Below are 128544 nucleotides of genomic sequence, written 5' to 3'. Positions count from 1 at the left end.
TAACTCATTTACAAACGAGTTTTATTTTCGCTTGAGTTTTGCACGCCTCGTAAATTGGCCACTTTAAGCTCACAACACACAAGCCCCCTCACCACGACAAGGTGACAATCCCTCAAGGGGGCTTGCCTTGGAAAACTGGGTGTCTGACCCTTTACGTAGATTTTAATAGAGTCTATTGGTTGTCATCCTCTCAAAAGAAGTAATGAAGAGACACCTAAAAAGCTTGAAGAGGACAGCTGAAAACCATAGCTAAAGGTTGAGCTTTTGGGGGGGTTTTCTTTTGCTCCTTTGGTTGTTTTTTAAAATATAACTAGAACTGTAGATTTCACTTTTTTCTTTATAAATGTAACTTGGGTATACATAGGAAAGGGATGGGAGGGAATGCAAAAGTTACAATGCACCAAAACTTCTCATAACATGCAGTTGGAAATGGTAGTTGTATACTCATTCTGTGCGGATCCACAAGAAGAAATAGTGTGGTTTGATAGAACGCCTGTCATATTGATGAAGCTCCTAGGGGACAATTGCCTACCCAACAGAGGAACGAGCTGTGGCATAGAATTATTATATAGATCAGGGGTTTCCAAACTTTTTCAGCCATGGAGCCCTTTATGAAGCAAAAGTTTCTCGTGGAGCCCCAAAGGGGAACAGAGGGTGTGGTCAAGGGAGGGGTTAGGGGTGTGGTCAAGGGAGGGGTTAGGGGTGTGGCTTATCACAACATATTTTTACATATATAAAAAAGACGGGGCAGTTTATAAAAAAAAAACGGAGGGATGCTTGAGCACTGGATGGGCTATTGATATACATTATATTAAAAATTAACATGCTGTGGAATTAAATCCCGCGTGTCAATAGCCGCACAGGTTTTGTGCAGATGTTTTTCACAGCGTGTCAATGAGATTTTCAAGTCTCATCCATTTTGCCTGCTACAGCCACTGTGAATTCCACAGCAAATCCGTCCCGTGTAGTAATAGTGACCCCTATATTGGTGGCCCCAGTAGTAATAGCATCTCCTATACTGGCCCCAATAGTAATAGTGTCCTCCACAGTGGCCTCAGTAGTAATAGCGACCACTTTTGTGGCCCCAGTAGTAATAGTGTACCCCACAGTGGCCTTAGTAGTAAAAGCATCCCCTAAATTGGCCCCAGTAGTAACAGTAACCCCCATAGTGGCCTCAGTAATAATAGTGTCTCCTATATTCGCCCCAGTAGTAATAGCGATCCCTTATTGTGGCCCTAGTAGTAAGTGTCCCTTACAGTGGCCCCAGTAATAATAGCATCCCCTATATTGGCCCCAGTAGTAATAGCATCCCCTATATTGGCCCCAGTAGTAATAGCATCCCCTATATTGGCCCCAGTAGTAATAGCGACCCCTATATTGGTCCCAGTAGTAATAGCGACCCCTAAATTGGCCCCAGTAGTAGTAGTAACCCCCACAGTGGCCTCAGTAGTAATTTTGGCCCCAGTAGTAACAGTGACCCCTGTTGCGGCCCCAGTAGTAATAGGTGACCCCTATAGTGGCCCCAGTAGTAATAGTGTCCCCCCACAGTGACCTCAGTAGTAACCGTGTTCCCTATTTTGGACCCAGTTGAAATAGCAACCCCTATTGCGGCTCCAGTAGTAATATTAGCCCCAGTAATATAACCCCCCCCCCCCCCCCCCTGCACGTGTGCCATAGGTTCGCCACCATTGACCTAGACCCTTGGTCGGAGCCCATGGCTATCACTCGCACAGCCCCAAGGGCTCTGCGGAGCACAGTTTGGTAAACTCTGATGTAGATAGATCTAGATACATAGGCCAGTGCAAAAAAAGCATTACCATATACATAAGGTGTTGTGTGCAGCCAGGTCCGTAGTTTCTGAAAAATCATTCCTTTTTAATTTCTTAAATCTGTTTTCTACACAATAGGACTTATATAGGACTTTTATGACCGTGCCGTCATATGGAACATATTTATATCATGGTTCAGTCATTCTGCTGAGTCACAGATAGATGGCAGTATTGCTCCAGGCTGGAAGAAAAATCAGTTCTCTCCATAGGAATGTGCACTACATGGACCAACAAAGTGTAAAGCACACAGCTCTCCAGCAAGTTATTTTCACTGTAGCATTTAGATTTCTATCACTGTTTCCAATCTACACAAATCAGCCCAGACCAGTATTGCTCTTTCATCATTATACACAGTTCTTGTGATAGTTCTGCAGAGGCAATTGGTTACAATTGGTGACCCTTTAGGACCCTTTTTTCTGGTAATGTTTGTTCATGCACAGTGCTTAACTATGTATTTATTGTCCAATTTAGGAAACCTATATTCATAGACCCAATATGGTATTCTGACTTAACTGAGGGGGTACCTTGTCTAGAATCCCCGTCTCTTTGCCGGAGGGAAGAACAGCTACAAACATTGTTTCTAGCTCTGGAGGGCCTGTCCTGTTAAAAATGTGAATGGAATGGCCCCGCACATGTGCAACCACTACTCCATTCAATCTCCCCTCTGCTGGGCATAGTAAGCCCACAGTGAGCAGGGCATACACGGGACCCCCTGAACCACAGGCAAGGTAATTTGACATTTGTAGTAGGTGTACTAATGGAAAGTCTCCTTTACAAAAAAAAATATTAGTTTCCAAGCGAACAATGTTCTTTGCAATCTTGAAAATGCTAAACTTTCTAACAGAGCCATGAATTCTTAGATATGGTCATATGTGACAGATTGGTTGCAGAAATTTCTGCAATCCTGTATGTCCTATTACTGAATGTAACAGGTCTGCCCAGCTCAGCTTCCCCTCCAACTTTGTGAGCTGAAACATCCTCTATGCAAACTAGCTTCTGATGGGCTCATCCCATCCATAGGCATACCACTAGGGGTCGCTTGCGCTGAGGGAGCCCAGAGGCAAGCAATTACCAGGGGCTCCGAGCCTCAACCGTGAATTTATGGGAGTGCAAGCAAAACCCTCTCTGTTGGCACGCGTGCCGACAGCTGCTCACCACGATAGTGATTACTGACTGGGGTTCCATGGTTCCCTGGCCAGTAATCACTCAGCAGCGCTGATCCCGGGCACACACACTGTCAGTGTGTGCACCCAGAATTCTCGTCCCGTGATCTCTCCTTCTTAGTTCCGCAGCATAAGTGAGGAAGCGTTCCAGGCATACACACTCTGCACCTGGGATCAGCACCGAGAAGAGGAGGAGCGGCACTGACTAGAAGGAGGAGGTACGTATATGGGTTGGGGGGGCTATTACTACTGGGGCTACTGAGGGATTTAATATTACTACTGGGGCTACTGAGGGGTTAATATTGCTACTAAGGAGGTTAATATTACTACTGGAGCTACTGTGGGGTTGATATTACTACTGGGGCTACTGAGGAGGTTAATATTACTACTGCGGCTACTGTTGGGTTAATATTGCGGGGGTTATTTTTATTACTGGAGATACTGTGGGGTCATTATTGCTACTGAGGGCCACTGTGAGGGGGTCACTATTGTTACTAGGGCCACTGTGGGAGTCACTTACTACTGAGGCCACTGGGGCGGTCTCTATTATTACTGGGGCCAATATGGGTGACACTACTACTAATGATGCCTCTGTGGGGGGTCACTATTACTACTGGGGACAATAAAGGGGTTACTATTACTACTGTCGGGCATGGAGGCTGTAGTATCCTGTTGTACCATCTCTAGCTTGGATACAAGATATGATACAGGTGGGCATGGAGGCTTTAGTACGCTGTTGTACCGCCTCTAGCTTGGATACAAGATGTGATATGAGCAAGCATTCAGGCTTTAGTACCCTGTTGTACCACCTCTAGCTTGGATACAAGATATGACACAGATGGGCATGGAGGCTGTAGTACCCTGTTGTACCGCCTCTAGCTTGGATACAAGATGTAATACGGACGGGCATGGAGGCTCTAGTACCCTGTAGTACTACCTCTAGCTTGGATACAAGATGTGATACGGGTGGACATGGTGACTCTAGTCCCCTGTTGTACTACCACTAGCTTGGATACAAGATGTGAAATGGGTGGGCATCGAGGCTCTAGTACTCTTTCGCATCTCTCATTGTTTTTAATGGGGCCAGTGGCAGCAACGCACCATGTGCTAGGTGCACGCGATGCAATGCAAGGTTTCCCAATTGTCCGCCATGGTGGAGGATCGCTACTTCCCCAGAGTGATGCAAGACATTTTTGATACAAAAATGCCTCGCATCCATGGCAAAATCTCAGGCTGGCGAGTGCGATAACGGGCTGTGAGTCACATCCCCATATCGAACTCATCCGTGTGAAATTAGCCTAAGGGGCTACAAACAAATTCTTACGTAGACCAGGTATGAGTCATGTTTGGAAAGCTTATGCCAAGGGGTAGATCATGTATATAAATTCATTTTGCAGCTGTAGGCAGCACGGTTTAGGTATGGGTACCGATACAGGGTGGTGCGGGCCAGCTGAACCTTTGCACCCAGGCCCCTGAGCCTTTAGTTATGCCCCATCTATATTACATGGTCAGCCATTTACTTTAATGGTCCCTATAAACTATGTTTCACTTGGGACCAGCCTCGCTGGGGAAATGTATTGCTGAGCTGGAGAAATATTGAGTAATATACTGTGATGTTATGTAGTATTTTCTGATTTAAAACCACATGTAGTTACAACTGAGGGGGAAGTAATTGGGGATCTGGTAACTAGAGGGGACGTCTATCAGCTTCTTGTACTTACAGTACGTTCACCACCTAGAAGGTTTCTATATTTCTGGAATGCTGATGCCATGCTGTCTAGAAAGGTGTGCGGATAGGCTTTTTAAAAAATGTTTATGAAAGCACTATGGAACTATTTTGTGCAAACCTAGGAACACTGACCCGGCGTCTGCCGTATTCTGTACTCTATACCCTGAGGGATTATAGCACACAGACTGTACAATAAACTAGGATTGTCGCACTGCATCCAGAACCCTTGGGGTGCGGCCACACAAGACAGATTTGCTGCAGAAAATCCACAGCAGCCAAAACCACGGCGACAGATGTGGATTCCACTGCAGAAATGCTGCAACGGGTAAAATCCACGATGACGGTTCACAGTATAAAGTGATATGCTGCAGATTTGAAAAACATTCCCTGGGTCAGTTTTCTACTGCAGATATTTTTTAGCAGCGTGCAGATGAGATTTCTTGAAATCTCATCCACCTGGATTGTACTGCAAGATACTGCTTATTATCTGCATGCAATGCCACAGCGGAAAATATGCAGCATATACACTGCATGTGAATATACCCTTTGGAGTTAAACGCCCAGAAGCTAATATCTAAGGACCGGAGTCATTTCACAGCATAGGGATAAAAATACACTATCCCTTTGCAGCACCCGAGGAGCGGGTCTCAGCCTAGGAGACGGCAGGGATTAGAGTATGGCCTTGTCACGGTGGCACTACCGTCTCCCACCTGGAGAACGAGTCCCAGGGGCCGAGGGCAGGCTATTAAAGGGGTTTGATTTCTTACTTGTGTCAATGGATGTCACGGGTGACGCCACTGTTCCTTCCTCAGCAGTGAATCTACAGTTGTAATAAAGTCCACACAAGGGGAGTAGTGAAAACATGAAATTGCCAGGAATGGTTGACAACGGGAAGTTTACTGGCGATTACTTGCATCAATTACAATACTTTGATTGCAGAAAATAAACGTAGGATACACCAGTGCAGGTAGAAAACTCTGATGAGGACAGGGAGGCAGACACAGGATGACACCGGGCCCACAGTCTAAGTCAGGGGTGTCAAACTCATTTTCAGCGAGGGCCACATCGGGCTTATGGTGACCTGTTAAGAAAATTGTAGATCAATGTATCAGTTAATTATTCTATATTGCATTGTAGACTAGGAATATATAGCAGTGAAAGGGTTAAACGAAACTCTTCTATAGGCCTGCATGTCTTCTGAGGAAGAAAGATTAGAAGATCAGCCAGTCTACTAAATCACCCATGTATGTTTATAGATAATGTATACAGGAAGACGGGGTAGACTGTATGGCACCTTCCCAGGCCTTCCTTTCTCCTGAATTTATGACGGTCTTATTGTATGTAATAGATACACTTGAGGAGGTGTAACTTATGTTAATCATTTTTGGTTTAACCTATCATGTATTATTATTAATCTTGGAGGTATATACTTTTGCTGTGATGTCATTTACAGTATAAGAACCAAATACGCCTTGGAATAAATTAGAAATCACTTGATACCACATAGGGTTTTGATTTGAATTTCTCCTGGGCCCAGACTTCTGCACGGGATCTGGGATCGTCTTCTCTTTGATAAACACATAAATTCTCCTTACATTTTTGGTCCTTCGAGCCGGAATCACTCACTGCAGAGGGAGAGGACAGCCTGGCTGTGAAAAGGTGGGTCTGAAGTACTCTCCGATCACTAAAAGACCTCCGTCTTGATTAGACCTAATTAGAGGCCAGTCGGGCATCCTGTCTGAAACAGTGACGTTTTTCCGAACTAGCCGGAGAATTTGGAAGCCTCCCAGATAACGTGTAGTAAGTATAACAATGGTTAAACTTCTCTTCTCTCTTCTTCTTCTTCTTCTGTATACTTTAGTGTTAGTAGAATTTACAATGTGTATTGTAAATGAGAGGCAATCATAGACGAAGGGACAATAGCAGTAGTCTATGTGAAATGTGTAAGGTAAATGAGAAGTATAGACGAATGGGTTGCCAAAGGGGCAATAGCAGTAGTCTATGTGAGACCATAGCCATTGTGAGAAGGCTACAGGAAAGAATTAACTCCGTGCGACACGTAAAAAGTGGTTAGATGACGTCATGGGACACAGGGGTGTCCAGGAACTTTACTCCTTATCTTTCTATTACTTTCTCTTTGATATTGTGTTATAGAGTAACTAAGAATATGAAGAGGGCGGCCGCCTACTAACATAATGTACTATTTGTATTGCTGTCTTATATTGCATGAAGCGAATGTGTGAGTGATTGAGATGAGTGGAATAAATAAATAAATTAAAAGTCCTAGTTGTAAAGAATTATGTGATAAAATACAGACAAAATCAGCTAAAAGATCAGCAGAAATACGGATTATCCGCTGCTGAAGTCTGGTTAGAAGAAGCCCCAAACTGTCATGCCCATATAAAAATAGACCCCCGACAGTTTGATGAACAATTCAAAGGGTTAATGAGGAGTTCCAATTGAATGAAAAATAGAGAGAGCAGATAGAAGAATTCTATGGCCAGATTGGAGTTCTGTAGAAGGCAATTGGAATGGGAGGGGAGGAGATGGTAGACCCCTTCCACATGATAATCAGGATTTAACAGAGAGAACAAACAATTTAATTCAAAGATGTAGGAACAGGTGGGCTAGAAGGACAAATTGGGTGGAAATAAATAGATGTACTCAGAGAGATGATGAGGATGTAGATCAGTATTATCACAGACTGAAGGAAGTATTTGACATCTATAGTGGACTAGAGGCACCAGAGGGAAATCAGGAAGAGAGAGATGATCCGAATGCTGCATATAATCAGCAGTTAAAGAATGCGTTTGTAAGTGGAGTGAAGAAAGAAATAGGAGGTTATATACTGAGGTACATGGTTACCCTTAGAACAGGATCATTGCAGGATGTTTTGGAGTATGCAAAACATGCGGAGAAAAGTGTTACAAAGAAAAGGGTGAGAAAGTGAGGTTTTTTATACAGGGAGAGGAATGTGATATGATGGTTCAAGAAAGTCAGAGAGGTCATTGGACAGCGAGAGGATGTGAAAGTAGAGACAGAGGGAGAAGCAGAGGTGGGATGCAGCTCGGGGATTTAAATGTGTGTTTGAATAATGGAAGTCTAGTGATTTTGCCTGAGAGTGCCCTGAGAAACAATGTTCTCAGCGACCTTGGGGAAAAATGACTAGGAGGGGTCGATGTACAACACTTGGAGGATCTCATGGCAATCTCCACTGCCTGAGATAGATCTCCAGGTGAATGGGCGGATGATTACTTTCCTGGTTGGCTAAGGAGCCACCAGGACATTAATACATCCCAATATGTAGCCAATGTTAAATGTAGTAATAGTCATATCCTGGTAAGAGGGGTTAATGGCCGGACCCACAGGGAATCCCTCTCTGAGCCAGTTATAACAGACCTAGAGACAAATAAGCCTGTGAAATGTCAAATTATGTAGTCTTGAATATGTCCAGTAAATGTGTTGTGATGAGATATTATGATAGAATTAGGTATACCTTCACCAGAGTACCTCAGGGCTGCTGTGAACCTCCAACAATGTTCTCCCAGGCTATGTCAGCACACTTAGCCCAGTTCCAGCCTCTTAGAGGTAGTCAGCGACTACTGTATGTTGGTAGCCAGCAGCAGACAGTGGAGAGAATTGTGGGGGGGGGGGGGGGACAGACGCACTCTTGAGGTTTCTTTATGAGCAAGGCCATAAAGTAAACATGTAGAAACTCCAATACGGTCAGCAAACGGTTAAATATTTGGGGTATAACCTGTCAGATGAAGGTAGGCAAGCAATTCTGGAGGTCCCAAAACTATGAGCAAATGATGTCCTCTTTGGGAATGACAATGTTACGTGTGCTGCTGGGATTTGTTGTTCTATTGTGTTTCCAGCAGCACAGCACTCACAGGGTTAATGATTGAGCTGGCTGGGTGTGGTACTGTCTGCTAGCCAATCCCCTGGTCAGTCACTGCATGGCCCCTCAGGCGAGCAGTCATGAATGCTTGTCCGGTGAGGTTTGCAGTGTGACTTGGTTCATGTCCGTTTGTACGTTTATATTCTGTCAGTTTTTTGTTAGCTTGCTGTGTGTCTTGTCCTGTTGCAGCGTGTGGTGTGAACGGTGTCCGGTTCTGCTGGACTCCTGGTTAGTGTAGGGACTAGCAGTATAACCAGGAGCCGTGAAGTGGCCTGCTAGCTTTCAACATCTTGTACAACATGTCAACCAATACCTGGTATTTATATTCAGCTTCCAATCTGTTACTAGTGGTTGCATGTTGTATGCAGTGTATTCTGGGTCTGTCATGTGGCATGTGAATGCATCCTGTTCTGGTGTGTGGCTCCTAGGATCAGCTAGGGCCCAGATCCGAAGACCGCTGGGCTGCCCTTATTAGGGCAATGTCCCCGCTTAGGTAGGGCCACTATCATCCTCCCTTGTAGCACAGGGTCAGTTGCCTGAAACCGGTGTGAGTCCCGTGTGACCCTGGTGATACCCGTGTGCGTCCCCTTTGGTCATGATCATGTGGGTTCCGTGCTTTGCCTGCCCACACGATCGTAACAGACAAACTTCTACAGCTCCTGGATCTCAAATTCTGCATCTCTGACAGCGCTTCTTACCAGAATCATCTATGATGACCCTCTGGCTGCAGCCGGCAGGATCCAGTGAGATGGGCCTCTGAGGAAGCCTTTGTCAGGTTAAAACAGACTCTGGTGGGCACACCAGTCTGGGGGGCTGCTGAACTACAGCAAGCCCTTTGTGCTAACTGTTGACTCAGGAGAAGGATATATCACCTCTGTGTTAACTCAGGAACACGGTGGGAAGCAGACTAGATCCAGTGGCCGAGCGCTCCCAGCCTGTATACAAGTGGTAGTCAGACCTTCTGCCACTATAGTGCTGTCCCCCCACACACTGAGTACCGCACGCAGTTAGTTATACTCATATCTTAGTCCTTCTAAACATCCCCCTGCAGGACACTACTGCTCACAGCCACACCTGACAACCTTGGGATGTGCTACGCCTCATCCATCTACCTTACTGCCCATTTCTTCAGACGGTCCTCCATACAACTGTCTAGGAGAGATGGCACATAAGGTGTTATCCAGACCAGATCTGCAGGATGTATCTCTTGTGGATGCTGAATACACTCTTTGTAGATGGACTGTACATCTCCGTTAAAAAAAAAAAAAAAAAAAAGCTATCTTACCTAAATTGTTCTTCAGATGTGCAGCAGTTTTGAGCCATGGGCTGTGTCATGTCTCAACAGGGGGGATGGTGGCGCTCATATGGACAGTGTTCACAGCCTAGGGGTTTACAAACTACTCTAAAAAAATTTTTTTGTCTTGTATTATTTGTGCTAAACAATGCAGAAGGGAGTATAAGACCAGGAGGGGGCGCCGTCCGACACATGGGGGATGCTGGGAGAGCTCTGAGTGTAACTTCTATAGAAGGAGTGACGAGCGCCATACTGGTAGATCTGCTCCCTGACTTATTGACTGCAATCCCTGCTAGCCATCATAAACCAGCCCTGCAGTCATACTGTTTCTGCAGTCACACGGCTAAATGTCTGACCATTGTCTATGTGTATAGCATCCCTCACTCTTCACTTCGCCATACCGTGCACATCTCCACCCCGCCATACCGTGCCCATCTCCACCCCGCCATACTGTGCACATCTCCAGCCCTTTACCTCCTGTACCCCCCATTACCTGTAGTATGTAAGCTGGTTGGAGCAGGACCCGCACCCCTATTGTTCGCATCGCCTGATTACTATGTAACCGCGGTTCTGTAATGTTTGTATTTTGTCTTTCTGTATTCCCTCTGTCTATGTAAGCGCTGCGGGATATGTTGGCGCTATACACAAAGATTATTATAGATGTGTGTCAGATGAGGGACTTGTTGGCATTGCACACAAAGGGGTAAGGTGTGGCTAGATGCTTGCCTGGCTTGATAGTACTCCTAGTCAGGCCACGTCCCTGGTGGCCATCTTAGTGCTAGTCATGGCCTGCGGCCATTTTAGTACCTGCTGTAATACCTTCGGCCGCCGCCCAGACGCCATCTTGGCTCCTTACATCCCATAGCTGTACCTTCTACCTGGCATCCCAATGCTTGCACTTGTAGTACACAACACCAGTGATTAGTGCCTTCTCTGAATTGCATAGGAATAGTCAGCAGCCTCCATCACTGTCCTCTGTATGTTGATGATATGTTGTCTATCTTATTAAGTGTGTGCTATAAGATGGGGTCAGCTCACAAATGGTTAAATCGTCTGTTACATGGGAATGCTTCTTTTACCCTCGCCCCCACCTTTCAGCTTTAGAGTTCAGTGAGGGAGGGAGGGGGTATGTGACTGACTCTAGCCATGCTCTGCTTGCTTGATATGAATAGACCTGTAATGAAGATGATCATGGATGAAGTTTAGTATAAACCTGTGTGAATAGGGAACGTCCATTCTTGCTGTTATTTGTGTACATGTCAGTTCTGTGATTGGTTTGCAGTGATTTTGATTCTTAAATGGTGTTTTCAATGTGATAATGTCATGCAAGATATAATAATAATGAAGTTGTTGATAATGTGAGAGCTGAGTGTCCCTATTAAGGGGAGGATATCACAAGGATGCTGCAGCTAGTTGTACGAGTCCAGCCACAGCTAAAGCTCTGTTTATCTTACTCCATCACCTCTCCCTGATAAGAGAAATTCCTGAGGGGGGTTGTTAAGGTTGGAGGATCAAGCGACTGCAGATGATTGGAGTAGTAGTAGTTGTGTGAATCTTAATGTTATGCAGTAAATATTGTGTATAGAGAATGTTAATAATTATATGAGATAGAAAGACTTGACCCCACAATAGATAAAAGTTAATGACAAGTCCTCACGCTGTGATGAACGTAAAATGTGTGATTAAGCTTCTTCACTGTACCTACCCCCCACAGATAAGTGATCCATGTTATACATTGAGTTTGCTGTTTCCACCTGTGAGCGGGGACCAAATACCTGCTGTTGCCTCTGATCCTGGGGTTATACTTGCTTCGCGCTACCTGGTAATGGGACTGAGGCAGACTACGGGAGACTGCCTGAGGGATGCTGTGCGGAGAGGAGAACCGTAAGGGCACGCTGTCTCTGGGATATGGCCTGAGCTACAGAGAGCACGCACAGACGTGAGATGGTTGTGTGGTGACCGGGCCTGGAACAGGTGCCAGGTACGGCCCCTAGCGGGATTGTGCTTGGTACAACTGATAATGCCTATATACCTCATGACCTCCGAGGGCAACAGCAAGGGCCGTGTCTGGAGAACTAGGAACACCTCTCCCAAAGGTTCCTCTGACCCATTGGGGTCCCAAGGGGGGTACCGGACGAGTATGGGACGAGAAATCGGATGGCTGCAGGGGGTTTGAGTCTCTTCTCGTATGGTGGGTAACAGTAAATAAAGATGTAGACTGGATTAATTATATATATTATAACCAACAGAGATTTGTTAATTATACAAGAGATGCAATCAGGGGCCTAGAGGAACAACTAGGACATACCTCACTTATTGCATGGCAACATAGAATGGCTCTTGTTATATGTTACTAGCAGAGTTTGTAAAATGATTGGAGGACATTGTTGTACTATCATTCCTAATAACACGGCACCAGATGATACTCGAGCACTGGAAGGGTTAAATGCATAATAAAATGAACTAGCTGATAACTCTGGAATAGACGATCCATTCACAGACTGGTTGGAAAACTTGTTTGGACACTGGTCACAAGTCATATACTCCACATTAATCTCTATGTCAGTATTTGCCTCCATTCTAGTACTCTGCGGTTGCTGCTGTATCCGAGGACTGTTACAAAACCTTATTATTATTAACACTTCCATCACCAAAACTATGTTTCAAAATATACAAGATGACGAAGAACAAGATGGCTTACTGGGTCAGGTGACCACCTCTGTCTGACAAGTGATGGGTAAAAGTTCTACGAAGGAAGCGCCATTTTACTTTGATGATTTTGAAGTGTGACATTTTGATTCCAGTGCGTTCTGATTGTACCGGAGGATCGCTCTAAATCACTGATGGACATTTCGATAAGTAAGATTTTATATCAGAATGGACAATCATTTATATATGAAGAAAGAAGTATCAATCTCATAATAAATCAAGGCCAAGCTTCTCTTGGGGGCGGGCCTAATTGTGGGTACAATTGGTGGAAGAACTTTATAAAGATATATTTGCATCAATGAAATATTTTTATATGAAATAATTATATACTTAGTCTTGAAGTGTGAACCCAGGCGTCCTGGTAATAAAGCTTCGGGCCGTAGCCAGGGGGTCTGTGGTAGAGTCATTTTATATGTGTATTACTGTTATACTGTGTTGATGTATTGATCTAAAGTGGGGAATGTTAAGAAAATTGTAGATCAATGTATCAGTTAATTATTCTATATTGCATTGTAGACTAGGAATATATAGCAGTGAAAGGGTTAAACGAAACTCTTCTATAGGCCTGCATGTCTTCTGAGGAAGAAAGATTAGAAGATCAGCCAGTCTACTAAATCACCCATGTATGTTTATAGATAATGTATACAGGAAGACGGGGTAGACTGTATGGCACCTTCCCAGGCCTTCCTTTCTCCTGAATTTATGACGGTCTTATTGTATGTAATAGATACACTTAAGGAGGTGTAACTTATGTTAATCATTTTTGGTTTAACCTATCATGTATTATTATTAATCTTGGAGGTATATACTTTTGCTGTGATGTCATTTACAGTATAAGAACCAAATACGCCTTGGAATAAATTAGAAATCACTTGATACCACATAGGGTTTTGATTTGAATTTCTCCTGGGCCCAGACTTCTGCACGGGATCTGGGATCGTCTTCTCTTTGATAAACACATAAATTCTCCTTACATGACCTTCAAAGGGCCGATTGTAAGACAGTATAGTGAGGGCTTGTTCACACCAGCGTATTTGCGTACATAATATGCAGTGAATAGAAGCCATTGGTTTCAGTGATTTCATTCACATGATGTATATTGTCACACAGCATAACCTATTTTGTTGCGTACTACGCACCACGATAGGCCATTGAAGTGAATGGGCCGCGCAGGAAACCGATGTATTCACTGCATATTAGCGCACCATCTCAGTGGGCCCGTCTGCGTTCTTTTCTGCATGCCCAAATACGTAGGTATAAGCGATTTTCGATTGCGCAAATACGTAGCGCATTTGTGCGACCGAAATGCAATTACGTCCGTGTGAACGAACCCTAATAGTGACCCCTATAGTGGTCGCAGTGATAAGTGACCCCTATAGTGGTCGCAGTAGTCATAGTGACCCCTATAGTGGTCACAGTAGTCATAGTGACCCCTATAGTGGTCACAGTAGTCATAGTGACCCCTATAGTGGTCGCAGTAGTCATAGTGACCCCTATAGTGGTCCCAGTAGTCATAGTGACCCCTATAGTGGTCGCAGTAGTCATAGTGACCCCTATAGTGGTCGCAGTAGTCATAGTGACCCCTATAGTGGTCGCAGTAGTCATAGTGACCCCTATAGTGGCCCCAGTAGTAATAGTGACCCCTACAGTGGTCACAGTAGTCATAGTGACTCTCATAGTGGCCCCAGTAAAAATATTGACCCCCACAGTGGCCCCAGTAGTAACAGGGTACCCCACAGTGGCCCCAGTAGTAACAGGGTACCCCACAGTGGCCCCAGTAGTAATAGCGACCCCCACAGTAATATTAACCTCCTCCCAGCAGCAATATAACCCCCCCACCCAGCAGCAATATTAACCCCTTCCCCCCGCACCAATATTAACTCCCTCCCAGCAACAGTATTAACTCCCACCCACCCAGCAGCAATATTAACCCCCACCAGCAATATTACCACCCCACCCCCGCAGCAATATTAACCCTCTCCCAGCAGCAATATTAACCCCCCCCCCGTCCCCTTCCCAACCCGGCAGCAATATTAACCCCCTGCCAGCAACAATATTATTCCCCCACACCCAGCAACAATATTAACCCTCCCAGCAATATTAACCCCTCCCCACCGCAGAAATATTAACCCCCACCCCCGCCAGCAATATTACCACCCCACCCCCCACAGCAATATTAACCCCCCCCCCCCCAACACACCAACAATATTAACCCTCTCACCCCTGGCAGCAATCAGCAATATTAACCTCCTCCCAGCAACAACAATATTAACCCCCCACCCCCAGCAGCAATATTGACTTCCCCCTTCCCCAGCCATATGCTTACCTCCTCCTTGCTGTCAGCGCCGCTCCTCCTCGGATCGTGCTGAGCCCGGGTGGCATATTATCTTTTTCCACAAGACTTCTGCACTATTGAGCAATTCCAGCAACCTGATTGGTTGCTTGGTGAATCAGCGAACCCAAACAACCAATCACCGTGAATCAGCCAACCCAGACAACCAATCACCGTGAATCAGCCAACCCAGACAACCAATCACGTTGCTGGAATTGCTCAATAGTGCAAAAGTCTTGTGGAAAAAGATCATATGCGCCCGGGTGCACAGTGTGCAGCACGGCACGCTTCCTCCCCGAGTCCTCTCCTGCGGAACTGAAGAGCAGGGGACTGGGGAGAAGGATTCTGATGTCAGAGTGTGCGCTAGGATTCAGCGCTGTCAGTGTGATTACAAGTGGGGAGCTGGGGCACCCCAGCTGGTAATCACTACAGTGGTGAGCGGCCGTCGGCATGCCGCGGGCCACATAACATGAGACAGCGGGCCGGATTCGGCCCGCGGGCCTTGTGTTTGACACATGTGGTCTAAGTTATCTGTGTAATACTGCTCCTGGATAAGATGCTCCGTAGGAGCCCACTAACTCTCCACCGGTCACTTACACGACTTGTAGTATAGAAAACTCTGCATGGCTGACTTCTCATTCAGGCATACGTTAGAATAGGGGTCCTAGGGAAGGACTTCTAGGCAACCTCTCCTTTTCCTCCATCTTCACCACATGCAGGTTGAAGGTACCTGCATTTGGGCCACACTACCACCGCACACTCCGTACAGCTCCATAAAGTCAAACAACTGAACGCTACTAAAAGAAACGCTCCACCAGCTGAAAAACTCAAAAAGCTGGAAAAAAGCAAAAAACAAAAAGACCCCAATCATGCATCTTGCATACACATTTATATGACAAGGTCACATGACTTACAAAAGTTATATTTCCAGATATAACCTAGACAGTAACCTATTAAAGGGGTTGTCTCGCGGCAGCAAGTGGGGTTATACACTTCTGTATGGCCATATTAATGCACTTTGTAATATACATCGTGCATTAAATATGAGCCATACAGAAGTTATTCACTTACCTGTTCCGTTGCTGGCGTCCTCGTCTCCATGGCTCCGTCTAATTCTGATGTCTTCTGGCGTTTTTAGACGCGCTTGCGCAGTCCGGTCTTCTGCCTGGTGAATGGGGCCGCTCGTGCCGGAGAGCTGGTCCCGCGTTGTCATCGTAGCTCCGCCCCGTCACGTGTGCCGATTCCAGCCAATCAGGAGGCTGGAATCGGCAATGGACCGCACAGAGCCCACGGTGCACCATGGGAGAAGACCCGCGGTGCATCGTGGGTGAAGATCCCGGCGGCCATCTTGGAGAAGGAAGAAAGAAGTCGTCACAGAGCGGGGATTCGGGTAAGTAATATATATATATATTTTTTAACCCATCCCTTGGGTTTGTCTCGCTCCGAACGGGGGGCCTATTGAAATAAAAACAAAAAACCGTTTTGGCGCGAGACAACCCCTTTAAGTGCTGCAGCTAGGCAATACACTTCATATTCATGCAATACAAAACAGGGTGACAAGACTACATTGAACATCCAGCAGTTTCTACAAACTTCCATGCGTGAACTTCTGTACACTACAGCTCCCCCCTACTTCAAAAAAAGCCTATTCCAGCGACTCTTCAACACAGAGTGTATGGTTCCGGAGTGGGAATTGTCTTAGTGTACTACTCATTAACACTTTAGAGGCTCACTGCTCAATCATGGAGTGCACAAGGCGAAACCTATAAACACGTATTGTATTTGCAATACGCAGTGAATAGAACCCAATTGATTTTAAGAGGTTCGTTGACATACGTGTATTTTTCCTGCACATTTCGGTCGCCCCAAAAATACGCAGCATGCTTTATTTTCCTGCACCGAAAGTCCCCATAGAAGTCAATAGGAGATGTGTGAATACACGTGCAATACACTGTAATATTACGCATGAAAAGAACACATCTTGTACTCATTAAGGCCGGCTGCACACGGAATATTCCGCGGCGAAGCCCGTCACGGCGCCCCTCAGAGACTCCATACTTACCAGCGGATCCGGCGTCCTGGGTCCCGCATGATGCTTCGGCGTGATGCGGGACCCAGGCGCCGCAGCCGTACGTGACGCGCTGGCCACGTCAGAAGACACGCCCACAGCGTCACATGACGGGGCCGACTGTTTCATATGACGCGCCGGCCGGAGAGGCGATTTCACGCTATCTTCCGCTGTGCTAAAGCGGAAGATAGCGTGAGTGGACGGTGAAGCTGTGGAACGCGCGGCAAATAGAGCATGCCGCGGGTGAGGACGGGAGATTTCACGGTGCGGAATTCTGCGGTGGAATTACGCATCGTGTGCATTGTGCTATTAGGTTCAATAGAACCTAATAGCAGCGGGCAACACAGCGGATTTTCGACGCGTATTACGCGGCAGAAATCCATCCGTGGGAAGAAGGCCTAAACTAGTTAGCCATTTAAAGGGCGGGGTGCATCGGTGCGTATTTTTTTGCGCCTGCGTGTGCAAAAAAGCAGCGTCTGCGTTCCAAAAACCCATACTCCCCTGTGAATCCGCTAAGGTGCCCTTTAAATCATGGATGCTACCCACGTGCTGCTGCCACCATAGTAGAGCACATGTCACCTTGCTGGATGTCACTTTTCACCCGGTTTCAGCCTCTTGCATCAGGACGATCTAACTGTGTGCAGAAGAGGCGCCCAGGAGCGGCGGCAGCAGGTAGCGCCGCGGTCACCTTTACGCTCCCCAGTTTAATGGGATAGTAAGAGGAGCGCAGAACACGCCCCCCTCCTATGATTGGCCAGCTTCGGGATTCCCCGTCCGTAAAAGGATGACATGCCCATATATGGTAGCGGCACCTCCCCCGGCCGCTGGTCACCTCTATGTAGTCCGTACACTATTGAGCGCAGCGGGAGCTGGCAGCATGGTGAGCGGATCCCAGAGCCACCCAGCCGGGCTCTGCCTGCCTCCTGCCCGGAGGACAGCCACGGAGAGCCTGGAGCAAGGTGAGAACAGCTGGAGCGCAGGAGCTGACACTCATCCTCATCTCCGATACATGAGATCCGCCGTGTGTGATCTGTCACTGCATAGGGGACGGTGTGCCGGGCTGTCCTTGGCTGTGGTCACTCAGCATGCACAGACTGCCAAGGTCACCTTTCTGTGCAGCATCCCCAGATGATAAGGTGACCCTCCAGCTTACCTCCCATTACCGGATCACCAGTGTTACCACCACCGAACCAGTAGAACCCACTTTCAGGTCAAACTTTTCCAAAGATGCGTATTTCTCACAAGCGTACAGTACTCAGTAGCGGCGTATTTGCTGCGTATGTTAAATCCCCGTAATCTGTATTGGTGTATATAAAGCGCCAAAATAGGACCTGCTGCATTTATTTTTACACTGTGTTAGCGGTCCAATAGTAATTAATGGACTCGTGGCGCCGCGTATTCTGAAAAATACCCGCATAATATGGAGTGAGAATATGCCCATGTGTGTGAGCCCTAAAAGTGCGTTCAACTCGAACCAAACTTTTAGCAAAGTTCTACCAGTCCAGGTTTGTACGGGTCGCTCAACACTAGTCGTGAATGTGGTGAAGAACACTGAGCCGGGCTCATACGACGGAATTGGATTGCGTATCCTGCAATCGCCCTCCCCACAGACGATACTCGGTCAAGCGCGGGCTTTAAAAGGCATGCAGTTTATTTCTTTTTTGGTCACAAGTGCGGATACAAATTGCGTATTCCGCAAGCAGAAGACAAATCACAAGGTGCTCTGTTTTGCTGTGGAATCCGCGTGGATGGCCTCCATTGTGTATAGGCTACGGGTACCGCGGCATCGCTAAGAAATATAAGCAAAGAAGAAATAAAAACCGTACTGCGCAGGACTGCCTGCGAGCTTCTGTGGTACAGGTAATAGAGGTACGCCGGGTCCACAGCCTAAAAGCTATAAAAGCCAGTGGAGCTCTCAGAGTTTTCTACTGGGCTCTTCTGGTTCCTACATAATGTTACTAGTTTTACGGGTTTTGGTGAACTTCCCGTTTGGTTGGGTCTAATTCGGAGCGAAACAAACGTTTTGCAAAAGTTTGGTGAACTAACCAAACTGAACTCTTCAAAACTTCACTCTTCACGAACCATCACGTTATATAATGAGGACTGACTAAACTAAGTGATAAAAAAGAGAACAGATGTAGAAGTTTTGGTAAAGGGGTACAAGCTGTGCATGTTTACTTATAGAAGTTTGGTCTAACATAGTAACATAGTATGTTAGGCTGAATGAAGACAAGGTCCATCTAGTTCAGCCTGTTTCAACCCCCCATGTTGATCCAGGGGAAGGCAAAAAATCCCAAGAGGCAGAAGCCAATTAGCCCATTTGTGGGAAAATTCCTTACCGACCCCATAATGGCAGCCAGAATAATCCCTGGATCAACCTTTGATAGTTCCTACCTGAATGTAAGACCCGGAACTACAAACCTGCTGGTCACCTAATGTCTATATCCTGTAATATCCTTCCGCCCAAGAAAGGCGTCTAGTCCCCTGTTAAACTCCTCAATGGATTTTGCCATCACATCACATCTAGTAGAGTATTAATACTAATGGAGTATTTCTAGTTATATTACATACAGGACATATAAAAAGTAGCATCCCCTGTATTACAGCTACTTTATCACAATATAATGTGCATCGTCTGCTAATGTGACCTTTCAATGATTTATTACCACTTATCAATACATTGCTAGTACCCGTGTTTCCCCAAAAATAAGACAGTGTCTTATATTAATTTTTGTTCAAAAAGGTTTAACTTTTTTACATGTATAGCTGCCTGGACACTATTTAAATTGACTTTTTTAATTAACTGTTAGCAGGGCTTAATTTTGGAGTAGGGCTTATATTTCAAGCACCCTCAAAAAGCCTAAAAACTCATTTTGCATCCTCAAAAATTCTGGAAAATCATGCTATGTCTTATTTTCAGGGAAACAGGGGATTGCCAACATATTCAGCAGCACAGTACACATGGTGCCCGCTCACCAGTTTCTGTCCCTGGTGGTGGGATGGTAGGATGTATGGTCCAACTTCTCTTTTATTAAAGGTCTTTTCCTGGGAAATACTATTGATGACCTATGATTGGGACAGGTTATCAATAGTAGATCATCCGGGATCCGTCACTCGGGACCCCAACCGATCAGCTGTGCAGGCGCATGTTGTCAGCGCTGCAATAACGCAGAGGCCGGAATGAAAGCCTCTGCGCCGACCTCTCATGTAGTGGCAGACTCTTGTAAGTGCAGGCGCGGCTCTCATGGATTTCAAGCGCCGGCCATTACACGGAAGTCAGCACGGAGGCTTCTGTGCCAACCTCTGCGTATTTGGAGCTGAAGTCTCCATGCCGACCTCTCATGTATTGGCCGGCACTTATAACTGCATGTACGGTTCTCTTTGAAATTATTGAGAGCCACGCCTGCAGTTACAAGCGTCAGCCACTACACAGAGGTCGGTTCGAAGGCTTCCGCTCTGACCTCTGTGTTACAGTGATGCTGACAACATGCACCCGCACAGCTGATCGGTCAGGGTCCTGAGCAGCGGACCCAAGCCGATCAACTATTGATGACCTATCCTGATGATGGGTCATCAATAGTATTTCGCTGGAAAACCCCTTTAAGTATATTACAAAAATAGCATAGGATACGCGTTTCGGGGAGAACCCCTTCTTCAGTCAAGCTGGGTGGGATATCACTTTTTGGACTAAGGGAAATGGGACCAAAAAGTGCTGGTGGTACCAGTGATGGAGCTGGAGACACATCTCTATTACCATCATCACATTTTTTAGTCCCATATCCCTTATTCCCAGAAGTGATGTCCCACCCAGCTGACTGAAGAAGGGGGTTCTCCCTGAAACGCGTATGCTATGCTGGTTTTTCAATATACTTAGTAGAAGAGAAGTCGGATAATACATCCTACTATCTTTTCTGGAGATTTGCGCCTATCCACCAGTCTTTTCTTTCTTCACACATTTGTTTACTTGAAAGAAACTGAGCTGCTTTCAAGCCATGTGACTGATGAATATGACATCACATGCCTGAGAAGAGGCCGCAACACTCCCATGAGCACTGTGGTCTCTTCAGACATCTGATCAGTGGTGGCGCCCCCTTTAATCAACTATTGATGACCTAACCCTAGGATAGGTCATCCGCTGTTTTGACCCGGAAAACCCCTATAATCTGCACGTACTGACCTGGGCCCATGTATCTACTGTATATTACATGTCATCCAATATCTCTGTGCTAAATGACTTTGCAGCATCCCAGCGGACACCTAGACATTAGGCCCACACTGAGGAGCTGGGAGGGTAGAGTTGGCACTTGTAACAGTGGCTCTTACCAGAATCCTCCCCGGAGGGATGCACGCAACTTCGGGCCAAGTATCTCTAGGCCTCTTCCAGGCAATGCTGGGACAACGATTACCTGTATACATGTGGTAGACTGTAGACTTGTCACGCGTGACGCCACCGTACCTTACACACCGGTATCATCCTCGGCAGAGAAATGAAGTCCACACACACACACAATTAAGTTTTAGCCCCTCAGTCACTGGGAACGGACAGTGACCGGAAAACTTTACTTGAAATTTGTCAGGTTACATGTTATACACACCAGTGCAGGAAAGAATGTGAGGTCAGGGAAGAGACACAGGACGACACCGGTCCTACAGTCCACGTTATCTGTATGGTGGTACTGGTGTATCTTGTCTCCACCGGACGAACGGGTGGAGACGTGGGTTGGCCGGGTTAATTTATGGGGGAGGGACAGGTGACGAGCATAGCAGCGGATTGGCTGAGCCACACACACCTACTCTCACCCTAACCCCCCCCCCCTGCTACCATGTACACTGCTGTGGCCAGTGGTAGTGTCCCCGGCAGCCTCCCATCTGCACTCCAGGGCCCACCGGTGGCTTCTCCCCTGGCACTTCTGGCGCTGTGAATATCCCTGCCAGTCAAGCATCTCCTGTTCCGTACCCAATGTCACTCTGCTAGTCGGCCGCTCCTGTCCCCCGCTCTCACTGCCACCACCACAGGCACCTACAGTGCTCTCAGCTTGCGGTCCTTTTCCCAGCTACAGCCAGCGCCAACATCGCTCTCATTCTCCACGGGGCAGGTGGGTTCCACGGCATGCAGCTCAGTCAGTCCCGCTGCTGCCCCTAAAGCATGCTGTGGCTCTCACAGCTCCTGAAGCTCCAGCCAGGCCCTACCCAATCAGGGGCCTTGGGGGCATTCACATGGCAGGTACAGTTCATCAGTATGTGGGCTAGGATCCACCCATACGTCCGGTGGAGACAAGATATACCAGTACCCTGTAAGGTACCGCTCCTGGAAGGGAAACATTCCAGAGGAGGATGGGGCTAGGATCACTCCACAGACACTCACTCAGCACTTGAAGACACTCTACACGGCAGACTGTTCACTTCAGTCTCTCCTTAGAGGTGGCATCTGCAATAGCAGGCCTCAGGATACCTCTCCTCTTCCTCCATCCTTTCACCACATGAGGGTTGAAGGTACCCCCATGTGGCCGGCACTCCACTCCACACTCAACCGTTGAAGATCAGGAACTCCTCTACCATACCCCAATCACTCACATTTGTAGGGTACAGACATCACGTGACTAGACAGATTTTAATACTTTCCCAGACATGTCCCAGCCACAATCAGACATTAACCTCTCATATGCTGCAGCTGTGCAATACACTTAACAAGAGACTAGATATTTTGCTTAGTGCATCCACACAAAAGACAGGACATGTATGACAATTATGGAGGGCCCAGAAATATAAACTTCGGGCCACTACAACTTCATTAATAAGAAACTGGGACTAAAGATATCACTTCAGATAAGACACAGCTGACACAGATGATATCGAAATCATAAAGCCGTTCTCTAGATATATGCTTCTTTACCTGTGATTGGAGTTTATAGATGCCGTATTCAGATTCGAAGGCCAAAGTTCATTTAACTTGCAGAAAATTAAATACCATGGACCCAACCCACAACCCTTTTTACCCGGAAATATCATTGAGGCAAGGGAATCAACCCGATTCTTCTTTGTTAGTTAATAAAACAGCCAATACTTATGTGTTTTGTGGATGCACCCCTTCCTCAAAAACTGGCTGGATTAGGTGCTGTGCACACACCATGCTTCCCCGAAAATAAGACCTACACTGAAACTAAGCCCTAGCTACACAGCATTAAAAAAAAAGCAATATATTACCTAGAATGCGCTGTCGCTCCTGCAACCTGGGGGTTACTTGCCTTAGAGGATCGCCATCTCTTCCATTCGGGACGGTTGGCACCACGTGCACAAAGGCTCAGGAGAGTCGGATATCTAAAAACTTCTGTCTTCCACCAGCTTTATTTCACATCACATCCAACACTTGTGGAACATATGATTGCAGGGTTCACAACCCACAGGGTCTCCATCACTATCCCCCATCTGGGGCATCTAGAGGGCATTCTCCTCTATCAGGCCTTGTGACACACCCAGACTGGACTTCAGACTTCTAGTTCCTGATTTTTTTTTCTCTCCCTTTTCCTACCACTCTGTGTTGCACATAGTCATATTGTGATACAGAGTAATATATGTGCATCATCTTCCATGTTCCAAGGTACAAAACTCCATTAGTTAAATGTACTTAATAACTAAGTTCTGCCTTTTTTTTTTCTAATGAATGGAACTACTTCCCAGCAACAAATCTGCCCCGTGTAACTCTACCCTCTGTCACGCCATTCTTGTATAGTTTTGTCACTTTTATTAAAACCAAAATAAAAAAATGGTACAAATAAATACCCTTAAGCTGAACATATACTTTAGATGGCCATGGGCTAAGCGCTTGTTTGTCTGACAGGTATTTCTCTCAACCCCTCCATACACATAAATGCTCAGTTTCAACAAGAGTACATATGTTCTGTATGGGCGGAGTGAAATAAGCCCCTGCCAGAAGCCTCTGGGGATGTCTTATCTTCCTGGAGAACAAAAGGATTGGGCAACTTGAAATCCAACAGCTTGAGCCTTCTCTCCTCCGACATCTGCTGCTAAGGAAAGCTGGGATACCCCCTTACACATTAGGTGGTCAGCTGAACAACACTAATGTCTGCGGCTTTAAAGTATTTTCTTCACTGTACATTTTTTATGGCATAAGGCTAGGATCTGCTATTATTATTATAAAAAAAAAAAAATATATATATATATATATATATATATATATATATATTTTTTTTTTTTTTTTTTCCTCTGGAAGGAATTTGATTTGCCGTCTATATCATTGGTGGCAGTGGGGGTGATGATGTGTGTATTAAACAAAAAGATGCATATACTTGCTTTCCACTGCTCCCCGGCCGCTGCTGAGTGCTGCTTCGGTGCTCTGTTTACATTAGCAATGGCATGGCTTGTTTACCCACAAGACTGCTGAGGCCAATGGGAGTCCAACAGGGACATCATCAGTGATGCTCTACACTAGAAGCCTATGTGACAGGTTTACGGGACGTCACCAGGGTTGCTGTTAGGTGCTGCAGCACAGGACTGCCGAAACGGGGAGCCCAAAACTATCTAAAAGAAATAACTCTGGAAACCCTATTAATAATCACCTCCTACTATAAATTATAATTACAGATACTACCAAAGTGTCAGAAGGAAAAGTTAAGAACTGCGTAACCACAATAAGAGACACGCAGAATTCTCAGGATCTGTTTAATGTGACTATTCAACTGCCTGGAGGAGACAACATTGAAATACAGGTGAGTCATGTTTGTGAGTATTCACATAGAATATGTCTGTGTACCATTGTACATTTTTTTTTCTTTATCTTCTGACATGCAATAGTAACAGAAAAGAAGCACTATATATATATATATATATATATATATATATATATTTTATTTTTTTTATACTATGGCCAGCTGTACACAGCAGAGCCCCTGTGTACCTGCTTTTTCTGTACTGCGGATGCTAGCCATTGGTCATGCACAGTACAGATTGTTTTTTTTCCTGTGCCAACGCTCGGCAATAACGCGGTTACCCACAGCCTATCCGCGTTGTTAATTGCAGATGGGCTACGGCTCGGACGGCTTCCACTGACTTCAATGGAGGCAGTCTGCAGCAAAACTGAGCATGCTGTGATTTTGGGTAATTTTTAAAAACGCTATTTTATGATAATGTCATTACCCATCACTGTATGGCTGTAGGGAATGCAAATAATAAAATATTAGTGTATTGCCCAAGGTCTGTGCTTGTATGTCAGACCTTGGTACTGAATTATGAGACACAAGGTTGTCCCTACACATTAGTCATAAAAATAATATCTTTTACATTGACTTTACTAGAGGAACTAAGGTTGTTGTTTTTTTCTAGTTTCCTGGAACCTGGAGGCCTTGCCTATGATAATAATTCAATATGTCTTACTATCTATATAAGCAGTCCCAGTTCAGAGATTAGATAGACGAAGTCATCCTATGCTGTGTTATACACTGTTTGCCATTGCATGATATAACCACTCTTCTTTTTGGGGGCTGCGCCTTATTAACATGTCACCTTTCATTATGCTAATTGTGTATGGTTATCAATGGGCACTTGGGTTGCATGGTTCTCTGGTCATGAAATCACTGCGGCAGAGGGAACTCGGTATTTGGAAAATATTCCCTTCACAGATGAGAACCCTTAAAACCTAACCTTTAATAACGGAGGGCTATATATCAACAGACAAGACAACCAAACAATCAATGTCCCTAGGGGCAGTAGCCAGGAGTGAATTAATAATAACCCACCACAATGGCCCACTAAAGGGAGGACAGGAGGTAAGTATAAGCGCTGCAGAACATGTTGGCGCTATATAAACCTATCAGGAATGCTCAGAGAATCCAATACTTAGTGTCTTCATAAGTCGGAGACATAAAATGAATAGGTAATCCTTTACAATAGCCCCACAACATGATGGACAGCACGTGAGTACTGTATACGAGACCGGAATACAGATGTCTCCCGGTCCAGTAAACTAAGGTACAATGCCTGTACTTCGAATGACCGGTGCATCCAGTATAATAGTGGGGGTCAGAGTAAGAACCCACTCCTTCACACGCCCTATTTCTGCCTGTACCTAGTTGAGCCACTAAGATGAAAGACTATTTTTGTGCCCTAAACTTCAAGACTTCAAATGCAGCTCAAAGAAACGACTCTTTCGTGGAATTTTGATGAGTATCCTAGAAGGTTAGACGCGTTTCAATCCGACATCTAACTTCATCAGGAACCATGTAGGTCTCTAGATTAATTCTAATAGTGATCTCCAACCACATCAAATAATAGAATCCCTAGATGTGTAGGGATCTACTCTAGGACAACTGTAGGCACAATCACCTTGGATCACTAAAGCCCATAGCCCAATCCTCCCAAGCCCAGAACCAATTAAATTAAAATGTAGCCGCAAAGTCAGTCCTGATGGTGGAGTGACTGCTGTATGTCCCCTTTCATTATGCTAATTGTGTATGGCTATCGGGCACTTGGGTTGCATGGTTCTCTGGTCATGAGTGTTGTGTTGTATGGGCTGTGATCAAAGCTGATTAACATGCTTTATACGGGGATGCTTTGTGCATCTTTGGAAGTTGTGATATATTTTCTGTATACTCTACAACTGTCAGTTGTGGCTTTGTAAGCTATATGAGTAGCTACTGGTAGTCACAAAAAACAGGCCAAATCATTCTTGAGTGTAGTTAGGTCTGGCTAGCCAATGAGCTGATGACCCTATGATCGTGTAGGTGTTGACCCTTCACCCTGTCAACTCTCAGCCCATGTCAGCTGAGGCATTGCTTGATCCTTGAGGATAACCCATTACCAGAAGTGTCCCTTTAGTGCAGTGGTTTTGGATCGCCACCGAGAAAGATTGTACTTTGTAAAGCCCTTCGAAACACAGTTGTTTTGACCAAAGATTGTAGAAGTGCCAGCCCAAGGTGCCCAACCAAGTTCAGTTAATATAAGTTGCTTTGTAATTTTAAACACTGTAACTGCCAAGTGTGTGTGCCCATCTGAGACTGCCAAGCTGTGTGTGACTTCTTTGAGACTGTTCTGTTGCTATTAGTAACCACCAAGCTATGTGCCTCAACGCTTCAGCAACATTTCAGGACCAGGATACAAATTAGTATAACCGGCATCACTTGCTCAAATAAGCTGGTATAAAACTCCAAAGAAAGTTGCTGTACAGACAGAAGGGAGAAGTTAACTAATTGGTGTCCAGCGCCAAATAACACTGAGCATGTGCCAGTGAGTGAGTCACATGGGCAGGGCCGATGCCATGATGCCTACTCGGACATGTTAGATCTCACTGCCTCCAATATATTATAATTAGGAAAACTCCTCTAATCCTCCTTGGCATGTAGTTCTATGTTGCTTTTTATGTGCACAGGTGTCACCCAAAGAACTGCTTCAAGAGATTATCCAGGTATTGATGGAACATGAAGACTCTTGCCATAGAACATGCTTTTCACTTCAGTTTGATGGGATTGTTCTGGACAACTTTTCAGAGCTGAAGTCTGTTGAGGGGCTGAGAGAAGGTTCTGTTCTAAAAGTTGTGGAGGGTAAGTATGTGCTCGTTATACATGCGTAATTAATGTACATTGTTATTAGTGCTAATGCTCTCTTGCTTCGGGAATTGATTGGACAGTACTTAAGGGACTATAACACCTGAAATTCCATTTTATTTTAGAAGCATATACCATCAGAGAGGCGAGAATTCACATACGTCATTTCAGGGACTTATTGAAAAGTCTGGACCTCACAGATGCCTACAATGGAGTAGATTGCAGCTCACTGTCCTTCCTCAGCAGCATTTCAGAAGGAGACATTGGAGGTATTGTTGATTTGGGTTTAAGATTTGCTAATACATAGGTTAAACGGTAGAGTTTTTATATTTTGCCCTGGACTCCTCTATTTTCATAAAATTTTTTTTCTCCCATTCTAGATTCCTCCAGTTATGAAAACAATGGAAAGAAGAAGAAGCAGCGATCATCTGCAGAACAAGGGCTGGATGCAATAGACTGTTCTCCGCCAGATTATATTCTTCCAGGAAGTATGGAGCGTCCGTTGCAACCACTTCAACCCGTCTGTATCGACTACAAGGTAACTTTCCTCCTACTGATCAAGTACTTTTGCCTCCATCCATTCACTGACTGATGTCACAGTGTGGGGCATGCTGCCAGGGGCGAGAGCCTTTTAACACCACAGTGGGAAGGGAATTGACCTGGCTACATACTCCCATCTCTGCACCTCTGCATTTATCTGTTATCTTACTTTTGGTCATAATTAATTTTGTTAGTTGGAAAACTCCTTTCACTTATAACCCAAGAATACATAATGTATCAATAAGATATGGTACAAGCTTCTGATTCGTGAGGACTCCCATGATTGCAAGAACAGAGGAGTCTGGTCACCCATTTCTGGCACATAGTTCATTGTTCCCAGCAAGAGAAACCAAGTAATCTTGTAGATATGATACCTTTTAATGGCTAACAAAAATACATGATGTTATAGCTAGCTTTCAAACCTCTCAGGAGTCTTCCTCAGCAATTATACTAAGAGGTTCAAAAGCTGGCTATAACTTCATTTATTTTTGTTAGCCATTGAAATGTATCATATATAAAAGATTACTTGATTTCTCTTGCTGGGAACAATCATTTTGATCTACTGGCTAACACCGTACCAAACTTTTTTCATGGCACATAGGTGACCTGCTTTGGCAGTTACTAGGAATTAATATGGAAGCTACAGAACATTGACTGAAATGCCATAAAGGTCTTTTATGTGACATCTTCTTTCATTCGCATTTCTGACTTTCCCGTTTTGTCAATATCTTTGCTGCAGCCTACAGAATGTCTGAAATCATTGATTATGAGCGGCTGGAATCCCCCTCCAGGCAATCGGAAAATGCATGGAGATCTCTTGTACTTAACTGTAGTGACGATGGAAGACCACCACATTAATATCACTTCCTCCAACAGGGGTTTCTACATCAACCAGTAAGTGCCACGAGGAACGTCTTCAGTGGTCAGTAATACTTGTAAGTGTTTGATGCTAGGAGGTGCTCTGGAACCACTTCTGGGGCAGCACAAGTCATTTTAGGATGCCTGTATTAATCATGTGCAAAAATGTTTCAGATTTTAGAGGGTAACTCTAAAACCTTCTTCTGTTTCATTCCAACACTGGTGATTGATTGCTAGTAATGTGGAAGGGGGACCTGGAGGGAGGGCAGGGGGTCTGGCTACTATTTGTATCTGGAGTCTTTTATACAAATGTCCATTGTTTTGCATTTTATTTCTAGATCAACAGCAGAGGTATTTAATCCAAAACCAGCGACACCAAGCCATCTGAGCCATAGTATTGTTGAGCTGCTGAACCAGGTCAGCCCAGTTTTCAAGAAGAATTTTTCCAATCTACAAAAGAAGAGGTGAAGTGCAACAACCGAGCCCTCCTAATGATATAAATGTATAGAATAGAGCAGTATACCAGCACATACACCAAAAAATGATACATAACAGAGGCTGATAAAATCACGCAAGATTTGTGTGCTGCGAGACGCACAAATATGAACCTCATTCTTTGAGCGATGTTTTCCTGCATGGCACCGCGATGCGATGCTATGCAGGAAGAAAAAATTGCGGCATGTTCTATCTGGCTGAGTGATCTCGCATTGCAGCCTCATTGCTTTCAATGGGCCCGACAGCAGCAGTCCCTATTGAAAGCAATGGGAGAACGCCACTATCCTCTGCCGCAGCTGTGGCAGCCACACCAGAGGATCCCTGCAACTCAGAAGTGACATGAGGCTGTTTTCACATGAAACCGCTTGGTATCCACATGGATTTCTTATGGATGGCGAGCATGATATGGGGTCGGGATTCACGGACCCATATCTCGCCTGCGTGAAGTTAGCCAGAGTGTGGTAAATTGAGAACATGAGCTTAAAAAAAGGTTCACTTTTTAAACCATTGTACAGTTTATACATTGATATCCCTTACAGAACTGTATAACTTGTAGCGATCCTGGTTTACAGCTATCATTATAGCTCAGAACTTATTCTCAATTCTTCTGGTTGTCATTGGAAACCATCTACAGCAGAAGTAAGTGGGGTAGGACGTCCCCATGCCAACACTTGCAGATTACGTCTGTGCCAGACATACACAAAAAAATGGCAACGTTTCGGGGCCTATGATAGAGGTTTTGTCAAGCATATATGAAGGACACAAGTCAACAGATAAATGGCAAAATAGTGGATGTGCACCATGTGACATTAACATATACAGCCAAACAAGGATTCAAAACCACAGCAGATCTGCCATACAAGGTTTTGTTACTAAATGCTTTGCATCTATTGGGTTATAGGCCTAATTGTAGAACTTGCGGTTTTCAAACGTTGCTGCTTTTGTGTATATCTGGTTCAGAATAAACCTGCACTTGTTGGCATGCTGACGTCCTAGACTACTTTCTTTGGAATCGCACCTTATTCACATGTATGAAGGACCGTCATCCAGGACTGTTCGTTGCATTGCTCCTGTTTGAGGCAGTTGTGCTGCTCTTATAACTATCTCCCTGCTATATCCAGCAGAAGAGAGCTGTATACTAGGCATTTTATTGCTTTTAGGTTGAAGTTCTCCTTAACTTTGAATATATTGTAGTGTGTTTAGTATGCTTTACTAGCTTTGTTTTACAATCCCAAGTCCATAAAAGTTGTGAACACTGTGTAAAATGTAGAGAAAAAGATAATGCAATGATTTGGAAATCTCTTAGAGCCATATTTTATTCATGATAGAACACATATCAGAACTTAAATGTGAGACTTTGTATATTTTCAGTTAAAAAAATTAACTCTAGAGATGAGCAAGCATACTCGCTAAGGGCAATTACTAGAGCGAGCATTGCCCTTAGCGAGTACCTCCCCGCTCGAGACAAAAGGTTCGAGTGGCGGCGTGGGGGAGCGGTGAGTAGCGGCAGTCAGCAGGGGGGAGAGAGAGATCTCCCCGCTCTCCCCCGCAGCTCCCTGCCCGCCGCCGGCACCCGAACCTTTTGTCTCGAGCGAGCAGGTACTCGCTAAGGGCAATGCTCGCTCGAGCAATTGCCCTTAGCGAGTATGCTCGCTCATCACTAATTAACTCCTTTAGAAATTGATGGCAGCAACACCTCAAAAAAAGTTGGGTCAGGGGTAACAAAAGGATGAAAAAGTGGTACTAATGAAAAACAGCTGGAGGGTCAATTTTCTAAAAATCCAAAAGACTGTGTATTAAAAGAGCAGAGTCTCTCAGAAGCAAAGATGGTCAGAGGATTACTAATCTGTGAAAAACTCTAAAAATTGTGTAACAATTTCAGGAAAATGTTCCTCAGTGTAAAATTGAAAGACTTTTGAATATCCCTCCATCTACAGTAAATAATATCATCATCATCATCATCCATCATTCATCATCATATCATCTGGAGAAATTCATGCGCACAAGCCTTTAAGGCCGACAATCTGTATTGGATGCTTGTGGTCTATGGGCCCTCAGGCGGCACTCCATTATAATTCTGTAATGCAGATCACTGCATGGACTCAGGAATACTTCCAGAAATCATTGTCTGTGAACACACTCACCACGCAATCCACAAATACGAGTTAAAGCTGTATCATGCAAAGAAGAATCCTTATATCAACACAATCCAGAAATGCCAGCGTCTTCTCTGGGCCAAAGCTCATTTAAAATGGACTGAGGCAAAAAGTTAAAAACTGTTCTGTAGTCAGATGAATCAAAATGTAAGATTCTTTTTGCAAACTACAAAAGCGGTGTCCTGGTGACTCAAGAGGAAAGAGTAGTTATCAGCGCACAGTTCAAAAGCCTGCATCTCTGATGGTATGGGCTGGCATTAGTGCCTATGGCATGGGCAGCTTACACATCTAGAAAGGCACTATCAATGCTGAGCAGTATATAGAGGTTTTAGAACTAGAAATGTTCCCATCAAGGCAACGTCTTTCAAGGAAGGCCTTGCATATTTCAGCCATATACTGCATCCACTAGAACAGCATGGCTTCACATAGGAAGAGTCCGGGTGCTGAACTGACCTTCCTGCGGGCCAGACCTTTTCACCTTTCAAAACATTTGGCACATTATGAAACGAAAAATCCAGCAAAGACGACCCAGGACTGCTGAGCAGCTGGAATTCAACAGATGGGATAACTTTAATATCCCAAACTCCAGCAATTGTTCTCTTCCCAGACCTTTACAGACTGTTGTAAAAAAGAAGAGACACTACACAGTATCCCAACTTTTTTGGAATTGGGGTTGTAATTTATTTGTATCACCTTCAGCGCACCGATATAATATGTATTTTCCCACCATCTAGGGTTCATCGTCACCCCCTGGAGAGAATCGCAACGCCGTATCAAATTTACAGCTGGATAGCCCCAAGCAGTAATCATATCATAGACTGTGTGCGGGCAGAAGATGCCTACAATTCACGCCTGGGATATGAAGAGCACATTCCTGGCCAGGTACAACTATAAATTTGTGACCAGTCTGGCATGTCAACAGCTACTATATACATTTGTAGCTCTATTGACTGTACTAGTTCTGTTCTTGGTGTAAAAAGGACGTCTTTATAAGATTGATAGGAAACTATTAGAGATGAGCGAACGTGTTCTTAACGAACACTTACGCACCCAGACACCGGCTTTAGCGAGGACTTCAGTGTCCGCGCGTAAAGATTCGGCCGGCGCCGGGGGGCGGGGAGAGGCGCGGCGGCGCGGGCGGCAGCAGCGGGGAACAGGGGGGAGCCCTCTCTCTCTCCCTCTCCCCCCCACTCCCCGCCGCACCCCCCCGCGCTGCCACGGCGACCCCCGAACTTTTTTCGCCCGAGCACGGAATTGCTCGCAAAGTTCGGTGCTCGGGCGAAAAGGGGCGGAGCCGAACACGTTCGCTCATCTCTAGAAACTATCATTACTGGTGTTGGTCCGGATGTAAGATTTATGGACCTTTTGTGGCCTGGACTTGCAAGATACTGACCTTGTAAATTGTCAATGGTGTCAGTCTTTGGATAGATTGCAAAATTCTAAAATGCTGCTGCCACCCCACTCTACTGTAGTCTAGTACCCATTTAGAAGGCCTCTTACACTGTGTTCCTATCACCTTGCAGGAGATAAAGTAGATTGAAGGATATGCATATCAGGGCAGCAAGGGCCCATATCTGCTGCTGGCATTAGAGAGGTGGCACTTGACAGCTCCCAACTATATCACTATTGTTAATTGTACTGTATTAGAGAGTTAACCTACTTTTAAAACTGTATTCAAATAGGATGAACTCTGAGTAGAGATGAGCGAGTATACTCACTAAGGCACATTACTCGAGCGAGTAGTGCCTTAGCCGAGTATCTCCCCGCTCGTCTCTAAAGATTCGGGGGCCGGCGCGGGTGACAGGTGAGTTGCGGGGGGAAGAGAGGGAGAGAGAGATCTCCCCTCTGTTCCTCCCCGCTCTCCGCCGCCGGCCCCCGAATCTTTAGAGACGAGCGGGGAGATACTTGGCTAAGGCACTACTCGCTCGAGTAATGTGCCTTAGCGAGTATACTCGCTCATCTCTAACTCTGAGGTATAACTTATTATTGGCATCTAATACTAGTTTGAGAAATACAAGTTATGTAATATGAGAAAAAATAACTGATCATAGTCGTAATAATAATAATCTTTATCTGAAAGACAAGGGACTGGAATGAAGAGCTGCAGACCACTAGAGAACTCCCTCGGCAGCTCTCGACAGATGAGCTTCTGCAACGAAGAGCAAACTTTAAGGTACTAAGAATGACTAGTGATGGGATATATTGCTTTACTGTTCTTACTGCTGCCTCCAGTATAATGGCATCCATGCATGACAGGCTCATGGTGTCATTTTCATACATACAGTAAGCCCATTCCGTTGCAGGTCTTCTTGGAGCTTTCCTGCCTGTTCAGGTTGTCAAAATGTTCAGCTTCGCTTTTGATGTCAATGGTAGAAAGAAGAAGAAAAGGGACAACCATCAAATAGTCTCAGAACTGTGTACATTACCCTTCCTGATTCGGAAGGTCATACAAAGTGCTATCCCCTACATGATAATGAGCAGCAATTGGTATAGAATAAATATGATGTCTGTGGAACCTTAACCCTTAAAGTGACCCTCCTGGCCTGGAGAAGCAAAGATGGTTGAACCACCTCTCTAACTACCTGCTGTATACTGTGCATTGCATGCATCCGTAGTCTTAGATACTACATGCCGCTCTGACTGGTCAGCACCGCTAATGGGTAGTGTCTTAGACTAATGATACAAACTAATACACAGTTGCATCAGGCAGTTAGGGACGCTAGTGCGGCCATCTTTGTCTGTCCAGGGCTGGAAGATTGCTTTAACCCTTTCCAATCCAATTTGTATCCTGGTTTTCCTAGGGAGCTTACTCTTTTTCCGCCGTTATACAATGGCGCTATGTGCTGGCTAAAGCCAGTACTGCATGAGGTGACACGTTGGATAGGCTCCAACAGCAGAGAGGCTGGCAATATACAGTAAGAGAACCCCGACGGACGTCTTTCAACATCGGAGCTGTACAGCTTTAAATCCTAATGTCTTTAGACGTCAGACAGTGGATTGGAAAGGGTTAAAGGACCCAGCTATTTTAAGCCTTGCGGTCACAGCGATTGTATTCTTTCTAATGCTTTTTTTATTTTCAGCTTTTGCAGGATGAGGTGTCTGTGTCAATGACATGATTTTGTTCATATGTAATACACTGGAAAACTTTGATTAATCTTTTTTCGGGAATGGAGAAGAACAGCAATCGCGTCATTGCTTTTTGGCATTTGTTTTTACATCCTTCATAGTATGGCATGAGTGATATATGTAAATACCTAATTTTATACCGTTGGTTTTTGCTATGCTACTTTTGCACAATCAAAACAATAGTGTAAGAAAAAAAAAACCTTTGCTTTGGTGTTGCTACATTCTGTAAGACATATTTTGTGGGATGATTTGTAGTTTTCATTGGTATGATTTTGGGGTACGCTTGTATTCCTTTTTTTTTTTAAGAGAGGGAATGATCAAAAAATACAATTCTGCCCTGTTGCTTCAGTTTTCTTTTTTTTAAGCAGGGTTAACCATGTAAGATTAATTTCATGTTATGGGTTGTTGGCAATATCACATCTTACATCCAAGCTAAAGGCGGTACAACAGGGTACTAAGGCCTCCATGCCCAGCCATATCGCATATTGCATCCAAGCTAGAGGTGGCCCAACAGGGTACTAGAACTCCCATGCCTGCCTGTATCAAATCTTGTATCCAAGCCGAAGGCAGTACAACAGGGTACTAGAAGCTCTGTGCCTGCCCATATCACATCTTGCATGCAAGCTAGAGGCTGCCCAACAGGGTACTAGAGCCTCCATGCCTGCCAGCCATATCACATCTTACATCCAAGCTAGAGGCGGTACAACAGGGTACTAGAGCCTCCCTTCAAGTGTTCAGTTTTCCAGAATAGATTTAACATTTTGCTCTGAAATTGCAATCCCTTACCTATATCAACATTACAATTAGAGATGAGCGAGCATACTCGCTAAGGACAATTGCTCGATCGAGCATTGTCCTTAGCGAGTACCTGCCCGCTCGGGAGAAAAGGTTCGGCTGCTGGCGCGGGTGAGAGATCTCCCCTCCGTTCCTCCCCCGCAGCTCCCTGCCCTCTGCCGGCAGCCGAATCTTTGCTCCCGAGCGGGCAGGAACTCGCTAAGGGCAATGCTCGATCGATCAGTGGCAATCTCCTCCATGGGCTTTGTTTGGTATCACAAATCATATCTATTCACTTGGCAATGCGCTTCAATTCCAGACAAGTCCATGGACCACAGTGGCACTGTTTCTTTAAACAGGTACATTTTACAAAGTTAATTGACTTGTGTATTATTCCTCATAGATAAACTCTGACTTTGTTGGGGCAGCCACCCGCGGAGCCATGGCAGTGATTGATGGAAACGTTATGGCGATTAACCCTGGAGAGGAAACAAAAATGCAAATGTTTATTTGGAACAACATCTTTTTTAGCTTTGGCTTTGATGTAAGAGAGCACTACAAGGACTTGGGTGGAGATCATGCTGCCCACGTGGCTGCCACCCATGACTTGAAAGGAGTACAGGCCTACTGTGATCTGGACATTGAAGAACTTTATGTGTTAGGCACTGTGGTTCTGGATTATAGAGGCTACAGAGTAACTGCTCAGTCAATCATTCCCGGAATATTGGACCGTAAGGAAGACCAAAGTGTTGTTTATGGTTCTATTGACTTTGGTAAAACTGTATCATCAAATGTAAAATATTTAGCTTTACTCCAGAAAGCCTGTAAACCACTTAGGATATTGAAGCACACTGTGCTAAATGAAAAGGATGAAGAGGTGCTTCTGTGTTCTTCTGTGGAGTGCAAAGGAATTGTGGGTAATGATGGGCGCCACTACATTTTGGATCTCCTTAGAACTTTCCCTCCTGATGTAAACTTCTTACCACTGAAGGAAGAGGACATACTAAAAGACTGTCAAGAGCTTGGATTCCCTAAATCTTATCGCCACCGATTGTGCTGTTTGAGGCCAGAGCTCATAGAAAGCTTTGTTCAATACAAGTAAGTTAATCGGTCAGCCCAGATATAGGAACAAATAAGAGCGACATGTTATGAGCAGAGGTGTAACTTGAAGCTCCTGGGCCCCAATGCGAAAATCTGTAACAGGGCCCCCAACTAGAATGCTTTATTCATAGTACTAGGCTCCCCTATATGCAGAAGAGAGGCCTTATGGGCCCGCTAAGGCTCCTGGGCCCCGATGCACCTGCATTCTCTTCATCCCCTATAGTTATGCCCCTGGTTATGAGCTATTGATGACCCATCTTTAGCATCGGCCATCAACAGCAGATCGGCAGGGAGCTACTGCTTGGAAACCCCACAGATCAGCTGTTGGCCGGGCGGTGTGCTCCTGCACTGAGCTAACTTCTACTGGAAGTAGACTGCTCCATTCCCACCAAAGTGACTGGCTTGGTAATGCAGGATAAGTTCCTATTCCTTACAGTAGGAACATGGCCTGCAATACCAAGCCAGGCCACTGCAGTGGGAATGGAGCTCTGTGCTTTCGTTCAGCAAATGGCGGATCGGTAGGGGGTCCTGATCTGCTGTTGATGGCCTATTCTAACTCTGCCAGATTTATTTAGTAAGGTCACTGGCATTCATATACTATAACATTATTTAAAATGACATTTTTGTAATTTCTAGCTATGGAATAATTGAAGTGGTTGTCCAGGACTTTACAATTGATAACCTGTTCTCTGGATAGGTCCTCAATAGTTGATCGGCTGGGGTCTGACACTCAGGATCCCTGCCAATCAGTTGTTCTCTGGGTCCCCTGTCATTGCATACAGAGCCAAAGGTAGACAGCTCTGCCAGTAGTGCAGCAGTCGGGGGTTGAATTCAATGGGAGCTGTGCCTGCATTACCAAACTAAGCTGCTGCAGTATGAACCAACCTGTCTACTTCCCACTCTGTCCACAATGACAGCTAGCCCGATGTCAGCTGATTGGTAGGGATTCGAATTGCAGACCCCACCGATCAATAACTGATCACCAACTCCGAGGATGGGTTATCAATAGTAAAGTCTTAGATAACCCCTTTAAAGAGACTGTCACCATCTTTTTGCAGCCCTCACTGAGAGCACCATGGGGTAGTGACAGTCACAATGATATTTCTGCTGTATGTAGGAGTTTTGGAGAAAATTGGATTTTATTATTAGCAGCAGCACATACACTGAACTAGTTCTGCATATTCATGAGCTGCAGCTAGCCACACCCACCCCATCCTCCAGCAAATAATCAGCAGCTCTCTGGGTGGAGGGTGGGTGTGGCTAGCCTGCAGCTCATGAATATTCAAGACTACTTTTAAGTAGTCTTCCATGCATGTGCTGTTACTGATAAAAGGCAAGTTTCTCCAAAACTCCTGCACAGATCCACACAGCAGACATATTACCGGAATCTGTATGACTGGCACTACCTTGTGCTGCCCTCAGAGAGGGGCGCAAAGAATCGGTGACCGTGTCTTTAATTACAAACTTTCCTGATACATCTGTAAATATTTTCATAGGTGTGCCCAGGTTATGAAGGTTGTAGGGAGCAAGTCACAAAGTGGAGAGTTACTTCAAGCTGACAACAGCGGAGATGAGTCCCAGAAAGGTAAAGAATTTAGTAATACTAAGGTGGATTTTGCCTTTTTTTGCCTTTTACTTTTAAAGTAACTTTGTAGATTCTTAGATTTGCTAATTTTGTCCAAAATGTGTTTTTTCGTATTGACGTCTTGAACTGCTTTGAAAATTCTGCTAATTGCATTTGGCCTTGCTCTTACCACTGAGATCTGTTCTCCTAGTTCCCACCATGCACTGCTCTGGGATAACAGCAGTATTCTGAATACAGTTCTGGATGGTACTAGAGAACATTCCAAGAAATAAGTAAAGCGCGGTATTTGAGAAGTTGCTTAACATTAGTTGTTCGAACGTGGAGTTCTCCGGCATGTCCTATACCACAGTACTGGCTCTAGCCAGCAGATGGCGCCATTGTATAATGTCAGAAAAAGAGACCCCCTAGGAAACCCTGAATCCAAAATTGGATTGCAAAGGGTTAAAGCGGCTCTCTCACCTGAATATACTGCAGCATGTAAAGTAGCACTTATAGGTGCAGGTTCATTCTCCTATTGTTCAGAATAGGACAAAAAATATTGTACCATTTAACTAATAGGAATGATGGAAGAATACAGTGGACAGAAAGTAATCACCTCCTCCTGCACAATGATGGACAGCCTGCATCATGGATAGTAAGATTCTAAGGCTGGCCATGATATGGAAGGCATTCGTAGCAGACGGCAGAGGATGATGGTACTATTGTAATAAGTGTATTACTGTTGTATGATGAATCATTGGCCAACTCTTCTCTTCAGATGATCTACAGGATGCAGCTCTAGTAAGAGAAGCCTGCGGAGAGATTGGCTCTGCCACAGACTCTGTTTTTGATCTACAATTCAATGCAGACGTATATTCACCAGGTGAGCGCTTTATCACCAGAGTCTATAGTGAATGCTGAGTGGGGAGTGATGTCCAATTCCTAGTTGAATTAACCTTACTTTCCTTGTACTCAGGGGTTCGGTTTCCAGCATCCCAAACCCAGGCCATTCAAATACAAAAAAGATTGCTGAGCGAAGCTGCGGCCTTCATCCTCAATGTGCAGATACCCGGCTTTGTAAGTGGAAAGTTATAATGTGAAACTCTATCTGTGCATGAGCCAATATAGCAATCGTCCGGGCAATGTAACGTACACAGTTGAAGGGCACGTCCTACTGAATGACCAAAAAAAAAGAGCGATTCTGCAACTTTTTCTTCTTCTCTAAGACAACATTCACCATATGGGATAAATAATGTGTTGCTTTGATAGATTGAACTTCTACGGATGCAGAGACACCAAATATGTTTTTATGTTTGTTTTTCTTTTTGTATTATAAATGGGAAACAAGTTTTTTGCTTACTTTTACTACTCTTTTTTATTTTTTCCTATAATCAAACTTTTAAATTTAATATATATATATATATATATATATATATATATACAGTCTTTTTTTAGTTCCCATAGGGAACTTAGAATTGCTGCTTGATTGCTCTAACACTGTGATGCAGTACCTTAGTATTGCATTATACCGCGTTGTGACAGGCAGTCTATCAAGACATATCTGTGGCATGTAGTTCTTCAGGCTGCCATAGCAACCGAACACTGATCAAGGCATTTAAAGGGTTAACAGCCATGATCAGCGTTCATAAGGAGCCTGCAACAGCCATCTATAGTGGGATCAGCTCCCGATCCATACAGACCCCTTAGCCTGGGTTCCCACACAGCGGAATCCTGGCGGAAATCTCGCGGTTTTCCGCCGGGAGAAGCACTGCTTCAAAACCCGCGGCACTTAGCAGCGGAGGAAGAGAAAGTATGAGCATGCTGCGGCTGGCTAATCCGCGCCGAAGTGCCGGCTTCTGCCGGCTTTGCCGCAGCGGATTTGCCGTCCCGTGTGGACGACATTTCTGAGAAATCTCGTCCACATGGCTGGCTAATCCCAGGATTAGCCACCGCAGGCGGATTTGCCGCGCGAAATTCCGGACGGAATTTCCACTGCAAATCCGCCCCGTGTGAACCCAGCCTTACACTCAGGATGTAAATGTACGCCCTGGGCATGAAGGGTTTTAAAACCGGCTAACCCCTTATAATATCAGTAGTTGTCAACCAGCTGATTACCATTCAGACTGCATATTGTGCATTTTCTTCTTACTATCTTTTTACTGTACCGGACAGATAAAGGCCTGTCTGAATCATGTAATTGTTCCCCTGGACGGTAAGACACTAAAAGAGGCTCTTCACTCATATGGAATCAATATGAGATATTTGGGAACACTTGCTGAGATGATCGACAAGATGCAAGCCGGTCCTTCTTTGGATCATCTTTATGTAAGTAAGATATTTTCAGTATAAATGAATAGCTTGGGGTCATTGTGTGCCATAAAGAAGTTACCTACAATAGGGCACATTGGGGGAATTTCTTAAAAATATATATTTTATTCTGTAATAACATAGATCTTTTATCTATGTCCCCTATTATGTCTTATAAAACCTCTAGGGTCATTTAAAAACAAAATCTTTTTCCACTGTAGCTAGGGCATCCATAGAAGCCTCAGTTACAGGGTAAAATATCCCCTTGTAGTGACAATAGTCACCAACAGAGCTGATATGGGTCTGCTAGGACCCTGCAGCTCTGCTGTGCCAGGGGGCACCTGACTGTCACATGATCAATACTTATTTTTTCTCCCTTCACTTCATAGTGCTCATTGAGCGTTCTTTAGCCTGCAAGAGAGATGGCAGAAGTGGATAAAACTGCTTCTGCCTTCTCCTCAGGGTCCTCAGCTGTGACTAACATCCGAGAACTGGATCTGCTCCTGCTAGATTGCTTTATTTTTGCTATCAGTCAGGGTTAAAGCCCAGGACCAAGTGCTGTAAATTTACTGTGCTTGGTCCTTAATGCGTTAAATTCATGAATTGCCTTTCTTCACCTAAGTTATGCCCTAAGCATTCACCTACTCTGCCTAACCCTCGTCAGCCTTTGAATAACTTCTATCTTTATGATTTTTTTCAACAGAGAATTGTAATTATTGAAATGGTCACACGTGCTGCCAAAACGATCCTGCGCAGCTACCTACAGGTAAGAGTAACCACACCTGTCCTAGTCAATCTAGGCTCTACTACCGTAGTTAATAAGGAAGAGAAACTCCACCCTGTTTGCTAGAACTACTTGTGACCCCTTTCCCCACATCAAAGCCCTCAACACATTTGGTTACAAAGCGGCCATTATATATCAGACCTACAAAAAGAAACAATACCCCTCCCGCAGAAACGGTATCTCCAGTCACCATTCAACAGGACTTATAGTGGGTAGATAAAGCTTGTCTAGTGTTCTATTCTTTTATGATTTACTCCTTTTGACATATTTGTCACCTTGTTGTTGAATGTAGTTAGCTTTAGGCTCTGACTATATAGGGGTGCTATGAGGTTTGCCCCACTGGTAACTTGCTGGGGCAGTTTACATGGTACTCGTTGCAATGCACCCATTCAGGACAATGATGGGACACAATATCCTACCAACACTGCAGATGAAGGCTAATGTCTATAGATGCTGTTGAGCTGGAAGCTGTATCTGATGTTTCATGTCACTTAGGATGATGAATATCTATGTCTGGCAGTGCCCTTCTAATGGAATGTGTAACATGGTATCCATATGTCTTACAACAGGGAATAGAGATGTCGGCTTTGTCGGCTGCAGTCAGCCACTTTCTGAACTGCTTCTTGAGTTCTTACCCAAATCCTGTGGCTCATCTGCCTCCTGATGAGCTGCTGTCTCGTAAACGGAAGAACAAAAAGAAGATGCGGCCACTGGAAAATGGAGATTGCACGGCTTGGGCCAGTATGACCCCAACTGATCTCTGGAAGCAAATCCGGAAGAATGCCAAGGACAGCTTTGACTTTACACTTTCAAGGTATGATTCTAATTAAAGGGAAATCCATTATGTTAAACATACCCCTCAGGAAGCCACAACGGGTGGGGATACAAATGGGGTTCTTTGACCTCCTCCCAACTTTCACCCTTGTGGATTAGTGGTAGTTGACTCACTGCCCACGAGGATGTTGCTTGATGCATTGTTTTGTGTCTGTTTTTTTTTTATACATCATCATGCATTTAGCTTAATAGTTGCCAATTGCTATTTTTTGGAAATCTTCAGGCTAGGTCATCAATATCAGATCAGTGGGGGTCCACCACTTGGGACTTTCGTCGATTTAGATGTCTGCCGTCGCTTCACTGCATACCAGGCACAGCATTGTATATTTCATAGTGGCCTGGTATAGCTGAATGAGACTTAATGGGACACTTGAAAGGGACTGTGCTGCTCTTAGGCCATATGACTGATGAACAGGATGCCATAAGTCAGGGGAGGCTAGGGTGCTCACCCAAGCGCCATGGCCTCTTCAGTCAGCTGATTGTGGTCACTCACTGATCTGATATTGATGACCTATACTGAGAATACCCCAAAATCCAGCTAGGTGCAAAGGACCACACATGAACAAACTCCAGTCATGCAAGTGATTATAGGACACCAACTCCCAAAATTCAAGTGTGTGCAAAGATCACAGGAGAAGTTCATTAAAGTTTTGCTGCAAGTAAGGCAATCTCACTAAAGCATCTCCCTTTATGTATCCATGATAATTTATAGGGACTCTGTCACCATCTTTTTCCACCCCACTGAGTGGAATGGGTATGTTTATAGGGGAATTGGGGCTTATCTGTCTGTCATCTCCTTTGCTGATATACCGGTGATGAGGTCCATCTGTGTTCATGTCATTCCACATAAGCCTAATGATCTGTTTGCCATCTTTCAGTGATTCGGTGGAGCAGTTGGTTGAGAAGTTTACCCTGCAGAAAGTAACGCTCTTTCGGGAGTTCTGTATAAAGACTGGAGTTCAGGTAATTGTGTGAACTTGTATATGGAATCCATATAATAATCTGTAGGGCTGAAGCTTCCTATGGCATAGCTTTCATACATGTAATGTGTGCAGTTTGTGCAAAAGATAGGGACAGCACCTTAGAAAGCCAATGAGGTTCTCAATGTAACCTCCAAGAACATCTTCTCAGTTCCTCATATGATCCACATCAGTGGACAGCAGCATATGTAGAGAAAAACAAATTCCCCCCACCACCCCCAAAAAAAGAAAATGGGGGTAAACAGACTAGAATATAGCAGATGGGCTCAGACTGTAGAGTCCAGAGAAATTGAGGGTACTCACTCGGGAGGGGGAAGAACACCCAGCATAGAAATGATGGGTGAAACTCCTCCCTGTTGGTCCTTGATAAAGGCCCATGTGTAGGCTGAAACGCGTTGCATTTCTACCGCAGTTTTGTTCTCTGGGGTACTTTCTGTTACCACAATAAAATTGGACTTCCAGCTACCTGGGCGGACGTGTTTTTTTCCTACAAGCAACCCAGGACCACCGGCGAGGAGTTTCACCCATCATTTCTATGCTGGGTGTTCTCCCCCCTCCCGAGTGAGTACCCTCAATTTCTCTGGACTTTACAGTCTGCTATATTCTAGTCTGTGTGCAGTTTGCACACGGCAGGTGCTTTATGAGCAGGGATTATTCTTAGGATTCTTCATTTGCAGTTTTTCTATCTTTCAGTATTCTAAATGTCTCTCTTTTGAGGGATAATAGTTATACTTTATGGACTTTCCACTAAATGTATTAAAAAAAAATTTTTTTTTTTCTCTCAAGGTTCTCCTACGGGAATACAACTTTGAAAGTCGCCATAAGCCCACTTTAACAGAGGAAGACATTCTGAATATGTTTCCAGTAGTCAAACATATCAACATCAAGGCCAAGGAAGGACATGAACTGTTTGCTAAAGCACAAATGAGCGTGCAGCAGGGTACAGACCATTGTAAACCTACATATGATTCCTTACAGATTTATCCCCTCAGGGCAGCATATATGAGCTGAGAGATCGGCTATTGAGTTTTTTTTTTATTTTGAAAAAATGAGGTAGATTGTGGTAGTTTTTCATGCAGTTTAGTTTTAACCAAAAACAGAAGATATGGGAAACATAAAGATCTCATTAGTGCTCATTCTGCTTTTGGCTTTGGCTCAAGAAAATGTATGAAAACTGCCACAAAAACCCCAGTATGCAATTACAAGTGCCGGCTACTAAACTGGTCGGAGTAGTGCTTCTGGCCTCTCCTGACCGCTGACATCTGCGCCGAGGTGAGAAGTCAGTGGCCACAGACTCGGCAGCAGCTGCCACCTGACAGGTGCTGCAGGTGGAGTAACATAGTAACATAGTAACATAGTATGTAAGGCCGAATGAAGACATTGTCCATCTAGTCCAGCCTGTCTATCCTACTGTGTTGATCCAGAGGAAGGCAAAAAACCCCAAGGCCAGAAGTCAATTGGCTCTTTTGGGGAAAAAATTCCTTCCCGACTCCCTAATGGCAATCAGACTGTTCCCTGGATCAACCCCTAATAGTTCCTACCTGCCTATATACCAGGATTGACACTTAAACTAAAATTTATATCCTGTAATATCCTTCTCCAGAAAGACATCAAGTCCCCTTTTAAACTCCTCTATGGATTTTGCCATCACCACTTCCTCCGGTAGAGAGTTCCACAGTCTAACTGCTCTTACAGTAAAGAACCCCTTTCTGTGTTGGTGATGAAACCTACTTTCCTCTAATCGTAGCGGATGTCCTCTTGTTACCGTCGTGGTCCTGGGTGTAAACAGATCGTGGGAGAGATCCATGTGTTGTCCCCTCATGTACTTATACATGGTTATTTGGTCGCCTCTTAACCTTCTTTTAAAGCCTTTAGTACATTTAAAGCCTGTAGGGATGCTACTGGGCAGGGGTCAATAGGGTTGTTGCTATTGGCCCCTGGCCTGGCAGCATGCTTAAGACTACTGTGGGGCTCACTGTTACTGCTGGGGCCACTGTGGGGCTCACTGTTGTGGCTTGTTCACATAGGCGTAAGCACATTTTGGTCGTAAAAATACACTTCATATTTACATGACCAAAAATTAATTAAACCTGTGTTTTTCGTCCCCTGCGTACTTCCACATACAAAAAAAACCCAGCAACCGGGCTCAAAAAAAAAAAGGTTTCATGCATATTCATTCCGTTTTTGCGCCCACTTATTCACTTCAATGGTCTATTGCAGTGTATAATACCCACCAAAATAGGCCATGCCTTGTACTTTTTCATGTGAAAAAAATGCACTCGTGCTTTCCTGCGGTCAGCGGCACAGATGCAGTGACAGCTGCGTCTGTGCCGCGGACCTGGACGGCTTCCATTGCTGTCCGTGCGGGAAAAACGCACAAAAATGCAGCATGCTGTGGTTGTTTTCCCGCGCGTCAGGGGAAATGACATTTAATTACCTGCGGTTGCCCAATACTTCGCTATGGGCGCGAATCACACGCACGGGAGACTCGCGTGGATTTAATAAATCTATTTTCCACGTATAGATTGGGCCTAAGGCTGTGGCCTTCGGTGAAAATTAGTTTGACACCGCTGCCCAAATCCACAGGATAGGGAATAACTTGCTGAATGATTGGGGTTCTACCACAGACCCCACCTATCCTGAGAACGGCGGTCCCATGTCCCTTTTCCTGTCACTCCGGGGATGCTTCTCCCACCCGCTGTGATGTGACAGTAAATGGAGCACTGGCTGAGCATGTGCGGTTGGTGCTCAATTCAATGCGGCTGAAAGAAATACCCGAGTACTTGCTTCTCCGCAGCTCCACTGAAAATGAATGGACCAGCAGCGCACTTGTGTGTCCGTCGCACTGTGCGGGGATAAAGGGGTAGGTGCAAAGAGCCTACAATGAGGAGGATAGAGGGAACAGGTCCTCTTGTGACATTTATTACCAGCATTTTTGACTGAAGGTCAATTTGTATGCAATGGGTTTTAGATTGTAAAGCCCAAAATCAGTAGTATGCTTGCTATACTCAATGTCTGTTTTTGCTGGAGATTTTCCCTTTCTTAAGCCCCACTGACCCAAGTGCTCCCTTTCTGGGATCTGAATAGAGAACCTTTGTTAACAGAACAGAGCTTTAGTAGTTGTGATCCTTATACGCAGGATAGTGGACAAGTGTTAGGTGGATGTCTGACAGTTGGGACCCCCAATAATCAGACACTGTTATTCCTTATCCTGTGGATGGGGTAGAAGTTCAGATTTTGGGATGACCCCTTTAGCTCTATTGCTGTGTGACGGGAAGCTGTGAATTTGGAGCCATGTATTGGAAACAAATGAGCACCGACCTCTATAAAGAGATATTATGGAATTAACCCATTCAGTTTAGACATAGGGACCAGCATTGAGCCTGAAAGTAAAAGATCTGCCACTCAGAAATAATTGGGTAAGCGTTCAAGTCCAGTATAGTAAAATGTTTTGTTTTTCATATTTACCCATTGAGAGTAACAGTCATTGATTTCACATTCCTGGAAATGTGCTATTATATACAACTACAGATGCCTGTTAAGTTTATATATAGAAGCTGAGATTAATGGACTTCATCTATAATACTTTGCAGGGGGCCTAAAAGAAGGAGTAGTTTTGTTGAATGAAGCCCTGGTCCAGTTCAACAGTGTATATGGTGCTGTACATCCAGACATTGCCATGTGCCTACGTTTGCTTGCCAGGGCCAAGTTCATTCTGGGAGACCTAGCAGAGGTAAGTGTCACTACTAATATTTCTCTGACTCCTGGGGGAAAAAACTTGCAGGAAAAATAAGAACAAATAATGTGAAACGCAATGTAATGTGTGAGGCAGAACATGAAATTCAGTTACTGCACCTACAGTATATAAGAGCTCATTCAGGGTTTTCATGCCCGGCCGATATACGCTGCTCCCCTGATGCATTGGCTTACAATGCATCAGTGCACAGGGGCGTATTTCCACAGCGTGAAAGCACCTGACTGGGCGCTTTCACGCCGGCGGCGGCAGCTGCATGGATCCCTATGGGATGCTCTAGGCTGGGAGCGCAAGCGTAATTGGTGTGACCGGAAGTGACGTCAGACGCCAGTAGCAGCGCGCCGAGGCAGAGGCACGAGCGGGGGGTCTGAGGGAGAAATCGGACCAGCGGAGGAGCCGATACCGGCGCCCGAAGGTGACAGGAGCCGGCAGGAGGAGTGCAGAAGCGGAGCGGGTCTCGGAGCAGCAGCAGGAGGGCAGAGTGACAGGTGGAGTGAGCGGCCGCCGGAGCAGAAGCAGGTGCGGGGGCAGCAAACAGAGACCGGCAGTAGCGGAGGGGACCAGCGGAGGGGACCAGAACGGAGCAGCTGAGACAGGAGGGCAGAGTGAGCTGATAAGTATCTACCTCTACCTCTGTATGTGTTTGTGAGCTGTGTGTCTTCTGTGTATCTGGTTAATTGTGTCTTCTGTGTGTGTGTGTGTGTGTGTCTGGGGGTCTAAGTGTTTGTGAGGGGGGGGGGGGGGGGGAAATAAATTTTGTGAGCGCGTGTCAGCGGGTAAGCGTTTGCGCGAGAGAGCGGCAGCGAGTGAGCGGTTGCAGCAGCGTGTGAGCAGTTGAGTGGTCACAGCAGCGGGTGAGGGGTCGCAGCAGCGGGTGCAGCGGGTGAGGGGTCGCAGCAGCGGGTGAGGGGTTGCAGCAGTGGGTGAGGGGTCGCAGCAGCGGGTCAGCGGTTGCAGCAGCGGGTCAGCGGTTGCAGCAGCGGGTCAGCGGTTGCAGCAGCGGGTCAGCGGTTGAGCGGTTGCAGCAGCGCGTGAGCGGAGGGTGAACAAGTCTATCTTCACTACTTCCACAAGTAAATTGTAGATCCCCATTAGGATGAGCTCCATGCCTGGCAATGTCATCCAGTGTGCTACTTGTGCAATGTATGCGGTCCTTGATCAGCCGATCGAGGGTGCATACTGTTGCGCAAGATGCATGCACGTCGCACATTTAGAAGCCCAAATTCTGGATCTAAATGGGCAACTGGCAACACTGAGAGCCATTGACATCATGGAAAGGAGTTTGGTGCTCACTGAGCAGGCACTCGCTGGGGTAGAGGCGGGGGCGGACGGTAGTACGGAAGAGCAGGGGGAGCAGGCAGTCAGCTGGGTGACAGAAAGAAGGAGGGATAGAGGGAAAAGAACTAGGGAGGCTAGTCCTGAACTGGCACAACCCAACAAATTTGCAAGATTGGCAGATGAGGGGGATGCCATTACAGAGCCAGCACCGCTGCAGCACGACACGCCCTCTGAACGCCAGGGGGATGACTGCTCCAGTGAGACGGGGACGGGGAGCGCAGGGCAGGCTAGACAGGTTCTAGTGGTGGGGGACTCAATTATTAGGGGGACAGAGAGGGCAATCTGCCATAAAGACCGGGATCGTCGAACGGTGTGTTGTCTTCCTGGCGCTCGAGTTCGACACATCGCGGATCGGATTGACAGATTACTGGGAGGGGCTGGTGAGGATCCAGCAGTCATGGTGCACGTTGGCACCAATGAACAAGTTAGAGGTCAATGGAGGGCCCTCAAAAATGATTTCAGGGACTTAGGGTCCAAGCTCAGGGCGAGGACCTCCAGGGTAGTTTTCTCGGAAATACTACCTGTACCTAAAGCCACACTAGAAAGGCAGCAGGACCTTAGGGAGGTAAACAAGTGGCTCCGGAGTTGGTGTAAGAAGGAGGGATTTGGGTTCCTGGAGAACTGGGCTGACTTTGCGGTCGGCTACAGGCTCTACCGTAGGGACGGGCTGCATCTAAATGGGGAGGGTGCAGCTGTGCTGGGGGAAAAGATGGCTAGAAGGCTGGAGGAGTGTTTAAACTAGGGACGGGGGGGGGAGGGCAAAATGAGAAATAGTGGGGTAGCCAGTGTAATTAGCGATCTGGGTCCAAGCAAAGGGAATGGGGGACGAGCAGGGGGTGGGGTTAGTACAGTTAGAACTGATAGATCAGCCATTAGTACAAATAGCAACAAAACAAATTTAAAAAACAAAACAAAAATGATATAAATTGTATGATCACGAATGCACGAAGTCTGATCGGTAAAGTGGGCGAGCTTGAAGCAAGAATGACTGATGAAAGTTATGATATAGTCGGAATTACTGAAACATGGCTTGATGATAAGTGCGATTGGGCGGTGAATTTGCAGGGGTACAATCTCTTCAGAAGAGACCGAAGGAACCAGAAAGGGGGAGGGGTATGTCTGTACGTCAAATCGAACTTGAAGCCGAGGCTACGGGAGGATATAGGGGTAGGAGACGAACAGGTGGAATCTCTGTGGGTAGAAATACAGGGAGGAAAAAATAACAAAATCCTGATAGGGGTCTTCTATCGACCACCAAAAGCAACAGAAGAAACTGAAGACTTACTACTAAGGCAGATAGATGAGGTGTCAAAACGAAACGAAGTAATTATCATGGGGGACTTTAATTACCCAGATATAACATGGGAGAACGAAACTTGCAAATCTCACAGGGGTGATAAGTTCTTGAGAGTAATTAAAGACAATTACCTGAACCAACTTGTGCAGGAACCAACAAGAGGGAGAGCCATTCTGGACCTAGTACTAACTAACAAACCGGAACGTATAAGGGGGGTGCAGGTTGAGGGGCACTTGGGGAACAGCGACCACAATATAATCAACTTCCAGCTGTCAATCAATAGGAAGCCTTATCAGGGAGAGACAAAGAAACTAAACTTTAGTAAAGCAAAATTTGATGAGCTTAGAACTACTATCGGTAACATTAAATGGGACAACATCCTCAAAAATGCCAGTACGGAGGACAAATGGGAAAAGTTCAAAAGGATCCTAATCACCTCATGTGAGCAGTTCATTCCCTTTAAAAATAAAAGAAACTCAGCTAAAAGGAAACCAATGTGACTCGACAAGACGGTACGAGGGGCAATAAACGAAAAGAAGAAAGCGTTCAAACTACTAAAGCAACAAGGCAGCGAAGAAGCGCTAAAATCATACAGGGAAAAAAACAAAATATGCAAAGATACGATCAAAACTGCCAAGGAGGAAGCAGAAAGACGGATCGCAAAAGAGAGCAGAAACAACCCGAAGCTATTTTTCAACTATATAAACAGCAAAAGGATTTGCAGGGAGAGCGCTGGCCCTTTAAAAAACAATGCAGGAGAAATCATTGATGATGATGAAGGGAAAGCAAATCTACTAAACAGCTTCTTCTCAAGTGTGTTCACCAAAGAAAAGGAAATGCCACACGAGATGCAGGGGAATAAAACGAACCCCTCACAAAATATCTCATACCTAACGCAGGAGGAGGTGCGGAAGCGTCTAAAGAAAACTAAAATTGATAAATCACCGGGCCCAGATGGATTACACCCAAGGATACTAAAGGAACTAAGTGACGAGATAGCTAGGCCGCTATACCTAATATTTCTAGACACTATCAAGACCGGAGTAGTACCATTGGACTGGCGCATTGCCAACGTGGTTCCAATTTACAAAAAAGGGAGCAAAAGTGAGCCTGGTAACTACAGGCCAGTAAGTCTCACTTCAGTAACGGGAAAAATTTTCGAGGGGATTCTGAGAGACGCCATCGATGAGTACCTCAAGGAGAATAAGGGGATAACTCCTCACCAGCATGGATTCATGAAGGGTCGCTCATGTCAGACAAATCTGATCAGTTTCTACGATGAAGTAAGCTCTAAGCTGGACCAGGGAGAATCTATTGATCTTGTATATCTGGACTTCTCTAAAGCCTTTGACACCGTGCCAAATAATAGGCTAATATACAAAATGAGGCCGCTCGGACTGGGCGAAAACGTGTGTAAGTGGGTAAAAAATTGGCTCAACGATAGAAAGCAGAGGGTGGTAATAAATGGTTCGTACTCTGATTGGACCACAGTAGCTAGCGGGGTGCCACAGGGTTCAGTATTAGGCCCCACTCTGTTCAACATATTTATTAATGACCTGATAGAGGGGCTGCACAGCAAAATATCAATATTTGCAGATGACACAAAATTATACAATATAATTAATGCAACGGAAGACAATGTGCGGCTACAAACGGACCGGGATAAGATGGGGGCTTGGGCAGAAAAATGGCAAATGAAGTTCAATGTTGAAAAATGTAAGACTATGCACATGGGCAGGAGGAACGGATGTCACCAATATTCACTTAATGGGGTACCACTAGGGAAAAGTGATATGGAAAAGGATCTGGGGGTATTAGTGGATAATAGACTAAACTGGAGTAACCAATGCCAGTCAGCCGCTGCAAAGGCAAATAAAGTCTTGGGGTGCATCAAAAGAGGTATAGGGGCGAAGGACGAGAACATTATCCTTCCACTATATAAGGCACTTGTCAGGCCTCACATGGAATACTGCGTACAATTCTGGACACCGGTGCTCAGGAAAGATGTCACAGTGCTTGAAGGGGTTCAAAGAAGGGCAACTAAACTAATACATGGAATGACGGGACTGGAATACCCAGAGAGGCTATCCAAATTGGGACTATTTACTCTAGAAAAAAGACGGTTAAGAGGCGACCAAATAACCATGTATAAGTACATGAGGGGACAACACATGGATCTCTCCCGTGATCTGTTTACACCCAGGACCACAAAGGTAACAAGAGGACATCCGCTACGATTAGAGGAAAGTAGGTTTCATCACCAACACAGAAAGGGGTTCTTTACTGTAAGAGCAGTTAGACTGTGGAACTCTCTACCGGAGGAAGTGGTGATGGCAAAATCGATAGAGGAGTTTAAAAGGGGACTTGATGTCTTTCTGGAGAAGAAGTATATTACAGGATATAAATATTAGGTTAAGTGTCAATCCTGGTATACAGGCAGGTAGGAACTATTAGGGGTTGATCCAGGGAACAGTCTGATTGCCATTAGGGAGTCGGGAAGGAATTTTTCCCCCAAAAGGGTTAATTGGCTTCTGGCCTTGGGGTTTTTTGCCTTCCTCTGGATCAACACAGTAGGATAGACAGGCTGGACTAGATGGACAATGTCTTCATTCGGCCTTACATACTATGTTACTATGTTCAGGCGCTTTACTGTGCCAGTGGGCGCATTTAAAATTCCTACAGCCGCGTAAATGGGCCTTAAGAGTCAGTTTTCCAAGATGTTTGGAATAACCGCCCACCAAGTTCTTCAAAAACTGTACGAGTGCACCTAGAAGAATTGATGCTGTTTTGAAGGCCAATAGTGGTCACACCAAATATTGGTTTGATTTAGATTTCTCTTTTCATTCACATTATAGTTTTTTGGTCGATAACACAACGCAAACACTTCTATTTTTGAAAGCATTCTTACTTTTCAGTATGTTTTGCACATTACTGGGTACAAGATACACATGACTAAAGAGCGAATTGGTGTTTAGTATTAACTTACTTGTAAAATGTAGTGTTCCATATTTTATGTATGACATAAGAGTGCAGCATCAAATAAGGAAGATCTACCCTGAATAAATGTCATTGTATCGCCAGGCTCTGGATAACCAACAGAAAGCGGTAATAATGACGGAGAGGACACTGGGATATGACAGCAGCAGCACGGTTCAGGACTATGTACGTTTGCTTCTACTATTGGTCAACGCTGTGTTCTGCCTAATGGGCACCAGTCTATATACCCCTAAGTAATGTAATGTATATCGCTACTCTTTGCAGTCACACGGTACACTCAATTGTCTGCATTTTCCCCACAGGTCCTGCTCTCGCATTACTGTTTTGCCAGTGGACAATTATCGGTAGCATTGAAACTGCTGTACCGAGCCCGATACTTGATGCTGGTCTTAGCAGGGGAAGACCATCCTAGTATGGCTACACTAGATGTGAGTAAATGCCCTGTATGTTATATGAGCTTTCCTATTATGTAATTACTGTATAGTATATGTAAAAGCGAAGAGTTCCCTAAGATACTGAAGAAGGCCCGCCTGCAGTGATTTGCACAACCTAGTTATCATCTCCGATCACATTGAAGACAGCAGGTGCTGAATGAATTAAACAATCATGGGGTCATATACTTATTTCAGTTACCAAAAAAAAACAAAACGCTTTTATAGACTTGCCAAGATCATAACTCGCAAATGTTTAAATGTCCTAAAGAAGTCAAATGCTATGCTGTCACTAGAATAGTCGTTGCCCCTTTGTGGTTGTTCTCTTTGTTAATAGATAACAGCTGTACTTTTTGCATTCAGCTGCTGCGCCTATATAAACTGTTATATATACTTTGCTAGGAGTTAGAGGGGTTAAGGACCTTTCACACGGGACGGAATTAGTCCGCGCGGACACTTCTGCATCACAATATTATCCCTATGGGGCTTGAATTCCGCACATCCTTACTTCAAAACCACAAGATTAAATTCCTCAGTGGAAAAGCTTTCTGCTGTGGAATTAAGGACGTCTTATGAAATTGTTGTTGTGGATTTCTAATATACAGGAGATAAAGCCTGCGGAAAAAGATGAAATAAATTGCGCAAGTTAAAAACGCAACAAAATCTGCACTAACTGACAAAATGTGCATCTGCGCTGCATCCCGAGGACAATTCGGCCCCTTGTAAAAGGTCTGTATTAGGAGAAAGCTGTGACAAACACCCTTATTTTCATGATAAAAAGTGTGATAGTCTTAATAATGTGTAAATTAGGAAACAAAACTATGAGGATTTATCATGCACTGCTGGCCTAATCCTGAAGACGTGTTCATTGTGCTTTGTCCTCTTTCCCTGGCAGAGTAACATTGGCGTGGTTCTCCAGGCTGTGCTTGAATGCGACTTGTCCTTACGGTTTCTCGAAAAAGCTTTGGAAGTCAATAAAAAGTATTTCGGAGAGAAGTCCCTGGATGTTGCCTTAAGGTATTATGACTAACCTTGCAATAACGAAGTGTGTAGTATATATAGTGGTAAGTGGGGTACTTTCCTGCGGATCACCGACTACTTGGTCCAGAAATGGGCGGCACACGTATAGAAATGGCTCCAGGAGACTTTCTTTTAAAACTGGGGCCTGCCAGTATTTATTTATCAGCACACAACACAGCAAAGTACAGCATACAACAGTTCATGTAAAAGTCCAGGGTTCACAACCCACAGGGTCCCATCACTAGCCCCGCTCAGGGTGGCTGGAGGGTGTCCTTACCGTCAGACAAGCGACGGGCCCAAACTGGTCCACACAGATCAGGCTCAGAGTTCCTGATGTGGCATCTCTACTGGTCCACACTGGACCTCAGGCTTTCAGCCCTTCCAGCTCTACTGAGCTGTAACTTCCCCTTTTGAGTATGACAGGAACAGACTTTTATGTTGCTTCCTGCCACACCCAGCAGGTGTTAGCCCTTTCTTTCAGGTTCAGTAAACACAGTAACTGCACACAGAGGCCCTCTTCAGGCCATCCTTGCTACTGCATTACCACTAAAAAATAAATTTTCCCTTTTGAGATGCCATTGTACATTTTTTGCAGCCTTTTCCAAATAATAGACTAAGAAATCCGAGTGACTTCTACATAGCTATACATTATACTTTTTATATCGGAACTCAAATTTGACACACAATTCTACAGATGCCCCTAATTAAAAGTGATTATAGATCAGACAAGAAAAAAATCTGCCTCTTTTTCAGAAACATTATCACGCTTGCCCGTGGGCTGTATTGGGTATTGTAGCCCATTTGAATGGGACTGACCTACAATGACAAACAAAGCCAATAGACAAGAGTGGGAGTTTTTGCAGAAGAAAAAATGTAATTAACCCCTCCAGTGCATAACTGTTTATGAAGCTGTGTGGAGGAATTTGCTTGGGATCGCCCAGGATATACACCACATGTCACACCTTTAAACTCAAGCAGTCTGAACATGGGTCTTCCGAACTCAAATGACGTTTTTTTTTCCTTGGCTTTTGGTGCAGCAATACAAACCTAAGAAATTGTAGAAATAAAAAAGAATCTTCCTGTCTGGCTCTAACTGAACACAAATGCCCTTCACTACTACCTGGTAGGCTAAAGGCCTTCTTAAACGCAAAGATAATCGCTTAAACTGCTGCATTACTGAACGAATTGACAACATTTTTGCATAAAATTATGTGTACAGAAAATGGCTTGAATCATCTCTATTTCCTCCATTAGCTAAAGTAAACTCCGTAGTTGTTTGCTCAGGTAGGTGTGTGTTTATGCGAGGGATTATCTGGCTAGCAAGATTTGTACTCATTATGTATGCAAGGCAAACAAAGTCTCCCCCGGACATATGTGCTGCAGCATGCATGTACCATTGTATTATTGTATATCCATTTTTTTCTTGGCCAATTTTGTTAAAGGAGTTTTGCTCTTTTATTTTATTGTTATCTAGCCCCATAGGTACTATACCGTTTTCTGTACCATCTACTTGTGGAGCTTCTCTAAATTGCCCCTATGATCACTCATCCCATATAAGGCCTCATTCACATAAACGCTGTTTTTGCGTAGTATAGGTGCGTAAACAATTGCGCCTATACTGCGCTAAAAACCGTGTGAATGGGCAGCTGCTCCAAAAGGATAGAGAGAAAAAGCCCCACACATCTTCCAGATTTCCCCTTAGCAGGGAGAGACACAGAGCGGGGCGATGGGGGATTAACCCATTGCCCCACTCTCTCCCTGCTATGCATTAATCCTCCATAGCTCCACTCTCTCTCCCTGCTATGGGGGATTAACCCATAGTCCTGCTCTCTCTCCCTGCTCTGGGGATCTCCGAGTGATATCCCCATAATGCAGACAGAGTGGGTGGTGCTAGAGAGTGGGCGTGGCTATACGGCTTTTCAAAGAAATTCCCCATAGCAAACATAGAGAGGACAGGACTAGAAGGTGGATCCCTCTAACTCAACCACTTACTCTTGCCCTCTCTGGAAACCCTGTAACCCCGCTCGCTCTCTCTCTCTCTCCATATAGGGAAATCCCTTGGCAAAAGAGTTAGAGGGAGTTACCTACTCCCCCCACTCCACTGCTGGGGAATTGCCCAGGAGCGGGGCTGGAGGAATAACCCTAGGCTTATAGCACGACATTTACAACATGATGCCCAGAAGCACACTTTAAATGCCCTGTTAGTCCCTGTGGGAATTAAGGGTACTGATGGGGAGTCCCCTCATCCCCATGGGGACTAACATGAGTTTACAGCGGACATTTAAAATGTGCTTCTGGATAGATCAGGTCCTATCTTTTCTCGCACCACGCACCTAAGATGCGTGCATTGTAGCTACGCATGTCCTATCGTTGGCATGTGCGAGTATTTAGCGCGTCTAAGATTCCTTCATGTGAACGCTTCTATAGGAAACCATTGGTTCTTATAGAAGTGCTCTATTCATGTGCCCCTAATGCGCGAAAACAGCGCTCATGTGAATAAGGCCTAATGTATAGTTCCATAATTTATTGGCCTTTTTGCTGTTTTTGTACTATTATATGTGGAATAATATACTTCAGTAATGTGATCTCTCATAATGCTGTACTTTGCAGCCATGTAGAAGAAATTAGACCGTGGTGATGAAACTTACATGGTCTTGTGTAGAAATGTAGGGTATACAAAGGTTATGGAGCAACTGCAATAGCCTTGGCGACAAAAGGTTTTGTACTGTATGTTTTGGCACAGAACAGCTGACCAGTGACCTTGTGAAGATCATATTCCAATACTACAGCTGAATGTTAGAATGAGGCTTCTGTCTTTAGAGTTATTTTACGGTTTGCATTGGGTTATCGCTTTGAGTGCTCAATTCACATATGTGTATATATAATATATCCTACACAGATTGAATGCATATTTATATTCTTCTTTATACAATGCTGATGTTTGTAGTATTTGTTTTTGTTTAGGTTTGTTTTTTGTTTTGCTTTTTTTACCCTATTTTTTTTTTTCTTTTTAGGCTCCCTGCACACGGGCGGAAATTCCACGGCGGATTTCCCACAGAATTTCCGCCTGTGCCCGCTCCCATAGGATTGCATTAGATAATGCAATTCTATGCAGACGGCCACGATTTGAGCGCGTGAAAATATGCGTGGTAAACAAATCGCGGCATGTCCTATCTCTGTGCGAGCCTCGCAGAGGCCCGCACAGAAATGTCACTAGTGACGTGCCGGCTTTGCACTGCGCAGCTCTGTCTGCTGGACGGTAGCTGGCACATAGCAGAGCGGAGGTGCTGGCAGAGCAGGTGAGCCGCGGGTCACTGCAGGGGCACCACTCGCATCCCGCTGTGAGAATTCTCACAGCGTGATCTGACCCGGCGATCTGCAGGAGGCCTCAGTTCATGTGTTCATATACGAGGTGAACAACAAAAAAAAGATGCAAAAGTTTTCAATGTACCTTACATATATTTGAGGTGCACATTGTTGGAGACTCTGCAGTTGTCAAGTTGTGAGTCCAGTTGGAATCTGCGTCTCTCCAACAATGCCCACTTAAAACATTGAATGTCTGTAAAAAGTGCGTACTTGTGAAAACTTTGGTCCGTCGAGTTTGCGAAATTTCGGAAAAAAGTTTTGTTTTAAGGTATATGCACACGGACAAAAATTCCGCGGCGGGACTTTCCGCAGAATTTTCACCCGTGTCCGCTGCCATAGGATGGCATTAAATAACGCAATCCTATGTAGTCAGCTGCGATTTGACCGCGCCATAAACAAATCGCGGCATACAGAAACCTCACCGGTGAAGTGCCGGCTCTGTTCTGCGCATGCACGGCTGTGCGACAGCCAGAGCAGAGCGGGGCGCCGGGTCACTGCAGGGGCATGGCTTGCATCCTGCTGCGAGAATTCCCGCAGTGGGATCTGACCCAGCCATCTGCAGAAGGCCCTAATCTGAATTGGTTCCAACTAACCCAGAATAAATCCGCTTTAGTTTTGCACCATTATTTTTGAATCGCCCTGTATTAGTAGTTTATACTTATGTTAATCACTTTTAATTATATTCCAACTTCCATCACTGCACACGTATGCCATATCAATCAGAACCCGCCATAAATACATGTGATGATGCATTTGTTCTGTATAGCTGGATAACTGGGGGTCATAAGTTTCTTGTATTAGGCCCACTGTACCCCAGTGAAACACTAAATGCATGAATGGCAAAGTGTCCTGATGGTAGTCTGAAACTATCCGCTACAAAATCTATAGTATCTGTTCTGTTTTTACAGCCATCATTTGATTGCTCTTGCCTATACAAGCAAAGTAGAATTCAGATCAGCAATGCAACATGAAAAAGAAACCTTCACTATATACAAAGCTGTGGTAAGTCGATTTTACAAACTTTTTTTTTTTTAACCTGGGATTTTTTTGTTATTTCATAATACAACCGATTTCATTCACTTCTCTGTAAATTCATCTCTCTATATAGCACTGATTAGAGATGAGCGAGCATACTCGCTAAGGCAAACTACTCGAGCAAGTAGTGCCTTATTCGAGTACCTGCCCGCTCGTCTCTAAAAATTCGGCTGCCGGCACGGGTGAGCGGTGAGTTGCGGGAGTGAGCAGGGGGGAGAGAGTGAGAGAGAGATCTCCCCTCTGTTCCTCCCCCGCTGGCAGCCGAATCTTTAGAGACGAGCGGGCAGGTACTCGCATAAGGCACTACTAGCTCGAGTAGTTTGCCTTAGCGAGTATGCTCGCTCATCTCTAGCACTGATGTCTTAGCAATGCATATCTCACCTGCCAGCAATTTTGACTACTTTTGGCTTTACCGGCCCCTGAGAATATGACACATTATCGGATGTATGATAAGCTCTTAATATGCCTATTATTAGTACCCATATCAGTTATAGTTCAGTCTATATATTTGTTAGTTGTACCACTACAGTCCCATATACACCACTCATAGACCTAAAATAAAAGTAGCACAGAATAGCAGTAATACACCTGCCTTTTTTCCTATAGATGAATGCATAGTTGACTATGCTTTTTATTCTACAGAGGCATCCAGGGTCACAATGTTTGCTGGGTGGTAGATGGTTTTCTTTTACAAGGAAGCAACATACAGATAGTCCCCTACTTGCGAACATTCGAGTTATGAATTTCGCTAGATACGAACTATCTGTCCTGCACAGTATGATGTAATGCTATGGCATTACATCATACTGTGCAGGGACCGGACAGGCTTCTATCAAGCCTGATAGAAGCCTGTTTGGTCAGATCGCGGTTGCTAGGCAGCCGGGGGCCTTCTGAAAGGCCATAGGGCTGTCTATGCAGAGCGCCTAGCAAGTCGTGCGCTTGATGGGCACTCTGCATAGGCAGCCCTGGGGCCTTTCAGGAGGTCCCCGGCTGCCTAGCAACCACACAGCATCCCGCGATCTCATCGTGGGACGCTGTACGGGCCCCCTGAACGTCGGGTGCTGGCTGTTTCTTACAGCGGGCTCCCGGCGGCAGCAGTTCCGACGAGCCGCGCAGCTCGTCAGAACTGTTAACACTTTAAATACCGCTGTCAGAGTAGTATTTAAACTGTTAACAGTTCAGACGAGCGCGCGGCTAGTCGGAACTGCTGCTGCCGGGTGCCCGGTGTAAGAACAGCCGGCACCCGACGTTGTATGGAGCGGGATCCACCCACGATCCCGCTCCATACAAGCATTTGTTCGACTTGCGAACAAAATGGACTTGCAAACAGGTTCCTGGAACGGAACCTGTTTGCAAGTCGGGGACCATCTGTATACCAATATAGAGTCCTCTATTGGAGGTGATTTGAACGCAGACTGAACAGAGCCTAATCTGTACTATTCAGACGTTTCTAGTTTGATATCAAGGTCCCTATAAAGATGCAGGAAAACCTTCCCATACCACCATACAGACCATTCTTATTAGTCTTTGCTACTACAGAGGATGTATATGTCCCCTTCTGATGACTATTTCTGCCCATGTTATCAGCATAATGAACTAACAGTTGGGACTCTTTAACTAAAAAAAAAAAATGATGATGATGGTCTAGTCCTTTTTAATTAATGATTAATGAACCCTTAGAAAGTTTGGTTCATCTAACTATTGCAAAAAGTTTAGTCCCAATTAGTTTAAACTGAACCAGAAATTCACCCAAACTCCTAAAACTGCTGTGTAACACTGTCTTATGGGCCTATTCCACAGGGCGCGCTCGGGCAAATGATGCTCGACACTCGTTCCAGGGATGTTTGCTCCTGTGCTGTTACATAGGAGTGAGTATCGTCGGCATCACTATGAATGGGGGCGGGTGGGGGCAGAGCGTTCAAAAGTGAATGACTGCTGTTTACACTGAAAGCGCTCGTCATTCCTTTTTTTTTGCATGCAGAAACTGAGTGATTGAACAATTCTGGCTCAGTTGCTGCATGCGTTTACTACACAGGACAATCGTTCAGAATCGCATGGGAATCTGAACGATTCTGAATGATAATCATCCCGTGTAAAAGAGCCATTAGAGCCACAAAGGACACCCGGAGAGTGTTATACAGTGTTTTTATGGCTTTTAGAAAGTGTTCTACACCAGTGTTCAGGACTATATGGAGCAAACTGAACCAGTAGAACTTTGCTAGAAGCTTGGATTGGGTTTGTGCCGAATCAAACTTTTAGCAAATTTTGTCCCCAAACTGTTTTAATTGTTTGGTTCAATCAACACTATCCTTGATGTAAAGGAAAAACTGTAAGGCTATATAGCTAGATTGTAAATGTTGGTCCCTTGGATATGTTGCATATTCCCCTTTATTGCATGTTGCTCTTCTGTCTTTTGCCCAACGACGTTCACTAAACTTCTTATCAAAACCTTCTCAATGTAGCACTGCAGTCGTGTATGAAAAGCCTAGAAAGCTGTGGCTCTGCTGAGTACAACTTTCCCATCTATCAACCGATCATGTTGTGTTGTAAGATGCTGAAATCGTATGAGTAGAACATTGTGCCATGGGATTAAAACAATATTGACACGAAGGTCAGGATGAAAGTCAGAAAAGAAAATGCAATATGCAGTAATGTTACACAAGTAGTAGTGAAGTTCTTGGCAATCAATATTGTGAAAGGGGTGGCAGGTGATAATGTCTCACTCGTACTGTATACGTATTTAGAATTCTTGAAAGGGGTTGCATCAGATTAGAAAGACATGGCTGCTTTCTTCCAGAAACACCACCACTCTTGGCCATGGACTGTCTGGTACTGCAGCTTGCCCCCATTCAAATGAATGAGCCTGAGCTGCAGTACTGTACGCAACCCATGGACAAGAATGACTGACTCTAGAAGAAAGCAGCCATGTTTTTTTCAAATCTAATAAACCCCTTTAAGGACAACATCAAATGTAACCAAGCCTTATGAGGCCTAATGTATACTTTTGTATTTTGGTCTGTAGGTTTTTTTTTTTTATCAGTACTTGTATAGTTTTGGATAGTTGTAATTAGTTGATCATATGTGTTTTGACCGTATCAACATCAATCAATAAGAACAGCACTAACATATCACCCCAGAAAGTATAAGGTAAATATAAACAGGATATATATATATATTAGTCATGTTCTATTTTCTCATCAATTCCAGCTCGGCGATTGCCATGAACATACTACAGAAAGTTCTACCTTCCTGAAACATGTTACTCAACAAGCCGTCAACTTGCAGCGGACCATGAATGAGATCTACAAAAATGGATCTATTTCTACCTTACCTCGTGTCCAGGTAAGCGGGGATATGTTATACGTTGTAATGTCTGTTCAGGAAAACTGCTAATTTTATAATGTATCAACTTCTATTCGTAAATGTTATCATAAGGGTGAGTCTTAGAAATTGGAATTCTACATGGTATTGGGATTGTAGCCCATGTACGTCTATATAGGGAGCACTCGACAAGTGTAGAATGTTTTCACTATTTAAGTCACATCTAGACAACTGCACTATATCTATTTGTTGCCCTGGGTAGTTATCACGTTTCAGTGCCGTATGGCTGGTGTTAAATGGAAGGCTCTGGGCAGGACTGATCCCTGTATTAAGCCTAGTGCCGTATCCATTTCTTCAATAGTACTGTATTTGCTTGAAACCTCCTATATATTTGCAGATTGTCCCTCCAGGAATTGACACCCTGTTGCAGCAGCTGAACCTCTTAAATGGCGTTTTACAGATCAGTGTTGGGTAAGAGATAGCTGCTGCTCCTGTAGACATTTACTACTATACCATACATTCAAAATGACACATTGGAAACTTTTATGTGATTTATTCCACTTATCTTTGCAGCATCAAGGAACAAAAAAGTAAAGAAAAACCAATCCAGAAACAAAATTCTACAGACCTTGGTGAAGAGCAATTAGAACAAGGAGGATTTATTTCTGAAGAACAAAAATCAAGTACTGAGAAGATAAAGGATGTGATCAAAGGTCAGTCTGAAGGTGAACAGCAAAAAGAAGGTTCTGAAGACCAACCCAAAGAGGCTACTGCAGAAAAAGATCGAGCAGAAGACCTACCAAAAGGTGACCATGCAGAACAAGATGGAGTCAAAAGTCAAATCACAGATGCCAGTGAGAAGAAAGGTGATGCTGAAAAACAAAACAAAGATGTAGTGGAGACACAAAATGTTGATGATGGTCAGCCCAAGGAATGTGAGGAACCAAAGAATGAAGCTCAGCAAAAAAATGGTAGTAGTGAGGAAGCGACTGAAAATGTTGATACCCAAGATGGAGCAAAGAAACAGATTGAGGTCACAGAGGAGAAAGATAGAGCCAGAGATAACGAATCTGATTGAGAAATTGAAGGACTCGAGGACGCAAAGAAAGAAGATGCGGGTGCTGCTGAGATTAGAGCAACAGAAAGTGAATAACATAAAATGAGATCTGAGTACATCTGGCCAAAAAAACCAAGTAATCAAAAGGGAAAAGACTTCCCAGCTGCCAAGGCAATTCATTATTGTTGCTTCTTTCCAAGAACAGATTTTAGTGGGAAGTTTCAAGGCTAAGTGTCTCCAGGTTCTTGAACAGTGACATACTTGCAGCATGGCTTTTTAATAATTTGGGTAACAGACTTTCTTTGAATGATCTTGCAATGACTGGTTCTTGCAAAATAAGTTTGTAAACTTGTACCAATAGCTCAGATTACTGTATATATGCATGTAACTCAGGGGAACTAAATCTATATGCATTCGATCCAATCAACTTACCTCTGTCGCTTGAAGACTTTGTAAAGTATTTTTTACCAGGCCTCATGTATCACTGTGTTGTAAGTTCGCCTAACTCCAGGCAAAAGTGAAAAAATTCAAGTTTTGATTAGCCTTATGGAGCTTTGTTTGCCTCCAAAATTTAATTCACCTTAACACAGTGGTTCCCAAACCTTTTCAGCCATGGAGCCCTTTTTGAAGCAAAAGTTCCTTGTGGAGCCTTAAAGTGGGACAGAGGGTGTGGTCAAGGGAGGGGTTAGGGGCGTGGCTTATCACAATATATGATTTTTACCTCTGTCGTTATAAAAAGGACAGGGCCGGTAAAAAACAAAACGAAAAAAAAAACAAAACTGGGAGGAACACTGGATGAGTTATTGATATACATTTATATTTAAAATTACCATGCTCTGGAATTAAATCTCGCACATGTCAATATCCGCACCGGTTTTGTGCAAATTTTTTCCACAGCGTGTGGATGAGTTTTTCAAAATCTCATCCATTTTGCTGCTACAGCTACAGCTACTGTAAGTTCCATAGCAAACCCGCCCGTGTAGTAATAGGCACCCCAGTAGTAATAGTATCCTCTATATTGGTCCCTTGTGTGGTGCAGGGTGTTAAGGCAGCAGAATGCTGTCCTAAGATCTCGCTCACAATCTGAAGATTGTGGGTTCAAACCCCACATGGTTCAGGTAGCCGGCTCAAGGTTGAAGGCTCAGCCTTCCATCCTTCCAAGGTCGGTAAAATATGTTCCTAGATGACTGGGGAAGGCAATGGCAAAGCACCCCGCAAAAACAGTGCCAAGAAAATGTCACTATGTGATGTCACCCTAAGGGCTCATGTCCACGGGCAAAATATGATTTAAGATCCGCAGCGGATCTCCCGCATGCGGATCCGCACCCCATAGGGATGCATTGACCACCCGCGGGTAGATAAATACCCGCGGATCGTCAATAAAAGGGATTTAAAAAAAAATGGAGCATGGAAAAATCTGGACCATGCTCCATTTTCGTGCGGGTCTCCCGCGGGGTCGGCTCCCGCGGGCTTCTATTGAAGCCTATGGAAGCCGTCCGGATCCGCGGGAGACCTAAAATAGGAATTTAAAGTATTTACCATCCATAGCGGACCGGGAAGGTCTCCTCTTCCTCACGGCCGCATCTTCCTTGCTTCGGCTCGGCGGATGTGCCCGGCGCATGCGCGCGGCACGTCGACGACGTGCCGGCGACGTGCCGCCGGCGTCAGGAATTCATCCGCCGGCCGAAAATGAAGATCCGGCCGTGAGGAACAGCTGACCTTCCCGGTCCGCTACGGATGGTAAATACTTTTAAATTGCTATTTTCGGCGCTCATGTCCGCGGGGCAGGAGGGACCCGCTGCAGATTCTACATTGAGAATCTGCAGCGGATCTTATTTTCCCCGTGGACATGAGGCCTAAGAGTTTATTTTCACTGATGAGAGTAAATTCAGACTTAGTTGGGGTGGGAGTGGTGGGTTGGAGGAGTGATTACTCACTCAACACCCCAAATCCAAATCACTCTTTATATATATATATATATATATATATATATATATATATATATATATCCATCCATTTGAATACACAAATCAAAAGTTGGACCAACAATTCCTTAGGGTGAAGAAGCCTGGACGTTATTAGTATGGAGCCCGGGCTTCTTCACCCTAAGAAATTGTTGTCATACAGGACAAACCAATCCTCTAATGTGTATAGGGGCCTCCCAACTCTTCCCCTGACAAGCAGATGTCTGGGCCGGGGTGATAAGGATCTGACTGTTGAATTTCAGCTTGGTCAATCCTTTTGCCCTTCATAAGCTGCCAGCAGAAGTTTCTAGCTCCTGCTTACTCCCCATTCAGAGTGTGCCTTTTTATGGGTTGGGGCCGTAGAAATGGCTGCTTGCCGAATGAACATTCGGCTAAAAGCCATCTCGTGTTTTGGCCATCTCAACCAGTAGGCTACCAGTATTGATTTAGAAAATAAAATTGGTGTACATTTTAAAGAGGCGAAATACAGAAATGCCAGCATCAATTTCTTACAAGTTCTTGATTTTACTAGCGGATATAATGAATGTTTACATTTGCCTTTTGGCACAGTCTGCAGAAATGAAGAAGCTCAACGGGTTTAAGAGATACATTTAACTATGCAAATGACTGTTGTGTTATTTTCTATGGTTTTTATTACTTTTCTATTAAAAATGTTTTCCAGCTAAAGCTTTTACTAGTTGCCTCATAATAAAAACTGGCAGTCAGACCTTTTTGGATTTTTAGCATTTTTTCATTGTTTGCAGCATGGCTGGAAATTAGTAATACAGCTTTAATTTAGTGCCCTGCTGTGATTAAACACGGGTCATGCTTACTGCATTGTAGTGAATGGGACTTTTCATAATACAGTTTTCACAATAAGGTCAACTTTTTTTTTTTTAAACTAAGGCATGCCCTATCCCCTTTTGGTTACATTGTTTCCTTTAACCTATTTTACTTCATTGGTGTAAGATGCTGCATATAAAAAACATTTTGCAGTGCCACATGACCAAAATTAGCAATAAATACTAAAGTACCGAAGTGATACTAGTTTCTACATACAACAGGTGCTAGAAATGGCAGTTTTTAAAGAATATACAGCTCCTTTAAATTTCTGCCACGGTATTTGCCATATCTGTACTGTTTAACATAGAATCATAGAGTTGTGTCTTCTTCCATGCAAACTTCTGTTCATTTTGCAGTCTTTGAACTACAGTATAGAAATTTTCGCAACCAATCGGGATAGGTCATCAATATCAGAGCAGTGAGGGTCTGCCCCTCGGGCCCCAACCAATTAGCTGTTTGAAAAGGCTTGTGTGGGTGCTGCGGCCTCTTCTCAGGCCTGTGACATTGAGGCCAGGAACCAACAAGAGTGATGACAATGAAGCTACAGCACTGGAGGATATTGGCACTACATAGGGCATAAATGAAAGATTGTCGCGGGGTATTCACACGGCTGGATTTTCTGCAGAAAACTACCATAGCAATTCTGGTTGAAGCTGCAGCTGTAAATATACACAGTGTGTGAATTCTGGTGCAGATTTGCAGCTGTGGACTGGCAGAGTCAGGCCAGAAAATCTGCGACAATTCCATCACATGTAAATAAGTAAAAATCAAACTACTAACAACCACTTGTCCGTCAGTCCGTGTGTGACGCGTCAGTTGAATGCAGAGCCTGGCAGCACCAGTGAATGTATGTTACTGACTCTTGGCTCCGCCCCCTGATCACATGCTGGTGATGTCATCACAGCTCCTTTATCCTCCTTGTGCACTGAATAAGGGATTATGGGCGGACTACATCCCCCACAACCCCCCCCCCCCCCCCAGCCTCAGTTGCTATGTATACACCCAGTACTCAGTCTGGCAGTTTGTCGCTGGACACCTGTGTGGAGACTCCAATAAATGAGACCTCACAAATGTCTACATACATAGCTGGCGGTGCATATTGGCCAACAACATTGAAGCATAGTCCTTCCCCAGTATCCTCACATCTCCTGAACAGGATATCATGTCATCTCAAGTGCTAATGCCGCCAACACCAGTCCAGCCTTCATCTAATAGTCAAGAGTTGAAACAAACTATCACTGTCATGCAAACATGTCACCACAGACGGTTCAATGCCGCTGTGAAGCTAATGCAGCTACATGATACAGCGACAAGCCACCAGCTGAAGTTTGTAAATCTCGTGCAGCAGATATGTGAAAGCTGAAAGCGAACATGTCTTCTCAGTGAGCTGCTGAAGTTTGTAAATCACGTGCAGCCCATATGCGAAAGCAACGTAGCAGAGGTGTGTGTGACGTGCATGTAGCAGAGCTATCTGGCACATTGCACCACCAGAAACACTGGTACTATAACTTCCTAATAATTACTAGTTAACTTATAAGGAGCGAGCAGTTGCCAGAGACTCAGCAGCTCTCTGCCAGTAACAATTGAAAATGATAAAGTCTCCAGTGTTGTCAAAATAAGTTTATTGACAATTTTAAAAGCATATGCTCTAAATATTTCAGTATAAAAATTTTAATTCTATTTTTTGAGTGAACACACCACCTGTTGTAAATCATGTCCTATGAGGAACGGTTGAAGGATTTGGGAATGTTTAGCTTGCAAAAAAAAAGAAGGCTGGGAGGAGACTTGATAGCGGTCTACAAATATCTGAAGGGCTGTCACACTGCAGAGGGATCAGCCCTATTCTCATTTGCACAAGGAAAGACTAGAAGCAATGGGATGAAACTGAAAGGGAGATCAGATCAGATATTTGAAAAAGCTTTCTGACAGTGAGGGGGATCAATGAGTGGAACAGGTTACCACGGGAGGTGGTGAGTTCTCCTTCAATGGAAGTGTTCAAAGGCTGGACAGACATCTGTCTGGGATGATTTAGTGAATCATGCATTGAGGAGGGGGTTGGACCCGATGACCCTGGAGGTCCCTTCCAACTCTACCATTCTATGAAAGCCATCATGAAATTTGTGTCCACGTCAAAACATGATGATACCAGATGTAACACTAGGAGTTCCGAAGGCACCAGCACAATGCTTATCCCAGAAATGTGCTTCTCTTGAGATTATAGTCTTATTGGCTCAGGATTCTATGGAGGGATGGATCTCGCCTTTGCGTATAGTACATGACTAGTGATCACATGGCCATCATGCGGAGGAGCAGTCCCCACATCCAGACAAGACTCCATACTGTTAGGCACAAAGAGATCACCAAAAGTCTCTCCTTGCTACAGTCATGGCTATCTTCTGGGACTGAGAATGATTTCCAGGTCGTCGCAGTCTTGATATTGAGGTTCATCTTGAGGCTGCCATGTTTCCTTAGTTAAAGATTTTAGTTTTGCAATAGGAAACCTATGAATAGACGTGTCATTGAAAATGTCGCTATAGCGGTCACTTTCTGGAAATGTCATTTCTTCTACAATCTGTAAACTCTGTTGAAATACAGAACAGACAATCAATTTGCAGCAGTAGCTTCCATAAAGGCAGACCATGCCACTGCAATGCTTACTAAATTGCAGCTTCTGCTTACTAGCACACAAGCATAGTATTTCTTTCTGCAGCCACCACCAGGGGGCGCTCAATGCTTTACAGATTTGTGTAACTCCTACTGAGCTTAAAGGGGTTGTCCCGCGCCGAAACGGGGTTTTTTTTTTTCAACCCCCCCCCCCCCCCCCCCCCCCCGTTCGGCGCGAGACAACCCCGATGCAGGGACTGAAAAAAAGAACAGCACAGCGCTTACCTGAATCCCCGCGCTCCGGTGACTTCTATACTTACCGGTTGAAGATGGCCGCTGGTATCCTCTCCCTCCGTGGACCGCAGCTCTTCTGTGCGGTCCATTGCCGATTCCAGCCTCCTGATTGGCTGGAATCGGCACGTGACGGGGCGGAGCTACACGGAGCCCCATTGAGAAGATAAGAAGACCCGGACTGCGCAAGCGCGTCTAATTTGGCCATTCGACCATTTTAGACGGCGAAAATTAGACGGCAACCATGGAGACGAGGACGCCAGCAACGGAGCAGGTAAGTGAAAAACTTTTTATAACTTCTGTATGGCTCATAATTAATGCACAATGTACATTACAAAGTGCATTATTATGGCCATACAGAAGTGTATAGACCCACTTGCTGCCGCGGGACAACCCCTTTAATAGTAGCTGCACAAAAAAGATAGTTTGTGCCCCCTAGTGGTGGCTGCAGGCGTTGCATCATTTAAGTGTGTGTGTGTGTGTGCGTGTGCGTGTGCGTGTGCGTGTGCGTGTGTGTGTGCGTGTGTGTGTGTGTGTAAGGTCCAACCTCTAAAGCTGTAATCACACATGCAGCACCACTTCACTGAATTGGACCTTAGAACATAACTTTTAAAATTTAAGCTTACAGACACATATAGTACAAAAAGGAAAAAAAATCTTTGTTCTTAATGTAAAATATAGAACCTATCGGATATAAATCCACGTTTAACCGCTCTCACTTATTTACGTGACTAGGTTTTGTCAGTTAGTATGTGGACCAGTAATGCACTAACCAAAATTTATCTTACTGCAGTGGGTGCCCCTAATGGTTTGACCCGAGACCCACTATAGATCACTTCTCACTTATTTAGGTAAGTATAGTCAATATGTGCATAGACTAGTTCTATACTGTCCCCAATTAGTCTAACTATAGTAAATACCATTAAGGATTCACCCAAAATCAAGAAAGACCATAAGTGATTCGTCTCAGGAACTCACTAGCCTACCACTAAGGCTGTTGGTCTGCTGCTCCTTTCTTTACTCTCATTTATATTTCCTTGATGACTGATTCTAAACTATATAGGAAATTCAGTTAGTGGCTGTATTTAGGGCCTTAAAGAGTTTATAGGAAGAAGATGAAATGAACTAGCAATCAGCTAATAGATGAAGCTTTTAATAGAGCCAAAGCCAAGAGTGGGTTTAAAAAGGACTGATAGAGAAGAGAAAACAGGAGAAAAAAAATCAAGTTTATTCATCCTGAAATGGTTCAAAATAGCAAATATGATGTGTTTTAACCCTTTGCATTCCAATTTTGGATTCAGGGTCTCCTAGGGGGTCTTTCTCTTTCTGTCATTATACAATGGTGCCATCTGCTGGCTAGAGCCAGTACTGTGGTATGGGATATGCTGGAGAGGCCCCCAACAACATAGTGGCCAGTAATCTACAGTAAGAATACCCTGCCGGATGTTTTCCGACATCAGAGCTGTACAGCCTTCAATTAGAATGTCTTTAGACGCCAGACAGTGGATTGGAAAGGGATAAGGATGTTGCTCAATAGACTTGAATAGGAAGGAAGGTATAGTAGCGTGGTAAAATGAAGCTTACCTTATATATATAAGTGTAATCTCTCTGTAGGACTCTGGAAACCAATCTGTAAGAATAGACCATATTTTATTTTTATATATATATATATATATATATATATATATATATATTTATTTTTTTCATTCACAGTGCGCCATTTGATAAACCTATAAAATAAGGATTTATTTTAAATACCAACCTTTCTTCCATTCCTCTGAAACTGTTGCCAATAATAACGGTTTGCGCCAAAGCTTCACATGACCAGTTTCTCCAGAGCAAGTTATTGTACAACGCCTTGCCGCAATGTAGCATGTAAAACACTGTGGGCTTACAGACTGAACGTTTGCCCTCCTGTAATGAAAAGGGGACAGATAACAGTTTCCTCATTGTACCTGTTAACCCTTTAAATTCTGATAGCGGCATTTAAATACCCTGATTAATGTTTGGGGCTCCTATACTGACCCCCACGATAAGATCGCGGATTGACATGGCAGCCAGGGGTCTTCTAAAAAGTCCCAGGGCTGCCATTGCAGACTGCCTATCAAGTCACACCTGTGACTTGATAGGCAAACTACCTTTGGAAAAAATTAAAGTAGTACAGCAAAAAACAAAAACTTTATCAGTTTGGAATCGCAGTAATCGTACTGACCCATAGAATAAAGTTATCAGGTCATTTACATTGCAGTGTGTACATCATAGAAACAAGACGTACTCAAAGATGGTGGAATTTTGTTTTTTTCCGTTTCCCTCCACTTAGAATTTTTTAAACGTTTTTCTGTACATTACCAATGAAAAATACAAGTTGTCCTGCCAAAAATAAGCCCTTAGACATCTACGTCGATGGTTAAATAAAAGAGCTCGAATTTTCTAAGCGGGTGGAAAAACCGGGAATGGAGGGGGAAAAAAAGGGCCGCGTCCTTGAGGGGTTATTAATAACGATCATCAAGAAGGAATGCAAGCTCAAAGCATTTAATAATAAGCCCTAAATTAAGAGAAAGTCATAAAAACTAAAAGTTAACTTCAATGAAAGCCGTCCGTGCGGAATCTGCAGGAAAATAAAACATGCTGCCATTTTTCATCTGCGAACGGAAACCGCAATTGGTTTTCCGCTCGTGAGCATGAAGAATCATTTTTGCACTGCGGTCGCCCACTCTGGATTCCGCAATTCAAATCCGCCCGTGTGCACTCACCCTCACTCTTGTAAAATAAGTGCACGTAGCAGAACTTACCTCGTTTTCCAGCACAACCGTCAGCCCTAGTTCCTTAAGTACAGCCAGCTCCAATGGAGAAAATACAGGATCAAAAACGTAGCACTGATGTCTGGGGATCTGGGGAGGAAACAGACATTATGAGAGTATGTCAAGGACCGCTCGCTGGAAGCTGCTCCTGATTTATGACATCAGCTGCCTTGAAATCTCAATACTTTGTCCTTGAGGCTAAACTAACCTAAAAAACAAATCCCACAGTCTATAAATCTACAAGAATCGCATGCCCCGAGAGAGGATACTACTGTCAGCACTGGCGTAACTATAGGGGATGCAGGGGATGTGGTTGCACCCAGGCCCAGGAGCCTTAGGGGGCCCATAAGGCCTCTCTTCTCCCAATAGGGAGTCCAGTACTATGAATAAAGCATTATAGTTGTGGGCCCCCCGTTACAGGTTTTGCATTGGGGCCCAGGAGCTTTAAGTTACGCCTCTGCGTTCAGAGAAGTTGGGGGCCCCAAGATAAACTTTTGCAGCTGAGCCCCCATGGGCCTTTAGCTACGCCCCTGGTTGTCAGCATTATCCAGATACAACTACTGTTGTATGGACAGAATTTATGGTGCACATCTGCATATTAACTGCGGTATTTTAAGGTACGTATAGACAGAATAATTATCGTTATTAAAAAACAAAGAAAAAAAAAAACACGCTACATCGTTCAAATTTGAATGATAATTGAGCCACCGATAATAATTAGTTCGCTTATTCATTTCATGCAGGCATAAAAATCATTGTTAACTCGTTCCCTAATCTTCAGTCTCTGTGAACGATTTGACAAGTGAACGGTAAAACGTTAGATGTAAAAACACCCTTAAGAATGCCGCCTTTTTGTGTTTATATTTTTTACATTTACGGCTTCTCCTCCCCACTTTCAAAAGAATCATAACTTTCTTATTTCCATCAATGTAACTAAGGGCTTGCTTTTTGCAGAATGCATTGTATTTTTCAATGGGAGTATTTAAATGTTTCTAAGGCCTCGTTCACACGAGCGTTGCTTTGCACGCATCCGTGCTGCACAAAACACAGCACTGCACGGATGTGCAGAAAAACGCGTGAACGAAGCTCCGTGTCAATTGCTTTCAACGGGGCCGCCGCTGCTGCTGGCAACCTCAATGAAAGCAATGGGCAGCAGGCACCAACCAGAGGGATTTTCGGGGAAGGGCTTGACTTATAAGCCCTTCCCTGAAAATCATGCCTAGCTTGTGTAAAAAAAAAATAAAAAATAAAAAATAAATATATATATATATATATATATACACACATACTCACCTCTCCGCCACTGTCGGGCTCAGCGCATCTAGCCGCTTTGCTCCTGGGCAGTGTACTGAAGCTTTTTCCAAATTCCCGCCTGCTAAAAAGGCTGTGTCTGATTGGTTGAGAGCTCAGCCAATCACAGGCAGCGCTCAGCCATTCATTGAATTCAACAGTGGCAGGTGATGTATATATTTTTTATATATAAAACACGCACAGATTCTCTCAGCCATTGAAATGGTCAATTATTTTAATAGGTTCAATATGTGTTCTTTCCCATTGCAAATGTGCAAGAAAAAAAGAGCATGCTTCGTTTTTTTTTGTGCAATGGAATTGTGCATGCCAAGTATGCGCATGTGAACCAACCCACTGAAATCAATGGGCTCTATTTTCTGCGTATTGTGTGCACCCATTTTTTGCACGCAAATACATAATTCAGAATTAGCGAACTTGGACTAACTTTAAGTAGCTAGTTAGCTACCTAAGTGTTAATGCAAGCGGAGCGGGACACCGCTGACAGCTCCAGGAACAGCAGCTGCTTTGCTCTCTGAGCTTTCAGGTGGTATCCCGCTAAGAACTGCCAGCGGGATATCAGCTGAAAGAATACTATCAGCACCGCCCGCTGAGAAAATCAGCATGCAGCGCTGATAAGAGTCATCTGTCATTTCTAGAAATCACCGAGGAGCAAATACTGCTCGAACAGTGCACAATGGCAGCGCGTTTAGACGCAACAATTATCGCTCAAAAGATGGCTTTTGATCGATAATATATATATAATCATTGTGTCTACATGGGCCTTAAGACACTGCTTCCTATGGCAGAATAACAGATTTTGGTACTGCGATTTATACCATGAAAAGTACTAACTCTTACTATTGTCCAGAAAATATATAACCTGCTTATTTCATGGGGGAAAAAAATCATCCCAAGGATCTACCATTACTAGAAAGAAGGAGCCGCATCCATATCAGATATTTCCTCTGCATCTCTCCACACTTGACCTGGCGCCACATACAAAAAGTTGTGCTAAGAAATTGCAGAAGAGACTAGATGCAGTCCTTTCCTTCTAGGGACCAGTGGCGGTCGGAGCAGTCAGTCAACCAATGATCGTAGTCACGTCCTGATAACGTGCCATCCCTTCCTATGGTGGGCAAACCCCTTTTAGTTTAATCAAAATTTGAAAATGGTGTACAAGGATATAATGACTCTGTGATGTCTTCTCATCATGTTCAATCATCACCTTAAAGCGTTCCAGGAATAAAAGTAAGAAAGCCATTTGGTGTCGGGAAGTAAGACACGATGTGAAGTTTCCCAGACCATAACACACACAGTCACAGTGTTGGAAAGAAATGCAGGTAGCGATGGAGCCCTCAAGGTTCATGTTCTTCACTAGCTCCTCAATACTGCCATCATCTGAAGTCACTGCTGAAATATCTTGACATCGGAGAAGACAACCTAGGAAAGATAGGTAAGAAACTGCTGAAAAGCTTGTAAAACTGATGTCTTCTGCATGAGAGGTTAGAACACTGTCAACATTAGTTGGGGACTAGAGATGAGCGAGCGTACTCGGATAAGCACTACTCGCTCGAGTAATTGGCTTTATCCGAGTATCGCTGTGCTTGGGGCTAAAGATTCGGGTGCCGGCACGGAGCGGGGAGCTGCAGGGGAGAGCGGGGAGGAACGGAGGTAAGATCTTTCTCTCCTTCTCTCCCGCCCGCTCTCCCCTGCTCCCCGCTGCGACTCACCTGTCAGCCGCAGCGGCACCCGAATCTTCAGGGACGAGCACAGCGATACTCGGATAAAGCCAATTACTCGAGCGAGTAGTGCTTATCCGAGTACGCTCGCTCATCTCTATTGGGGACACTTCCACTAAAAGTTAGAGAAGAGGGCTCTGAAGAACCCGGAACATGCATACATTATATGAATAAACTACTGCCTCCAAAGGGCACCATTGATAGCCCCATAGAAAAGAAGGACCATCTCTGGTTATCATCGCTGGTCTATGTGCAGCTCCAGCAGTGTGACCTTTCACAATGATCTGTATCCACTGAGACCAACTGAACAAATTATTAGTGGGAACGTTTTAGTAGGTTAAAATTAACCATCCTTTTTGGCGACCGTCAGACCTATCATTAAAACCTCACATTAGGGTGACCGTACATAGTGTGAATCCTATATGAAGAGAACTATTGGCCCACCAAAAAATGTCAGTCCCATACATCAACCGATAGACCCAAAAATAAATGTCCAAGACAGGACTGCCGGAATGTATCATTAAAAAATAGAGAATTTCAAATATAATCAAAGCATTTAAAAAACAGAACATAAAGGAAATGCAGACTGAACCACTGGGCGAAGCTAAGCGTGAGACGGGATTTTCAGATCCTCGGTCACATGGTAACACTTTACTACATGTATGGTAGTGAGATTGGTTGTGCCTATTGTAGGTTTATATAAGCATGACTTTCTTTGGGAACGTCTTATATGTGTGACCTTGGTGATGGGTTTCCCTTGTATTGATGTTTTTTAAATGCTTCTATTATATTTGTAATTCTCAATAAATATTTTTTTAACGATAAATTTCTGCAGTCCTGTCTTGGACATTAATTTTTGGGTCTGTTGAACGTACATAGGGCAGACCTCAGCCACAAACACACATGGGTATCTGTTGATTGCAGGCTGCCACCTTGACTGGTCTCTGTATCAATTGATCAGATCTACAACGGTTACGGGCGCCTGAGGTACACGGGGATCAGAATGGGTACGGGAATTTATTACCTACCACAAAGAAGAATCAACTACAGCATGACAGTAATCACCCTTAAATATGGAGGCCGAACATACTACATGCTCTCTACAAAAGCTAATCACGTCTACATACTGCAGGTCTCCGTGTTCTCACCTTGACAAGAGTCCCAAAAGTCCGACATTCGCAGGTCTGTCCTGAAATAAAAAGAAAGCGGGAGAGACAGTTAGTTACACAGAGATCTTTCAGGAGGTTTTAGGCCTCATGTCCACTAGGAAATTCTCCATGCAGAATCCACAGCGGGACCCTCCTTTCCCGCGGACATGAGGCCTGAAAATAGATTTTTCTTACCTGTCCGGACGCTGAGGGTTACTGTCCATCGCGGCCAGATCTTCTTTCTCTCTGCCCGGCGGATGCGCTCAGCACGCCGGAAGCGTGCCGCGCGCATACGCCGTGCACTCTTTTTTTTTTTTCCTTTTTGAACTCCTGCTCTCCCGCGCCAGATAGCAGAAATTCAGCTGCGGGTGTACCGCAAGACCGGACGGCTTCCATAGGCTTTTATGGAAGCCCGCGGGAGACCCGCAGAAAATGGAGCATGCAGAGTTTTCTCTCACGTGCAGGAGAAAACGCAAATCCATTAAAATGCCATCCGCGGGTGCAAATTACAATTTAATTGCCCGTGGATGGCTAATGGATCCCAATGGGCAAAATTGAATGCGGATTCCGCAGTGGAATCCGCAATTCGATTTTGCCAGTGGACATGAGGCCTTAGTTTATTATCTCTGCTCTGATGCGTCCATCTATGATGATACATAAACAGATTGAAATATGGATCTTCATAATCATGTTCTATAGATGTAAGTCACATTACCCTACACAGCAGTAATACGTATCACGTGGGTCGGTACCGCTGCTGTCTGTTGGGGAGTGTTCCCACGGCACTCTTTACTACACTGTGGGGTTACATCAGGGGTTCCATCACAGCAGCTGAAAACAGAACTGCGGCGCAACCCAGAATGGGACCGGTCACTTTCAATGGGGAAACAGGCATCACTTTGGTGTCCATTTACAAGGGTGCCGTCCGTATCGTTATATTTGGAGTATGGAATGATGTAGTCGACTGTGCTAGTCTATACGCCAAATAGAACAAACAGAACTTTTGTAAAACGGAAACAAAATAGTGTCCCTTTCACTACTGCAAGCAACTGGTTCCGTTCAGGATGATGGAACCCCTGAAATAATCCCACAGTGCAGTGATAAATGCTGTGGGGACGCTCCCCAAATGATCCCTGGAAACCTTTTGGGCAGACGAGTATAAGGGTACAGTTCACATTGGAGGTATTTCCATATGAGGTAGAAACTGGTTTTGTGATAATTTGTGGTTTCACACATGCTTGCTGATGTGCCCATACACTTTAACCCCTTCCCGCTATAGGTCGTACAGTTGCGTCCTGCAGAGTCGGAGTATATATGAAAGGAGATCCTGTTTTCTACAGCCGACACCTGATGGCAATTCTGACACAATTTTTAGTTTGTGTACATATATGTGTGTTGTTTTTAAAGTGGTGTATGCTTAATAAAGGCTTCCCTAAAGTCGAAACGCGTTGCATATATTTGAATAAACCAGCTTGGAACCTGAAAACATCTCCTAAATCTGACTGCACTGTATGCCTTCCGGGATTGAGGGGTGCAGTGGACCAGGCACCCCTAATAAGTAAGTTACCAGTCATCTATATCCATACCACTGAAACATCAGGGCCTTTTTTTCTTTGGCTACCGCAGTATTTCAGTATGATGCAATGCTATGGCATCGTATCATACTCTAGGAGTGATCAAAGCATTGCTAGTTGAAGTCCCCTCTGTGGACTAAAACAAAAAAAAAAAAAGTAAAATAAGAACTAATTGTTAAAAAAATAAAAAAGTAATAAAAGTAAAAAAAAAAACCTTTTGCCATATTTACAATAACAGGAGATAAATAGTAAAACAAAAATACATCTTTGGTATCGCCGCGTCAGTAAAAGTCCAATCTATGAGAGGAACGCATTATTTACTCCGCACGACGAACGTCGTCAGAAAAGAAAAAAAAAACGACAGAAATGTGCTTTTTCGATCAACCCGTCTCCAAGAACAAAATGCAATAAAAAGCGATCAAAAAGCCGTATGTATTACAAAATGGTACCAATGTAAACTACAGGACATCCTGCAAAAAATGAACCCTCGCACGATTACGTCAATGAAAAAGTTAAAAAGTTACTGCAGGCAGAGGATGGCGGCAGAAAATAATAAAAAAATAAGAGTACAGCAGAAAAAAAACTATATGAGTTTGATATCATAGTAATGGTACTGACCCATAGAATAAAGTTATCATTATTATTATGGCATTTTCGTTGCAGTTTGTGCGCCGTAGAAACAAAGACGCACCGAAAGATGGTGGAATGTTGTTTTTTTTCCATTTCACTCCACTTAGAAGTTTTTCAGTACATTATATAGTACCATTGAAAAATACAACTCATCCCACAAAAAACAAGCGACAACGATGGATTAATAAAGGAGTTACAATTTTTTAAAAGGGGGGAGGAAAAAACAAAAATGGAAAAAAAAGGGCTGCATTGTTAAGCGGTGACTAGCCAAAAGTATATTCGCGGGGATATAGTTACCTCAACTGTACGGAAAAGTGGAGTTGACCACATGACACAGATTTCTGTTCTATAGACACATGTAGCTCTATAGTTCGTTGCATAGGTCTGCTGGATACGGTCGGCGAATCTGTAGGTCTTACATCAGTTTACCTGCGCTCTCCAGCTTCGTTGTACTACATACCGCATGTCTTTGTATTATAAGGTAGTAATGGCGAGTCACTTACATGGTTCTGTTAATTCTCTTGACCGCGTCGGTGCAGTCCTGGGCTGCATACAAGTGATGGGGCTGCTCAGAACCAGCAGCTTTACAAGCTGAATCTTCCCTTCGGCAGGAGGACTTCTTGGTGGACTTCTTCTTGCTGACCACCTGCCACGTGTCGGATCCCACCCAGGGCCTGCAGACAGCAGATACAGGCAGGATGTAACTGTCGTATGTATAGGATCATCACATGCATAGTGATCCCTCACAACACAAAAGGGAAAGTATGGATTAAAACGTCTGAAACAAAATGACCATGGGCAGATTTTAATTATAAAATCTGTGCGTGTCATCCGCGGCTTTACAAGCCTACAGGGATGCATTAGCATCCGCACGGCAACTAAAAGCATGTAGATGTGATTTTTTTTCCCGGCGTGCGGATCGCACGCACGGGAAGAAATCGCAGCATGCTCCATTTTCCTGTGGATCCCGCAGAGACGGCTTCCATTGAAGTCAATGGAAGCTGTCCTATACGCGGAACACCAGCAGCTGTCACTGTGGCTGTGCCGCGGATCTGTGGGAAAGCAGGATATTTAAAAAAATAGCACTGTGCATGCGTCCGGCACGTCCGGACGCATCCGCCATGTTGAAGAAAGACGATCTGGCCAGCGCAGCGGAGATCCGCACTGGAGCCGGAGAGGTAAGAAAATGTATTTTTCTGTCCATGTTCGGGAGTACAGCTGGATTCAGTGGAATCCGTGTGTGCAAGTGGACATTGGGCCGAACCAATTCCTCCAGTAAATATACTAATTTTAAAAATAATTAAGTTATAAATAAAAAAAACAACTTTTAAAAAAACTTTTTAACGCTATTAAATGATAAAAAAAAAATCTGAGAAAAACAAGGTATAAAAAAAATAGCCCTATGTGTCACGGAAAAAAAACTGCAGTAAAAGCAATTTTGGTAGCTGAAGTAAAAAAAATAGGGCTGTAAAACCACCATATGGGTAATATCTAGTGATGAGTGAACATACTCGCTAAGGGCAATTGCTCGAGCGAGCATTGCCCTTAGCGAGTACCTGCCCGCTCGAGAGACAAGGTTCGGGTGCCGGCGGCGGGCAGGGAGCTGCGGGGGAGAGCGGGGAGGAACGGAGGGGAGATTTCTCTCTCCCCCCCGCTGACTGCCGCAACTTACCGCTCCCCCGCGCCGGCACCCGAACCTTTTCTCTCGAGCGGGCAGGTACTCGCTAAGGGCAATGCTCGCTCGAGCAATTGCCCTTAGCGAGTATGCTCGCTCATCACTAGTAAAATCAATTTTAAAATGTGTCTGCTCCTTTAGGACCGAAATACCCTGGTACTTAAGGGGTTAAAAATAACTGCTAACATACAGATGTAGTTTAAAGGGGTTGTTCAGGACTTTTCCTATTGATGATGTATCCTCAGGGTAGTAATCAATAGTTGATTGGCTAGGGGTCCGTCGCTTAGGATTCCCACCAACCAACTGATCGCCAGGCCCACTGTTAGTGCGGACAGCGCTGTCCATATTGCAGCAGCCCGGCTGGGTACTGCAGGCACTGATCCCATTGGATTTTCAGTAGTACCAAACTGGGCAACAGCCATACTGACAACGCAATCTGCTTCCAGCGCTGTCCAAGCTGATAAACTGATTTTGCAGCAATAAGACTTTCTAATGTTAAAAACGCATTACATAGAAAAACGCAACCTTGGGCTTTGCGATGCGATAAAAAGGAGACTCCATAGGGAAACAATGATAAAAAAAATGCAGAAAGATAGAGCATGCTGCATTTTTTTTGCGAAGGAAACCATCACTCTCGCATCGCAGGATTTTACCACCAGTGTAGAGGCGCCCCAGTGTCACCATTGACAGGCCTCCCTGATGCAGCAGGACAGTCCTGGATTTTGGAGGGGTGTCCCACCATTCAGGGGGTACGCCTCATTTCCTGACTTCCCACCGCTGGGCCTCCCCTTTTGAAGCTCTGTCAATTGTCCGTGGTAAAACCCCTCCAGCAGTCAGTGGCCCCAGACAGCGCGCTGCGTACAGAGAATGACCCCCTGCTCCGAGTACAATGGGGCAGATCTACTAATACCAGCTAAACATTACTAAGGCGGGTAGTCGTACAGTGCACCAGGTCCATCGCAGGTAGATAGTAAGTCTGTTGGATGCCCTCATCCTGCCATTTCATGGCCAAGATGGCAAGGCCCGGCGCTCTGTTACCACCAGCGGTCAGACGGTGCAGCGCAGAGCTATTACTGAAGTGATCAACAGCTATGGAATCAGTGGAGCGCGCCGCACTGCTCCCGACACTCATATTCACTGTCATGAAGCATTTGACTGTTGTCATGGTTACCAGCTGGATAGCAGTAGATTCCCATCTTGGCTATGAAAAGTTGACATGAGAATATCCCTTTAAGACGGGCTAATCTAAGTTTATACCACCTTATTTTACACCAAAAATTTATCTAAAAAATTGGTGCACTTTGCAGCAATTTTTTGGCACCATTTAGGCCATGCTCCTTTTTTTTTTGACAACTTGCAAAAACTGTTCAAAAGTGACTAAAAACACATAATAACTTTGGCAGAAAGAATGTAAGACTTTTCCAGTGCACTTTGCACCATAAACTGATGTATTTTGGATAATCTGCCCGGCGTGTCCGAAAATGGGAGGATTATACTGGGCCATGGGGGTTCAGGAGGGGGAACCGACTGGTGCTGCGGGGCTGCAGAAGAGACATTACCACCTAGTGGGGCTGCAGAGCACGCATTGGTACTACGCGGGGTGGGGTTACTGAAAGCTTTTGCAGGGTTGCAGCAGGCTGGGGAGAGCATGCAATGACCAGTTGTACTGGCCTGGGTCCAATCAGAGAAGATGCCCAGTGGAGGTAACCGCACTGTAACTATCACTGTGTACAGCTGCTATCTGGCTGGGACATAAGGGGCGTTGCCTAAGTCATTGCTGCCTGCAGGTAGGACTTGTCCCATGTATGTGCAGCACACAGCCGGCCAGCGCCATGATAGCCGGGTTCTTCTACCATATCATGAACACGGACTATCAGCACGGGACAAGATGTACAACCGCCAGCTCCAGGCCACGTGCACAAATCTTGCGTTCCACCGAAATACTCACTTGTCCATTTTTGCGTTCCAAGACCGGAAGCCGCCGGGCGTTCCAAGCCTCTTTCCTACAGCGTGTCGCTCACAGTGCGGACGCAGGGAGGTGACGTATACGGGGAGGACGGACGTAGATATCATGCGACGCTTATTTTGACAGTAGGAAATTAGTGGCTAATGTTACGTAAGTCCGCAGGGCTTCACACAGCACTTTTATATCACTGAGTTTAGAGAACACAATGTATGGGTTTTGTGTGATAAATGTGCATCAGACATAACCGCCATCTCGGCGAGGAAACTACTAGTAAGCCGTAGCGACCAATCACAGTTCAGCTCTCATCTTCCAGCAATCACTGGAGGAATGCAAGCCGCACTCTGATTGGATGAGCTCTGATACACGAGGCGCCGCGCACAGCGCTATCTCTAGATGTGGTAGTTGGTGCACGGTTAGGCTTGTGCGCCACCTAGTGGTCACTGGTAGTATAGCCTGAGGGAGGAAGTGGAGGCATCACGAGAAGTGTCTTATGATTAGTGGAGCTGCATGTATCTGGCAGGCTGTGACAGAGGTAGGTGCTGTATATTCCTGGGTACAGATGTCTATGGGCTGGGGACTACAGGGCAGCATTGGGATTCCTGTTTTCAATGTATCTGTCTTTGAATTTAACCCCTTAGTCCTTTCTTATCTGGATCGGCGCAATTACCGCGACTTTATAGAGATTTTATTGTTTACTACTTTAGCACAACAGAAACATGCTTTTAAAAGCCAACAATTGAATCTGCCTCGCTGCGACCCATAAGCGTTCTATGTTTCCGGTACCGGAGCGTTGCGAGGGCTTGTGTTTTGTTGCGGGAAGAGTGGTACTATTTTGAGGTACATACTGCTTTTTTTTTTTAAATGTTTTGCGGGGAGACAAGGAAAAATAATTACTTTTTAAAACTATATTTTTTTGGCATTCACTAAGTGAGATAAATACCAAAATCTTGTCGTTGTTTGGGTCGTTCCATACGCGGTAATACCGATTATGGGTTGGTTTTTCAAAATTTGTTTTCAGTGTTTTATCCAGAAGTGTTTTTGTAGGGAAAAGTGTGTATTTTTAACTTTTATTTTCTTTAAATTAAACTTTATTGAACAACATATGATTATACCTCCATTATTCCAGTGGCCCCGGCAGTAGTAATACCCCGTCATATTGTTGCCATCATTAAAATGCTCCATCATGTTGTCATTGCTCCATTTTAAAAATGCTTCCCCTGTGCTGACCTGGCAGTAATAATGTTGTCTTAAAGTAATTAGTATTTAATTTCACTTCATTTAAGAGAGACGTATGGGAATGGTCTAAGTAATGATCCTAACTATCCAAGGCGTTTCACTTGAGGCAAGCTCTTCAGGGACCCAGGTGCACCTCATATCTACCCTGTTTTCCTGAAAATAAGACATAGCAGGATTTTCCAGAATTTTTGAGGATGCAAAATGATTTTTCAGGCTTTTTCAGGATGCTTGAAATATAAGCCCTACTCCAAAATTAAGCCCTGCTAACAATTAAAAAAGTCAATTTAAATAGTGTCCAGGCAGCTATACATGTAAAACAGTTAAACAGTTAAACCTTTTTGAACAAAAATTAATCTGGCACTGTCTTATTTTTGGGGAAACACTGGTATATGTACATTCTCTCTTCACTAGAGCTATCAATGTGTGACGCTCATTATAGTAACTGACTTGATCGATGCTATAGACAGTTCAAGGAAACCTATTGATTTCTCATAGGCTTCTTCTATGTATCTGTACAATGACAAAAGGAAAAAATAAATATGTTTCCTCTAAGTAAGTTCTCTTCAGTAGATAGAATTCAGAAACTGCAACCCTAATTCTATGAAGTCCTGTTTTCTCATATCAGCAAGTTGGTTTCTGCTGTCCTATTCAAGCAGTGTCCCTCTAATTACTCTATATCATATTCAATCCCTATATAGAGGACTAGCAGAGTTTCTGGCTCTTAAATCCTACTATGCTATCTGGTAGTAAACGATGGCTAATATATTCGAGCACTCAGAGGTTTTAGCTGATGTTCCTGTGAAATAATAAAAAAAATGATAAATATATAAGCCAGCAGCCCTGATGGTGGACTGCTGGTGCAGAGTAATACTGCATAGTAATGGGGGACATGTTGGGTTTTGCCTTTTTTTTTAAATGTATCTATTTAATTTTTTTATTTTTGTCCATTAGGGGACTTTTGAATATCACCTTTTTTTTAATTAATTTAATACACTGCTATACTACACTATAGCAGTGTATTATAAAGCCTACGAAGTTCAACCATAGGCTGAACCTTATAGGCCACTGTAGCTGGTGGACCCAGAGGCTATATTAAAATCTCCAGGTGCCGGCCCACCAGTACACCAGGAAAAATATTGTTGGGCCAATCTGCCCCGGTGACGCGGCACCCCTGGTAGGCTCTTGCGGCACACCATGTAGGTGCATTCTACTAAAGCTATGACAGCAGCCTATTAGACTCTGTTGGAGGTGGGGCCTAATAGGCTAAGTTACATGGCAGACATAGAGGCCTTTGTCAGGCTGCCATGGGAACCCATTGATACCTTGTGATCATACTGTAGATTGCTGATGGGAGACAAAGCCCCTCCCCCTGTCATTTGCTTACATGCTGTAGTTGCTATTGGCTGTGGCATTTAAGGTGTTAAGTTGCCAGGATTCAAGGTCTCTCCATTGCTGGCTGTAAGAGCAGGAGCCTGGCTGTCAGTAATCAGCTAAGCCATCGCCTTATAAAGATGTATGCGCGGGTTTAAAGCCCACTATTGATCGTCGTAAAAAGGTGCTCACTAAAGGGTTTTTGAAAGTTGATGTTGCCCTTGATGGGAATGGAACCTAGCAGCCCCATATTGCAAGGCAACAGTGCTAACCACTGAGCCACACTCCTTCAACAACCACCACCTCCTTTTAAATGCTGACAAGCAGATGGAAGCACAAAGCTCAAAAACGCTAGTGTGAACGCAGCCTTACTGATACCAGAAAGTGCCGCCATGTTGGTTGTCACCACAGGATGAGCGAGAGTAATCCTCCAGTGGTAAACAATGACTGTTTCCATTCAACAGCTGCAAGCAGAGATCTTGAGAACCATTAGGAATTCATGCTTGAAGAATGTTTTGAAAAGTTAGATATGTTTCATGTACAGACATGGCAGCTTAACACTATTTCTGGCCACTATTTGGCTTGTATCTTATTTATCAATGATTTTCTCCTCTAAAGCCTGTATCTGCAATTCTCAGTTGTCTCTGAGCTGTTGGGAGAAGCCGACTGTTATGTGTGCACAGAGAAAACTGTAGATTCTCCTCTGTAATACATGGAGAGACATATTATGGAGGACACTGGAGAAGTGCTGAGCAGTGTAGATGTGATTTCCATGGTTGTTACACAGTAAATAATCACTTACTGTTTACTGCAGGCATATTTGTGTTTCTGTTTCTTAACTTCCCCCTCTCCATAGACTTCATTGGACAACAAGACTCCTCACCCTCCTTCATTTCCTATTCTCTATTTTGTTATCTCTATTACTAGAGGCAAGCTTGGCATGACAACAGTCAGTGGACAGCAAATTAGAAGGGAGATCACTAGTGGCCAGTACTCTAGAGTGATTTTTTTTCAGTGCAAAAACATCATTTTTTGGCAAATAAAGCGATTTGCCCTTTTGCTGATTATCATATTGGCTATCATATAAGCACAAGTTGTTTGAGAAGTTAGTGACCCTTTAAAGAATAGTTGAAAATGACTTTATACAAGATGAATACACGGGGAGATACTGATCTGATGAGCTGAGGCTTTGTGGGAAGGCTGCTTGTCTCCCTGTAGCCCCTCCATATGGTTACTATGCTTGTATATGAGATATATGTAAACAATACTCATCAGAACGGGGTTCATTTTTCTACCTTGATATATAATTTTTTTTTCCCCCTCCTGCCAGGAACCCCAGAGCGCAGGAAATTTGGGAGATATGAAGCTGTGCAGTAAATGTTGTAGAAGAACTTGATGGCAACAGAATAATTGTAAATGAGCTCCATGGCCTCGCTCTCTACATCCGAGTCCAGACCAGTGTCGTGGTGAGTCAGTATTATTTGACGTATGTACCCCCCAACTGTGGTTTAGAAGAATATTAACACCTTAATACTGCAGGACATAGTTATGTCCTCCATTTTCGGGGTATCAGGGGGCAATCTCGCTCCATACATCACAGCTGCTGGCTGTTTCTTACAGCTGACACACACCTGCAACAGCTCCGATGAGCCCCTCGGCTCATCGGAGCTGTTATCCCTTTAAATGCCCTTGTCAATTCTGAGAGCGGCATTTAAATCCCCTGACTGATGCGGCTGATACTGGGGTGATATATTCCCCGTTGAAGGCGCTATAATGCACATAGAGAAGCACATCATACACATGAGATCACAGAATAAAACTTTTAGATTATCTGTAGGAATCTTGCGCTAGTTACCAACTGAAATTTATTATATATGGAGCAGATCAATAGACCGTATCTAGACTTACAGCTATCATGTATAAGGATAGCCAAGAGATGACCATACGCTATAGTGGAACAGCTCGCCATGAAAATGAACCAGTTCAACGAATCCCACTGCATATGGGGCTCCGAAGCAGATGGATGGTCACTGCTCCTATGCTAACATAGGTACATCCGAAGAAAGCCTTCAGCTGGCACAGCAGTGTTGGAATTGGACCACCAATGATTGGCAAAGGGTTGACTTCTCCGATGAGTCACGTTTTCTGCTTTGTCGAATGGATGGACATTGGCGTGTCAGGCAAGAAACAAATACCCTGCAACCATTGCGTGAAGAACGCAAGCTGGTGTGGCGCTGTCATGGTCTGGGGAATTTTTTTTTGTGGCATTCTCTGCGTCCACTCATCCATGTGCAAGGCCCTCTGAACCACAATGGTTATGGATCCATCCTTGCAGATCACGTACAACCATACATGCTGTTTGTCTTCGCTGAGACAGATGGGATCTTCCAACAAAACAATGCAAAATTTCACATGGCTAGAAATGCCCTACAGTGGTCCCCACAATTGAACCCTGTTGAGCATCTGTGGGACCACCTTGATTGTCTTGTTCACTTTATGAATGTCCTCTTCCCTCCCCCTTCTCTTCATGCACCCTCCAGCAACTGTGGGATGCACTGCGGTCAGCATGGCTCCAGATACCTGAGACCACCTACCTGAACCTTATTGAGTTGCTCCCAGCCTGTCTAGCTGCTGCCCGTGGGGCACATGGTGGTTACTCTGAATATTAGCTGGTGGTGATAATAATGTGACTTGACTTTGTATAAGTTAACCCTCATTTATACATCTCCACGACTTTGTCTCTGACCTGTTTGGAGAGTTCCTTGGTTTTTAGGTTACTTGCTTAGTGGTGTTGAAAACTGAGGGCCATTTCAGAACAACTTATTTATAGTGACACGTGACAGATCATACGGCAGTTTGATCGTACACAGGGCCATAGTAAACTAATTATGTGAACACCTACACACTCATAAGACCAGTTCACAACCTTGAACGTTGACGCCCTGAGGGAAGATCCAGCACTCGAACGTCAGTATAACATCACAATCAAAAACTTGTTTCACGTTCTCTGCAATCTCCCAGATGAACCAGAGGCAGCTTGGACTGTCACAAGAGACGCTATCCGTGAAGCTGCAAAGACCTCTCTCGGATACCGGAGTCCTCCTAGGCAGCCATGGCTAATATACGACACTATGCAGGTCATTGAAGCGAAGGTGAAATCCCATCTTAAGAACGATCAAGTGGAATGTAAGAGGCTGTGTTCCGGGCAAAGGCTGAAAAAGACCGGGAGCGGTACTATAATGCTCTGGCTGATGAAGCTGAGAAGGGTCTGAAGTCAAACAATCTAAAAGCAGTATACAAAGCAGTTGACAGAATCTGAGGGTCCTCAGGGACCAGCCGGCATACGCCGATCTACAAATCCGATAGCAGCCCTTGTACCACCCATGACGAGACACTCCAACACTGCTGCGAACATTTCTCATCAGCCCTAAACCATCCACCGGCTAATCTGTGCTACGACCTCGCATCCGTTGCTGTGGATGACCGTTCTGTGCCTACGGATGCTCCGTCATGGAAGAGGTTTGTTCTGCTATTCTGAAACATAGACACAGACGTGCCGCTGGCTCAGATGGCATTCCACCCGAACTGCTGAAATGCGTGATTGAGCCAATAAGCACTGCTTTACATCAACTATTTCTGCGCGTCTGGTCCTCTGGGAAGTCCCCGTCGAATGGAAGGAAGGCATCATCCTCATCCTGGACAAAGGGAAGGGCCAAAAAGTGCATGCTCTAGCTGCTGGCGATAACGCTCCTTTCGGTTCCTGGCACGGTCTTCGCACACGTTCTACTCTCAAGGGTAGAACCACTCCTGACCTCCAAGTGGAGACTTCAGCATTCAGGCTTCATGGCAAGCCACTCCACCATTGATGCCATACTCGCTCTTAGGCTCCTCTCAGAGCTACACAGAGAATTTAACAGACAGCTCCTTGTTGCGTATGTTGATCCCAAGGTGGCGTTCGACTTGGTTGACAATGAAGCCATCTGGAAGGCCTTGCGTGGCACCGGCATCCCCAGGGCACATCTGCCAAAGTCTGTATCAATGGTTTACCTCTGCTAGTTTTGAGACCTCGTCTGGTGTTCGACAAGTTTGCGCCTTGGCTCCCGCACTCTTCTGCAGGGCCATGGACTGGATTCTTCAGTGTATTGTCCAATGTAATGGGGTCACTCTTCTGGAGTACCACTTCACCGACCTGGAGTACGCCGACGATGTTGCACTCCTGGATGTCGCATTAAATAACCTGAGACACTCATTGGAACAGTTTTTGATGCGGAGGTGTCCTGTCCTTGGGCTCCACATCACTTGTAAAAAAAAAAAAAAAAGCTGCACAATTAGGAGCCGGCGCAATCCCATCCGGACCTAGATGTAAATGGGCAAAGAGTCGACGTTGTTGGTGAGTTTGTGTACCTCGGAAGCATTTAGCACACAGATGGGAGGGCGCTTCTGGACATCCTGCGGAGAATAGCGTGGACAGCCTCAGTATTGCGGTCCCTGGATAAACTCTGGCGGAGGCAGAACATAACACTCAGGACTAAGATTCGATTCTACCAGACCTGCGTAATGCCAATGTTATTGTACAGCTTGGAGACCTGGACCTTGCTGTCGCAAGCCACTGAGCGTCTGGGGTCCTTTCACATGCGATGCCAATGCCAGATTCTCCGTGTCCGTTGGTTTGACTTCATCAGAAACAGTGAGATACAGGCTTGCACGGGGCTTGAGTCAATCACAGAAACAATAACAAGGAGACGACTCGCACTTTTTGGTCATGTTGTACGCTTGTCAGAAGCTGCCCCGGCCCACTGCTCTCTAACCGCAGTAATTGCTAGTAAAATTGAGGGACGACACCCTGCTGGATGGCAGAGGCCTCCTGGTCGTCTGCGGCGCTCGTGGGTGCAACAGATAGACGACGGTACCTCATGTGATATCTACACTGAATGGAACAATGCTCTCACTCGTGGTCATTCTAGATCAGCCCTACGGACCCTCGTCGTCCAAGCGACATAACTAACTAACTACACACACTCGCAACCTTTCAATTTTTTATTTTTTAAACAAGGTATTTTTTATATTCCTCTGTAAAAATTTGGAGTATTGCAACAAAATGGGGGGAAAAAACCCCCAAGGAGTGGGGGGGGGGGGGGGGAATACTTCCACAGGGCACTGGTACATAGGACTATACTCTTAGACACAGCAGGACCCAACCATCTGCCATTGATAACAGGCTTGTTACATACTGCATGCAGCCTTTCTTGTGTTTAGCCTTTTTTAAGAAATTTGAGCTTTACAATTTTCTTATTTACATGCAGGATGAATTATTTCTTTCTCTATGACGGATCAAAAGTGAAGGGAGAAGGTGACCGCACAAGGGATGCAATTAATTACTTCTATCCTCCTGAGGTAAGTTATACGTACTAATCATGTATATGAAAGAACCTGGCCATGTGAATAGGTGTTAGTGACCTCACGTGCTTACATGGACCTTCTACATAGTTGTGTGCACACAAGACCTCACTAATGGTTGTCTAGGGTATCTCAATAAAAGGGATCCCAGGAAAGTTCTCCCTATTCCTGATCACACGTCAGATACTTTACCTCCTATTCTAAGTCGTCTTAGCCCCGGCTGCTGCAGCCCCTCGTACAAGAAGCAGGAGGATCTTGCGGAAATTAAGTGCCTCTCTTCTTCCTTGGAGATTCTCTAGCAACGTTTGCGTGTATTATGAGTTTCTGCAACGAGAAAGGGATGGCTGATTGATTGAAATGATGAAGGTGCCGCTCTGTATAATGCATTCTATCTGTCGGTCAGGTGGATATAGATCTGCCTTACCACACACCGATATAACTTTGGGAGGCAGCACCACGGGAACCTGGTTTTCGCTCTTGATCTCTCCTAGCTAAATTTGGTCTTAAATGTGGGGTCTCTGAGCAGTCGCTTGCAGAGATAATCCTGGTCGTGTGGCTGCTGACGCTGCACGGTGCTGACGCACGATACTTGATGATATGAACTGAGATTTGTCCATACAACTGGCAGTGGTCAGCGCTGGCAAGACATCATCAGTAACAAGATCCAAGCAAAGGTCCAGGTAGGCAGCAGGCAAATGGTGAAGTCCTATAACGCAGCCAAGGTCAGGAGAACAAAAGTCAGGATAGTCCAAAAACTAGACAAAGGTCAGAACCGGAGTAAGCACAAACAGTGGTATTGTCAGAGGAGTTGGGAACCAATTGTTTAAGCATTCGCCATGGCAGAAACATGCCTAGTATAGCTAGAGAGGTGTAGTGACAAGTTAGAGGAGTGCGTGATGGTCCTGTAAGAGTAGTTTGGAACGCATGGGATCCCTGTGGGCAGGCAACAGGAAGTGAGCCTTGCAGCACGAGGATGAGAGTGGCATCCGGCTACGGCCCTTGCAGTAGGTGAGCGGGGTGGGTAGTGGGGGTGCGCTGTGACAATATCTCTGGAAATTGGTTATAGGTAGAGATGAGCGAGTATACTCGCTAAGGCACATTACTCGCTGCTCGTCTCTAAAGATTCGGGGGGCGGGGAGGAACAGAGGGGAGATAGCCCCCCCCCCCCCCCCCCCCCGCAACTCACCTGTCACCCGCGTCGGCCCCCGAATCTTTAGAGACGAGCGGGAAGATACTCGGCTAAGGCACTACTCGCTCGAGTAATGTGCCTTAGCGAGTATACTCGCTCATCTCTAGTTATAGGCCTTTATCATAATACTCTACGCAGACCTCTTGGGGAGTACATGACAGACTATAACGTATATGGAGTCTTATGTTCCTTACTGCAGTTCAGATGTATGTACATCTTGCTTAGGCCAGTTTCACACGGGCGACAAAATCACACGATTTTCTTGCCATACCACAGTGATACAGATCGCATGTATGTGAAGCCTATGAGTTCCTTCACATTAACAATATTTTATAGCCTGTTACATTACGAGGGGAAAAAAAATCGCGGCTTCCTAAATATTATCGTAGTTTGCGATGTTTTCATGCGGTGTGATGCAATTTTTACAGCAGGAAATGCTACTGAAAAAGCCCTAAACTAAGCCCTAGTTGCATAAAAAGAATACATCACCTTAGTCAGCTCCCTGCGCATCTCCCCTGAAGCTCTGGCGACTTGCTTGCAGTCTTCTCTCATCGCTTCCTGGATTGGAGATTCAAAATCCCAGCCTCCAGAAAGCATTGGCTGTGATTGGTTATCGAGCGCCGCAGCTCAGCCAGTCAGAGCCAGCACTTGATAAACCAATTGCAGCCATTCAATGCAATATGCAGCTGACAGATCCTGTTAGTTGATGTGGTTTTTTTTTTGTTATGCAGCTAGGGCTTATTTTCCAGGTTGGACTTATATTTAGGACTTATGGGTTTGACTGGCTGTTGCATTCTGCTCTACCCTCATTGGTTTCTGTCCTTTTTAGTCTGCAAGTGCTTTTTTTTTTTTTCAGCAACCAATCCATCTAGTGACTGCTATAAGAAGTGTACTTACAGAAAGAGATCTTAGGCCGCCTGCAGACGGGCGGGTCGGATCTGGCCCGACCCCAGCACCTGCAGGCAGGAGCACGTACTCACCCGCGCCCGGCGGCCTCGGCTCTTTCATGTGCCGGCTGCCGGGCAGCCGGCGCATGCGCAGACCGGAGCCGTCGGCTGGGTGAGTGACGTTTCTGTGCGAGGCTCTGCGAGCCCCGCACAGAAATAGGACATGCCGCGGTTTGTTTGCCGCGCGACCTTTCACGCGGCCAAACCGCGGCCGTCTGCATAGGAGTGCGTATTGTAATGCACTCCTATGCAGGCTTTTAGTGGCGGAAATCCCGCCGCAGGATTTCTGCCCGTCTGCAGGCGGCCTTACTAATAGAGAGGTATCCCATGGACATCCATGTATCTGCTTCTGCGTCTATCTGGTTAACATTGATCCACCAGTAACTGGAATAAAGCCTTAAAGAGAATGTCCTTTTAATATAATGTGTAGAATCCTGTGTAGATGAATTTCTTGATTCACTTGTGGTCAGTATTATTGGCACTCTTGACTTTTTAGTATAAAACAAGCCAACCTCTCCAGAAATAAGCAGACATGTACTGACTTTGTATTAGAATATTTTAATAGCATGTACAGATACATTTAATGAGAAAGTGTACCGGCCACCATACACGCCGTTATTTATAAAAATATAGAAAGAATAAACATGGTAGATGACACGGACGGGATTAAAGGCCCCTTCCTGAATACTCTGTGCACAACCTCTGGCAGCAGTGATGGCTTCCAAACTTTTCCGTCTGTGAGCTTCTTGCACCAAAAAGGTGGGCAAATAAAGTAATAAATTGCACCTAGAGGTAAGAAGGTTTCTACACCAACATAGAAGGGGGTTCTTTACTGTAAGAGCAGTGAGACTATGAAACACTCTGCCTGAGGAGGTGGTGATGGTGAATACAATAAAATAGTACATGAGGGTCCTGGAAGCCTTTCTTGAGTGATACAATATTACGTTATAATCACTGATTACTTCAGAAGAGTCAGTGATTCAGGGATTATTCTGATTGCCAGATTGGAGTCAGGAAGGAATTTTTTTTTTCCTCTTAAATGGGGACTGTTGGCTTCTACCTCTTCGGGTTTTTTCTTGCCTTCCTCTGGATCAACATTCGGGTTAATAGGCTAAACCGGATGGACATGGGAAAAATTCTGTTCTAATGCATTGCCAGGGCTCCAGATGGCGACCAGAATGGTTACCAATGCACCCAAAAATTAGCAAATGGTGCCAAGATTTATTGTCTTGTCATTTGTAACTGGCACCACTGTTGTGCTATAACGTCCACTGCAATATAACTGTCAAATCAATGCTTTCTCTGCAAGTAGCTTAGCTGCGATTGTGTGAGATGAACTGTGATGTGAATGCATCTCTCTGCATGTTCTCACAGGGAGGCCCTGTAGGTTTATGACATATTGTCTAGCTGACCAAATTATATGTTCAAAAGACGATTTCTCACCCAGTTCATGATTTCCAAAACTCAGTGGCCGTTAGAGTGGCAACCACCATTGTGCCCAATCCTGACCATAATGAGGAGCAGGAAATGTAATAGGAGGCAGAACTGCCATTGATTTCAGTGAGAGTGAAGCCAGCGCTTACACTTCCTAGCTTGACCATTGATGACCATGTCCAGCCCCGCTGCACTGACAGATGGTCGGGAGATCTTGACTACTAATGCCCTATCAAAAGGATAGATCATCAGTTGTAAAAGTCCAGAAGATCGCTTTAGCTCTGTGTCTATATAGGTGATATAGAGCTCTGTGTCTATATAGGTGATATAGAGCTCTGTGTCTATATAGGTGATATAGAGCTCTGTGTCTATATAGGTGATATAGAGCTCTGTGTCTATATAGGTGATATAGAGCTCTGTGTCTATATAGGTGATATAGAGCTCTGTGTCTATATAGGTGATATAGAGCTCTGTGTCTATATAGGTGATATAGAGCTCTGTGTCTATATAGGTGATATAGAGCTCTGTGTCTATATAGGTGATATAGAGCTATGTGTCTATATAGGGTATATAGAGCTCTGTGTCTATCTAGGTGATATAGAGCTCTGTGTCTATCTAGGTGATATAGAGCTCTGTGTCTATATAGGTGATATAGAGCTATGTGTCTATATAGGGTATATAGAGCTCTGTGTCTATCTAGGTGATATAGAGCTCTGTGTCTATATAGGTGATATAGAGCTATGTGTCTATATAGGTGATATAGAGCTCTGTGTCTATATAGGTGATATAGAGCTCTGTGTCTATATAGGGTATATAGAGCTCTGTGTCTATCTAGGTGATATAGAGCTCTGTGTCTATATAGGTGATATAGAGCTCTGTGTCTATATAGGTGATATAGAGCTCTGTGTCTATATAGGTGATATAGAGCTCTGTGTCTATATAGGTGATATAGAGCTCTGTGTCTATATAGGTGATATAGAGCTCTGTGTCTATATAGGTGATATAGAGCTCTGTGTCTATATAGGTGATATAGAGCTCTGTGTCTATATAGGTGATATAGAGCTATGTGTCTATATAGGTGATATAGAGCTATGTGTCTATATAGGGTATATAGAGCTCTGTGTCTATCTAGGTGATATAGAGCTCTGTGTCTATATAGGTGATATAGAGCTCTGTGTCTATCTAGGTGATATAGAGCTCTGTGTCTATATAGGTGATATAGAGCTCTGTGTCTATCTAGGTGATATAGAGCTCTGTGTCTATATAGGTGATATAGAGCTATGTGTCTATATAGGGTATATAGAGCTCTGTGTCTATCTAGGTGATATAGAGCTCTGTGTCTATATAGGTGATATAGAGCTCTGTGTCTATATAGGGTATATAGAGCTCTGTGTCTATCTAGGTGATATAGAGCTCTGTGTCTATATAGGTGATATAGAGCTATGTGTTAAAGGCAGATTAGGAAATTTCATTCCTTTAGGTTCTGATTGATCCCCAGTTTCTAGTAAGCAATTTTACCAGTGGCGTCAACTGTTGTGTGTTTTTTTTTTTTAATGTTTACATGTTTGTTTTATTTTTTTTACACTTTCCATCTTGTAAAATGTTAGTTCTCATGTATCGTTTGTGCTCGGAGAAGCATCGATTGCTTTTACATGGCTACAAAAAGATCTTTTTATGGCACGTGTGTCCTCTGGGGACATCTCATGATCTTTTTTATCAAGTTAACAAAGACTAAACTGTAGAGATAAAGCATCTCCCTCCCACGGGAAGCCTTGTGACATTCTGCAAGCTTCTGGAAAGTCTCATAATTCATGCACATTATGGCTTCTCTGTGTGGGTGGAATTCAGCATAGTAAATTAATCGCATGCTCCATTTACTAGGCTTTCCGTAAGAGTTCAGTTCACCAGAATTATTAGTTTACCATAACTTGTATCTAGCAATTAAAAGCTCATACATTTAAAGGGGTTGTCCTGTGCCGAAGCGTTTTTTTTTTTTTTTCAATAGCCCCCCCGTTCGGTGCGAGACAAACCCGATGCAGGAATAAAAAAAAAAAAAACGGCCAGTACTTACCCGAATCCCCGCCGGGATCTTCACCCACCATGCGGTGCACCGTGCGGTCCATTGCCGATTCCAGCCTCCTGATTGGCTGGAATTGGCACACGTGACGGGGCGGAGCTACGAGGAGCCGCTCGCCAGCACGAGCGGCCCCATTCAGAAAGGAAGAAGACCGGACTGCGCAAGCGCGTCTAATCGGGCGAATAGACGCTGAAAATTAGACGGCACCATGGAGACGGGGACGCTAGCAACGGAACAGGTAAGTGAATAACTTCTGTATGGCTCATAATTAATACACAATGTACATTACAAAGTGCATTAATATGGCCATACAGAAGTGTATACCCCCACTTTGTTTCGCGGGACAACCCCTTTAAGATCATAATAATATCCACTTTGCTTTTTCCTCTTACGGTGATGAATCTGCATCAGTCCTAGTGTCGCCCACTAGTGGAGAGAAGACTGAATGAAATTACATCTTTTACCACTATTCCACCTGTTCATTCTTTTATCCATTGAGACATACCTTATATGTTAAGTGAAGGAGCCTAAATGACTTAGAAGGAGCCCTTCTGAGTCGAGGTCTGTTTCCTATATTGGGAGAGCACAGCTGAATCAGGCCTGCGTCTTGTTTGGAACACATTTATAGGTACTTTTCACAATACATGTTTCCAAAAATCAGGGCTACCATCCCACTTTAGTTGATGATCCAATCACCAGAGCCACCAGGATACCCAAAAGTCAACTGCTCCAATACACAGGGAAGGAAGAAAACAATCGTGTACCCTTTGGTGGTGACCTACAATCCACAACTAGAGGTACTAAGGAAAATGGCAAGAAAACTCCGTCATACCTTACACAGGGATGAAATCGTTCGGCCACTCGCATTCGCTGTAGAAGTGAATGAGTACAACTGAATGATCAGTGAATGAGCCATCAATGATTTTTATGCCTGCAGAAAATGAACGCTGAGCGAACAATTTATCGTTCGATTGTTGGCTGTATTCAGACTGAACCATTATCGTTCATTTTCGCTTGTTTGAGCGATAATCGTTCCGTGTAAAAGTGCCTAATATGTTGACTAATTTGCTGATCTTCTGTCTCTTTCAGACTGTTGTTGACCAGCAGGAGTTACTATGTGGACAGATAGCAGGAGTTGTTCGCTGCCTGACTGAAATTTCCAGCTCTCCTCCCAATCTTATTCGGTTCCGAAAACAAAAATTTGCAATTCAAGTGCATGGGGAGTATTTGTGGGTGAGTTGTTGTGTTTTTGTTTAATTTAATATCTTTTCCTATTTAGTAATGACTTACCATATATACTCGAGTATTAGGCGACCCGAGTATAAGCCGAGACAATAAGTTTCACCACAAAAAACTGGGAAAACTTATTGACTCGAGTATAAGCCGAGCTATACTCGAGTATATACTAGGTAAAAAAAAAAACTCCATACTCCCCTCCCAGTCAGTGCAACAAGCTGTTTGAATTCTCCCCGCTGTCATCCTCCGCCGTCCTCTCTGCTCGACTCTGTCAGCGCTGTGTAAGTAAGTGCTGTGATTGGCTTGAGCGCCAGCCAATCACAGCCGGCGCTCGATCCAATTAAAGCGCTTACTTACACAGCACTGACGGCAGGGGATTTGAAAGCTGAGCAGGGAGATGACAGTCGGGAGCATTCTCAAGCAGCTTGATTGGCTGTGAATGATCTAGTGCCGGCTGTGATTGGCTGGCGCTCGATCCAATCACAGCTCTTACTTGCACAGTGCTGACGGCAGGGGATGACAGAGCCGAGCAGAGAGGACGGTGGGAGATGACAGCGGAGAGAATTCGAGCAGCCTGCCACACCAACGCCGGAGACACAGATGCCGGCTGGGAGGTGAGTATGGAGGTTTTTTTTAAACCTTTCCCTGACTCGAGTATAAGCCGAGGGGGGCTTTTTCAGCACAAAAAAATGTGTTGAAAAACTAGGCTTATACTCGAGTATATATGGTATTTTATTTATACTTGGTAAATTGATTTATGCCAATTTAAGAAATACTAATTCGGATGGAGGCTGGCATATTTTCCATTCTCCAATGAGTGGGACCAGATCTTCTCTTCGGGGAGAGATGATGGCATTTGTCCATCTACCCAAGCATTGTTAGGGGCCAATCACACCACATTGTAGTGTAGCTCTTCTGTTTCCATCCCAAAGCTCTACCTCAATTCCCCAAAACAGGCTACAGATGGAACGCTGGGGAAAAAAAACATAGGTTTCCATTGTTGAAAGAAAGACCAATAAGTCCCAGTTTGAGCAGGTTTCTGACTTTTGTGCCAGACAGAATAACATAGTTGACTGCCACCACCAAATTCTACCAATATGAGCTTCCCAAGATTGTTAAATGTATTTTGCATTGCATATAATGACACTGCTTTGTAAACTAGAATATGAGCAGATGAAAAATGGGAAGGCACAAGAAGTAGTACAGGGTAGCGAATCCCAAAGAAACACAAGCGTCTTCCACACTGCTGTCAAGGCTTCTGTTTGTGGCAGGTCCATGACTGATCAAAATAGAAGCCCAACTCATCTCATTCACTCAAACTGGGTCTATCAGGTTTTGTTTCCTTTTCGTTTACTAAAATTGTACTTGAGAATCATTAAGTCACTGGGTTCATACAACAGTATTGACGTCTCTATCCATGCGTATCTCCTACAGACATACTCCAAGGTAGTAGAATATACCTGGGGTAGGGTCTTCATCTACCCAGTAACATCATACTGATCAGATTAATTGGGGCCACTCTTGGAGTGTCAAACCATTTTTGCCACATCGTGATGAGTTTCATATATAAACCTTTTTCTCACCCCAGCAGTTTGTTGACTGTGTCATGGAAATCTCTTATTGTAGGAGGTAGCTCATGTAGGCAGTGCTGCGCTATGTGTAAAAGACGCGCCGCTGCCACCTTTTCCGGCTCCTCTAGCCGCAGGTCATCTACACACCCCAGGATACACACTAGTGGCATGTCCTCCAAGCTAATATATGGTGAATGTTCTTTATGCTTGTCTAAATCTTAAAGTGGTTGTCCCGCGGCAGCAAGTGGGTCTATACACTTCTGTATGGCCATAATAATGCACTTTGTAATATACATTGTGCATTAATTATGAGCCATACAGAAGTTATAAAAAGTTTTTCACTTACCTGCTCCGCTGCTGGCGTCCTCGTCTCCATGGTTGCCGTCTAATTTTCGCCGTCTAAAATGGCCTAATGGCCAAATTAGATGCGCTTGCGCAGTCCAGGTCTTCTCCTGTTCTCTATGGGGCTCCGTGTAGCTCCGTGTAGCTCCGCCCCGTCACGTGCCGATTCCAGCCAATCAGGAGGCTGGAATCGGCAATGGACCGCACAGAAGAGCTGCGGTCCACGGAGGTAGAGGATCCCGGCGGCCATCTTCAGCCGGTAAGTATTGAAGTCACCGGAGCGCGGGGATTCAGGTAAGCGCTGTCCGGTTTCTTCTTTAGGTCCCTGCATCGGGGTTGTCTCGCGCCGAACGGGGGGGGGTTGAAAAAAAAAAAAACCCGTTTCGGCGCGGGACAACCCCTTTAAGTTTAATAAGGTCACATGTTCGCGGCGTACACCGTTCATAACTATGTTGAATGTCCTAAACACAACTCATGAAACCTTGGGTTATACCGTTATATTGTAAGATATGGTGCATTTTGAACAATATTTTCAGTAATGGACTTCTATCACAATTCAGTCTGTTAATATGAGAGGGAGTTGGGGGGGGGGGGATTATTTAATCTGTTTTTGTTTGGTTCTTGGAAAAGTGGGAATTTGTGTTTTGGAAAAATTGGAAAATTATCAATAAAAGCGATTTGAGTAAAAAAAAATGTGATTGTAGCAACTGAATTTCACAACCGCACTCAAATCATTGAAGTCAGTAGACATTAAAGGGGTTGTGCCAATTGATAAGGTTATCCCCTCTCCACAAGGTAGTGGATAAAAGTTATGACTGTTTGGGTCCAAACAATGGAATCCCCCCTCACACTAATCCCGAGACCAGGGGTCCAGTCGGTTTCCGAATGAATAAAATGAAAGTCACGCAGGACCACCTCTGCTCAATTCACTTCAATGACGGCACCATAGATTGCTGAAGTGCTCGAACCCTGTAATCTTCAGAGCTGTCATTGAAGGGAACGGAATGGCAACATGCCTATGTGACTGCTTCATTCACTCTGGGACCAACCGGACCCCATTCTCTGGATCAGAAAGGGTCTATCTATGGCGCATGGTCCTAGGCTTTAAACCCAGCCGATAGTTAAATAAATATGGCATGGGTTTAAAGCCTCTGCTTCTGCAATCAATCAGAAGTAGGTTGGATTGTCGGCTGTTAGTCACAGAAGAGATGGCAGGAGGGGTTTTTAACCCTTTCTGCCTTCTCCTTTCCCAAGTACACAGCGCTCAATGAGCGCTATGTACTAAAAAGTGGAAGTATAACTTCTACTATATGAGCCGGCAATTACATGACCGCCATGATCCCCTGCTACAGCAGAGCTGCGGGGTCCCAGAAGACCCTGATCAGCTCTGCCAGTGACTATTGTCACTTCAGGGGATGTTTTTCCCTGTAACTGGGGCTCCTATGGACTCCTCAGCTACAGTAGGAAAGTGTCAAATAACAAAAAAAATAAAAAACTTGTGAATGTCCCCCAGAAGTCTTATATGAAGTTATGGGGGACATAGATGGTAAAAAAAAAAAAATTACATACATAAGACAAAATTACAGAATAAAATATATATACAACCAAACAGTCGCAGTATGCGCCCTGTAATCCAAAACCATACATATTATATATCCTAATTAGAAACCCAGTCCCATACTTTATTTTAGCCTAAATTTATTAATATAAAAAAATAACTAATAAATGTTAATTTTTATTTTTTTTAATCTTTTTATCCCCAATAAAGCAAAAAAAAAACGGAAAAAAAGACAGTGAAAAAGATATTCAAAAAATCGCCCTATATGTCACGGAAAAAAAACACAGCAAAAATAATTTTGGTAGCTGAATGAAAAAAAAATAGGGCAGTTAAACCGCCACATGGGTAAAATCCCTAAAAAGTGTCTGGTCCCTTAGGTACAAAACAACCTGGTCCTTAAGGGGTTAAAATGTCAGAATAAAACCTGCTTGATGGGTGTTTGTTTCACCAGAGGATTTTATGGCATCAAGTATTAAACCCAAAAGCGATTGGTTTGAGGCCTCATGATGAGACGTTCTCACTTTTCCTCACATTTGCACTTTGATGTCTTGCAGGCACTGGGATGCTCGGTGGAGGTTTCTGATGTCACCTGCAAGTGTTTCTTGGAGGATCTGATTGGCTTGTTCCGCTTTTATAACGGGCCGTTATGGCATGCTTACCGGGTAATTACTAGTCTCTCTTATTTGTATTAATGTTTGCTACAGTTCTGCTTCTAATGTCAGGCTTCATGGACAGCGGTTATCAGCAGTGTTGTGTAGTTGGTGGTATATAGAAGTATGGGGTTCTGTAGACTCCTGACATTAGCTGGCTTCTTCACAGGTTCGTTCCCAGGTGGAGCTGAGCGAGGAGTGGCGTCTTTACCTGGAACACGTACAGAACACCTCCGACCTGCACAGGGTCTTCAACTCCCTCAGCCATGTGGATAAAACTAAAGTATGCTCCCCTCTACAGTCCAATATGTTTAGTGATTGGTAGCATTATGATGACTTTATTCTGTGCCATGAATGTAGAGCCAGATCCCATCTCATTAAATGGATTGCTCAGCGCCATTGAGCTAATTCACCGGTGACTAATTAATTATTGTAGGTCCTGCTAGGAAACCTCTGATTTCTTGTCATTCATTCTTTGCAGTGTAACGGTGCCCACAAATGTTCCAATCCTAGAGCCACGCTTTGTTGTTGGCCTAAACTCGGGTTAACCCCTTAAGGACATGGAATATTTTGGGCTAAAGGACACAACGATTTTTTTGTGGATTTTCATATCCACTTTACAAAAGCCATCAGTTTTTTTTATTTTTCCATCGACATGGCTATATAAGGACTTGTTTTTTTTTTTTATACTGTTTTTTTGTTCCATTTTTGCACAATAACCCCCCCCCCCCATCCTCTTTTTTTTCTTCTACATCGTTGCATTCAAAGTCCCATGCATTTTATTTTTTTATTGTAATTTATACATGGGCGGATCTCTGTGAAGGCTTGTTTTTGTGTGATGAGCTGTAACTTTTATTGGTACCATTTTGGGGTGCATACAGCTTTTTTGATCACTTTTTAAATTTTCTTTTACATTATGGAGGGCTGAGCGCACTCCCTCTGTAATCCCTTTACATGCCACAATCTACATAGATTGCGGCATGTAGAGGGTTAACAGCGGGGATCGCTGTTCTTTATCTATCCTCGCTGTTCCGACAAAAGGCTGGCTATCGGTAATAGCCAGCTCCTGCTGCGGGATATAAGTTTGTACCCTGCAGCCAGAACATAAACTTACATCCTGTAGTGTTAAGGGGTTAATAATGGTGGGTCCAGATTGGAGGACATCCTTATTACTTCACTATGCCCTAATGGAAGGGATAAATAATATATGGGTGCTGGCCATACACATTAGAGGAAAGTTGCCTGAAGTGGCTGACTTTGACAATTTCGTCCGAATGTCAAGTTTAAAATTTATATGTGAAAAATGATTAGCTGTGGCCGGCAGCAGACTACCGCCTACCAAAAAGTGGGTTTTTGCAGCACGCTAGCAATCTGTCATACGATTGGCGGTATTGTAGTCGACCCTCGCCTTGCGTCTGTTGCCAGCTTTACAACTGATATGGGGGAAAAATATAATTTGTCTGAATGACGCACTTTATCTGTAACTGCAGATCTCACATGTATATAAAAATACTAGGTATTGTAAATGACTGAACTGTTCCTTTCCCTACAGGTGGACCCCCTTCTCCTGCTGAAAGCTGCCCTCATCCTGCAGACCTGCCAGCGCTTCCCCTACATACTGGCCGGCTGCATCATGTATAACAATCGGTAGGCTGAGGAATCACAATCACTTTTGTATCAAGGGGGTTTTCCGACTATAGAAATAATTTGTGTCATTGGAGGGGCTAAACCTACTTGCTGACGTCTCCACTGCTGCTCCAGTGGTTTGTTGACTTGGTCTGCAGTGGTCTTGTGGCTTGTTTACTCTTTTGACCACTGCAGCCAATAGGGGGTCCAATAGAGACATCATCAGTGATGTCTCATAAAGCTGCCAAGGGTGAAAAGCCAATGTGATGGGTTTGTGTGACCGGGTCAGAGGACCTGGTGACATCACCTGGCAGATGCCACACAGAGTACATAGAGTTTTTGGCACAGGGGCCCAAAACATGTTGTTATTATATATTAAATGTCTAACTCTGTTAATGTCGGTACCAAGTGCAGAGCCGGACAGCAGTCAAGGCAGAGCGGCCAAAGCAATGCAAGAAGCAAACCTATGTGTGTCCGGGTCTATAAACTTCCTGATGATGTGACATGTATGTAATAGGGCTGTACCAATCTCCCATAGGCGGCCATGTCATTGACATGAATTGCGTGAAATACAGATAAAATGGCAGCATGTTTTATCTTGGTGCGTATTACGTGTGCATACCCGCCAACATAGCACATGGCAATTGGTGGCATGCAGCCAGTGCGCACTATAACTGCGTACTGGCTGAGTGCCGCATGCATATCTCTTGCAAGTGGCCTGCTGTGAGATACTCATGTGAGTCCGGCCTTACGATGTGTTTTTATTAACCTTTAACTGTGGACGTTGAGTCTCACAGACCCCTCCCGATTCTAGATTTCGAAGAATTGCGTACATCCCCATGGAAAAATCCCCATTGAATCAACACCACTGGGGTGAATATTGTCTTAGATCGGCAGCCTTTCACGCGGATCCATGCTGTGTTGTGGGGTCCCATGCAGAATTTGACGTGGATTTGGGGGTCTATTTTTGTACTGTGAAACATTCGCATTCGATCCGCCATGTGTGAACGCACCCTTAGGAAAAGATGTTTGAGAATTGTTAGTTGTAGGGATTCTAATGTTTTCCTAAAACTGATGTGTCAGCAGAGCTTGCAGATCTTCTTGATGCTGCATTTACTCAAATCAGGCCAATATCGCTCTCCTAAACCTGCGACTTGTCAGCGATTGCAATGCATTAACGCATCGCATCACATATGAAAAAAAAATTGCATGTTTCTATAGTTAAAATGGAAATCAACACCTCACACCTGCATGCAAATCGCATGGCACGAGAATGTGATGGTTTTTTTTACAGCCATAGGAAATAATGGGCAATCCTTTAGCAAAAATCGCCCAAAGTTAGGAAACGCTGTGACTTTTTTTCCTTCTTTTTTTAATCTCAGACTTTTGTCCCAATAGAAAAACTCCCCAGGTTTATAAACCGGTTGAAGATGATCGATTCTTATCGCATCGGACAGAACTTGGAGGAGTTTCTCACCCGTGTGAATACAGCTTTAAGAACGCTTTAGATGATTACGTTTTGCATCCTTTAGCTAGTCTGTTTTCTGACTGCAGGCCGTAAGCCTTTGTTAATAAAGTAACATGTTTGTAATATACCCGGTTTATCTTTCAGAATAGTGAGTACACAGCTGCCTCCTTCACTGACTTCCAGGGTTCTTTTTCAGAGCCTTAAACAAAAAGTGAGTATGCCCTTGTCTGTTATTTTAGGCAGTGCCCAGCTGGGACTTGGGGTTTTGTTTAATAGCAACGCCCCTTTAATTATCAGTATTGAGTTACTGTCTCCGTATGTATCCAGCAGGACTTCCTGCCACAGTTATGATTTACATCTTGGATGCTAGTAAAACTTTTGTTTTCCTCTCCTTGTTGTATATGTAGAGATAGTTACATTGTTTATAACAGGGGTTTATAGGAATGTCTTTTCTCTATCGTGTTCATTCAAAAGAATGGCTAGCAAAAAACGGATGTCAATTATCTCCCATTAGGGGAAGATTCTTTCCTGACTCCGAATATGGCAATCAGAATTAAATCCCTGGATCAGTGACCCATCTCTAGAGATCTAGTAGCCATAACATGCCATTTTATTTCCGTTCTAATTCAGATCAGTCCTAATTTCTATTTTGTTCCCAGTCCTCGGTGCTAAAGGTTTTTCCTGCTAAGGATTTAAAGGGGTTGTGTGAAGGTTTTTTTTTTTTTTTTTCAATTTGTACTTCTATTGATAACCTGACCTCAGGACAGGTCATGACTAGATGATCAGCTGGTGTCTGCCTCTCAGATCCCCACTGATCAGCTGATTACCAATGCCACTGTCATTCAATTCAATGGGAGCTGTGCTGCTATACCAACCTGGGCCACTGCGCTATGGTCAGCGCTATGTGCTTCCATAGTGACAGTGTCGCCGTTAATCAGTTGATCGGCTGAAGCTAAGTGACAGACCCCACCAATCATCTATTGATGATCTGTACTGAGGGCAGGTCCTCAATAGAATTTAAAAAAAAGTCTCGGACAAACTCTTTAATTGTGAGGATTTAAACCAAAAAATAAGTGAGGTTCACTAGTACGTTTTATGCTGGTAGTGGCAACAAATATAAAGTACCCAACTTCAATGGAAATAGACAAGCATTGTTTTTGTGTGCTGTCTCCGGACCCCCCTCCGGCAGATGATGTTTGGGCAAAAAGGATGGGGACGGTGAATTGCAGTGCTCAATGCTTTTGTACCCCTAAAGATTAGCCACCGCCAGAGCTATCTGGCTGCTGCTTACCTCCCTTTCTTCACTAAAAATACATGAACTGTTAAAGGTGCATAGACCCTCTAAAATGTTACACATCATAGTTATTGAGGGGGCTTATTTGAGGGCTTTGTGCCCCTGCTAATACTAATTCAAGGCTCATTCATTCACAGTTTAGTAAGACCTACCTAAAGGAGCTTCTGCACAGCAGTATTTTCAGTTCATGTTCTATTAGTGTATCCCACTATAAGTCTAGGAAATGCTTTTTTTTTTCATTTGCCACCTTCTTTTACCATTAATGGAGACCGCGGAATTCCATGATCACCAGCAGGCACTTTTTTGTTTTTAGTCGTGGTACTCCCACGGCGTAAATCCACGAGCGTGTCCCGTGACGCTCGTGGCCATGAGCCCTTAGAGTATTGTCAGGAAAAGCTTTGTACAACAGCATAGAGAACCATACCCCCTTTTTGGGGTCTGAAGATAGAACTGTGTTTTACGTGACACGGGCACTTCTTTTCCTAGTACTAGGGGAGGGAGAAGTTGATTATGATCTATGCTCTCCCTCTTGTCCCATGCCTAACATACATTGTATATATGAAGCACCATTCTATAGGGGTTTGTTTCATACACCGTGCAAAACAATAGGTTTCATCCGTGTAATTCCCTGTAATACATTTGAATTTGACGCTTGAAATCGAACTCTACCTCCCATTAATGTCTTCTAATGTTACATTCAGGCATTCTTTATTGCTCTACGCTGTATCGGAGTCGAGGTAACCACTGTTGTTGGCAGCCATTACAATGCACACAGGGATTGCTGACACCATTTCCGAAAACCCAGAAATGCATTACTTATTCCCTGATGCCTCTGAAACTTGCACAATGGTTCTGGCGTTCCTGTCGAAACTCGTGATCAGAGCTAGAAGTCTGTTCTCCCTGTCATCAGTAAGCTTAGGGCGAAACGGACTAGAAGGTCATTGCAGATAGAAGAATGCTACCATGCAAGAAATTGGGGGAAGGCACTGGGTGTGTGTATGGATATAATATATATGTATTTTTTCTAATTTTTATTCTGTAATTTTTTGTAACTTTTTTATTTTTATAACACCTATGTCCCCCATGACATCATATAAGATCTCCCTGGAGGTCATTCACATTGTATTTTCATTATATGTTTAGATAATTATGTATCTCTGTCTATATAGATAGATATACACTGCGGCAAAAATACTCCAAGGTTAGGATGCTTTTACATGGACAGCAGCCCGTGGGCCGGTGTTGGGTTACTGACTATCGCTCCGGTGCTTTACACAGAAGCAATAGTTGTTCAAGGGAATGGAGACCGAGCGGCGGGGATCTTTTTGGCCAGCCGCCTCCGTTCACAGTGAGCAGGAGTCGCTCAAACATTGAACTGCTGCTAGTTACATGACCCAACCGTGGCTTGGCCTTTAGTTCTGCTAAAAACCAAGCGACTTTGATAGTTGAGTGATTTCTCGCTCAGTGCCCAGTCATCAGGCCGCACATATGGGGACAGTTTATTGCTCGACTTCACCGTTTCTAGTGAGAATTCGATAATTGCCCCATGTAAAAATACCTTAAAAGAATGCTTTCAGGAAAAGAAGTGTTTTCAGTTTGTTTTTTTTTTCCTTTCAGTTAGCATAATGCAAACTGAAATCTGCCCTTTGCCTTTAAAACAGCATCAATTGCTCTAAGTACATTTGCACACAGTTTAAGGAACTCGGCAGGCAGTTTTTGTCCAACCTCTTGGAGCACCAATCTTCTGTGGATGTCGGCTGACTGGTTTGATTTAGATTTCTCTTTTTATTCGTTCACTTTTGATATTTTGTTTGGTGCAAGAAACCAACTATTAACACTTCTAGTTTTGAAAGCATTCTTACTTTGCAGTACTTTTTTCACACCTGCCTAAAACTTGTACACAGTATTGTGTATTGTACAACACCCTCTCCTGATACTCTCCTGACTCCTATATACTCTAATATACATACAATTTATTATTAAACCCCTTCCCAGCATGCAGTATGATAATACATTGCGGCTGGTGTGCAGTTAGTGGCAGCCACTGAGCTGTTTAGCAGTGTGCCTGCACTATATTTGCAAGTACTGGCTGTATTATATAGCTTACGCCACAGATGGGATCACAAGTACAGGATTGCAGGGAGCTATAGAGGGTCATGTGGTGTGGTATCACATTTCTGCTCTCCCAAAGTAGGTTAGGGAGCAAAAAAAATGATGGGGTGAGCAGGTATGAAAACTAGTGATTTACAAGTTACTTTACTGATGATAAATGACTCTTCTACGACATTTTATGTGTGCCTGCAGAATAACGGTTTTGGGAAACAACCCCTTAAACCTAACCACCTAGCTTGTGCATTGCAGTTTTATTAAAAAAATGGCTCAAGGCACAACTCCAAAAAATGGTGGTGTTGGTAAGATATGAAGATTTTATTATATAGGGAGTTAAACCAGCAGAACAAACGTGTTTCGAGGAAAAACCTCTTCAATAATGGCTGAACAGGCTGCAGGTGCGGCTCCTGCTGTCTATAGTGTAGATGCATTTCAGACACCAAGAGCCCGCAGCCTGTAGAGACCCTTCGGACACCACGAGCCGCGCCCGCAGCCTGTAGAGACCCTTCGGACACCACGAGCCGCGCCCGCAGCCTGTAGAGACCCTTCGGACACCACGAGCCGCGCCCGCAGCCTGTAGAGACCCTTCGGACACCACGAGCCGCGCCCGCAGCCTGTAGAGACCCTTCGGACACCACGAGCCGCGCCCGCAGCCTGTAGAGACCCTTCGGACACCACGAGCCGCGCCCGCAGCCTGTAGAGACCCTTCGGACACCACGAGCCGCGCCCGCAGCCTGTAGAGACCCTTCGGACACCACGAGCCGCGCCCGCAGCCTGTAGAGACCCTTCGGACACCACGAGCCGCGCCCGCAGCCTGTAGAGACCCTTCGGACACCACGAGCCGCGCCCGCAGCCTGTAGAGACCCTTCGGACACCACGAGCCGCGCCCGCAGCCTGTAGAGACCCTTCGGACACCACGAGCCGCGCCCGCAGCCTGTAGAGACCCTTCGGACACCACGAGCCGCGCCCGCAGCCTGTAGAGACCCTTCGGACACCACGAGCCGCGCCCGCAGCCTGTAGAGACCCTTCGGACACCACGAGCCGCGCCCGCAGCCTGTAGAGACCCTTCGGACACCACGAGCCGCGCCCGCAGCCTGTAGAGACCCTTCGGACACCACGAGCCGCGCCCGCAGCCTGTAGAGACACTTCAGACACCACGAGCCGCGCCTGTAGAGACACTTCAGACACCACGAGCCGCGCCCCCGCCGCCTGTAGAGACACTTCAGACACCAGGAGCCGCACCTGCAGCCTGGTCCCCTCCCTATATTTTCCCTATTGGCATTGCTGGCATGGCAACCTAAATATTCACCGTAGCCATCCAGCATGTTTTGCCCCAGCAATTACTGAAGAAGAGGATTTTTCCCCGAAACCCGTTTGTTCTGCTGGTTTTACTCCTCTAATAAAATCTTCATATCTTATCATCAACCCCATTTTTTGGGGAGTCGTTGCACCTTGAGCCATTTTTCTTTCACTCCCACTGATATATTAGAGCCCTGCTGGGAAAGTTGAATGTTACCTGTGAATTGTAACAGTATGTCACCATGAAACCCACCCACTGATGTCCTGAGAAGAACACAATGTTGTCACTTGTTTTGAACACATTGATCCTTCATTATAAACACTATCTTGGATGCACTCTTCTTTATAAAGCGGCATGAAGACCTTCACAGAGTGGAGTTGTGTAAAGGGCTTAATCTAAATATTTTCCGGCTGGATCTTCCAAGCCTTTGAAGTTGCTCAGGCAGCTAATAGGATTGCTGTGCTTGTCTGTTCATGACCTATGGTCATTTCCACACATGTGATGAACAGATTATTGCAGCAGGGATGAGGGTGGTTTGTCTGCCACCTTCTGAGAGCCATTGTTCTGTCTGCACACCACTGATTAGCGGGAATGTGTTTGTATCTGACCTTCTTTTAGTTTGGAGTAATTAATTCTATTGGTCCAACATGACCTTTGGGACTCCGTTGATGTTCCAGCCTAGGAATGGGGAACGCTTCCTTTATAACTCGGCCTCAGTGATCCGTACATTTTAACCCCTTAGTGACAGAGCTTTTTTGCTTTTTTCCCATTTTCGTTTTTTCCTCCTCCCTTTTAAAAAATCGTAACTCCTTTGTTTATACATGGACATCTCTGTATGAGGGCTTGTTTTTTGCGGGATGAGTTGTAGTTTTCAACGGTGCTATTTATTATACCATATAATGTACTGAAAAACTTTTAAAAAATTCTAAGTGGAGAGAAATGGAAAAAAACCAAAAACATTCCACCATCTTTCGGTGCGTCCGGTTTCTACGGTACACAAACTGCAACAAAAATGACCTGATATCTTTATTCTATGGGTCAGTACAATTACTACGATACCAAACTTGTATAGTAGTTTTTTTTTTTGTTTTTTTTTGCTGTAGTACTTGTATTTTTGCTATAGCATTACGTCATACTGCTTTTTGACAGGCAGTCTATCAAGCCACCCCACGGGGATGGCTTGATAGGCAGTCTGCTGAGGCAGCCCTGAGGCCTTTTAGAAGGCCCCCAGCTGCCATGACACCTGCACGGCTCCCCCGATCACACCGCGGGGGGGGGGGGGGGGGCTACGGGACCCCCGAACATCATTCGGGGGACTTAAATGCCGCTGTCGGAATTGACAGCGGCATTTAAAAGGTTAATAGCCGCTATCGCCGATCGCAGCTGTTGCCCGCGGTTGTCAGCTGTAATAAACAGCTGACACCCGCACTGTATGGAGGGAGATAGCGGAAAGATTGAGGGGAAAAATGGCACAAATCTAGGGAGTCGTGGTAGAAAATATATCCCTAATCTGTCCACTATTCACCCCTAGCCATCTGTGGGACGCTTGCCCTGATAAGGGCGTCCTTACTCTCCATGATGGTTGTTGCCTACACAGCCCCTGTTACACCATAACATAAGCAACACGAATTCCAATGCATGTCTCCTCTATAAATATTAGTGGAGTCATCAGAGGGACTTCAAAAGAGGCCATAGTAGGTAAAAAAAAATGGAGCACAACAGGCCACACATAGCTAGTGACACCCAGATGGTTGACGTCTGCAGTGAATATTTGTATTCCCAATATTACTGCAACATATAATACTTGTACCAAAAGTCCTGTATATAGGCTTCTTTTCTGTGAATATACGGCAGTTTGGATAAAAAACATTTTTTATTAATAATAATGCGTCCTGGAAACTCTCCAGTTATTTCTAGCCTAACTTTTGAACATGTCATAGTTTTATCACATTATTAATAATCACATTCTTCTTCCGTTTTCTCTGTACATGATGACTGTGGCTCCCATCCTCCTGTGACGCGCATTAATAGTCTTTCCAAATAAGCTGAGCAATAATATTACAATATTAATACGGTGATTTCTCAGCAGGGTAGAATCTTTTATGTGGTAGCCTTTTATTAAATCCTTCTAGATATAGCACACACTTTATGAGGCTTGGTGTAACTTTCTGTGTTTTTAAGAAAGAAAAAAAAAACTCCAGCCGTAAGAGTTTGTACCAGACTCCATCTGAGTTACTGAATTCAATACAGGCTCATGTCTGTGTATAGATTCTGGCTTGGCTTTCAATTCCCAGTCATTGTTACAAGGCTTGTATAAAGAGTCTAACATTGACTTGCAGGAATGCTGATTTCCAGTAGGTGGCGCTGCAGAGGTATTGTTCCATCTCCCTTTTTTGCATATTACCCAGAGGAGCATGCAGGGCCTTATAGGTCTCCTCACTCACTCACTCACCTTCCAGGTTCTCTACCTAAGGAGAAAAGATAGCATTTCCAGCTACCATCCTGGCGTTGCTAGTGCACTGGTGTTGTATCATCAGTCTAGGTGTTTCCAGTATAGTCCCCTCAGAGGTTGTCATCTAACTTTGCTAATCTGTCACATTTTACATTATCACTAGAGTTGCAAATTTACTACTGAATATTTAGACCATTTTGCACATTTAAGAGTTGGGAAAACCTGAGTGATGACACAGATTGCAAGCAAATAGCTGAAGTAGTTATTGTGTATCAGTCAAAGTTTGCAGCATGATTGCTGTTAACCACTTATATGCTGTTTATACTATTTACTATGGAATTAATTGCCTTTACTGGTCTGTTATTTTTTCAGTCCCCCGCGAGCACTGTCCAAGAACAAGGTAAGCCTGCTGTCACGTTCTTCTCTAGATACAATCCTCCATAACCCGGCATCTGATGAGCGTGCCAAAACATTTTTTTTCCATGTCTGATTCTTATAGAATTTGAAAAAAAAAAAACATAGAAACTTAGAAGGTGGCCAACAGAAAAAGACCAAATCTGCTTATTTCAGGCAGCTTGAACTCATTCTTGATTTCAATGGGTTTTCAAAGAAAAAAAAGGAAAGTGAAATGAAAGCTTTCAGTTTTGCTCCTGTTCCTTTTATTTGAAAACCCATTGAAATCAATGGGAAAATGGATCGGTTTATCTCCGTTTTAATACCGTTTCTCTGCTCAGAAAACGGAACAGAAAGTCAGAATTATGACTTAAAGGGAAAACGCTGATGTAAATGTAGCCTTAGTTTATTAATCCTTTCATGTACATGGGTCCTTACAGTAATACGCATTGTCCCCACCTTGTATTAGAGTTTGCGGTGGGTGTTGGTGCTGTGCCAGTACTGTGCATTACTATACTACGGATCATCAATACAACCAAGTTCTTAGTTGCATATCTTGGGCAATGAAGTTTTTTTGCTTGTTTCAAGAAATGACTTGCAACACGTTACTTAAACAGTTTAGGCTGTGGCAGAAAATGGTTATGTCCTAACAGACTGTGCCACTTTCCGCAAGGACTTGAATAACTGTCTTCCTGTACCTCCTCTCCCAGCACTCCAGTGCTCCTCCTCTCCCTTTTTGTTTTAATGCCAATGCCAGCCTCTGTACTTATCTAGAAATAACCAGCCTGTAATCACCATGATCTAACCCATTTGTCCAGATAGCAGACACCATTCACCCTATAGCACCCACTGTGCTAAATAACAAAGGACGCAGTGCTTATCATTCCTCTGCCGCCACAATCCAGCATTGCAGCCCCACTGTGGTCCTGTGTTTGTTGTGGAAGATGATGTCACTGGAAGTCACCTGACCGCTGTAGTATCACCATCCTTCCTTCTGGTATCCGTGCTCACCTACTGGGCGCAATAATGCCAGGAATTTGGAAGGTTGACTATGTAGTCTCTGATTGGCTGCAGCGGTCAAGTGACTCCCAGTGATGACATCTGCCCAAATAAACACCGGAACCATGGAGGGGCTGCAATTCTGGATCGTGGTGGCAGAGGACAGGTAACGTACTACGACTTTTGTTGTTTTAGCACGGTGGGTGCTTTTGAGGAAATGTTTTCTAATAACAGGACAACCTTTTTAACTTTTCCAACGCTGATCATGGTGCCAACCAATGCAAGGGGCTTCCTTTGTCACCTTGCCCATCAGGCTGCAGCTTTGAGGTTACTGGGTCTGATGGTTTAAATGAACAGCCTGGGGCTAGAAATAATGCCTGCTCTATACCATAGGTATGGGCTAACAGACACCAATGCATTGTATATGCTCCAATAATAATATTATACATAATGACACTTTATTATAATTTTTAAAAAATGTAAAAAAAGTCAACTTTCCTAATGTAACACAGGGGAAAAACAAAGTTAAGCTACTAAAAAAAAAAAGCAAGCAAAAGACAAAATACACTAATCACGATTCTTTGAAATTCTTTTTATTGAGTTGAAGTTTATGAACTTCTACCCAATTATGGCTGACTTGTCCTATAATTACGGTCTTTGTGTTCTTGTTCTAGATGCCCTGTTACCTCAGAATGTCTGTATGATTCCAGTATTTGTCATGGAAAAAGAAGCCACTGCCCTTCGCCAATACCCAGTTCAGTGGATGACCAGGTAGGGAAAATGTAGACTGGTGGAACGGGAAAATCGGTTCAGCTTCCTGCTCATCGATCTATTCCATCTTCATCTTTTCTATAACCGCTTAGTCTTCTCCATCTCTTTGTCTTTCAGCATTGGACTTTTCTAAGACCCCAAACTAATCTCTACCCCAGGTTGTTTAGTTTGAATAGTTTTACAGTGGGATGCAAACCAGTTGTAAGCGTTCTATCACGTGATCTTAAGGACAAGGTCTGTGTTGTCCATACTAACAAATAGAGATGAGTGAGTATACTCGCTAAGGCACATTACTCGAGCGAGTAGTGCCTTAGCCGAGCATCTCCCCGCTCGTCTCTAAAGATTCGGGGGCCTGTGCGGGTGACAGGTGAGTTGTGGGGGGGAAAGAGGGAGAGAGAGATCTCCCCTCCGTTCCTCCCCGCTCTCCCCCGCCCGCCGCCGGCCCCCGAATCTTTAGAGACGAGCGGGGAGATGCTCGGCTAAGGCACTACTCGCTCGAGCGGGGGAGAGCGGGGAGGAACGGAGGGGAGATCTCTCTCTCCCTCTTTCCCCCCACAACTCACCTGTCACCCGCACAGGCCCCCGAATCTTTAGAGACGAGCGGGGAGATGCTCGGCTAAGGCACTACTCGCTCGAGTAATGTGCCTTAGCGAGTATACTCGCTCATCACTACTAACAAACGATAAAACCTGCTCAAAAACTGCAATGTGCGATTGAGGACTAAGCTGGGAGGACTTCACATAGAGGACGTTATGGAGAAATAGAATATTGAAAGAGAAATAGAATCTTCCATGCACATTTACTGACATGATAGAATTGTTCCTGTAGTCATACAAAGCTACTGAACATACAAGCTCTGCTTCACAAAGATTTAAATACGTGAATGGTTGAAACTGTTACTAGGGCTCGTTTACACGGCCAAATCTCGCAGCGTTGTATTCATCGCAGCCCCACTTTTTGCCAGTGGAAGAGTCGGCAGTGATTGCGCAAGGGCTGCGATAGGCACTGCACATGTCCGGGATTATGACGTCACGGACATGCACAATGTGACTTTTTTTTTTTTTTAAATCCACCATACTAAACTTTGCCCTCGCGCAGGTCATGGACTTTCATTGCCTCCATTCATCGCGTGTTACAGGCGGGAAATACACTACGTAATATGTGGTGACAATATGCCTGTGTGAATGAGCCCTAAGACCAATGAGCCGGCAGTCAGTAGATTTCTTCTAGCAGGCACTTTAAGCCTCATGCAAAAAAACACTACCAAGAAAAAGTCAGATTCCTACAAAAGTGACTCCTATTTTAGTATATTTTTCCGGAACCTCTTCTACAATGAAAGAAGTTGTATGATGGCGTTTCTGTAGCTAGCACTGACTGGATGGTTGTTATGCATGAGGACATTTATGTTTCTCGCTCGTGTCATTGGGGTACACAGCAAAGACCGTGGGATATAGCTTCTGCCACTAGGAGGCAACACTAAGCACAAAAAAGTTAGCTCCGCCCTCTGGCTATATCCCTCCTGCCGACAGCAGGCTAATCAGTTTTTAGCTTGGTGTCTCGTAGGAGGACGGTCGTGCCCGTTAGGGCTGCTTTAAGGGCCAGGGTTAGACAGAGAGGCAGGACGCTCCCCATCAAACCCGAACGGAGAGGAGGGCGAACAACCTCGGGTTTGTCCAGGTTGCTTCTTGCCCGGCCCGCCTCAGAAGAAAAGGTGGCACATCCGGATCATATATATCTGCATGTGGCCCGCCAGCGAGAGCCCCCCATGTTTGGTGCAGAGGTCCGCATCCCCTTCCCATGGGCAGGCGATGTTATAGGGGTAGGCTGCTGGAACTGGGGAGCCGCTTTTTCTTCCAGTAAGCACGCAGGAGGTAAGTATGCGCTTGCGACATCCCCCCCCCCCCCCCTCTCCCTCCCCCCTTCCTGGCTCTCCCAGTATGTCGCTTTTTGCACGCGTACCTTGTGGGCTGCAGCGAGGCGCAGGGATTGGCGCAGGCGGACAGACTCCTTTTCGTCGGAAGTAGTATACACTATGCATGGCTGCGGCAGCGGAGGGCATTATTTGCTGGGGCATTCCTGCATTCGGCTCCCCTTGAGCTTGCAGGCGGGGTGGGGGTGGGCAGGTGAGTTCACCGTGGAGGTATGGGCTCACCTGATATTCAGGGTGCTGGTTCCAGGCACAGGGGGGGGGGGGGGGGGGGGGCGTGGCCTCGTGGGCATGGTACTTCAGGGCAACAGCTTTCACGCCGCCCTGCCCCTCCCCCTTCCTCCCTTAGCACAGGTGAAGGGGGATGACATCAGAGAAGCAGCCTATTGGGGACAGCGCGCCAGGACCTAAAAACCGCCCTGCTGCTCCACTCCTTGCTGCCCTTTTCTGCTCAGCTTATACGCTGTACAGACCAAGCTCCAGGAAAGAAAGCCCTTCAGCACCTGCAGTCTCCCGACCCAGCGGCTCCCCGGACCTCTTCGGACCTCGGCAAGGACCTGGGTAAGCTCTGCCTGGCGGCTAGCTCCCTCTTTCGCTGCGTATCCCTCCTGCCGGCGGTTGGCATAGCAGAGGATAGCTCGCAGTTTTCTTTGCCTGGTGAAATTCCAGCACCATGTCCGACCCCAGAGCCCTGGAGGCTGGACCAGGGACAGCAAGTGTAACGCACTTTGCGTGCTCGCGCTGTAACCTAAAGTTCGCATGCGGACAGGCTGAGCCCTTTTGTAGAGATTGTCCCCCTGCGAAACAGGCGGCTGTGCAGGGCACCCATCCCCCCATTCAGCCCCCAGCTGTGACCGAGCCGGAGTGGGCCCGCTCCTTGTCACTGGCGGTATCTGACCTCTCTCGGGCATCTGGCGCAATTTTGGAAAGATTAGCGCAGAACGCCTCCAGTCCGCGTGAGGAGCGCGGCCGTAGACGAAAACGGGTCAGGCCTTCGGACTCCCGGCGGCCCTCCCGGTCACCATCCTCCTCGTCACTTTTGCGCTCTTCTGGTACTAGGTCACGGCGCCTGTTGGCAGAAGATGGTTCGGACGAGGAATGGTCTGAATCCTCCTCAGGCTCTGTCGTGGAGGAGGATCAGGTCCCAAAATTTTCGGCAATGGTGGAGAGCTTAGTGGTTGCGGTGCATGACACTTTTCAGCTCACTGAACAGGAACCACAGGCATCTGGGATATCGTTTTCTTTCAGGCAGCCTAGACGCTCTCCAAAAACCTTTCCTCCTCATGAGGACTTTGACAAGGTCCTATCTAAGGAGTGGAAGGCACCGAATAAGCGTCTTTCCAAGATGGGTTACTTGGACGGGAAATACCCCTTCCCACAGGACTTAGTGGAGAAGTGGTCAGTCCCACCGCTAGTGGATCCACCCATTTCGCGCCTGGCTAAGCATACCCTGCTACCCACGGCAGAGTCCTCTTCCCTCAGCGATCCCAAGGATCGAGGAGTCGAGGCCTTGGCAAAGACCGTTTTTGAGGCGGCAGGGTCAGCTTTTAGGCCTGTGTTTGCCTCGTCCTGGGTCAGTAAGGCTGTTACTGACTGGGCAAAGCGGTTACGGGAAGGAATCCTCGAAGGGGTGTCAACCGAGGATCTGGTGGGCATTACACGCCAGATTGAACAAGCAGGCATGTTTCTCTGTGAGGCCTCTATGGATACAGCCAGGCTGGCGGCCCGAGCCTCCGCGGCATCGGTGGCGACTCGCCGGACCCTATGGTTAAAATCGTGGGCTGCGGATGCTTCCTCCAAGTGGTCGTTAATCAGTATGCCCTTTGTAGGATCTCGTCTTTTCGGCGCCAAGCTAGACGAGCTCATCTCAGAGGCTACAGGTGGAAAGAGCTCACTTTTGCCACAGAACCGTCCAAAGCGGTCATCTCCGCAGCACAGATGTTTTCGTTCCTATCGCCGGATGAGTCCTCATAGGGTGGAGAGAGAGGGTCCACAGGAGCGGGAACAAAGGAAGGTTCCTTCCTTTAAACCAAGCTCCTCTTGGCGGGGGCCCCTGCCCACAAAGGGTACCGAAGGCAAGCCCCCCGCATGAGGGACTGCCCCCACCTGTTTCGGACAAGGTGGGGGGGATGGCTTCTCCAATTCAGCCAGGCCTGGTCGTCTCAGGTCACAGACACCTGGGTACAGGAGGTCGTGTCCAGGGGCTATGCGATGGAGTTCCACTCACAACCGCATGACCGCTTCTTTCGGTTCAGAACTCCAAAAAAGGACGGCTCCGTCCGTCCGGTTCTGGACCTAAAGAAGCTGATGGTATCGTCTTTCGAGGCAATTCCTTCTGCTCTGTTCCACTCCCGCCCCTTGCAGTGGGCGATACTCTCAAGGTGGGACAGGTTAGCGCGATCCCTCGAGGGGAAGATAAGGTTTCCACCAGGAGTTCAGCTGTCACTCCAGTGGTGGTTGGACTCGCCACGCATCCAGCAGGGCAGGTCGTTCCTGCCCCTGCAGTGGTAGGTGCTGGCTACAGTCGCCAGCATGACGGGCTGGGGGTGCACCAATTCCTTTCTTTCCTCGGATGCTCTGGAGGATCAGGAAGGAAGGGCTACCAATGATTCTCATAGCCCAGATTGGCCGCGAAGAACGCGGAACTCTGAGCTCATGGACATGTTAGCAGACGCGCCCTGGCGATTACCCCTACGAAAGGATCTACTCTCTCAGGGGAACCATTAGCGGAAGTACTGTGGCGCTTGCTGTCCTGGAAGGTCGCTTTCCTGGTGGCGGTTACCTCCCTTCGTAGGGTTTCGGAGATTGTGGCGCTGTCGGCAAAACCACCCTTTACGTTTTTTTCACCAGGATAAGGTGGTGTTGCGACCGGTGCTGTCTTTTTTCTAAATTTTATCAAATACATACGTTCGCGTCATCCGACGCTTCGCTGGGTCGAAAGGTTTTACTGACCGCATGCGCTTATGATTTATTTGTACCCACCCTTGGGGACGGCTGTGGGACGTCCCACGGTCTTTGCTGTGTACCCCAATGACACGAGCGAGAAAAGAGGATTTTTTACTCACCGTAAAATCTCTCTTTCTCGTCTCGTCATTGGGGGACACAGCACCCACCCCTCTTTCTTTATATGACACAGTGGTGGTCCTGGTCGGACTCTGGATTCTGTAAGTCGCACATGGTGCTGCGTGTTTTTCATTACAGTGAAATTTTTTGTTAACGTGTCATATGACTAACTATTGTTGTCTCTCTGTTCCTGCATGGCTATTCCAACTGCTGGCATGACAAACTGATTAGCCTGCTGTCGGCAGGAGGGATATAGCCAGAGGGCGGAGCTAACTTTTTTGTGCTTAGTGTCGCCTCCTAGTGGCAGAAGCTATATCCCACGGTCTTTGCTGTGTCCCCCAATGACGAGACGAGAAAGATTTTACGGTGAGTAAAAAATCCTCTTTTTTAGGAGTTATGAAAAATCTTGGGTCATTGCCCGAAACTTTCATAGATATTGTTGAGGCACCCTAATATATGTCCATTATCAAACTACTAATGACAACCTGTCGTTCATGCGTGCATGAGTGAGTAAGTGGGTTTGTGAGTGACTTGCATGCTCCGCCGCTGATCATATGACGGTGAGGTCTTTAAAGGTCCTTCATCCCCAGTGAGGGAGTTACATGCTCCGCCCCTGATCCCATGACTGTGACATCATCACAGGTCCTGTACGCACACACCTGCTGTCTGGCTAGGTGTTCCTTAGTATTCCATAGCAACTGAGGCCGCAGGGGGTTTGTAGTCCGCCCGTAATCTGCACAAGGATGCAGGTCCTTTGATGACGTCACCGTCATGTGATCAGGTGTGGGGCATGATGGTGACGTCATCACAGGTCCTTCATCTCCAGTGCTGTGCTGCTTCTGATCCCTCTTTATGGGATGAACAATGTATGTGCAGTGCTGTGTGTGTGATGTGCATGTAGCAGTGCTGTGTGTGTGATGTGCATGTAGCATTGTGCCCCCAGAAACACTGCTACTAGAATTTCCTAATAATTATTAGTAAGCCTATATAAGCAACATTACACTGTTTTCAAATCAGTTTAGATATTATCATGTTCTCTAAATGCAGTTATTCATTTCTATATCTAGAATACCAAGTTCCTCCAGGAGAAGTTCAAGTATTTCCCATAGCCTCAGCGAGGAAGCCCAGGTTAACCAGCCTCACGTCTCTGATGGAGAGCCTTTTGATCAAGAGAAAGGAACCGTGATACCCTCTTTGTTACCAAAGGTGGATCATTTGGCAGAAGATGTCAGACCTAAAAGTGACAGTATTGCTTCCGACTCGGTGTTCCTGGAAACCATGGAACATATTCCAATGCAAAGCTCATCTCTGCTTAAACCTATAAATACGCTTAACACAGCCTGGGAAGATCCCAAGCTAAATAGCAAAGAGAGCATCGGCTCAAAAGATGTGTTCCTAGACAACCGTTCTAAGAACTCATCTCTAGTGACTTCTGAAGACCAAAAAGGGCAACTTCTGTCACAACAAGACCTTGACATTGAAAGTGAACACTTTTCTACAATGAGTGTTACTTGCAATTATAAAAATGAGTTGGAGACCAGCACTCCCATAGAATCTGTATCCTCCACCTCTCTGGAGGATGGCCAGGTCACTGTCATCTCTAGAGTTGATTCACCAACCATGGAGGGAAACTCCAGAGACCACCATGTAATTAGGACTGTTGAGGCCAGACTGGAGGTGTTGGACACTGAAGAGCAAGATACCAAAGTCGATGTAAAAGATGCTGAAACCTCTAAAACGATTAACCAGTCATACGAGAGTACCAACACAGAAGTCAGCGAGTCCACTAAATCCTCTACCCTCACAGACTGGACGTTGACCTCTAGTCCACCAAGCCTCAGCTCGAAACTGGTGCCGATGGTGTTATATGTCCATAATGTGAAAGGCTTACTGTTGTCCCTCATGGCAGAAAGTAATGTAAAATACATGAAGGAGACTATTCAAGATGTGGTGAGTATTAAAGGGCCACTCCAGTGACATTTATCCATTATGTAGATATCCCCTTCCCCTCGGTGCGGAAATAAATGCTATAGCTGTATTGATGCATCATGGGATAGATGTGAGGTGAAAACAAAATCTTACAGCATCAAAATGGTCAAAAAAATCAAGCACCTAGAAGGAGTTGTCGGAATGGAATTATACCAACATTACAATCACACATAGAAAGTTTAGGTAAGTGATTACAATATCAGAGAAAAAGGTTAATTTATTGCAGAAAACTGGCCCCTTGTAGGGAGGTTCTAGTACCCTGTTGTACCGACTCTAGCTTGTATACAAGATGTGATACGGAGGGCATGGAGGCTCTAGTACCCTGTTGTACCGCCTCTAGCTTGGATGTAGGATGTGATACGAGCGGGCATGGAGGCTCTAGTACCCTGTTGTGTCGTCTTTAGCTTGGATGCAAGATGTGATATGGGCAGACATGGAGGCTCTAGTACCCTGTTGTAACGCCTCTAGCTTAGAAACAAGATGTGATACAGGCGGGCATGGAGGCTCTAGTACCCTGTTGTACCACCTCTAGCTTAGAAACAAAATGTGATACAGGCGGGCATGGAGCCTCTAGTACCCTGTTGTATCAAAGCTAGAGGCAGCCCAAGATGTGATCTGGATGGGCATGGAGGCTCTAGTATCCTGTTGTACTGCCTCTAACTTAGATGTAAGATGTGATACGGGTGGGCATGGAGGCCCTAGTACCCTGTTGTTCCACCTTTAGTTTGGATGCAAGATGTGATATGGGCGGGCATGGAGGCATACAGGAGTATGGTATCCTGCAACATATAAGTCTACTTTTGCTGTAACTGAGTCTCTAGATCATGCAAACTTGTAGGCTGTGGAAGTTGGCATCCCAGATGTTCCCATACATGTTCTATTGGTGATAAATCTGGTGACAGGGCAGCCACAGCAGTGTGACAATGTTGTGGAGACATTCCTGTGAACCCTTTGCTGTGTGCGGCCGAGCATTATCCTGCTACCTCTTGGAAGCTGCCATGAGAGGAACATATGTGGCTGCAGGATGTCCTGAACATATCACTGAGCTGTCAGTGTCCCTCGTACCACTGCTAGGGATGACTGCCTGTTGTATGCGATGTGTCCCCACCCCCACCCCCCATTACACCAGCAGGGGGCAGTGTGTGCTGCTGTACAGCAAAGGCAGTATTGAGGAGCTCCACAGCCATTGCCAGTGCTCACACCAAACCTGGATTTGTCGCCGAAGGCAACCCTTTTCAACTCTGTAGCAGTCCAGTTTCGTCATTAATGATGCCACTGCAAATGGAGGTGACTGTAATGCTCTTGACAGACACGGTGGTGTTTCAATGGTGCCACCTGTCTCTGGATAATGGACAGTGAAACAGTTGGAGCTCCTCGTGCTTGTCAGATGATCCCCTCTACCGGTGGTCTGTTGAGGGTGTCCTGAGCCTGGTCACCTTGAGTGCCCTTATGCATCCACGGGAAACACCTCCTAACAGTGTGTTCAGAATGGCCCAGGTGGCAGGAAATTCATCAGTACGACCTTCCAGCCTCTTGCATTCCAATGATGAGCCTTCTCTCAAATAGTTTACTGCATCAAGCGTGTCGTACAGGCATGTCTAGTGGCCAACAAGCTCCACGCAAGCGGAAATAGAGGTCCACTACATATAAGTAGCCTCTGAGAACCTTTTTATAGGCCAAGGGTGGAACCTTTTTCTAGGGTCTCAGGCAGTGGCGTAACTACATCGGATGCGGTTGCACCTGGGCGCAGGAGCCTTAGGAGGCCTATCAGGCCCTTCTTCTCCATATAGAGCCCAGTACTATGAATAAAGCATTATAGTTGGGGGCCGTGTTACAGGTTTTGCATTGGGGCCCAGGAGCTTCAAGTTTTGCCTCTGGCCTCAGGTGGCAAGACTGCTCATCTAATTACGCTACAGCTCTAATGATTTGTATATCTGCCTGAGATGTAACTGTGTGCCGAGTTTTGTAGTTAAATGACCGCTCCTTCTAGATGCTTGATTTTTCTATATATAAATGTGTGTATAGATGAGGAACCGCTCAGAATTTTTTTGACGCCCTATGTGGCTTGTGTTTAGAATTGCAATATTGAACACATGGAGGTAAGACAAAGAACCTTAAGGGTATGTTCACACATTCACTGTAGATTTTACACATGCAAATCTGAAGTGTATGAGATTTTAACCCCTTAGTGACCACCCATTGCCTTTTTACGTCCTGGCCTGCTGGGCTTTAATACCCGAGGACTTAAAAATATGCTTCCTCTGGGGATTAAAGCCCTGCAGGCTGTGGACGTGACAGCTCCATGCTGTCACTTACCGTTCTGGTCCTGCAGGACCTGACGCTGGTATCTGCGCACGCGCGCCAGACGTCCTTACGTTACGTGCAGAGAGCCGGGAGGCCCGAGAAATGTAAAAACTCCCTACTTCCAGCTAGTATGAGTAGCTGAGAGCAGGGAGATGTCACCGGGAGCAGCTGTATGCAGTTCCCGCTCACATGATCACTGCTATCCAATGGATAACAGCGATCATGTAAAAGTTTAAAAGAAGTTTAATAAAATGTAAAAAAGAAAAAGGTTGTTTAATCTGTGAGGGGATATGAAATTAGGTACTTGGGGCCCCCTGATTTATCTGCAGACCTTACCTCGGCTTCTGCGCATGCGCCGGTCGCCAAAATGGCAGACTCATGCACAAAAGCCACAGATTGCCAGGGTAATTTAAAATCTCCCCGCACTTGGCTACAAAATGTAGCCAAGAGATCTCAAGGGGGGCCGCAGTATGCGGTTATTAGTCACGTAATCGCCGTTATCCAATGGATCACAGCAATCACGTAAAAGTAAGAAAAAGCTAAACTGTGAGGGGCAGTGATATTACTTACCTGAGGACTCCGGTAATGTTCCCCAGCGGGATCCAAATCGGTGGACCTTTCCCCAACTTTGGTGCATGTGCCTGTCACCAAAATGGCGGACGCAAGCACAGAAGCTGGGGAGGGAAATTTAAAATCTCCTGGCTACTAAAGGTAGCCGAAAGCCTGGAGCAGTGACTGAGGGCTGCAGTGAGCGGTCTAGGGTCCTGTCATCGCCGTTATCCAATGGATAATGGCGATGACGTAAAAGTAAGACAGTTAAAGTTTGATGCTGTGTTCGGTTTCGGCCCCATTGTGCAACCAGACAGAAGATTAGGGCCACAATGGGAATATTTCTGAACACGGGACAAACGGGAGTATCCATTTTGGGGTGAAAGTCTTCATTCATATGTGTGCTGTACAAAAAAACCTGCACAAAAAAAACCTATTTTTAAAATGACACAATTGCCAAAAAAACGAAGATCGTAATATTTTCCTTCTGCTTTGCTTCGATTCATTCAAAAACTGTGGGGTCGAAATATGAAGTACACCCCCTAGATTAATGCAATAAGGAATCTAGTTTTCAACATGGGATTATTTGTGTGGGTTCTCCATCGTTTTAGCTGCTCAAGGGCCATACATTATGCTATGGGGCCAAAAGCACCTTTGAGCAAAATGTCTGTTCTGGAAAACACTGTCTGCTCCTTTTAGATTTGGGCCCCGTTGTGCATACGGACATAATATTAGGGCCACAATGGGTGTGTTTCTGAACATGGGACAAACTGGGATATCCATTTTGGGGTGCAAATCCTCATTTTCAGGTGCATAATAGAAAAAAGCCCTGTCTTTAAAGTGCATATTAGCAAAAATATGAAATGTTATTTTTTTCTCCTCTAAATAGCATTAATTTTAAGTTTTTTCCAATGTGCGTCCAGAATAAAGTAAACAGATGGAAATATAAATATTATCAAAGAATTCTATATTATGTTTGCAGATATTTGAGATATTGCAGTTGAAAATGTGAAAAAGACGTTTTCTTTTCAAAATTTTTCCCTATTTTGATGCTTTTGACTAAATATACACAAATTCTATCGGTCTATTTTTACCACCTAAATGAAGTACAATATGTGGTGAAACAACAATGTCAGAATCACTTGGATATGCAAAACCTTTACGGAGTTATACTATGTTAAAGTGATGCATGTCTGATTTCAAAAATTTGGCCTGGTCATTAAGGCGCAAACAGGCTTGGTCACTAAGGGGTTAAGACAATCTCATTTTCTGAAGCATGTTAATTTATGCTGTGGATTTCCACTTTGCATTTCACCCCTTCAAATGATCAGGGTGAAATCCATGGCAATTCCACATGTAAAACATGCAGATCTTTGCTGCGATTTTGTTGCCGATTTTGCTATAGAATTGTGGCAAAATTAATTGCATAAATCTCGCTACACAAAGTCCGGCCTTGGGTAGCCATATTGGTTAATCGAACATTCCAAGACTCTGGGTGGTTATACCTTAGAACTGTCACTGAATAATTGGCTCTACATGGTAAGTAGGATTCAATACTATTCGGTTGGCAAGTAACTGTTCTCCAGCATGAAGCTTCTGAACCTGCTAATATTCCCATTATGTCTCCTCCTCTAGTATGACAGCACCTTGGCTTCTCTCAACGGCTTAGAAGTTCATCTGAAGGAGACTCTACCGGTGGCCAGCAATTTATCAAAGGGCACCTACAACTTTACCCACTATGACTCCATTCAGAACACTCTTACAGGTACATGGGGTCTGCTTTGTATTCAGGGTGTGCGGCTTACACTAGTTTTTAAATATATCCTATTCAGGAGCCACTTGAATAAGTGAGATGCCAGTGTTATGTTCTTGACATCAGTTCTTTGTCTCCAGTGTAACTCTAACTATATATTTGGTATAAGAAATCTTTGTGTTTTCTTCACAGCCAATCTCCCATCGGCCTCAAGCACTAGTGACCGCCAGTTCCTCCGAGCTGCCAACCTAATCCACTCAGACTTTAGTGCATGGGCATCATTACAAGAGGTGACTGTAAGGTAAGGGTACTGAGTTTGAAGTATTAAGCTCATAGTAGACCTTCCAGGCATAGTCTAAAGCTTTCCAAATACAACTGCATGTCTCTAAGGACAGCTTAAGATAACCAAAATGCAGTACAGTTTTCTTTAACCCCTTAAGGACCAACCACAGTACATTTATGGCGCTTGGCCCTGGGCTTTCATCCTGACCGATGGTGAAAAGAAAAAAAACGACACGTGGTATTAAAGCTGCTGCAATGTAGCAGGAGCAGGTCGGGTCCTTGGCTGTTAATTACAGCCGAGGACCTGGAGGTGAAGGCAGAAGTGGTTTTCAACCGCTTCTACTTTCTCCTTTCCAGGCTACATAGTGCTCAGTGAGCACTGTGTAGTGAAGGTAAAAAGCAAGTGTGTTAATTCTGCTATTTCACCTGGGGGTCGTGTGACTGCTGGGTGCCCATTGGCATGGCAGAGCTGTAGAATCCCAATAGACCCAGATCAGCTGTGTTGGTGACTACTGCCATTATAGGGTGGGGTTTTTCCCTGTAATTAAGCCTCATATTGATGCCCCAGCTACAGCGGGAAAGCATAAAATAAAAATATGTCCCCCAGAGGTCTTGGATAACGTCATGGGGGACATAGATGGTAAAAAAAAAAAAAAAGTTACAAAAAGTAAAAGAAATTACAGAAAAAGATTAAAAAAAATAAAAAGTGTGTGTGTTGAACCGAATCCAACCAAAACCATCGCCATATGCACCCTGTAATCCGAGACCATACAATTATATATCAAACCGTTCAAAATGAGGTACCCACTCCACTTTGTTTTTAAAATTCTTTACGCTAAAAAAAAACCTATTAATTTTTTAAAAATTGTTGTTTTATTTTTTTAAGCTTTTTTACCCCTAATAAAACCAAAAACGAGGGAAAAAAGTCATTGAAATAATGTATTAAAAAAAAGCCCTATATGTCACAGAAAAAAAACAGCTAATTCTGGTAGCTGAAAAAGAAAAAAGGGCCATAAAACCACCACATGGGCAAAATCCCTAAAGAGCGTCTGATCCTTAAGGGGTTAAAAAGTATTATGACTCAAATGATTGCCAGAGTTGTGCCTTGTCTTCTATTTTCTGCTATTGAAGTGATATTCTCTTCTCCATGACCATTACAGGAGTGCTTCCTCCTCCGTCTATGGTTGCCAGAGTGCTGTCCATGAAACTTACTTCCAGCAACTAGCTCCTCTGTTCAGGAACTCTGGAGCCCCGGACCCCCAGGACCCTGTCTTCATGCTACATACCAAAGCCAAGCAGAAGCTGCTGAAACATGGGCTCAACTTGCTGTAACGGTGATATCACAGCGATGGGATGGGCACAAAAGATCTGTATCTTCAGCTAAAACTGAAGAGAAGCAGAAAAGTTTGAGCCATACTCTTTATCGGACTCCTGCATGTATCTGTGCCCACTCGCTCCTGGGGTTTAGTTTATTATGGCTCCAGAAGACCCTGAGTGATACAGGGACTCCATGTGCCTCCCGGTCGCTAGCTAATAAAACAGCCCAGCGCTGCAGTGAATGGGGGCTGTTCACGTAAATAAGGGCTCTGGACACGGCGCTGGGCTGCAGTACTCGGCTGTTTCCAATAGGTAGTCGGAAACACGGGGCCTGGTTTTTTTCTTTCTTGACCATGAAAAGCTGAGACAAAAGTCTTTCTCGGTCCTCACTGAACAGTTGCCCCATACCACGGGCAGCTCACTGATCTTAGACTCCATCACTCACCTACTGAGACTTGTTGGAAGTTTTCACCACCCACATGCCAAACCCTCTTTGTATGGACTGAGGATTAAGCTGTTCCCCATCATGAAATCTCTTACCAATTTCCAGGGGTAGTTACTATTTGGACACACAGGAATTTTTAAAAGCCTTTTGTTTCTATATTCCTTTATATACAGGTGTTTTGTTTTTGCCTTTTTCTGGATCTACAGTGCCTAAAACGATTAGGATAGACGTGTGCCTTTTTCAATGTCTGTCTATAGCTGAGTCTATTTTGAGGCTGTCTGATTAGAGGGTGTGAACACATGGGCACGTTGAGGCACTAGTACGGCACATAAACTATTCTTTCATCAATGAAACTGCAGCGTTTGTATTTCTTAAAGCCTTCTTGTTTGTAGTCTCCTCCTTCTGCCTTGGGTGATTCCTGCTGCTTGGATGCCTTTGATCAGCTGTTGCCAAAACTGGTTGGGGGAAAATGAACTGGAGACCCCCGAACGTATAGCACTACATGCTGTAATAAGTAAAATAGTCCCTTAAAAAGTGTTCTCGGGGATTAGCCTTTGGGTTCCACCTGCGGTACTAGTATATTGTTAATTTACTGATTTGTGCTGTAAGTGGTACAAATGTTGATTCCTTTGTGAAATGGTTTCATTAAGGAGATGTCATTAAAACCAGTTTCAGTTCACGCCAGAGGAGTAACACTTGGCACCCCCATGTTTGTCATTGACTGACACTGCATTAGAGTGAGTTAACAATAGCCAAGAACTCGCCTTACAGCTATTGTTTGCTGACCAGGACATCGAGCCTAAGGGCTCTTGTACAAGGCACGATAACTTGGAGCGAACATGTGGCCAGCAATGAAGTGGCCATTGTCTATCCTGGATAGTTTGATCGTTCATTGGATCATAGGCATGCCATAGTCATCCCCTCGTCATCCCCTCTGCCCCTGCTTTCTATTCAGCAAATCATTCCAATACCGCTTTACATGAAAGGATTTGTGGCAGACGAAGGCCGGGCCCACATGGCCGTAGGCGTAAAATGCTGCGTCGGTCACGCAGTGTTTTAGAGCCGTGGAGCTGAGGGAACCCAGCGAACTGCTGTGTATGGCGCTGAAATTGTATTGTGCATGCCAGCATATCTCACACACACACGGTCGTGCGGTACGCCGGTTCTCATTTTGTTTTATATATGCTGCACAATCGTGAAGAGACATGGCGTGTATGTGCCACCCACATGTGCCAATGTAATTGTGTATGAGTGCACGTATATACGCGACAATAGAGAACAATAGGCTCTATCTCACTTATATGTTTGGCAAAATTAAACCTGCTGCCTTTTTTGCGCCCGCTTAGTACACGATTCCGACATCTAGTGTGATCAGAACTGCGTAAGGCAATCTAATTGCCTGCATGTTACCGCCTATCACACGGGCGTACAGCGCACACATAATACACAGTCATCATGCATCCATGTGAGCCCGGCCAAACAATGATTTTGGTTCCGCATGATGGATCCAGTCGGCAATAATCTAATGATTTATCACGGATTGTTCGCTCCTGCACACCTCTACATCTCATAATTATCACTGGATCTGACGATTATTCGCATGATAATCGTGACGCATAAGGGACCTTTCACACGGGTGGAATATTTCTGCATTTCACCGTGATATCCGCAGGTATATATAGGGATAATGGCAGTAGGGGTCCACAGCGGCAGATATAGCTGCGGAAATACTCTGCATGTGTGAAAGGTCCCTAGATTGGAGCAGACAAGGGAGAGGCTCTTCCATTAATGACCATGTAACAATAAGTGCAGTGATGGAAGATTATATTTTATTAATGTTCGCTCTTGGCCAGATACAAATCCCGTCCTGCATTACAGACTGCTTATTGATTAGAATGGCCACTATGTAATGTTTAATTTCCATTATACAGGGAGGGGCAAAAGTACGGAGACCTGTGAGTACATGGAAGGCAGTATTTGGGAACGCCCTCTTGTGTGTGGCATGTTGCTAAAGAGAAGGGGGCAAATCTGGGAGGGGCGGTGTCCAACACGGTGGCCATTTTGAAAGCCACTATCTTGCAACCAAGTCGATATTCTCAAATGGGAAGCGGTGAATGTGTTGTGTGTATCTGATAGAATCAAGAAAAAATTGATCACTACTACTGAGGTTCGTGACCTTTTTGGATTGGATTTAGATTTGGGTTCCTCATCAAATTCTCTATCGGATGCGTATGTCACGTGCGCCTCTTCCCAT

At 44.9% G+C, this 128544-nt stretch overlaps 3 protein-coding genes across 5 annotated transcripts; 2 read left to right on the top strand and 1 right to left on the bottom strand.

Annotated features, from left to right (window-relative positions):
* The first annotated feature begins 17863 nt into the window (after nucleotides 1–17863).
* Nucleotides 17864–64072, top strand: LOC136628199 (clustered mitochondria protein homolog). Its single transcript, XM_066603917.1, has 26 exons — nucleotides 17864–17984; nucleotides 24628–24752; nucleotides 27407–27578; nucleotides 27707–27850; nucleotides 27962–28119; nucleotides 28861–29015; nucleotides 29318–29443; nucleotides 32365–32512; nucleotides 33711–33803; nucleotides 35934–36628; nucleotides 38128–38216; nucleotides 38974–39078; nucleotides 39172–39272; nucleotides 40368–40520; nucleotides 41206–41268; nucleotides 41856–42100; nucleotides 42999–43083; nucleotides 43887–44040; nucleotides 46694–46833; nucleotides 52571–52651; nucleotides 52789–52914; nucleotides 53813–53934; nucleotides 58212–58305; nucleotides 61546–61680; nucleotides 62057–62130; nucleotides 62233–64072. The coding sequence occupies exons 1-26, from the start codon at nucleotides 17903–17905 to the stop codon at nucleotides 62735–62737; spliced, it is 4170 nt and encodes a 1389-aa protein (XP_066460014.1). The 5' UTR covers nucleotides 17864–17902; the 3' UTR covers nucleotides 62738–64072.
* A 3107-nt stretch (nucleotides 64073–67179) lies between these two features.
* On the bottom strand, nucleotides 67180–81292 carry SRRD (SRR1 domain containing). The gene is made up of 8 exons (XM_066603916.1): nucleotides 81224–81292; nucleotides 78104–78274; nucleotides 75397–75437; nucleotides 73735–73949; nucleotides 71211–71309; nucleotides 70181–70332; nucleotides 70003–70048; nucleotides 67180–68104 (listed from the first exon to the last, which is right to left on the bottom strand). Exons 1-8 carry the CDS (start codon nucleotides 81229–81231, stop codon nucleotides 67913–67915), a joined length of 924 nt encoding a protein of 307 aa, XP_066460013.1. The 5' UTR covers nucleotides 81232–81292; the 3' UTR covers nucleotides 67180–67912.
* Nucleotides 81293–81302: 10 nt separating this feature from the next.
* On the top strand, nucleotides 81303–126643 carry HPS4 (HPS4 biogenesis of lysosomal organelles complex 3 subunit 2). Of its 3 annotated transcripts, none has more exons than XM_066603914.1 (14): nucleotides 81303–81391; nucleotides 85179–85314; nucleotides 89152–89242; nucleotides 95982–96125; nucleotides 100154–100261; nucleotides 100419–100532; nucleotides 101802–101884; nucleotides 103488–103554; nucleotides 110871–110898; nucleotides 112565–112661; nucleotides 118719–119601; nucleotides 124129–124258; nucleotides 124439–124547; nucleotides 125689–126643. In XM_066603914.1, the coding sequence occupies exons 2-14, from the start codon at nucleotides 85265–85267 to the stop codon at nucleotides 125858–125860; spliced, it is 2076 nt and encodes a 691-aa protein (XP_066460011.1). In that variant the 5' UTR covers nucleotides 81303–81391; nucleotides 85179–85264; the 3' UTR covers nucleotides 125861–126643. The 3 variants fall into 3 exon arrangements, with proteins under 3 accessions (XP_066460011.1, XP_066460009.1, XP_066460010.1); XM_066603912.1 differs by having other exon boundaries at nucleotides 101802–101896; XM_066603913.1 differs by lacking the exon at nucleotides 81303–81391 and adding an exon at nucleotides 81410–81773 and having other exon boundaries at nucleotides 101802–101896.
* Nucleotides 126644–128544: the final 1901 nt, after the last annotated feature.

This window comes from Eleutherodactylus coqui, chromosome 5 (assembly GCF_035609145.1).
Source record: "Eleutherodactylus coqui strain aEleCoq1 chromosome 5, aEleCoq1.hap1, whole genome shotgun sequence".
Lineage (NCBI taxonomy): Eukaryota > Metazoa > Chordata > Amphibia > Anura > Eleutherodactylidae > Eleutherodactylus > Eleutherodactylus coqui.
Note: the sequence above shows the minus strand (reverse complement) of the source record. Positions and strands in the feature narration are given on the sequence as shown.

Bases quoted from the DNA above. Each gene is read 5' to 3' on its own strand.
- LOC136628199 (XM_066603917.1), top strand. From the start codon at position 17,903: ATGGTGAGCGGATCCCAGAGCCACCCAGCCGGGCTCTGCCTGCCTCCT. The intron at 27,579-27,706 runs GTAAGTATGTGC...ATTTTATTTTAG, and splicing joins TGTTCTAAAAGTTGTGGAGG to AAGCATATACCATCAGAGAG. The intron at 32,513-33,710 runs GTACAACTATAA...TTTATCTGAAAG, and splicing joins AAGAGCACATTCCTGGCCAG to ACAAGGGACTGGAATGAAGA.
- SRRD (XM_066603916.1), bottom strand. The intron at 70,049-70,180 runs GTTGGTATTTAA...CTATTCTTACAG, and splicing joins TTCAGAGGAATGGAAGAAAG to ATTGGTTTCCAGAGTCCTAC. The intron at 68,105-70,002 runs GTAAGCTTCATT...GTATTTCAACAG, and splicing joins ATTACACTTATATATATAAG to AGTTTACAGATTGTAGAAGA.
- HPS4 (XM_066603912.1), top strand. From the start codon at position 85,265: ATGAGCTCCATGGCCTCGCTCTCTACATCCGAGTCCAGACCAGTGTCG. The intron at 85,315-89,151 runs GTGAGTCAGTAT...ATTTACATGCAG, and splicing joins GAGTCCAGACCAGTGTCGTG to GATGAATTATTTCTTTCTCT. The intron at 100,533-101,801 runs GTATGCTCCCCT...CTTTCCCTACAG, and splicing joins GCCATGTGGATAAAACTAAA to GTGGACCCCCTTCTCCTGCT.